At 38.2% G+C, this 136966-nt stretch overlaps 24 protein-coding genes across 37 annotated transcripts in view; 15 read left to right on the top strand and 9 right to left on the bottom strand.

Moving 5' to 3' along the window:
• The first annotated feature begins 4912 nt into the window (after positions 1-4912).
• On the top strand, positions 4913-6959 carry LOC111594786 (sialin-like). Of its 3 annotated transcripts, XM_023308240.2 has the most exons (6): positions 4913-5120; positions 5193-5377; positions 5435-5881; positions 5941-6316; positions 6430-6668; positions 6754-6948. In XM_023308240.2, the coding sequence occupies exons 1-6, from the start codon at positions 5084-5086 to the stop codon at positions 6922-6924; spliced, it is 1455 nt and encodes a 484-aa protein (XP_023164008.2). In that variant the 5' UTR covers positions 4913-5083; the 3' UTR covers positions 6925-6948. The 3 variants fall into 3 exon arrangements, with proteins under 3 accessions (XP_023164008.2, XP_023164010.2, XP_023164009.2); XM_023308242.2 differs by lacking the exon at positions 5435-5881 and having other exon boundaries at positions 4914-5120; positions 6754-6947; XM_023308241.2 differs by lacking the exons at positions 4913-5120; positions 5193-5377 and having other exon boundaries at positions 5479-5608; positions 5676-5881; positions 6754-6959.
• Positions 6960-7992: 1033 nt separating this feature from the next.
• Positions 7993-10322, top strand: LOC111594785 (putative inorganic phosphate cotransporter). The gene is made up of 6 exons (XM_023308239.2): positions 7993-8113; positions 8174-8367; positions 8439-8885; positions 8975-9350; positions 9761-9999; positions 10075-10322. Exons 1-6 carry the CDS (start codon positions 8065-8067, stop codon positions 10207-10209), a joined length of 1440 nt encoding a protein of 479 aa, XP_023164007.2. The 5' UTR covers positions 7993-8064; the 3' UTR covers positions 10210-10322.
• A 13506-nt stretch (positions 10323-23828) lies between these two features.
• On the top strand, positions 23829-24424 carry LOC111594748. Its single transcript, XM_023308196.2, has one exon. The coding sequence runs from the start codon at positions 23900-23902 to the stop codon at positions 24389-24391; it is 492 nt and encodes a 163-aa protein (XP_023163964.2). The 5' UTR covers positions 23829-23899; the 3' UTR covers positions 24392-24424.
• Positions 24425-26287: 1863 nt separating this feature from the next.
• LOC111594737 (vitelline membrane protein Vm34Ca) lies at positions 26288-26806 on the top strand. The gene has a single exon (XM_023308174.2). The coding sequence runs from the start codon at positions 26362-26364 to the stop codon at positions 26725-26727; it is 366 nt and encodes a 121-aa protein (XP_023163942.1). The 5' UTR covers positions 26288-26361; the 3' UTR covers positions 26728-26806.
• Positions 26807-27619: 813 nt separating this feature from the next.
• LOC111594711 lies at positions 27620-35957 on the bottom strand. 3 transcript variants are annotated; one of them, XM_023308135.2, is made up of 7 exons: positions 35670-35957; positions 34997-35539; positions 30673-30804; positions 30146-30567; positions 29998-30070; positions 27946-29190; positions 27623-27887 (listed from the first exon to the last, which is right to left on the bottom strand). In XM_023308135.2, exons 2-7 carry the CDS (start codon positions 35525-35527, stop codon positions 27756-27758), a joined length of 2535 nt encoding a protein of 844 aa, XP_023163903.2. In that variant the 5' UTR covers positions 35528-35539; positions 35670-35957; the 3' UTR covers positions 27623-27755. The 3 variants fall into 3 exon arrangements, with proteins under 3 accessions (XP_023163904.2, XP_023163903.2, XP_030079114.1); XM_023308136.2 differs by lacking the exons at positions 34997-35539; positions 35670-35957 and adding an exon at positions 34754-34988 and having other exon boundaries at positions 27620-27887; XM_030223254.1 differs by lacking the exon at positions 35670-35957 and having other exon boundaries at positions 34997-35602.
• Positions 35958-36083: 126 nt separating this feature from the next.
• Positions 36084-36906, top strand: LOC111594713 (membrane-associated progesterone receptor component 1). Of its 2 annotated transcripts, none has more exons than XM_023308139.2 (2): positions 36084-36177; positions 36229-36906. In XM_023308139.2, exon 2 carries the CDS (start codon positions 36239-36241, stop codon positions 36866-36868), a length of 630 nt encoding a protein of 209 aa, XP_023163907.1. In that variant the 5' UTR covers positions 36084-36177; positions 36229-36238; the 3' UTR covers positions 36869-36906. The 2 variants fall into 2 exon arrangements, with proteins under 2 accessions (XP_023163907.1, XP_023163908.1); XM_023308140.2 differs by having other exon boundaries at positions 36095-36177; positions 36237-36906.
• Positions 36907-37007: 101 nt separating this feature from the next.
• LOC111594714 (60S ribosomal protein L24) lies at positions 37008-37971 on the top strand. Its single transcript, XM_023308141.2, has 3 exons — positions 37008-37098; positions 37250-37325; positions 37387-37971. Exons 1-3 carry the CDS (start codon positions 37094-37096, stop codon positions 37771-37773), a joined length of 468 nt encoding a protein of 155 aa, XP_023163909.1. The 5' UTR covers positions 37008-37093; the 3' UTR covers positions 37774-37971.
• Positions 37972-38064: 93 nt separating this feature from the next.
• LOC111594710 (general transcription factor 3C polypeptide 1) lies at positions 38065-44943 on the bottom strand. The gene is made up of 6 exons (XM_023308134.2): positions 44708-44943; positions 44062-44608; positions 43246-43999; positions 41106-43145; positions 39660-41044; positions 38065-39499 (listed from the first exon to the last, which is right to left on the bottom strand). Exons 1-6 carry the CDS (start codon positions 44793-44795, stop codon positions 38533-38535), a joined length of 5781 nt encoding a protein of 1926 aa, XP_023163902.2. The 5' UTR covers positions 44796-44943; the 3' UTR covers positions 38065-38532.
• Positions 44944-45021: 78 nt separating this feature from the next.
• LOC111594712 (ran GTPase-activating protein) lies at positions 45022-47821 on the top strand. The gene is made up of 5 exons (XM_023308138.2): positions 45022-45463; positions 45521-46202; positions 46271-46766; positions 46873-47067; positions 47420-47821. The coding sequence occupies exons 1-5, from the start codon at positions 45349-45351 to the stop codon at positions 47747-47749; spliced, it is 1818 nt and encodes a 605-aa protein (XP_023163906.2). The 5' UTR covers positions 45022-45348; the 3' UTR covers positions 47750-47821.
• Positions 47822-48687: 866 nt separating this feature from the next.
• LOC111594704 (DNA topoisomerase 2) lies at positions 48688-54838 on the bottom strand. Its single transcript, XM_023308126.2, has 5 exons — positions 54543-54838; positions 52939-53520; positions 51610-52878; positions 49345-51483; positions 48688-49288 (listed from the first exon to the last, which is right to left on the bottom strand). The coding sequence occupies exons 2-5, from the start codon at positions 53494-53496 to the stop codon at positions 48944-48946; spliced, it is 4311 nt and encodes a 1436-aa protein (XP_023163894.2). The 5' UTR covers positions 53497-53520; positions 54543-54838; the 3' UTR covers positions 48688-48943.
• A 1206-nt stretch (positions 54839-56044) lies between these two features.
• On the top strand, positions 56045-61556 carry LOC111594665 (alpha-tocopherol transfer protein). 4 transcript variants are annotated; one of them, XM_023308069.2, is made up of 6 exons: positions 56045-56119; positions 59823-59988; positions 60073-60167; positions 60643-60987; positions 61045-61223; positions 61305-61556. In XM_023308069.2, exons 2-6 carry the CDS (start codon positions 59853-59855, stop codon positions 61420-61422), a joined length of 873 nt encoding a protein of 290 aa, XP_023163837.2. In that variant the 5' UTR covers positions 56045-56119; positions 59823-59852; the 3' UTR covers positions 61423-61556. The 4 variants fall into 4 exon arrangements, with proteins under 4 accessions (XP_023163837.2, XP_023163836.2, XP_023163838.2 ...); XM_023308068.2 differs by lacking the exon at positions 56045-56119 and adding an exon at positions 56126-56213; XM_023308070.2 differs by lacking the exon at positions 56045-56119 and adding an exon at positions 56406-56497.
• A 10776-nt stretch (positions 61557-72332) lies between these two features.
• On the top strand, positions 72333-74642 carry LOC111594689 (transcription factor MafB). Its single transcript, XM_023308108.2, has one exon. The coding sequence runs from the start codon at positions 72643-72645 to the stop codon at positions 74194-74196; it is 1554 nt and encodes a 517-aa protein (XP_023163876.1). The 5' UTR covers positions 72333-72642; the 3' UTR covers positions 74197-74642.
• A 22804-nt stretch (positions 74643-97446) lies between these two features.
• Positions 97447-99102, bottom strand: LOC111594719 (nucleoside diphosphate-linked moiety X motif 19). Of its 2 annotated transcripts, XM_023308147.2 has the most exons (6): positions 98853-99093; positions 98546-98790; positions 98223-98489; positions 98089-98170; positions 97822-98029; positions 97447-97754 (listed from the first exon to the last, which is right to left on the bottom strand). In XM_023308147.2, exons 1-6 carry the CDS (start codon positions 98946-98948, stop codon positions 97549-97551), a joined length of 1104 nt encoding a protein of 367 aa, XP_023163915.2. In that variant the 5' UTR covers positions 98949-99093; the 3' UTR covers positions 97447-97548. The 2 variants fall into 2 exon arrangements, with proteins under 2 accessions (XP_023163915.2, XP_023163916.2); XM_023308148.2 differs by lacking the exon at positions 97447-97754 and having other exon boundaries at positions 97951-98029; positions 98089-98130; positions 98853-99102.
• Positions 99103-99402: 300 nt separating this feature from the next.
• Positions 99403-100644, bottom strand: LOC111594658 (membrane-associated progesterone receptor component 1). The gene has a single exon (XM_023308059.2). It carries the CDS (start codon positions 100404-100406, stop codon positions 99792-99794), a length of 615 nt encoding a protein of 204 aa, XP_023163827.2. The 5' UTR covers positions 100407-100644; the 3' UTR covers positions 99403-99791.
• Positions 100645-100735: 91 nt separating this feature from the next.
• LOC111594754 lies at positions 100736-102447 on the top strand. Its single transcript, XM_023308202.2, has 2 exons — positions 100736-101872; positions 101933-102447. Exons 1-2 carry the CDS (start codon positions 100978-100980, stop codon positions 102403-102405), a joined length of 1368 nt encoding a protein of 455 aa, XP_023163970.2. The 5' UTR covers positions 100736-100977; the 3' UTR covers positions 102406-102447.
• A 1095-nt stretch (positions 102448-103542) lies between these two features.
• Positions 103543-105312, top strand: LOC111594780. Its single transcript, XM_023308234.2, has 3 exons — positions 103543-103927; positions 103988-104826; positions 104895-105312. Exons 1-3 carry the CDS (start codon positions 103853-103855, stop codon positions 105004-105006), a joined length of 1026 nt encoding a protein of 341 aa, XP_023164002.2. The 5' UTR covers positions 103543-103852; the 3' UTR covers positions 105007-105312.
• A 57-nt stretch (positions 105313-105369) lies between these two features.
• On the bottom strand, positions 105370-106980 carry LOC111594779 (nucleoside diphosphate-linked moiety X motif 19). Of its 2 annotated transcripts, XM_023308232.2 has the most exons (4): positions 106812-106980; positions 106557-106753; positions 106152-106494; positions 105370-105797 (listed from the first exon to the last, which is right to left on the bottom strand). In XM_023308232.2, exons 1-4 carry the CDS (start codon positions 106905-106907, stop codon positions 105393-105395), a joined length of 1041 nt encoding a protein of 346 aa, XP_023164000.2. In that variant the 5' UTR covers positions 106908-106980; the 3' UTR covers positions 105370-105392. The 2 variants fall into 2 exon arrangements, with proteins under 2 accessions (XP_023164000.2, XP_023164001.1); XM_023308233.1 differs by lacking the exon at positions 106812-106980 and having other exon boundaries at positions 106552-106618.
• A 26-nt stretch (positions 106981-107006) lies between these two features.
• On the top strand, positions 107007-108352 carry LOC111594778 (nucleoside diphosphate-linked moiety X motif 19). Its single transcript, XM_023308231.2, has 2 exons — positions 107007-107307; positions 107369-108352. Exons 1-2 carry the CDS (start codon positions 107212-107214, stop codon positions 108347-108349), a joined length of 1077 nt encoding a protein of 358 aa, XP_023163999.2. The 5' UTR covers positions 107007-107211; the 3' UTR covers positions 108350-108352.
• Positions 108353-108366: 14 nt separating this feature from the next.
• Positions 108367-109693, bottom strand: LOC111594777 (cytoplasmic tRNA 2-thiolation protein 2). Its single transcript, XM_023308230.2, has one exon. The coding sequence runs from the start codon at positions 109595-109597 to the stop codon at positions 108389-108391; it is 1209 nt and encodes a 402-aa protein (XP_023163998.2). The 5' UTR covers positions 109598-109693; the 3' UTR covers positions 108367-108388.
• Positions 109694-109788: 95 nt separating this feature from the next.
• Positions 109789-114424, top strand: LOC111594755 (zinc finger protein swm). Of its 2 annotated transcripts, none has more exons than XM_030223284.1 (6): positions 109789-109901; positions 110427-110719; positions 110807-111257; positions 111315-113768; positions 113890-114018; positions 114077-114424. In XM_030223284.1, the coding sequence occupies exons 2-6, from the start codon at positions 110661-110663 to the stop codon at positions 114308-114310; spliced, it is 3327 nt and encodes a 1108-aa protein (XP_030079144.1). In that variant the 5' UTR covers positions 109789-109901; positions 110427-110660; the 3' UTR covers positions 114311-114424. The 2 variants fall into 2 exon arrangements, with proteins under 2 accessions (XP_030079144.1, XP_030079145.1); XM_030223285.1 differs by lacking the exon at positions 109789-109901 and adding an exon at positions 110301-110320.
• A 916-nt stretch (positions 114425-115340) lies between these two features.
• On the top strand, positions 115341-120265 carry LOC111594720 (DNA topoisomerase 3-alpha). Of its 2 annotated transcripts, none has more exons than XM_023308149.2 (5): positions 115341-115707; positions 115761-116394; positions 116560-117021; positions 117392-119986; positions 120055-120265. In XM_023308149.2, the coding sequence occupies exons 1-5, from the start codon at positions 115555-115557 to the stop codon at positions 120183-120185; spliced, it is 3975 nt and encodes a 1324-aa protein (XP_023163917.2). In that variant the 5' UTR covers positions 115341-115554; the 3' UTR covers positions 120186-120265. The 2 variants fall into 2 exon arrangements, with proteins under 2 accessions (XP_023163917.2, XP_023163918.2); XM_023308150.2 differs by having other exon boundaries at positions 120058-120265.
• A 2403-nt stretch (positions 120266-122668) lies between these two features.
• On the bottom strand, positions 122669-128605 carry LOC111594642 (rho guanine nucleotide exchange factor 18). The gene is made up of 3 exons (XM_023308037.2): positions 128216-128605; positions 127192-128074; positions 122669-126249 (listed from the first exon to the last, which is right to left on the bottom strand). The coding sequence occupies exons 2-3, from the start codon at positions 127997-127999 to the stop codon at positions 122918-122920; spliced, it is 4140 nt and encodes a 1379-aa protein (XP_023163805.1). The 5' UTR covers positions 128000-128074; positions 128216-128605; the 3' UTR covers positions 122669-122917.
• Positions 128606-128800: 195 nt separating this feature from the next.
• On the top strand, positions 128801-131457 carry LOC111594756 (transmembrane 9 superfamily member 4). The gene is made up of 6 exons (XM_030223177.1): positions 128801-129021; positions 129161-130383; positions 130450-130677; positions 130734-130917; positions 130980-131118; positions 131255-131457. The coding sequence occupies exons 1-6, from the start codon at positions 129016-129018 to the stop codon at positions 131353-131355; spliced, it is 1881 nt and encodes a 626-aa protein (XP_030079037.1). The 5' UTR covers positions 128801-129015; the 3' UTR covers positions 131356-131457.
• A 1443-nt stretch (positions 131458-132900) lies between these two features.
• The window catches only part of LOC111594742 (glucose-6-phosphate 1-epimerase), a 6554-nt gene continuing 2488 nt past the window's right edge, over positions 132901-136966 (bottom strand). Inside the window, exons 3-8 of one of the 2 annotated variants that reach the window (XM_023308183.2) lie at positions 134769-134827; positions 134540-134696; positions 134279-134483; positions 134080-134212; positions 133531-133682; positions 132901-133354 (exon numbers count right to left, since the gene is read on the bottom strand). In XM_023308183.2, the coding sequence (XP_023163951.1) occupies positions 133307-133354; positions 133531-133682; positions 134080-134212; positions 134279-134483; positions 134540-134696; positions 134769-134827 (754 nt within the window). In that variant the 3' untranslated portion in view covers positions 132901-133306. Of the gene's footprint in view, positions 133464-133530; positions 133683-134079; positions 134213-134278; positions 134484-134539; positions 134697-134768; positions 134828-136966 lie in introns of both variants that reach the window. The other variant, XM_023308182.2, reaches the window with a different exon arrangement.

Consider the following 136966-nt stretch of genomic DNA (forward strand, 5'->3'; position numbering starts at 1 on the left):
TTCTGGTATCGCTGCATAATTTCGATATTTGAATTACTTGCAGTATCCCATAACTACAATGCGTAGGTCCATATTGGCTTCAGTACGGCCTTATATAGCCTTAATTTGTTCTCAAGACTAAGTTCAGAACGTTGTAGATACACTGGTGTGGAATGATGGGAAGCAATAAAACTTTTAAATACTTAGTTAGTTTTTCAAGTAAAAGCCTTTGAAAAGAAAGTTAAAGTTATTCAACTTGAAAAGTTGAAGCATTTCTTGAGCAATAACTGCATAGAAAACGGTTTAGAACAAATAAAATATTAATACAATTATATAATTCGGCTAAAAACCGAAATAAAATTGTTAATTAATCTCGCTTTCCGTTAGTCAAAGTTGCAAATAAATAGTAATTTCATTTGCATCTAGCAATATAGCTGCACTCCAAACATCCGCATTTGCACATTGGTCGTTCGCCTGCTGGGCTCAATTAGCAAGAAAATTAACAATGCCGTATCCTTGATCTACTGCAGGACGCAGTTTGAGCGACAAGTATTTTTTAGCTGGGCTCTGATTTGTGGTGCTTTACAAGCTCGTAAAACGTTGGCAACTGGAACCAAAGGGTGCGGATACAGATGCGGATGCGGATGAGGATGCAGTGTCCAGCAAGCAAGCAGACAGACTGGCTGTGTGAGTATGTATGGGACTGAGTGTTGTGTGTGCCAGAAGTCATAAGTGTGTGTGCGTCACTTGCCACACGACGCATCGCTTATTTATGCGAGTGCATTTTTATTTAAATTTAATTGACATTTGTATCGTATTGGCTTTTGTTTATGGCCCATACATCATTGAGATGATGTCAGTTTTAGCCTTTATTGGCGATTGCCTTCTGCATTGCCAGTTATAATGCTATGCCATGTGGCCACAATGCCACTAATTCCAAAATTATGATTATGATTGCTCTCTCAGTTCGATTGCTGTGTATTCGCAGTAAAAACATGCGAAGAGTGAGGTCATGAACATCAAAAACATTTGAAGTTTCTTTTGATTTTTTTAAACTTGAAGCTGCCAAGTAAAGTCATCAAAAACCATCTCACGAATATATAACATATAAAGCAAGTAGGAAAGCTCTTCTGATATGATATTATTCCCATAATTATGCACTTCTTTTATATATACATTACAAACTACACCTGCCTACACACATACACCCACACGCCAGAGCGCGTCCTCTCGTTACTGCGCAGCTTCCGCAGCGACTACGCTTGGGCTGTGCAAAGGTCTTTACAATGAGTAATTAATTGTGGAACAACTTTTGATCTAGGTAGATTTTCTTTATCAAATTAGCCGAACTTTATAGTGACATCTGCATATGATTAAAGCACATCTTTCCAGTAGAAATACAAAATACGCGTAAACATAATGATTAGGATTTTTATCGATCATAAGGAAATGGGATGAGTTATCGAAAAACAATGATAAACTCTTACTGCATGTGGTATGCACGACTATACAAATAAACTGTCAAGTCTTTTACGTTGGTGGTTTACTTAAGCATTGCATTTATACGGTCGACCCAATGAAGTATATATAAACTTAAAGCGGTCTGTGACGCCTCCAACTGTCTGTTACATACAATATCAAAAAGCCATTACGCCATGAATTCCATATATGAGTATTTAAAATACAATACAGATGAAACCTGTAAAAGTTATTTTTGGCAATTTATTAAACAGTTCACACAAAGAAAAGTTCACGCAGATTAAATTGAAATCAGCTTGCTGGATAAAGAAGTCTTCAAAAAACACGCATGGGTATATATCGAATACTAGTTATAAATAGTGTATATAAATATTGATTTTTGTTAAGCGCAGTAGATGGTTAATAGAACCGTTACTAAGTCTGGGGACGTAAATTGATGTTTAATTCTATACGCGGCAGTAACAGCAACAAAATGGCATATCGAAACAGAAACTTTTTAGCTAATGCGCTGGCAAACACGCATGCGACGCCCAGCACTCGGGCCAGCATATAACATTTGGTAATTGAGGCTGCCGCAGTTTTTAGTGTCGTGATAAATTCAAATGCCACTGCGTTGCATTTACAGGTACTGCTTCAATTGCATTGCATGACTCGACAGTCATACCACAATGGCCTGCCAGGGTTGCCACCCAGCCCAACAACCAGCCATCCGGCAACACACACGTGCCAGCGCCCTCGCATAGATGGCCCCGAAGACGGCCAAACGTGTCCTTGAGCGCACTTTTCTGCCACTTGCCTTCTATTTGTAATTTTAACGAGCTTCCCGCCTTTCTTTTTTCCTTGTATCCTTACCCATTGAAATTGGGAAGTGAGGCCATACGGGTTTAGTGTATTCATAAGTCAGGATAAAAAGTCCTGACGCAGCTGAGCTGATTTTTTCTTTTCAAATCTACATTGAAACCTCTTTTTTTAGAAAGCGATAATTATCGATTCCCAAAAAAAGAGCCTTGTCGAAGACCCTTATATGGCGTAACAAACTATAATGTTTTTCTTATGTCTCTATTAATTATTAGAAAAATTATTAAGTCCACAACTGCAACTAAATGAATCGATAAATATTGATTTTAAAGACCACTACATAACACCATGAACTAATCCCTTATTATTATGCCTGCAATAACTAACCTATAACTCTGCTTTCGGTACTAGCTTATAAATAACAAATGATCGAATGTAGAGTCTCAGACATAATAAGAAGTTTCCTGTCAACAAGTAATTAATTATCGATTGTCTGCCTCAATTTTCAAAGGAATCTTTTTTGAGAAGATCGCATAAGCTTAATTTTTCAAGCCATTCCCAAACAGGGTATATCAAAGTCTAGACTTCAGGTTCGAGCACGCCAACTTGTTGTTGGGTTGCTGCTGCTGTTTTGCTTACTGTTTGCAAAGCCCAACGAGTGTCGAGCACTTGTGCAACATTTTGCTGTACAAACTCAAAGAAAGGCCCGTCCTACGCTATAGTTGTTGGAATTTTTCTTTTCGACTTGCAAGTTTTTGCGCTGCGCGTCTCAAAAGAAAATGAATTTCCTTTGGCATTTCCTTGTCTTACTGTGCATTTCAGAAGATTTGATAGAAAGCCACTTGCATATTTTTGTTCAGCATGTGCAACAATTTCCGACGGAAGCGCTCAAAACTTTTGCAGGTATTCAAGTGGCCCCGTAGCCAATACTTGAGCAAGTTCTGCATCAATCTCTCGCAGTTATTTAGAGCTAGAACAGTCTAAATATTTATTAATATATGTAGGAAATAGATATCATATATTTTTACATCTCTTTCGTTTTAAATTAAAAATCTAAATTTTAAAAATCTAAAATTTAACAAATATTTAAATCCAACGGACTCAATAACGAAGCAAACTGCAAAGAGAAAACTACAAATACCTCACACTCCATATAGGGGCATGAGTGGCATAAGACTGTCGTGTTTGACATGAAATACGATTTTGTATTTACCTTAACAGCAATTTGCTTTCAGTGGCAGCAGCTCCTACGACGAGCCTACTTAAATTATGTAAGCATTCCAGTCGACTAATTTATGATGACAAGCGCCTTGTTCCACATTACAATTTCTGAATACAATTGAAGGTCAACATTTCAGAAGGAAACTTTGTACAAGTCCAGAAAATCCGAAAAGTGGAAAAATCCGTGAAACGAATAACTTCAAAATGACATACTAAGCTAATATACTAACTATCTCTAGCTATCACAATTTTCAAGCTCAGGACAATATTCAAATAAACTATTTCTAAGCTTTCACCGGTTGCAAATTAGCTAATTAACACCTGACAATTTAAACACGATTCAATCGCAATTGCTATTCTTATGTGTGCACATTTATAGGAAAATTGCATAATAATTTTATGCTACTTTAACTATTTTAATCAAATTTTCCGCATGGAATCTTTCTATTGGAATATGTTGATAGCTTAGGAAAAATGCAAACTCTCTCAGATATTGGTAATAATTACAACTGAACTTCAATTTGAATAATTTGGATACATTTTAAGCTGCGCCCGAAATAAAGCAAACATCAAATTAGTAGAATAAATACATGAAACTGAAAGTAAATTTAAAAAAATTAAACTCCTAAGCTGTACAAGATATGATTCAATAACTGAACTTTAATAATGTTTTAATCGTTTAAATTTAAACGGGAAAAGCCATCGATTATTTAAAACAAACTAGATCCGCGCGTGCTTTACAGAGACCCACAAAACTACTGACTCTGCTCGTCGTACTGAACGTGATTCGTTGACGCCAACTCAGGGCGTGGCTATTCCGATTTCTCTATATAGTGTTTTTTAAAAATGTAAATATATAGTGAGCGCTATTGGTGTTAGAGAAATTTAAAAAATATACCTGCAAGTATAACCCGCACCCAAAAACATATAGATGATATATCTGAGCCCACAGGCACGTGGCAAACCGCTAGAATCGAAATATTCAATTCATCAAAATGTATATATATATTTCAGAAGAAATGGTGGTGGATAGCCGCTAGATATTTCACCCAATTCTAACACCAAGAAGGATAATATATATATATATGTCCCAAATTTTATGTTAGAAAAATCGATACAACAACAAATGTTGCATAAGTAATGAAAAGGCGCCAGCTGAATAGCGATTAGCGCTAATGCAACTTAGCTGATTTCGGGTCTATAGCAGCTATAAATGATACGCTTATTGATGTCTTTTTGATATCACAAAGTTACTTCCACTTGCCATTATAATTTAAGATTCACAATTATCACCTAAGCCAGAGAGAGCAAGACCAATTGGCAGATCTCACACGTTATAGAGCTTCAGTTAAACATTGTGATTAAACATAAAAATTTGCTTTGTTTATCCTCTAGACATAAATATATATTGTGTTAAACCCCAATTGTCAAATACGTCTGACATAATTACGAAAAGGCTAAGCTAAATGGATATTTTTATTTTCTTTGACCACTTTTGCTTCAAAAAAAAAAACAAAAACGCACATTGCAGTTATTCTTTGAGATAAATTTAAACAAAATTATGTATACTACGTAGATTTATTATAGGAGAACAGCATAAAATACCATGGACCAACCCATTTGGCAAAAAAGGTTCACAAAAGGTAAATACCAACAACAGCTAATTTGTTTGTGAAAATATTTTATTATGTTTGACCACGCCCCCTCCCGGATAGTCTGTTTCTTACCGATGCGCATTGTTGTCACTACCATGGGATTCTTTGCGCTAGTCTGCGCTTTTACAAATCGTGTCTCAATCGCATTTGTTATCATCGAGCTGGCTGTACCCAAAAATCGTACGGATTCGAAAAGCAGCGGAATTTGTCCCCCGGAATCAGATCTGACCAAGGAAAAAATGCAAGTACGTTAAGTCAATATTATTACGCTGCATTATATATTAAAGACGACACGATCATAGGATAGAAATAAACAAGACTGGTCTGAGGAGCATCAGGGCTTCATTTTGGGCAGTTTCTTTATCGGTTACTTAATCGCTCACGTCCCTGGTGGCGTATTGTCTGACAAATTTGGATCCAAATGGGTCTTGAGTATCTCTTTGTTACTCTCCGCCCTGTGCACTATATTCACTCCGGTAACAATAAATTTGTTCAACCAATCAAGTCTGATAATAATCCGTATTTTAATGGGAATGGCACAAGGGCCACTTTTTCCGGCTCTGGCTTCACTACTGTCCCATTGGGTGCCACCGAAAGAGCGCTCAACATTAGGCGCCTTATGTTACAGTGGAGTTAGCGTCGGTATCGTTGCTAGCAACCTTGGCTCTGGTTTCATTATACATTACTTTACCTGGGCGCTCTGTCTCATCATTTTTGGTGCTGCCACTTTCTGCTGGATGATCGTATTTGTTAGTATTAATATATCTACATCCTAATCCCACTTCCACATTTATGACTTTTAATGCAGATCTTAATATGCGCAAGCACACCAGACAAGCATCTATGCATCAGAAAAGGGGAGAAGGATTATCTTAAGAAGCATATATCAATGCAGACAGAAAGTCTGACAATTCCGTGGCATAAAATATTATTCAGTAAGGCATTAATTGCATTAGCCATTTCCCAAATAGGTCACGACTGGGCTTTCTGCCTGATCGTCAGTTACCTGCCCAAATATATGGCCGATGTCCTGCAGTTTTCAATACTCTCCAATGGCCTTTGGACCTCCTTGCCATTTGTTGCATTGTGGTTTAGTTCGCTCATTTGTGGCTTTCTGGCCGATTGGCTAATACGCACAGGAACAATGTCGATCACTGTGGAACGAAAAGTATTCACGTTCATCAGTGAGTCTAACGTACATGGTCTCGCATGGTCGAGATTTTTATTAGAGCGAATATAATTATATATAATAATTTTATATATAATAATTTTTTATATAATAATTTTATGCACTTAGGCGCCTTTGGACCTGGAGCGTTCATGGTCATAGCCTCGTATGTCGAATGCCGCAAGAGTTTGGCTGTGCTATTTTTCACACTTTCAATGTTTATGATGGGTCCATTCTATGCTGGCCAAAAGCTGACACCTATTGACATGTCCCCCACTTATGCGGGAATTCTTACGGCCATCTGTAATGGAGCGGGTGCAGTTTCCGGTTTGCTATGTCCTTCCATTATTGGTATTATGACACCCGATGTAAGTCGAATATGTCGATAATTTAGTTACTTCTTATATAGAACGAGATAGAGAGCCATATAATCATATAACTATTTTATTGCAGAGGACAACGGGACAATGGCGATATGTATTCTGGTTAAGCTTTGCTATCTCGGTCTCTTCTGCCATAGTATTTGCGCTGTGGGGCTCTTCCGATCTCCAGGCCTACGATCCAAGAGCCCAAAGGATAAGGAGGCGCACTAAATCTCACATACCGTTGGACGTATTTGCATAATTTCAAATTTATACTTGTAGACTCATTTTATACGCTTTGCAAATAGATGCGATTTGTATAAAGCTATGTAACATGACGAAACTGCTTTTTAATGTATGAAGTATAAAATCTCTTGGTCCGTCCTTTCACGACTATAATAATTAAGCTTTCGTATACCTTTTTATTATTTTGGCTATAAAGAAACGTTTAAGTAATCATCGATTGGACGTTGGTTTTTCCTTTTTTTCCTTTCTGTAAAGGTGTCACGAGCCTCACAGATCGATAGCAGACAGGTGTATGTGTGTTCGTGGTCGGTGGGTCAGCGTGACCAGACAGGTGGGCGGCACAAAATTACTTAATTAACGCACTGAAGCGCACATACCTCAAACTACGCGTCACACTGCCGTCATAATGTTAACCTGCATTGCGATAGCACATAACTCAGTCCCATGGCTGTTAAGAAAATGACAATGTATCTGTGCCTGCATAAATTTATATAACTTTATTTACATCTATAAATATATATATATATATATATATATATATATATATATATATATATATATATATATATATATATATATATATATAGAAATTTGTTGTTGCGAAACTTAGTATATTTATACCCTGAACCCTTTGAAACTGGTAAATCACGGTAAAATGGTTTTGTTAAAATTTGTATCAGGCAGAAGGAGGCGTGGCAGGCCAGACAGGACTGGGGTCAGGGTATCTCCTAGTCGGGCACCGTCTACTAGAGTTTTCTTACTTGTTTAATATTACCTTTAGCTTAACTTATAAATACATGATAAAATGTGGAGGTCACGTGATAGTCAGCCTTAATGGCTGTAATATCGTTTTATCAATGCAAAATTTTGCATTTTAGGCTGATGATTTCATCATTATGCAAAGCAGATACCCGAATTCAGAATTGTGCTACTGATATTGTGATATTTGGTTTGGAATAAAATTGTAATAGAAGTAGTATGCTTATGTTATCTGTCATTATAAAAACTTTTATATTTTATATATGTAGTACTTTGTCATTTTAAGGCGTAAAATTTTACATTTACTAACAAAATTACTGCAAAAAAACATCAAAAAAAATAATAAAAATTTTAAATTTTTCTTATATTAGATGAGTATTAATCTTTTACATTTTAAATGGAAAAAGAAGATAAACGAACAGAGTGGGGACGCAAGTGCAGTCAAGGTAAGAGCAAATATACTTCAGCTAAAATATATATTCGAGTTATTCCTCACGCACGACCAGGATGCCTAATTCCACAACGTGTTGTGGTCGCTTTGATGGGATTTTTAGCTTTAATGTTTGCATATACAAATCGTGTCTCAATTTCTCACGTAATCACCGAGCTTGTTGTGCCTAAGTCGCGTGTCAGTGTGAATGGTACGAGCACCGGAGTGTGTCCGGGAGAAGCTAAAGTCACTAGTACGGGCGAAGCAGATGTAAGTGGACGAAATTTTTGTTATTTATTGGTTCACTTTTAAACCTGGGCATATTCCCTCTGTGACCATAGTACTCCAAAAGGTACAAATGGTCTGAGGAGCTGCAAGGGTTTATATTAGGTAGCTTTTACATTGGCTACTTAATAACCCATCTGCCCGGTGGCATATTAGCTGACCGATTCGGAGCCAAATGGGTCTTGGGCATCTGTATGTTAATCTCCGCCATTTGCACCCTTGCCACCCCCTTTGCCATTACTGTTGGTCACCAATGGGGCTTGGTAGCAGTGCGTATTATAATGGGTCTGGCACAAGGACCTCTTTTTCCATCTGTGACTACATTACTCTCCCATTGGGTACCTAAAAAGGAGCGGGGTACATTGAGCACTATCTGCTACAGCGGAGTGACCGCAGGTACGGTCGCTAGCAACCTTGGCTCCGGTTTCATGCTTTATTATATGCACTGGTCCGCATGCCTCTATATTTTTGGTGCAGGCACTATATTATGGGTACTACTATTTGTGAGTATTTCATTTTCTAACATACGTATATGCTACGAAGCCCAATGGGTGGGCTTGCCCCTATAATATTTCATGCTTGTATCTTGCAGCTCTTAATATGCTATAGTAATCCTTCAAAACATCCCTGCATTCGGTTGAAGGAGAAGGCATATCTAGAGGAAGAAATACCAATGAAAAATGATAAGCCGCCAATACCCTGGAAGAAAATGTTGCTTAATGTTCCATTGATCGCAGCGATTCTAGGTCAGATAGGACATGACTGGGGCTACTTTGTAATGATCACTTGCCTACCGAAGTTTATGGCCGACGTTCTTGGCCTTTCCATACGTTCCAATGGCATCATGACCTCTCTCCCATTCATTGCGATGTTTATTAGCTCTATTTGCTGTGGCATTTTATCCGATTGGCTAGTACGCACGGGGAAAATGTCGTTAAACTTAGAACGAAAACTATTCAACTTTATTGGTGAGTCACTATAAAATGGTTTTATTAAAATGAGTATTAAAGTGTGTAGATTGAGGCGGAACTATGTTTGCAGCATCAATAGCGGACTTAATCCCGCCCTATACGTCCGTCCGTACTTATGTATCTATGAATGGCTTTTCTTGTATTTTATTATAATTCCGGTACGCGCTTATAATTGTTTCAAATTATCGATAACTATTTCCGTTTTATGGTTGATGTTTTACACAATTTTGACTTGGTAGAGGCGACGCTTGTTGCCGAGGGATTCTTTCCATTTTTTATTTCAAGCTTAAAAAGGTAGAAGACATTGGTTCTAGTTCTAGCTTTGTCTATTTTATAATGCTAGATAGAAGTATGGAAAATATTAAACGCAAAGATACACATACATATTTTTAATGTCTTTAATATAGGTGCCTTGGGACCTGGAGCCTTAACAGTCATAGCCTCTTATTCAGGCTGCAACGACAAAGTGGTTGTTGTAGTGTTTGTGCTCGCCATGTTTACAATGGGTGGATACTATGCAGGCCAAAAATTATCTCCGATGGATATGTCTCCTACTTTTTCAGGCACGCTGAACGCCATATGCAATGGACTTGGCTCGTTGGCTGGCTTGGCCGCACCCCCTATTGTCGGATTGATGACACCACAGGTGAGTTGTAGTGAATTTAAATTCAATAATTTAAAAGTTGATACATTGTTTTTCCGCATGATTAATACAATGCAGGCTACAGAGAGTCAATGGCATGGAGTATTTTGGTTGGGCTTAGTTATATTGGTTCTATCGGGAATCATATTTTGGATATGGGGTTCAGCTGATGTACAGCCATACGATCCCAATTACCAATCGAAACAAGCTTAACCAATAAAGAGTTAGTTCTCCATGAATACACAAAATCAGAACCGTACAGACGAAGACCAAAAAGAAAAGAATAATACGTACCTATCCATGTACCTTTTTGAATGTGCGTATAAGAGATGACCATATTTGTACGAAAGGGAGATACAGTGGTAATGCAGCATAATTTCTGAAGACAAATTTACAGATAATTAATATATTCTCTAATTAGTTTCTAGTACAACGTCTATTCTCCCCGCATTCTCCGTATTATTCATCGCAGAGCTATGAATTTAAGTGCTGTATGGGCCATCATTATAAATCGTGTCTCTAAAAGTTATGAAACAATTCGACAGTGATATTAACTGAATTTTATATAACACTACAAAATACAGCAAAATTTTTCGATAGTGATTAAAAATAAATAATTTTCGATATATACATAACAGAACTATTAGGGGTGGGCTAATCGCAAACACAGATAATTCATTTTGGGTTGGCTATGGCTTGATATTGAAGCTAGAGGAATAGCAGTCGGGAAGCCCTCGAATGCATATGACACGAATTGTTTTGGGCACTGTCGGTGTGGCTATTCGTCTGTTCGTTCGACCAACTGCTCACATGAACGCAAGCCAGATTTGGAATATAAGCTCACTAGAGATTCGTCTTATGCATTTGAAGGCTGTCCGGTTGCGCTTACTCAAGTTTCAATTACGGACGGACGGACAAGCAAAAGCATTGACAGATATCAAATATACTCTTTTGAATTGATAGTTTCAATTAAACTCGAATTAAAAATTAAATGAATTGAAAATTCATAAATTTAGAGAAGTATGGCTTTTGATTTGCTTTTGTGTGTCCTGCGAGTGCCATAAAACAATTACCCCGACATGCTTAAAATCGTTTATGCGATTGACAAGGACTACAGGCCGAAAGGACAAAGACTCACACAAGCAAGCTTAAAGCGTAAATAGCCTGCTAAACACCAACACACACATACACTCACACTCGGGCTCACACTCACCCTCACACACACTTGCACGCACATTCGAAGAACTGTTGACTGTCTATGATTTGTGCTGGCAACTTTTTGTTTGCTTTACTTTGGACATTTTCAGCTGTATTTCTGTCAACATTTTGACAATTTGCGTGACATTAAATATTGATATTTGGTAAATATAGATGATGTTCGCTGCTCGCAGCTTCATATAAATGCATTGCATATATGCCCCCATTGACAGCACTCAAAATAAATGATATAAAATTCAGACATATTTCTATTGTATGAAATCTTAGCTACGAAAACAAGATTTATATGAACTTCGTAAGGGAATTGTCTTTTAAACGCTACGGGGACCAATAAAATTCTAGAGTAGCAATAGAGCATACGTGATATTCATCTACGGCTAGCGTAAATGTTTAAATACAATTGAGTACGTGGTATATTTCAATAAAAACTTATCACTAATAAAAAAACCAAACGAAAATAACTATAATCTTCGAAGCGCCGAAGCTTTAACAATCTTGTGGCATACGTTTTTAAATGTTACAGTCAACTTTAGCCGATTAGAGTTTACTTTTATATTACTAATACTACATAACATTATTAGTAAAAAGGCGTATCAGTCTAATGTTTTATAGAAGTTTTGTTATATATTATAAATTGGAGACAGACAGACTTTTAGGCGTATAATGAAATTCACTCTCAGTTCATTATTAACACATATATAAAATATAATATATATAAAAAGAAATTTAGATAACAGGGGATATTGGATATTATAAATTAATTATTTTTCCGATATAAAATCATTTATTGGAACAAACCACTATTTTTGAGGAAATATTCATTAAAGCTATAATATAAAAATAATAATATTGACAGTTAATAAAGTGGATTTTAAACTTACCCTAGTTTCTTATTCCACTTTCACTACATTCCTATCCGATTTTATTTTCTCGCTCAGGTGCAATGTAAGATTTATCATTTTAAAACACTTTAAAAACACTACTTCATACTACGCACAACACTTTATCATTTGTATAATTTTGCTACAGGTAATAGCATAGGATTAATGTTTAAATCTGATATCTAAAACACGCACAGATAATTATATATGTGTATATTATATACAAATATATTGAAATAGACACTGAAGTAATTTTTTAAGCTGTGCATTAAGTTGAGTAGACTATAAATCTGGAGACTTCCGTGAAGCTGAAATTAAAAAATAAGGCAATTAATATATTGAAAGTGGACGTCAATGTTATTATGCATAAAACCCCTAAAACTGCTCAAACTTAGTGGCAATTCCGTATAATTTATTGTAGCTGCATGCGTGAGCGCCGATAACACAAGCGACAACAGCAACTAGCTATTATTATTATTATGATAATAATAATAATGACAACAATACATTTGTCAATGAATAACGGGTTAACCGAAAACATATGTATACATACATAAAGGTGTGTTTATGTTACAGTTAGAATGTTTGTATTTCTGATAGAAGAATATGCTTTTATTTGGTATGTATCCGGAATCTATTGGAAATCAGAATTCAGTGTAAATTGATTTTGTATGTATTATGTAACACGCAAAAGAAGGCGTGGCAGACATTTTAGTGTATATATTCATGTCCAGGACAAAGATTTGAATCGACTTATCTTAGTCTGTGTAGCTGGTAAGGAAATCGATTAAAAAATTTTTCCAAATTTTAAGTAGATGTAGAATTGCAGATAATTTTCATTAATTAAGAAACTTGCGTTAGTGACAAACGTGCTATTTGACTTTGAAGAAGCGAGTTCGAATCCTTTCTTACTTTCAGTTTAACCTTTACATAAGATAGATATATAACTTAAGATAATATATACATATATATGTATATGTATGTATGTCAGGCACACTCGACCAGAACGTATTTACTATCTTCTGTCTTTTGATTAGTTGGTAAGTATTTAAAATATTATACATTGCGATTTTCTTATAAATTGAGAGTTTCTCAACCCAAATTTATATTCAACAAATTTGATTGTTGCTAATGCACAGCAGCATTAAGCAGAGGAACTCCAATATAGATCTATGTTATGACACGATATGACAACTCTGTGTTTTAGTTTATTTACTTAGACAGGATTGCTTTTTTATAGAATGTCCTCGACACATTTTCTTTACGTTATTTGTCCACAGATTAAATGGCTTTACTCTGAATAAACATTAATTTCAGCCATGTGCTATTTAAAACTGAAGATGTTAATATAAAACAACTTTTTAAATAAAGAAAGAGAAATGCATATTGACGGTGGCCATTAAATTTGAAAATATAAAAATAAAATATAAAAAATAAATATGCGTTGATATCAATGACCAAACATTTTTGCATTTACGAGAGCAATTCACAAACTCCCACACCCTCGAACACCCACACAGTCACAAATGATGTGAGCTATGAGCACATTGCATTTATAGCCTCCATAAAAGTGAAGCAGCATTTTTTCGTATTTTCCTCTGGAAAGTCTAACCAAAATATTGGTTTGTGCACATTTCACTGTACCGAGCCAATAAATATATTATTATTATTTTTTTATTATTATATATATTATATTTTAATGTATTTTATAAGTAAACAATAAGAACACAAAAACAAAACTGACGTAATATTGGATCCAAAAATATAAAAATAAACTTTTAAAATGAGAAAACCTTAAAAATAAAAATAACAACATTTTTAAAGTGGAATTATACTAAGTAAGTAAATATATTATAACTATGTTATTTAAATATATACGTTTGTGAATTTTCAACAATCATTTTATATAATTCATCATATATCTAAGCCCAGGCTCTGAAGTCTCCAATGCTAAAGCTCTGAAATCGCCTGTACACATATGTTTTTGATAGTAAGTTTAAACTTACTTACTGCACGGTCATATAATTTCCGTAATAAAACATTGAAAGCTTTCGAACCACTAAATTAATTAATGAAGCTTTAAAAATGTATGCGTCTGTATGATTAATTCATTTCCAGCAAACAGTAAAATTCCAGACAAACCATATTTATGGCCGAGTGTCATAATTTTTGCAAAATGCCAGCCAAAAAATATAAAATTCCTCCCACACAATAACAAGTACAAGAAGCGGACATGTGGGTCAGCAATGTGAATTGGAAAGTGGAAACAACAACAAATGACCAAATGCACACTTCCACATAGCCACGCAGAGGTGTTATGCTTGTGTGCATGTTTGTGTGTGTGAGAATGTGTGTGCGTGTGTGAATGCGAAAGCTTTGTACTTTGTACTTTGTTTGTCACAGTGTAAAATCAATTTTCATGAAACTATGCCACGCGTCGTATGAGTAATCAGCGAGCAAACAAGCAAAGGCAACTACGATACGTATGCGTAGCCAGTGTGCGTGTGTGCGTATGTGTGTGCACGAGTAAGTGTGCGTATTTGAATACGTCCCTATCACAGTGTGAGTGTGAATGTTTATTGTGGCTTTAGCATATTGCAGCACAAACCAATTTAACACTAATTTCAATAAAGCCAATGCGGCATTCGTTAAACACCACATAAAATTTGAAAGCAATAAAAACTATTTAAATATAATTATAGTATGCATTATAAACAAGAAATTAATGTTACATGGATGGTTGATTAATGATTACAAATAAAATATAAAACATTTTCGCAATGCTTACAAATTTGCTCTATGCTTTACTCCTTTTTAGCTCAGTGGGCTAAAAACTTGTGCTAACTTTTGAATATTGGAGATTGGGAAAGTCCAATAAAGACTTGATTTGTATATAAAGACCACATAAATCGGTTGTCCCAATTCGTTCAGACACACATAAATTATTGACAGACAATTCAATTAGATTATTCTTCTGTTCCCATAATTTTCTATGCTAACTATATGATTTAGTGTTTTGTTACGAAGATGTTGAAACATATTCTGGGTACAATAGAAAAACAAAAATGTATAAGAATAATTATAGAAAGATATTAGAAGACACATTAATACGCACACGAATTTGAATACTTATCAGGTGCTTCATTAGGTCAAACGTGCCTAAATTTAATTGAAAGCCGTGATTCTTAAATGTTCCAACTTATAAGTCATATTTAAAAACACAGAAATTCTCATGAACACACTTATGCATGCAATCGAATTTTTCTGCTCTAAAATGTTGGGGATTGGAATACTTTTGAAATATTTGTGTATATAAGCAAATGATGATTTTCTAATATTCAGCAGATCGTGGGTTGCTGATTATTATATATGCCCTATCGATATCAATTGGCATTAAAAATTGAAAGGACTATCTGCTAAGATTTCATGTGTTTAGATGTGGGTATAATGACAGTCAGACGAATCTTTTGATGCTGATCTACAATAGATATGCTGGTGTCGGATACGTTTTTTTAAGCTGTGATACCCAGAATTCTTATTTCCAATAAATGCAGGGTATACGCTATACATATTCTCTGCACTGACCCCATAAAGTAGGCAACAATAATTTACCTGTTTACGATTTGCTCATTTGCGAATATTTAATGTTTCGATTCGAATTTTCTTTTCTTAGATCAGCAAGACAATGACGATAAAATAGCAACAGCACATGAAAATTTTAAAGCTCGATACTTTGGGGCCTTTGGTGCTTCTGCGTGGCAATCGCAATTCAAAATCAAGCTGACTGAAGTTCTCCTCCGGCGCTTTATCCTCGCTACTGGCGTTGTAGTTATTGTTGTTGCTGTGGTTGCTATTGTTGCTGCTACCCCCGTAATGTATGTTGGCGTAATTTGTAATGCACATTTTCTTTTGGCTGACCTTTCGGTGCCGCAACTCTTGTGTGTCAGCAGAAAAATTTATTTAATAGCACTTTTCACAGTTTTACAATTACAGTTAGCTGCGTTTTTTTTTTTAGTTTTTCCATTTTATTTTTCTAGTAAGTTTTCGAATTGTTATCAAAGACATCGTCGATTAAATAGCTGCCGAAAGATTTAGTTTCCGCTTTGTTATATTAGTTACAGTATTATTAGTAGTTAAGCCTTGTAGAGCACATAATTTGCATGTACGTAAATATACTATATCCAATATCCAGTTTCAGGCACGAGAGAAAGAAATAAAAAAATATAATCGCAAACAAAATCACAATCACAATACAAACAAAAGTAAACTTTATTGACAAGTTGAAGTCGGACACAAATAATTAACCAAATAGAATAAAATTTAAAGACAGATCGGGGGTCAGTGAAGCCTTCAGATCTGTATGCAAATCCCATATTAAAAAGATTTAAAGACCTAAGTTTGTGTTAAGCAAACACATCTAAAAATTAAGCACAATTCAATGAAAGGGCATGACAGCAGCATCCTTGAAGCTCAATAAGTAAACAATAAAAATGTTATAATAAGAGAATAAAGGAAAAGTCTGTTGAAAACTTCTACTAATATATACTTATTATATATATTATAGATCAGATTGTTTGAGATTTCAAGTAAGATATTGTAATTAATATAGTGAATAATAATCAATTCAAAAGATGTTGTTAATCGGAATCCGCTATCTGAATTGTATTCAGATGATCAAATGGCAAGTTAGCAAATAGCGTAACCACGCAGTGTGCTCAAATTCGAAGGGAACGAAATAGAAATACAAAATTACGCATACGCAACATTGGACGCTTAACAAATTCTTAAGGCCAGCGAGTACAATTTTCACTTTCAACAACAACACTTGCGCGCTTTTTATTGACGCTGCTTCACCTGGTACTGCTCCTGCTGTTGCCGCCTGTGGCACGCGCCTCGTTTGCTCGCGTTTTGTATACTAATTCCAGATGCCCGAGCAGCTGCGTCTCAGCTCCTGTGGGAAGAGTCTTGATGTGCTCTATCTCTCTCTTAATCTGTCTGTCTTTTTCTCTCTCTGTGTATGTCTCTCTCTCTCTCTCGCTGTCTCTCCCTCTGTGAAATGCGCGCGCAAGGCTTTTAAGAGAGCGTTCCCTATGGGAGACTTCGCGTTGTACTCGACTTTTGTTTATAACAACAAAACTTGATAGCTGAGCAAAGCGTATATTCAAAGTGCTAGTTGTTGTTGCTGGTGTTTCTGTTACTGTTGCTGCACTTAACTTGAACTTTTTTGAAAAGTTGGCACGCGGTGGCCTTCTTGTATTTTTTAAAACTCATTTCAAGGAATTTACTTAGATTTGTGCGTTTTTTTCTGATATTTTCTTTCTTTTAACTGCTGCTGAGACAGTTAGGCATTGGAAAGGCCACACATATGGACGGGCCCTGTGGGCTTGGCACGACCCACAAAACCCAACCGCCCACCCACACGATGACGACTTTGAAAGAAATACGCGTTGGCCTTTGGCTACAGCTTTGGCATTGACCAGGCCCATAAAAGCGCCTACTTATGACCATGTTTAGCATTCTCAAAAGAGAAAACAACAAATAATCAGCTTATCTGAGACACGACTCAGCTTACTATTCAACAATCCATTGACTGTGTGAATTGACTTTCGGACAGTTAATTGGCTATGCAAAATAATTCTTAAATAAAAAAGAGCTTTGATAAAACAAACAAATATTCGTAACTACTGGCCTTCTCTTCTCTGCGTATATTTTGACAATGATTTAAAGCAAAAAATACTTTAAATATTAAACTTCAACTACGAATTTAAATCCTCTTTTGAAAAGCAACAAGCTAACAAACAGCAGTATATGCCCATTTAAATTTCCTTACTTAATTTTTAAGAATTCAGAAGACGACTGCGAAAGTTCCATATGAAATTCACAAAAATACTCTTTAATTGCAGCTTAAGGCTAATGCATTCAGCTATTCGGATTGCATGAGTCGAAGCTTTATTCTGTTTTGCATAGCAGCTCAACGCTTAACACTCCCCTATGTTCTATGAAGTCACACGGCTCTCCGTTCAGACTATAGACAAGAGGCTGCTTTGTATATATTCAACGAAATTATCATCTGGCTCTCGTACGTGCCGCTTGGCCAAGTTCGTAAGAGCCAGAATCGTGTGTCCTTGTGCCTGGATATCCAGCCCAACAACCCCACAGCATCAGCCTCTTTCCACAAACTGCTTATCTCATAGGAAACACTGGTTGCTTTACTAGAATAAAATAAATAAAAAAAGCAACTAGAAAATGTTGCCAACTGAAATTTGAGCAAGAAATCACAAGTCAAATGCTCCCCAGTCAAAAAAAGTACTTAAAAATTTTGGACTTCTTTATCGCATGCCAAAAATTGAAATATTTATTTTTTTTGCTTTGGCTGCCTCAACAAGTTTCTTGTTGACAGCAAGAAGAAAGAGCTGAGGCAAATTTGGACCAAATCGCAATTGTGCTGTGTATGTGTGTACAATAAAAAACAAAATACACACAATTAAATATCCGCCTTATATTCATTACAGCCACAAGCAACAGCAACAACAGACAGCAATTTATGTCTTCAAGCAAGCAGGTCCATATTTTTATGGGACATTTGCAAGCCTCTCCCACAGACACACAACAATAGACCCCCACTCACATTCGCTAAGGGATGGTAAAAAGAAAAGTAACAAATTAAATAATTAAAACAAATATATACAGCTCGAATTGAAGAATAATAAGTGACCCACAAAAATATAAGACAGTAAAAATAATTTGAAGCCAAATAATAATAAGATAAGAAAAGTATTCACTGTGAAAGCTAGACACACTATCTGTTAACTTAAGATAAACAAAAAAATATCTAAATAGATAAATAAAGTTGGTGTGCATATAATAGAGATTGCTTTCATATGTATTTACATATTTTAAGTTATTCAGTTATATATTCACAGTAATCCACCTGCTGAACATGGCACAGAATGAGACAAATATAGCTCTGTGTGATTTTACGTATCTCAATGGGCGAAGCTATACAAGTTTCATATTTTTCTCTTTTTGACACACGAGCTTGTATTTTGATCCCTATAACTTTGATAACACCACGACTGTAATATAAGACAAACTGAATGCTCGCTTAACACGCTCCCAGTTAGCGTATCCAAATATAATGATCAAGTGAGAATACACATAAGTAGCAGACAGACGAATACTGCATAAGCTAATATGGTCTTTTCAGTTTGTGAACAAGTGTAAATATTAAGGTTAACTTTTAAAATTGCTTAGAAGGCAGTAAAGGTTTGCCCTGTAAAATATGGTTGAAGGACGATTTGACACCAAACACACTCACACACAGGTATTAGACCCACCTATGTGTGAGACATACATGCATGGCAATCCATCTATTTGTATGTATGTGTCCTAACCTAACCTAAGCAACAACAACAGCAACAGCGAAAGTCTGGGGCAGCAAAAAACGAAAGTAAAAATTTCTATTTTCTATTCTTCTCTCACTTTTCTCTTACAATTTGTTTTTTTTACTATACTAACTGAAGTGAAACTCAACTTAGCTCATTTGAAGGACTTTTTGGCATTTGGTCGTGTCTTTTGCGATTGTTTATTTATTTTCTGCTTAAAACTAAACGTCCACGAAGCTTTTGCAGGGTGGGTAAATTACTTTACACGCTACTTGAACACGCAGGCTACGTAAATTCTATACTCGACATCAGCCAAACATTTATTTTAATTAAAAATAAAAACACCAGACATAAAATGTGAAGAAAAACTAGAAAAGTCTATGAAAAACCACCAAAACTAATCGAATTAAAGAAGTTGTGACAGGAATATTATATTTAATTATATTACATTATTTTAAAATATCTTTAAAGCTTTTGCGATTGATTTGAAAATAATATAATATAAATAAATATGGTTTACCAGTCAAAACATCTTTAATATTTTCGAGCAACTATTTGTAGTACACTTTTTATATATATATATATATATATATTAAAAAAAAAATATATATATATATATATTAAAAAATGAACTACAAATATTTGCTTGAAAATTAAATATTATATAATAAATTAAACTGTAAATTAAATATTAAAATTGTTTCAATATTCACGCTAAAATTACTTATAATAAATAATAATACAGAATAGTATATTAAATATAAATATAGATTAAACCTTTTTTTACAGTATAGATAGATTTTTTAAAAATTACATTAAATATTAACAGCCAAGAAACAAAATTAATTAATAAATAAAACTAAAAAATCAGCATTTCAGAAAAAAAACGTTTATTCAATGTTTTGATTGAAAAATGATAGATATAAAATATTGATATATGGAAATTAAGCAAAAATAAATTAAAATTAACTTAATTAACTTAACTTAATTAAATTAACACAAGTGTAAATAACTTATCTGAATTACTATAGCTAAATATTAAAGTCTGCTCAATACTTGTTGTGCTTGACATGCCTCGCTACTTGACAAACAGGGGAATATATCAATTATAATGTCATTATTAGTGGAAACTGTGTATAGGCCATGTAAATAATAATTACTCTATAAGCAATAGTTAGCTGGATAAATATGCATATGATAAAAACCAATTTCTTTAGCGACATAAAACAACTATTTCACGGTCAGACTTAGAGTCGAGATAGAACTGGCTAAACTCATGCTATTTGGTTGACACTACAATTGATAGCTTTTTATCAGCTTATTTGCACATAACTTCACTGATAAGAGATACATTTTTTATTTTTACGTACTCTCGATTCGTGGCTAGCAGAAGCCCAGCAAGGATACGCAGAGGACGCGTACGGCAGAAAATATTTTTAAATATATATACAAATATATGTATATATGTTTGTTCGGAAGTGCACACAATCTGTAGTTATTTTTATTGCATTGTTATTAATAAGATTAATAAAAATTAAATATTAAACACGACCGTTAGACAGATGCACAGTTTAAGCTCTTTAAGCACTAGTATTTAATATATATATATATATTTATTTATATATATATATAAATATATATGTGTGTGTGTATTTATGTATATACCTTTTATTAATTTATTATTAATTTATTTTTTAGATTATACTTTAAGTTATTGTTGCTTGAAGGTTTGAAGCAAGTTTTTTTAGTGTGCTGCGTGTCTGTGTGTGTTAACGAAATGAAGAAAGATTGTCTACTGAATTTTGCAAAAACTTTGCCCGAACCAAAAGCCAAACGAACTGAGTCGAGGCGATAGAGCTTTGCAGCTGCTGCTCCTGCTGCTCCTGCTTCTGCTGCTGCTTCATGGACAACATTGCGTATGTGTGTTATACGTGCGTGTGACAGTGTTGGTCAATGCGCGCGCAAATTGCCAAAACGCTTGCACGCCAACAGGCAAATGGCAATGTCGCCCACAACAACAGCTGAGCTGGCGCCTAGCTGCACACAGAGAAAGAGCGAGAGTAAAAAGAGAGAAAAACAGAGAGAACACGTCTGTCATGGCGAGCGAGAGAGCACGCGCATAGTACGCAGGCTAGTTAAAGTGAAAGTATTTTTGTGTTTATTAGTTAAAGGCCACCCAATCACCACCCGCTCATAGACCATTAGCAAAGGTCGCCAATTTCACTGATAATAATATCAAAATTGGTGTTGGCAACGCTCTTCTTCGCATTGAGCATGCGTCTGACTGAGATAGCAATAAATGTTACTTGCTCTATTCAACCTTTTTTGGGGACCGGAAGTGACTGTTGGTAAGTGGCATTTCCTGAAGCAAACAATTGTTAGCCTCTAATAAAATGCAATTCAAGTCAAGAAGTTGTCAAAAGTTCAAATTTCACTTGCATCTCAAAGTCTTTTGCATTTTTGCTCTTAGAATATTATTTGTGCTTGACTAAAAACTTAACGGAACATTTACAAAAGCTTCTGATCACTTTACAAGTCTTACAAGCTGTGTTGAGTGGAGGTCGAATACTCCACGTTAGGTTAAAATTATTAACTTTGTTTTAAAAGATAAGATTTGATTTGATAGATGCGAAAACAAGGCATGCACCAAAAGATAATTTCTTTATTAAACAATTAAGAAAGCTCTAGATGGGGTGTTCGACTAGGAGATACCCGGATCCCAGTCCTATCTGCGTATTTTAATATTTTGTAGCGAGTATTAAAAAAAAAAAACAAAAAAAGATTCGAACCAACATTGCCAAACGAAGATATATATGCGATATATAATTAAATAACTGCATTTTGATCTTTTTTTATCGATAACAATAAAACTGGAATATTTGATTATTATACATGGACCTACAAATCAATATTTCAAGTCTCTAGCTCTCATAGTTGGTGAGAGCGGCGCGTTCACACATAAGGACAAATGGACAGACAGAAGGACAGATAGACAATCGACTCAACTTGTCCTGAGCAAGAATATCTGTACTTTATGGTGTCTGCCACGCCTCCCTCTGCCTTTTACATACATTTGCACAAAACCATTATACCCCGATTTCAGGGTATAAAAAACTGATCGCAGCCTAACCTAACCTAACTAAAACTATAAATATGAGCTTACATCAGAGTAGATAGTCTGAATATCAAATCATCGAACATTTGATGGTTCTGGCTGTGAATGATATAACTCCACAGATTAAAGCTTAGCACTTGAACATTGCAAATATGAAACATTTTTTAATGTTCTTAATGTCAGTTACTCGTCTTCAATTGCGCCAGCCTCCAATTAAATCTGATTCAATACAAGTTATTTTACCAAATTTTTTTTATATATTTTATAAAATGAATATTAATCAAATTATGTTTTTACATTAATAGGGTTTCTGATGGCAAAACCTTCTGCATTTCTATATAGCTTAGCTTCCAGTTACGGAAAATGTAGATCAGTTGCTTGTCCATAATTAAATCTAAATGCCGTCGCTCCAAACGTGACGAAACCTGGATTTTATGTTATAGAAAAACAACAGAGTCTTATCTGTGCATTTCCATTGTAGAATCAAAAAATATTTATAGTCGCAGCTTCATTTTCAAGTCGCATTGCACGTCGAATTCGAAGCCCGCAACTGAAATTGAATGCCGTAAACCGAATCTAATGCTGTGGCTATAAAAGCCAAACTACAAGCCACAAATGAGCACCAGTCAGCAAATAGTTGGGAACATGTTCAATCAACGTACACTGAGCACTATCGTTTATACACTGCTGGCTGTTGGCCTGGCTCTAACGCTGCCCTTTGACGAGCCCCGCTACAACCAACTGGGGTAAGTGCACAGTTTTGAAGGCGATTACGAAATATTATACGAAAATGGTTATTTGATTTGATCAATGATTGTTAGACACTCCCACCTAAAATTCAAATTATTTTGGAAGTCAAACTCTTCTTATATCATAGAGTATATTGCAGTTACTGTAAATCAATAGATACGAAGTCATCCTGCAGTTCCTGAATTATATAATCGGAAGTATCTATTTGTTAGATATTCCCATTTATACTCCATCTAGTGCGTTAGTTTATCTGTTGAAAATTAGTTTAAAAATCTAGTAGGGTCAATGCCTTTGTATAAGATATTAAAAATGTTGAGCTGCATTTCTCTATATTAGCAAACATATTTTTAGCCAAGTGTAATCATCTTCAACTATCTCCGACTATCCTCAAGATATGTAGGGCGTCTAATGGTTCAATACTCTTCGAGTACTCTAACGTAATTTGTAAATATTTAAGCCATCCAACCTATCATTCTAGCTACAAACCCGATCAGTTGGCTAACTCAACCAGCTACAATAACAGCTTAGTAGTTACCACTGATCGACTAGGGGAGATGGACACCATGCCCAACACCACGCCCACTTCACAATTTGAGTATGCGCTGCTTGGCCAGGATCCGACAGATCAGCATTGGTATCGCGTAAGGCTAACACCGCTGGACAACAAATCAGGTTATCGCGCGCAGTTTTCAACGCGAAAATCTCCGCCTTACAGTGCACAGCAGGCACACAAGCACGATAAGACGATCACAGAATTGCTGAATTTCCTAGAGAAATCTGAGGAGCATAATCTGCTGAAGGCCTACGGACAGCTGCTGGCCAGCGAGGAGTACAACGATCAGGAGGGCAAGATTAAACAGAATGTGGATAAAATTGAAATTCAAATGGATAATGATGTGGACTTAAAAGGCCATTTGAAGACCGATCCGAACCATCCTCTCATTTTGGTGGGTGAATTGGATGGACCCACGATCACTAATAACCAAAGCGGTACTGAATCGAATACAGTGAAAAATTTTGTATACTTCATAAAAGGCTTAAAGTGAAAGGCCAATAGTTTTTTGTAATGAAGCCCTAAGAGCAGGATCTGGAATAAATTGTTATATAGTAATTAAAAGGATTGACAGGTATATGTTATATACCATAGATCTGGTATTAGAAATGACTTGTAGTAATTTTAAGATCATTATAAATTAAAGAACATTTTGAAATTTGAAAGTTTGTAATCTTCAAGTAAAATATTTTTCATTAAGTTAGTAAAAGTTTCAATATATATATATGGAGTCTGCCACGCCTCCTGTTGCCTTTAACATACACTTTAACAGAACCATTATAATTTGATTTTCCATTTGGAATGGTATAAAAATATGCCTTATCTTGGCTTAGTGTACATTTTTAGATTTATCCAAATGGTATATATTAGATCTCTCCATATATATTCTAAATGTTCTTTACCATATTTTAGATATATTCTATTTAATATTGCTCTAGCAAAGCAATGGGCCTTTACCCTATGCAAGCTATATTCAACACATGCATTTCTCTTCTACTCTGATTCTATACAACCCACCTCTACTTATATTCGAACTCTTATACGAAATTATATTTCAAGTAGCTCAGCAAATGCAATGGCAAGCGAAAAATCAAACTCCGCTGCACCGATAAGTGTGTATGTGAGCACGTGTGTGAAAGTGTGTAACTGTGTGCGGCACACTTTTGTGGATACTGCTGCTCCAATTGCAAAGTGTTAATAGAAGACTTTGACCCACATGCAAACTCTGAAGTATAAGAAATGTTGGTAAGCCTGTACTGCACAAAATGTCAGGTTAACATTGATTTTTACTTACGACCCTTGCTGCTTCTGCAATTGTAGTTGTGCAAAGGGTTAATATTTAATACGCTGATCAGTGTGGTAACTTCAGTGCTGCGGCAAGAAGCCCCTCAAGGGCGGCCAAGCTCGATCGCAGAGTAACGTCAGCCTCAATCCTCCATCAAAGCTTGCTCGATACATTTTCCTGTACAAGTCTGTAAGCTTTTCCACCTCCTCGAACGGTTCATATTTTTTGAGCCAGACAGTTCGCAATGGCATCTTCGTAGTCTCTCCGATTGTCCGCTCTCAGCGGCTCCCAATCGGATACCGACAGATGCCAAGTTGATTCGATAGTTCATAAAATTTCCATTATCAAATCCATTTTGACCTTCATAACCGACATGCAAACTTCTATTATAATACTATATATACAACAATTTCGTGGATATCAATTCGTTGCCGATTTGTTGTATAGAAGCTATATGATATAATAATTCAATCTCGATAACAATTTTCATAACAGTAACATGAGCTGCGTAGGTACCAATCAAACCTTAGCTAAATTCCAAAAGCCTCATCAAACCCATTTCATTAGTTTGAATCAGACAGATTCCACTTTCTTGTAATCTATCATAGATCAATTCTCATAAAGTCAATCGTCTTGGCCTTTGTCAAAGATATATATTATATATATATATATTAAAAGCCGATTGCCATAGGAAAGGAACACACATAGATATACGTAATGAAGTTAATAGACGTATAGAGCACAACGCACATTAGAAAGTTTTTCTATTTCCAGATTGAACAGAGCCTAAGCTCAAGAACAGTTTCCTGTTTCAAGTTCCTCTCCACCTCTATATAAAGGTAAACAGTAATAATACGATTTATTAGTAAGGCACAGAGGTAATATAAACTACTTAAACATTTTGTAATACTTAAATAGCGGAAATAGAAAACAAATGAATATAAAAAAATGCACGCAAATACACATTTAATAAAAAGTCGAATAGTTTTTTTCTCTTTGACAAGGAAAAAGCTGAATCAGCGCAGCGCGTTTTAAAACTTACTCAATGCTTGGCTTAGCATTTCTGTTGGCCCCAGCCGTGGGCTGCTATATAAACCCATTTGCTTGCTACACTCAATATCGCAGTTCACCATTGCCAAAGTGCAGCTCACAATCCAAAACTCGTATTAACTCTAAACATGAAATTCTTTGTGTTCGCGGCTATTGCCTGCCTTTTGGCCACATCCGTCGCCGCCGCCGATAAGGAAGAGAAGATGGTGGGCTCCGTGTATGGTGGCGGCTATGGCCAGCCAGCTGCTCCACCCGCTCCCCAGGCATATGCCGGACCAGCTGCTCCGGCTGCACCAGCCTATGCTGCACCCGCTGCTCCAGCCTACTCGGCGCCCGTCTCCATTCCCGCACCGCCGTGCCCCAAGAACTATCTGTTCAGCTGCCAGCCCAACTTGGCCCCAGTACCATGCAGTGCTCCCGCTAATAGCTATGGATCAGCTGGTGCTTACTCCCAATACGCACCTATCTACGCTCCACGCCCTCTACGTTGGTAATGCAATAAAGCCCTAGACAATACGTCTGTTTCACCAATTACGAAAGCAAAACAATAAATCACGATTCCATAACTGAAAATGACAATATTTTATTTACTTTGCGCAAAGGTTTTCCAGTGAGGCCTTAATTAAAAACTATATATTATACTATATATATATAAATATATATATATATATATATATATATATATTATATATTATATATTATATTATATATTATATATTATATATTATATATTATATATTATATATTATATATTATATATTATATATTATATATTACATTATATATTAAATCAACTTGGATGCACCTTCGATATTCCTATACATTTCTACAATTTGGGGTCGTCTTTTGTTGCCAATTTTAGCTATACAAAATATGTATAAACATTTGTAAACAATTGTTAGTGTCAAGCACCAAAACAAAACATAATATAGCTGTATCAGATTAGGTTGACAAACAGGAGTCGAGTTGCGTAATATAAATTGTATATATTTATTCATTTATAAATTCCCTAGAGACAGCTAAAATGTTGAAACACAATTAACAGTTTAATTTAATATAATTTCTTTTAATTAAAATGTATATGTATATAAAAAACATTAACAAACTTTATGCTTAAGTATTACATAACTTTAATAGCTGCATAACAGCAGAAGCACATGGTATCATATATCATTAATAAATATCTCAGTGATTACTTTTTGGTAAGCTAAGTATAGGAAATGAAATAAAAATGGGAAATAAGTGATAAGTGATAAACAATAAATTCAAAAGGTATATATATATCGTTTTTAAAATATGTTACAATCTTTACAACGAAATATAATATATATTTTCAACCACATTCAAACTGTTAACTAAATTAAATGATGACAATGACAATATGAAATGAGGTAGTGAAAACGTGAAAGGTATATGTGCACTATAAAAATGTATTATTGCTGAAATAATTAGAACTGAAAATCAACTAAACGTCGACAATTTTTCTTGAAAATTGCAGAAAAATTGCTGTTAGCTCTTACACTCAGTAGTCGGCGCCTTCGTCCTGGACATCATCGTAGAAACGCGAAGCCTGCAGCTGTTTACGTATTGCGCCCACTTGAGTCAGGATTTTAGGTGACGATGTGGACAAAGTAAATTTCTGCACGACAGGCACCTAATTAGAATTAAAAATGGTTAGATTCTATATGGATTTTCTATGAAATAATACACACCTCCCAGCGTTTCTTGAGATTATCCATTTTTTGGTGCTGACGATTTTCGTCCAGCGTTATGCCCGACTCCTTGCGCGTCATTTTAGGCATTTCACGTAGTAGAGGCATCGATAGATTTTGCGTGGGCGTCTCGTGTAGAACGATATCGCGGCGTCCCAATGATTGTGGTGTTGTTTGTGTGCCACGATGACGGGATTCACTTTTGCTCCGCAGGTCCAACTGCTGCTGTTGCTTGACTGCCAAGTCTCCATAGTTTTTCAGATAACGCGACAACCGCTGATCCGTTTGACGTCTAACACGCTTCATGGCTTGCTCATCGGCGCTGTCAAGCTCGAAACTGTTGCTCGCACTGCCCGAGGCGGCAGGCAACTCTCGTTGATCCAGCTGCAATGGCTTCACGGGCGTGGCCTTATAGTCCTCATGAAACACCGAATTGGGAGATATATTAAAAGAGTACGGCGGTGGTGTGGTATTCACTAGATTTGAGCAGGTATTATCTGCTGCCGGCGGACAATTCACTTCCAGCACGCGAAACGCATCATCCGTTGGCGGCTCACGGTCCAGCTGTTCATTGATATGTGTGCGCTCAGCATCGCGACCGCTGGCAATCTCTTCCAAGCAAAAGGAGCACAGGTTGCGGCGACAATTCATGCAGACATTACGCTCTCGCTGGCAGGCGCGGCAAACATCGCTCTTCACCAAGCACTGCCCACACATAGCATACAGGCGTTCACACTTCAAGCAGACAAGCGCAAAGCTATTCTGGCAGCTGTGATCGACTGCAGCAGCTGGGTCTATGTTGGCCTCGTCACTCGTAGCTGTTTGCGCTTCGCTGCTTGACGACTTCAATTTCAAAGCCAATTTACGCTGGCAACGCAGACAACAGCTCTCATAACTCTTCAGCGGCTCATCGCAGAGCGGGCAAATCTTCTCGCACAAATGGAAGCATTCCCGTTCTATTTTTGCCATTTGAGGCAATTCAAAATCGAGTTCCACGCCAGGCGGCAACGGCTGACCGCGTCGGTATTCGTGACGCGCCGAATTGCTAAAGTATTTGTAAACCTTGTTGGTTTTACTGTTGTTATTATTGCTGTTGTTGTTGTCGTTGTTGTTGTTGTGGTTCATGCTGCCTTTGACATCCTTTGAATTATTCAGCTCCTTGGCATGCAACAGCTGCGCATCCTCCTCCAGTTTAGCTAGCAGCTTTTCGCGCATCAAACGATTCTGTTCCATCTCAATGCGTGCCTGTTGAAGCGATTTATCAGTTTTATTAATATAAAATAAGAAGCACAGTTGGTATGAAAAATATATAAATTCAAATCAAGGCCCAAGCAAAAATAATCTTTAAGTCTTAATGGAATCGATTGGAATTTAAGTAATGTAATGGAATAGAACTTGGAGTGTTTTGAAATTTATAATTTGAAACTAAATGCATTAATAAACAATATATTTTAAAAAATTTGAGGCGACTGGAATGGATGATGAAATAACTTAACACAAGACAATGCGATTGCAGGGGACGTACCAGGAGTATGAAACTAATTTAAGTAGTATTAGAAATGAAAAACACAGTAATCTACAAAGAAACGGGAGTAAATAAGAAGTATTAAGCTGTGCCTAAAAAACGAAGCCAATTTCCATTTTTATCGACATTATGGAAAGGGGATGAGTTATGAAAGAAATATAGGAATGAAAAATATGCATTTCATATCATTAGTCCCTAGCTTCTGTGGCTGACGAGATCTGACGGACGGACAAACGGGCATACGTTGATCCATATACATATATACTTTATGGGGTCTGTCATGCCTCCTTCTGAGTCTTACATACATTTTTATAAAATCAATAAATCCTGACATTTTTAATAGGTCAGGGTATACAAATAATAAAAGATTTCAAATTGTAAATGTGGAAAAGAAAAAATATATATATAATATATATAACCCAATATGAATATATGAATGAATGGTTCAAAGAAAGATAGTCAATATAAAGAAATCAATATTAGTTTTACAATTGTGATGTGCTGCCAAATGAGGGCTTTGAACTCACCTTTTCAGCACGCTGCTTTTCTTTTTCGAGCTTTTCCTCCAGGTGCATTGTTTTAAGTTGTGCCTCTAGACGCCTACGCAGAAGAAGAATAGACAAGCAAAAGCTGTTGCATTTAGCCAAACAAAATAGTTAACATCATTTCATTTACCTAGTCAGCGCCTCCTCCTGTCGACGCTCCTTTTCTCGTAGTATTTCGATGGAGCGACGCTTTTCTTCAATTTGCTGCATCAAGTCCCGTTGATAGTCCTTTTTGCGTGCCGTTTCCAGCTCAGCACTGCGCATATTGCGCTCGTTGATGCCATCGCCGGAGACAATATTGGAGAGCTCAACATGACCAAGATCATGGAGCAGTTGCTGTCGTGTCGTTGCCGTGCGTATTTTAGGCGGCACATAATTGGGATTATTATTTACAATTAATTCTAGGTCAGTCTTATCCGTTCGGCTATGGTTTGTGCTTGTGCTGGATTGACTGGAGCGCGCCGTTGTCTGCAGCTGCTCTCCGGTCGGCACTGAACTTTGTGTGGTTGGCTTCAGCTGTCTTCGCTGTTTAACCAGTGGCGGATGCAGCATCTAAAAATAACATAAATCAATTACACGGCCTGGGATATAATTTCACACTGATTACCATAGCGGATGACGTGATATGGTTTATAGTTTATGGTGCATAGCACTTACCTGGTGCTTAAGCAGGTTCTGCTGATTCTCGCGCTGTCGCTCACGCAAATAATTTTGACGTTTCTGATTTTCATTGTTGAAGCCTGGAAAATAGGAATAAAATGTGTCCGTAACCCATTGCTCCATATCATCCTGTGCAAAAGAAAGAGAGAACACGCTCAGTTTGTATTTAGATTATATAAATTATTTGTTTTTGGCGACACCACTAACCACCAGCAGAAAACTCGTGTACATTTTTACGCTACGGTGGTGCGTAGGCACTCTAATGAGAGGGACTGGAGCTGGAGTCTCTGGCTGCCAATTATTGCCCAGTCGTTGTTTCTTTGCTTTTTGGGGCAGCCTATTGCCTGTGACGGGAGCTGCTCCAGCGAGGGCAGCAAATTCCCTACTGCCAGCACCTTATGGCACATAATTTTTATGCCGGCGACGCTGACATCGACGTCGACGACGAACATCGCGTGCAGCGTTGGCATAAGATTTTCTTTTTTGTTATAGAAAACAAGTAAGTTTTCAGCAATATAAATTGGTGGACTTTCAAAATATCCTAATCTTTATTCAGACGAATCAGACTGAAAGTGTGAACAGCCTTGCTTCGCTTCATTTTGCAGAGCTAAGCGAGGAAAAATTGAAAACTAGTTTCAAGCGCAGACTTAACGATATAAAAGAAAATTAAGCAATTGAAAAATTCTGAAAATTTGAAGCTACTTCTGAGAAATAACCATGCCCTTGTTCTAGTAAATGGAAAACCCATCGGCAAGTTGATGGAACAGGGTATTGCAATACAAAGAGCATTATGAATAGGGGCGTCGCAGGAGCAACAACAATAGCTGCGTCATCAGCCCAAGCCAAAGGCATTGCCCCTTGGACGTTTATCAACAAGGTTCAGCTGTTCCAGCCGTTCCACAATATGGACTAGGTGCTTGCATTCAAGCCGACTTCAGCTTGATGTTCACTTTAATTAAAGTTCGTTTTAACAATTTCATCACTTGACAGCGACAACTTGTGCCAGTTGATTAAATACCTTAGCTCTTAGCATAATTAAAGGCTAATTTGAAGTAAGTATTACGATTCTAGCTGCGAGGGATTGGTCTATTAGTCTAGCATTCCGTCAACACTAGTCAAATAATTAGCATTCTCTAGCACTTTGTTATTCAGGTCAAGGAAACTTTCAACGAAAATAGGCCTGTGCGTATATACTGTAAAAATATGAAGAATCGCTCAAGAATTGCTCTGTGAGTAGGTGGAAGTGTGCAAATAAATAGTTCGTGCGTCTCGTCTTTGGGTTGGGCATGAACATTTTTATTCAATGTTCTATATTAAGGTGCGTTGATCTAAAATACCTAGACACAGTGGAGCTAGAAACGTAATAGCCGAGCTCAAATTAAAGTAAGTTTACCCCTAAGCAAGTTATTTACTATTATTTGCCAAGCGGAATTCCAAATATCTAGAGGTAAATTAATTTTTTGGTGAGACGGAAAACCGATTCATCTGCTTAGCTGTCATATCTTCAGAAATATAATAGGCAAAGACTAGCTTTCTATAGCAAATGTAAAACAAGATTATTATTTTTATCATTCGATATAATCCGTATTTTCGTATGGATATATCTGATTTCATACTTTTTTTGCGATATTTGACAAAAAAAAAAGAAGATATTTGAAAATGTTTTTGAGATTTATAAACTGTTTGCAATTCTTTGTCAGCAGAAAGTTAAGGATTCGCTTAAATTTAGCTGGACATTACGCGTTATTTAGCCATTGTGTGGGCGTTATCAAACTTTTACTACGTTCATTCATTAGGGGCACGACTTTGCGTGTCCCGTTCGAATTAGGTTAACTAAGTGGGTAAACTCGTTTTTTGTGTGAGCGCGAAAAGTGTGAAAGCTAAGGAAAATGCGTGCAAAACTACGCAGCGTGTCCTGGACTCTGTGGGCCATTTATGCTGAGGGCTGCAGACACCATAAGTTCAAGGGCATTTCATGAAATTTGAAGCATGTGAAACTCAAAAATACAAATAAAAATTCAAATGTGCTGTTATTGGTAGTGAAAAGCTTTTAGTGTCACGTTTTTCGATTTAGGTTCATTAGGTGCAGCCAGCGATAAGGCAAAAATCTAAATCGACTAGACGTTAATCATGTACAGTCGTAAAAAGGTCACACAAAAACACAGACACAGTGAAACACACACACACACAATACTGACCAATTAATTAGAGGACTTTCATATAACTGACCTTGTTCAGGTCGAGTTCCTTTTTCCTTTTTCACCTTTCTATGGTTTTAATGACTTAAGTGGCAATGGCCTGTGCCTGAGACTGAGAAGGGGTCTATAAAAGTATCGATGAGCTTTTAGCTCACCTCATCATTGACATAAAAAATGTCATTAGCTATTGCCAAAGAAATGCTTTCGATGAAATGACCAGCCTCTAAACACCCCACAGTGCCTAAGTGCCCGCGGCAAGTCCCGCACCACATCAAACAAAATATGGCACAATGCACTTTGTGGACGGAAATTGCATGACCAAACGCTTTCAGTTTTCATGCACTGACCCCACAAAAATATGCACACAAAGAGTTGCTAAAAATGCAAGCATTTTGGCTTACAAAATAACCATAAAGCCGGCTAAACATACTTTTTCAAATATTTGTGTATGAAATGGAGAGCATAAATACTATATACGCTAATAAGGATCGAATATCTTTGATAGCACTAATCATAAAAAATGCATATATCAGAGTGTATATATATATATTTATATATATATATATATATATATATATATATAAATATATATATATATATGTATATATATATATGTATATATATATATGTCCGACACTAAATGAAGCTATTTATTTTTATTTTCGTTAAGAACTTAATACTTCTACAATTCAATATGCTCAATATATTTCATAATTTGCGTAGGGTATTCATTGCTAGATGTTAACTATTTTTTAAAACGCAGCAATTTTGCCAGTCATGTGGCCTTTTTTGCTTGCATTTTATTCCCAACTCTCTCTCTCTCTCTCTCTCTATGTCTCTCCTTTCTCTTTAAAGCTCTTTGTCTTTCTCTCTCGCTCGCTCTTATCCATCAGTTACCGGCTATTTGCATACATTGCTTGAACTACGTACATTTTCATTTTAGCTTTCGTAGCTTTAATTGAATCATTTTCATTTCACTTTTTAATTAAAGACAATTTGTCCGTATGCCACGCCTGCTGCTCACCTATGAGGTTTGTGTGTATGGCTGATTGTTGTTTTAATTAGACGAGTTTTATTTGTTCGACAACTTTTCAAGTTCAGGCCACAAATAAAATGGCAACAAACGCAACAAACGAGCTCCAAATTACAACTGAGCAGCGTAAACGAAATTCATCAGTCGAACGGGCGCTAGCACTCAGCCAAAATGCCAACTGGAGCACGAAGAACAGCCACAACAACAAAACAACACAACAATAGAAAACAAGAATAGTAATAGTGTAAAGGGCATTAAAGATTCATGTGGCCGAACACATGAAGGACATGACGCTTCAAAGTTAAAAAACAATTGTTTAATAATTAAAATTATGACTGTGTTAAGACAAAATAACAAAGCAGAAAAAACCATTAGCCTCGTTAGGCATAGAACATGTTGCTATACTCGTAGGGCACATGCGTTGCAATTATTAAAGACATGCATGCTGAAAAGCGAAACCGATGCATGAAAAATTCAAAATTTGAAAAGTGAATTGTGAAAAAGTGAAAAATGAAAACTACCCACGGTTCTATTCAAATTAATATTCAGAACAGGTTAAGCTGAGAGCGCCTCATTCATGCCCTTGTTAAACAGCTAGAAAATTCATTACAAATTCATTTAGATTTCTAATTGGGGAATGTCTATAATTATAAACTAATGCTGGTTATTTTTTTGTTGCTTTAGATCTAAGCATGAACATGGTGCTATGATGATCAAGAATATAACCCATTATTCCAAACATGACACATTCCTCTTATATTGTATTTAATATTTTAAAACAGGCCAAACGAATGAAACACCCGCATTTCAAAAAAATATCTAATTTAATTAAGTAAAACGCACTCACAACTCGATAAAAGCTCAGCTCGAAACACTTTGACAAGCCTCTGACAACTAAAATCAAATTTTGTGGCAGCTGCTCTCTGTGCAATCGCAACGGCTCAACGAGCCGTAAAGACGTTCGCATAGTTATGGATAATCTTATGACCGCTACGTTTTGGGCGTTTCGCCAATCGAGCGTGAACAACTCAAATTGGTAAGCAGCAGTAACTAGAAGCCGCCCCTCCCTTATCCGTGCCGAATCACTTACGCCGGTTGCTCGCTTCCCAATTGGCACACGATTCTCGCTTTGTGGTCGCTCGCTTTCCAAATCACGATACGTCGCATTTGGTAATTTATATTGTCGCGCGCTGCCAATAAGCAATTCTCGTTGATTTACAAATTCCTTGGCCGATTTTGGGAGTGTGATGTCAGTTGGGTTCCTCTGCTGCTGCTGCTGCTGCTGCTGCTGTTCCTGCTCCTTCTCCTGCTCTAGCTCTGGAAAGCTATCCTCTACGCTCAACTCTAGCTGCAGTTCGGAGTTTTTGTTGGGCGTTGCTAAGGCTGAGTTCGAGGCCTTTGCAAGTTCATTGCACTCACTGCTGCTTGTGTTTGCCATGCGCTGACATTGCATGGGTTTATAGCTTTCCATTTGCATTAATAGGGCGGCAGGACAAACGGCTTGAGAATTTTGTGTACTATTCTCAAAAGTGCTGCTAGCTGCAGCAAGACGTTTTCGATCGAATTCTAACTGCTTGCGCTCTAGCGCTAGAAATTCCTGTAGATCCATATTGTCATACATATATATATGTAGCTAAATTAAACATTTTATAAGCAAGGCTTTAGTTTTTATTTGTTTTTTTTTTTTTTTATGTTTAATGTCATTATTCAACAGTTGCCTGTTGTGATGTTTTATATGTCATGATGACTAGTTATATATTTACTTTATTCAATTTTAATTTCTGTATAATATTTGTAAGTATTTTCCAGCCACTTAACAAGCCACACTAAACAACTCTGAATGCAGCACAAAAACTGTATACTGATTAGCATAGTTTGCACACATAAATTTACAATTTTGTCATCAATTTAAGGAGGTGCACGAAATAAACAATACATAGAGCACATTTTAGACTCGATTAATTTGCAAATTCACACTCTTATATCTTAATTTCGAAATTGTTGAATATACTGCGCGCCTGACTCTAATGACAATTTACAGACAGGGCTGGAGACTGAACGTTGCTGTCGGACATAGTGTTGAAAAGCGGCAATATAGCAAATTTGTGTTACAACTGTGTTGGCTTACTGTTTTCGATATTCGAACTTAAAAACTTAAATTAAAGCAGGCTACTGGTTACATGTCAATTAGTTTGGTTTATTATCTTTTTATAGTGTAAGCATTTACTTTACATGTCTTTACATGTAGATACCAGTCTCACAGATTTTTAGGTAAGTGTAACAAAAATTAAAAAAAAAAAACTTTCTATCTATATTGAACAGCTGGTCAGATATGTCTGAAAAGAATGGACAGACAAAATCGCTCGAAGCTAAATTACCCTGGTACTATAATGTATACAACACCATCAAGGATACGCCCATCAATTTGACGCTTTTACTCGTCTCGGCCTTCGTTTTCTATAAAGTTGTAAATATATCGCGTCAACGTCGCAATTTGAATCGTGTTCGCAATTTCTTTGGCTACGGGAAAGACAACGAGAAATCACAGTTACCGCCGCTACAACGTGACTTTACCGTAAAAGAGCTACTCGAATATAATGGCACTCGTGAAGATGGACGTATACTAGTGGCAGTCAATTATAATATATACGATGTATCGTGTGCTAAGCAAGTTTATGGGCAAACTGGAGCATATCCACAATGGGCAGGATCTGATATATCACGTAATTTGATCAACTTTACAGCGGAACGAAATGAGAATCAGGAATTTGATTATATGAGCGACCTAACTGCAAAGCAAAGGAGTAATTTAATGGAGTGGGATCAACAGTATAGTGAAAAGTATCCGCTTGTTGGCCATTTGGTGTCTGATGATGAAGACGAAAATGAAGAACATACCGTAGTTGTTGAAAATGATGAGGGCGACAAGGAAGAAATTGAAAAACGGTTAGGCACAATATAAAATGTAACTGATACTACGAAAATTTGTTGTTACTAGCCTCGATAAAATACAAAAAATTTAATTCAATCACAGAAGTGCTTAAATTGGCGCCCTGCGTTGCTCAACATTGCTAATGCAGCCCTGCAATCTGACAGCTGAACAACACTAGGCGTCAGCTGTGCGGCTGTGACAGCGCCTGTCAAAAAACGCGTCCACTTCCGTTTCTTTTCACTTTTGACCAGCAAGATGAAGTACGTAAAAATTATATTAATTTTGAAAATATACGTACATCACTGTGCAACCACAATTGTTTCGTGTTTGATGTGACAATTGAATGTGTGCATTGGTGTTATTCTATAATATTTACTCAGACTATGTTCAAACAAAACGTTTTAATTGCAGAATCGGTTTGTGTGCATTCAGTGGGTATAAAATTTACCCCGGCCATGGCAAGACCATGGTCAAAATCGATGGCAAGGTAGTGTAAACAATCAATACAGTTAATTGTAAATTAAATTAATTAAACCCTACTTTTTTAGACCTTCACCTTTCTGGATAAGAAGTGTGAGCGCTCTTACCTGATGAAGCGTAATCCCCGTAAAGTCACTTGGACTGTGCTGTACCGTCGCAAGCACCGTAAGGGTATTGAGGAAGAGGCCTCTAAGAAGCGTACTCGCCGCACACAAAAATTCCAGCGCGCCATCGTTGGCGCCTCGCTTGCTGAGATTATGGCTAAACGTAACATGAAGCCCGAGGTGCGCAAGGCTCAACGGGATCAGGCTATCAAGGTAGCCAAGGAGCAAAAGCGTGCCGCTAAGGCAGCCAAGAAGGCCGCTGCACCAGCACCCGCAAAGAAGTCGGCGCCCAAGCAAAAGGCCACCAAGGTGACACAAAAGTCGGCACCTCGCGTCGGTGGCAAGCGGTAAACAACTACAAAAGTAATAATTGTTGGAAGTCAACGCGGGTTTTACATCAAAAATGATTTAAGAAAAAAAACTTAGTGAAACGCTAATTAAAAAACAAAAGCTACAAATACACATTTGTAGCGGCAAAAAAAAAACCGGCAACGCGTATTCTTTGATATTACCGTCGAATTAAGAGTCAAACAAAACTACAAAAAAAAACAAAGGAAACATTAACCAATTGGATGTAAGGTTTTTGTAAACGACAACGTCGTTGAAGTGGCAAACTGCATTTTTTTGTAGGAAACATTTACCCACTCTTATGCTCTTACAAATGTATGAAAAGGCATATTCAACTTTCAACTCAGGCACCTATTCGATAGTCGCTTCCCCACGTACTTTAGACGAATGTCATTAAAACAATTTGAGAAAGCCTTTTTACCTATTTCGAAATCAGTCGGATAGATCCGCAACACAATTTGCATAGAAAGTGTCGGTATAAAAATTCGGTCTTTTATTCTGACTTCAACCCAAGTATAAAAAAGTAGGCAAAAATATTAATATTTATTTTGTTTAAAACATTTTTATTAAAACGGCCATTATATCTTCCATACATGTTATGTTTTGAAAGAGGTGCAGGCCTAGAGATATCATTTTACTCCACATAAGTTGACATTTACACATATATGTAGAGCCTCAATGTGCAGCCCACTGCTCTTCTAATTGTCCATTCTTTCATCTTAACTGCCATTTGCTGACGTCTTCACTTATGTTAATGTTCATTTAAATAAACTCCGAGGTGTACTTCTTGAGCCCTATAAAATTGGTAAGTCGTCTAATGGCATCCGTCTGAACCTTTACATATGTGTAGTTGGGATCGTAAAGGATTGTAACAGGCTTCTCCTGGAAGTCATCATCGTAGGAGCTCTCCAAATGTACCGTCGGCAACTCTAGCTCAACGAGCTGAACGCAACCCAAATCGAAGAGTAGCTCCAGCAGCAACATTATGTCCACGGGCAAGAGGTGGGGAAACCGAAGGAACAAGTTGTGCACAATGCAGCCGTTCCGTGTGATACATTCGCTCAATAGAGCGCCCAGCCAACGATCAAGGACACGTCGGTTTAACGAAGCATTCACTCGTATCCAGGGTTGAGGCCGCATGGCAATGACATCCCTTGTAGCTTCAAGATCCGCCTTAATTTCGGTCTTTACCTTCGTCTCAGCTTTTTTCACACGTTTCGAGCGACGTGCGCATTGCAGTAGTGCTTCGTCACTGTCCGTGTCCTCGCCGCTGCTTTGCTGCTGCTCCGGATCCAGTTTGAGCTTTTTGTTGCTACTTGGTTGCAAATCAGATCTCTGATCCGCTAGCTGCCTCTTCTGTCCGACCACCTCAGGCAACGTTGCTGGCGAGGCAGACACAACATTCTGGACACGCTCCCGTTCCAGCCGCTTGATGTGGAACGTGTGCACCACCCAATTTCGCATGTGCACCCTATGCACGTACATATAGCTGGCAACACCCACGCGCTTTATTAGATCATGAGCCTCCAGCTGTTGAAGCGCTTCAAGCAGAAATTTACCTAAGGGGAAACTGCGACGTAGTGATACACCCTCAACGCCTAGTGGATGTTGCTGTATGTGCTCGAGTATGTCCTTCACATGTTGAATGGCTTTCGAATCATAGTTGAGATCTTGAAGCGTCGGTAGCAGCGTTGCAAAGCTGTTGTCCGTATAACGCCAAAAGGAGGCTCTGTAAGCAAAAAAAATATTGAGACTTTTGGGATGAAAAGCAGAGAACGGAACGTATCATAGCGCCATTGGATATATAACAAAGTTAAGTACTGCGATATAAGGGGCACAACAGAAAATCGTTTGAGTCTGGGACAAAGATCAGAGAGAGAATCACTTACTTTGCCACTTTGTCGAGCACCGCTTTGCGCAGTTCATCTTCTCTAGCTTGCAGCTGCGGATGCTCAAGTTGCTGTATGTGGATTGTGGGTAAATGTACTACAAAGACATCTTGTGCACGCGCACGCTCCTCCTTGTTTAGAGATGGTTCATAATCTTGCGGACGATCTCCTGTCTCCTCCTTGCCAGCCTCATAGCTGAGCAGTGCACTGCAAAGCGAATGCCAATCCGTTTTTTTGTTTAGCGTGGAATCAGCCAAACGTTTGCCCAGATCCTTGAGTTCCTGCGGCTGCTGCTGCTGACGCCAATACGACTCCAATTGTTCCACGAGTATTAAGAGATTTCCCGTGGAAACGGTTAAAGTGGTGCTACTAGATATGGAGCTATCTAGCTGCAACTGCAGCGCCACTTGGGGCAGTGCATCGGCCACCAGTTGACGCAATATGGCACGATGCTCGTGGATGATGCGCTCTACTGCATTGAGATAATTTCCACTATGCATTATGCAGCTAAAGGGGCATTCCCCGTGTTCCAGTCGCGCACAACTAATGTTCACGGACTGCCCCAGTGCGTCCAGAGCGCAAAAGAAATGCATGGAACGCATGGGCAACTTGTTAAGCTGATTGTAGATGCTATTTTTAAGACGATACGTAAGATTTGCCGGATGGAAGCGAACGCGAGAAGCCGGACGACCACTGCAAACACTCTCCAGCCGCTTAGAGTACTCCGTCTGCGGTGCATTGTCAAATATGCTGCTATAATGATCCAGAATGCGATCCGAAGACGACTCTGCCGTCTTAGTCGGCATACTAGTTGTATCTACATTGAGTATATTCACGGGCAGCTGCAGATTTAAGCTCAACCAATTATTTGCCACCCATTCGCCAAGAAGCAGCAGCTGCGCGAAATTCGGGGATGGTAAATCCAAGCTGGTCAAGCCGAGAGATTCATGAAAACGTCGTTCGAATGCGTAGTAGGCATCGTACAGCAAGTACCCATACTTCTGGCACACTAATTTATACTTGTACTTGGAGCTAAGCAGATGTCCAGGGCCAGAGATTTGACGATTCACATGTTGGATATTGCGACGCTTGAGAGCCACCAAAAGTGAATCTGCGCGCGCTTTATTGAATGCCGCATTCAACACATCCTCAGAGAAGTGTTTGTAAATTTCAAAGGCTTGCAGATTGAACAGTGTCTTATCCTTTGCACTGCACAAGATACTATGCTGTACACCGGAGACAACAGTTATTTGAAGTTCAGTCTCTGTAGTAGGATTCGCATAGAGTAGCGAGTCCTGTTCACCATTTGGCGCTACACACTCCCTAAAGCGACTGCGGTAATCCTCAAGATTATCGGGCAGCAGAAACTGACGATAGACGAAGTCCTTCAAATAATACGAGAGCATTAGATAGTAGACAACGCAATGGGATGCACGCAATACCTACCTCATTAATAATCATGCGATGCAGCCGCTCGAGTATGATCACAAAATGAATAAGCAGCGCTTCGACTTGATCACTGCGCACAGGGTACTCGAGCTTGAGCTGCGATAAAAAGCGTTCATTGTAGATGACATTAAATTCTGGCTGGGTTTGCATCATATAGATCCAATTGCGAACGTCTGGCTGGTCGCGTTTCATTCGAATGAGGAACTGCAGTCGTCGCACACAGGCCTGTGTTGTCTTATTATTTATATTTAGATATCTACGTATCACATCCCGGCAAATAATGCCCACATTGTAGAGCGCCAGTGCAGGCAACGGCGCATCAATAAACAAATAGATAGCTCGTCCCATTTTTAATATTCGATCCTCGGCAGCGCTCCATGTGACACGCAAGGTACGCATATTACGCAATGCATCACGATCGATGTCGTCGCGTGGTCCGTTCTTGCGCTTGCGCGTATCCGTGGAGTTCGCACCGCGTGTTTTACTAAGTCGTGGTACTGGCTTCAATCGAATCAAGCTAAGGCGCTTGCGCAGGGGAATTGATGCAGCTTTCCGGGCGTTCGTCGCAGTTGATCGCGGGGCTGGCACCGAGTTACGCTTCACCCACGACCAATGACGAAACTGATGCGCAAAGAGCGAAGAGCAAAGACCCGCTGCACCCTGTTGATCACCTGGTACGCTGCCGTCATCTAGCTGCGCAGCCTCGTCAAAAGCAGCCAAGCGCACAAAACTGAGAGGTTGCGGACGTTTCTCCTTTCTGCTAACCACTTTGCGCTCCTTGTGCTTCAGGAACCCCAGCTTTGTGTAGATACACACATGCTGAAGCTTGGCCCAATAGTCGGCAATCTGTTCGCGACTGGTGAACTCATATGTGAGTCGTTCGTAATTGAGTTCCGGATTAATCCGTCTGTAGTTGTGACCACTGCTCGTGGTGGTGTCCAGCAGGCAGGTATGCCTATTGAAATACACCCAACGTTGCAACGCATCGCGTCCCAGCTGCCGTTCACTGACCTGTAATAGGCCCATATTATTTAGCAGACGAAGCATGCCCAGGTATCGTTGCTGCAGACTTATTCGCGGTATCAAATTCTGCAGTTGCAGCTGCGCCAGGAGATAATGCTGTCGCACTGGATGCTGGAGCTGTGGGCGCAGCTTGTCTGCTACTTCTCGCTCGATGCGAAAGATGCGAAGCATTAACGAAAGTGGCATGCGCTCTAGAGCATCCATAAAGTAGAGCCAACCAGTTGGCTTATCGTAGCTGGGTAAAGGTGGTATAAACGTGCGCCAGCTAATCTCCTGCGTGTAGGGCAACACTTCCGACTCCGTGGCCTGCCACTCCTCCAGATATTCACGTGCCATCAACGACGGTTCGGTGTGCTGCCACTGCCGCAACAACTCCTCATTCATTTGCAGCGGCTGTTGATCGCGCTGCTGTTCGCAAGCCAAATAGTAGAGGAATTCGTGTAAGGTGCTGGCCACCAAGAGTTTAGGCGCTGATGGTTTTGATTTATCTTTGCGCTGAGAGTCAATTCGAAGTTTTTTTCGTTCCATCTGCTCGCGTCGCCCTTTGCCCAACATCAATTGAGCTGGACGTGATTGTCGCTCCTCGGTTATCAAATGGAAATTGTTCTTCAAACGCAAAACCTCGCGCTCAAGTTGTTCGTGCTGCAGATCGATCTTGGGATGTGTGACCAAGCGATAAAGACGCATACGTTCCTCGTACTTCAGCGTCACTTCGTAGACATTCAAAATGCGTGCATGTTGCATTCGCTCGAGCAGTCTAAACATCGATTTTCGACATATTTTTTCACGTGCGCCTACATTCTTCTCCGCCTCCATGATGGATCGAGCTAAGTCAATGGAGTGTATAATACAGGTCTTATCAATTTGTCGCACGATTAACATTTTGCGTGCCACATGCTGTGGTGTCTCCTTATCGGTGCCTTTAAACGCTTTCCTCGAGAAGTCCATAGCACGTACATTGGTTTTGATATTGGGCAGATCATTGATCACAATGTCCACGTTCAGAGGTACATTCTGAAAGAAGATTACAAATAATTTATAATTAGCAAAGTGGATAGTGCCCGCACAGTCACAGAGTCCTACAAGTGCTACTGCATTTATAGCTTATCATTACCAGCTCATCCTGGCATTGTAGCTGCAGCACTGACTTCTCCAGCTGCTCTTCCTTTTCCCTGAAAATAGCCTCCGCTTCAGTCCCGACTGCCACAAAGCGAGCAATGCGAGATTTGCCCACAGTTTCTGTATAGCTCTTGATTCTTTTCTTGCGCATCAAAAATTTGATAATACTTCGTGCAATTTGAAAATTGACAGCCACGTAGTGACACAGCTCTAAGGTACTCATGCCCCTCGTACCGAAGTGCTTGATGGCGCGCAAACTTTCCAACTCAATGGGCATATTTACATAGGCATGTCGCTGACTTAGCAACTCATCGGGCGCCTTATCCTCACGCTCTTCAGTGAGATCTTGCTGATTGAGATCATCGAACTCCATATTGGGATTACGAAGACGCACAACCGACATTTTTCGACCTTTTGGGTGCGGCTTGGAGCTACTGCTGCTGCTCGCTGGACATGGCGGTTGAACGAGCGCCGTCTCAAAGATCTTACGAAAGTTGTGCGAGATGAGCAGCTTTTTAAGCCTCGAACTGGATAAGTCTGGCATACGTTCCAATATTTCGCAACTAGGTATATACTGAAATGGGCTCGCTTTGATCTCTGCATAGAACTTTTCCATGATGCGTTGAGTGTGATTCTTGTAAATCCGAAAGAAACGAGGCAACATGACCAAAGTGGAAGTCAAGCTACGTCCATTATGACGCTCCGCATAGATCTGACCGACAACAAACTGCTGCTTCAACAACCAGTTTCTGCATAAGCGAAATTTTTGTAGATTAAAATGCATTTAAGCTGCATTGTCTAGCAAACTTACCTCAAATAGAATATCAAACTGGGGTCAGTGAAGTAATTTGTCAAGGACCAAGGACCACGTGTGGTTTCTCCATTATGTCGAGAACGTCCCACACTCTCGAGGAATACATAATGCTGCACGGTTAACTCACGGGGCAGTAACATGTTTGCTGGCTTCAACGCCTTTGTGCGCAGCTCCTGGCTAGCCACTATGACCAGCTTTTGCTGATACTGTTGTGTGGCTTCTGCAGCGGACAGTGCTTCCAATTCATCCACATTTATGCGGTGGCGCGTCTTGTAATCCATGCAGTTGCCGCGTATAGGGCCATCCTGTACGGGCGCAAAGGGCAAACGCAAAAAGGGACTGCTTTCTGGTACTACAGGCATTTCGCATTCCACATCCTGATCATTAAAGCGCTTATATACCGGCATCAAAGGCCTTGCTTCGGGTAATATGAAGAAGTTAACTTCCTCAGTCGACCGTAATAATAACTGCCATATCTGTTGATGCAACTTATCTGGCAAGGGATTGCCAGCATACAGTCTTATAGACAGCAGCGACCACAGATCTATTAACAAATTTTTTATTTTGATATTTATAAATTTCAACAGCACATTTACTGCTTGCACGTACTGAACATGCAGCAGCACGTAAAATTTTTACTCACATGGTAATGTGGTGCCTTCCAAGCCTTCCAGCGCGATTTCATCAAAAACAGCATCTATCCAGGAGCCACCTGCATATGTTGCAAACATTTTGAGAATTTATAGATGTCAATATTGTTTATTTAATTTTCATGTTATTCACTACACAATTGTTTAGCATCGTCACATTAAACAGCTGTTTTTATTAGAGCTGTATCATTCCGTTCGGAACCAGATCAATTGGTACGCTCTTATAAATGAACTGCTGCACGCGATTTGATGTTTCTTTTTTTAAAATTAATAATGATTAATAATAACACTTTACTCTAAAAAAATAAACTTAGCAAAAAGAATAGCATGTGAAACAATGTAGCAACTAAGTCGATTCAAGTCTCACAATAACTTAATAACTGGCAAAATTCAATGTAGTGTTGCAAAATACATTCGCCGGCTCTGATAGAGTGAGACGAAGCTATACTCGTAGCCAGCAGCTGTCAAAATAGATGCAGCTGCCTGCAAACAAACGCCGCAATTTCTGTCACTTCGAGCGCTCTTTTGCAAGGTTAACGCGAATTTTTCGAGCTTACAAAAAAAGAGAATATTAAAATAAGAAAAAGTACAGTTTTAACTAAAAATTGAATTATTAAAATAATAATAAGCAAATATGTCAGTCCCAACCATATCGAACTTCAATTTCGCCAATATGGCAGCACAGCTCAACGAGGAGCAGGGTATTTCCTTCGAAAACAAAGCAGAAACCTGGAATAATGCTGAAGATGGTAAGCGGAATCTCTTTTATTAAATGCAACTTCATCAATGTTGTTACACACTTACAGTCAAAGCCGTTGTTGAAGCACTCAACAGCCAATCCATAGTGCATTATCTTAATCTCGATGGCAATACACTAGGCGTGGAGGCCGCTCAAGCTATTAGCGAAGCGCTCCGTAAGCATCCGGAATTTCGCAAAGCCCTATGGAAAAATCTTTTTACGCGACGTCTCGTCTCGGAGATCCCGTTGGCTTTGGAACATTTGGGCGCTGGTTTAATTGCAGCTGGTGCCAAGCTCACAGTGCTCGATCTCAGCGATAATGCACTCGGTCCAAATGGAATGACCGGATTGGAGGAGTTCCTACGATCGCCCGTCTGCTACTCGCTGCAGGAGTTGTACCTCAATAACTGTGGCCTTGGTCCTGAGGGCGGACGCATGTTGTCTGTTGCCCTCATCGATCTCCATAAAAACGCCAAGGAAGCAGGTACGCCGCTGCAATTACGGACCTTTGTGGCTGGACGCAATCGCTTGGAGAATGCCGGAGCCAAGGCTTTGTCAAAAACATTCAAAGTACTGCAAACGCTGGAAGAGATTACCATACCGCAGAATTCCATTTATCATGTGGGCGTCGCGGCACTTGCGAATAGTTTTAAACAGAATCCGCACTTGCGTGTGATAAATATGAATGACAATACGTTGGGCGTCCGTGGAGCTGCTAAGATAGCGGAAGTCTTTGAGCACACCCCATTGTAAGTGTAAAAACTATGATAACTATTCCCAAATGTTTCGTCATCAAATTTCTAAATTTCTCTTGAAGATTGCGTGAAATTGACTTTGGCGACTGTTTGCTAAAGACCGATGGCGCTTATCATTTCGCCGAGGCTCTGGAACAGAATCACGAACAATTGGAGCTGCTGGATCTTAGCAACAATGATATCAACTTTGATGGAGGCCTGGTGCTGGTGACGGCCGTGCAGCATAAGCCCAAGCTGCGTATATTTAATCTGGATGGCAATTGCTTTGGTCAAAGTGGGAGTTCACAAATCGTTGCAGAAATGGCAAAATGCAAAAATCCTGCAGCTCTGCAGTCTTTGGATGAAGTGCTCTCCGAAGAGGAGGGCGAGGAGAATAACGGTGATAATGATGACAATGCGACACCCGATAACAGCGACGATGATGAAGAATCTGATGAACACGCAGATGATGATGATGAACAAGACGATGATGGTGATTATGATCCAAATGACACCACAGAAGAGGTAGACGAAGATGACGACGAAGCCTACGTAACCAGCAATGCTTACACCACTAAGGTAAAACAGATTAACCACCTGATAGGGTTAATTTGCAATAATTATTAATTTTAAATATTTTTTTTTATTCATTACTTTACTAAATTAATGAATTTACTCTTTGCAGCTTTTCAACGACAGCATGACCTCTAACAAAACCAGCAACAATTTTGATATGACAATAAAGAATGGCAACAAAACGCTCAGCACCATCGCCTGCACTCCGGAGATATTTTGCCTTAGTCAAACGCCTTGTACGCTGCAACAATTTGACTCGCTGGAGGCGAATAATAAGCTTGATGCCTTCCATAACATAATCAATGTAAGACTAAGCAATTGATACCGAGTCTTTAGAAACCCGAGAGGTAGATCCGAAAATAGATTGTATTATGCATAGAAAAGGGATTGATTACCCGTTCATTTAAATTATTTTAATTTTTAGTTTCTGATATTTCTGATATTTTACATTCTGACCAATCATTTGTATTAAACATTGGGGGTCGAAGACACTTTTTATAAAATAGTTACCCTTAGTAATAGGTAGATTTTTAAAATTTCATTTGACCAAAGTAACGTATAACAGTTTGTATAAGCCATTGTTGAAGACAACACCAATCACTTATAAACAATTTCGATTTACTAAATGATGTTAACAAATTATATTCACTCTACAGTTATTCGATGAGGATAATCACTTGCTGCTGCTAATCTTTACGTCGCTAAAGTGCGGACATCTTGCTCAAACATCGCCGGCTGCTTTGGAGCTGGCTATATCACTATATCAGGCTACCTTTGACTATGCCATCAGAACAGAGCAGGAAACGCGAGTCCTGGAGTATTATTTGATACAGTTGGGTCTATTGCGCAGCGAAGAACGCTTCAAGAGCGAATACAATATGAAGGGCTGTCGTTATGCTCTACGCGAGGCAATCAAGAAGAAAAACTTTGCCAACGACAATATAAAGAATACATTTAACACATTTCTCGATCAACTCGATGATTAGCGAGTACCACTAGAATAAGTTTTAACAAAATTTCTTTCCTAGCAAGCAAAAACTGTAACCATTCTAATAAATAAGTTTATATTACAAATTCTAAAAATTATTTTGTTTATGTTGTTAGCGGTGTTTAATTAATGATTATTTATAACTACTATAAATTAAATTTCACGCGAATGGACTAAAGGAAAATGAAGTTGTTTTTTATATTTTATTACATCAATTTTGTATACCCCACATCATAACGATCTATTAAAATAAAAATATTCACCAGTTGATTAGAAAGAATACTGCTTATATCTTCGCAACCCATATGGCTACCTAAATATGTGACACTGTCGAGATTATTCATCAGGATATGAGATTTGTTGTATATCCAATCGAAGAAATACTTTATTAAATAAGTCAGGGCAATAAATATTATCTATCAACTCATACGAAAACGTATAATTTAAAGACGGTACAAAATTTATTTGAATTAAAATGTTTTGCAAAATATAGTTCAAATAGATTTATAAATAAAATGTGTAAGTACAATTCTAAAATTATGGAAACAAATGACAAATCCTATATTCAATAAAAAACAAAGTAAAATTTGTGTTTTTTTTAACTTTTGACGCATGTAGATAGTTGTCCCTGATCCGTAATACACATTTTGAAGTATATTAAAAGATGCCTGCGTAAAATACATTTTATTTACATGGAAAAATGGTATTGTATGTGACTACAAACTATGTTTACAAAACAAGATATTGATTATATATATATATCTATATATATATATATTATGTATTTATAGTAGATTAAAGAGTGTTCTGTAATGTATTGGTGGATTATCGCTTGATTTTGCTTTGTTAAAAATTGCAAATTGAAAGAATGTTGCGAAGTTAATCAATGTAAATAAAAATATTTCAAGTATGGTAAACACTTATGGAACATCAATTACAATGTAATTTAAAAACTGCCTTAATTTGTTTGCTTTCTGTTTTTTGTTAAACTTTCAAACTTTTCGCAGTGGTATATCAGAAATACTTGTTTACTTTACTTATTCAAATAGTTGCCCTAATACAATTTGTATGCATACGATTTCCATCTGTCCCTCTGTTTTACTTTTTGGTAAGATATTTGTAATAATATACCACGAGTAGATGTGCGAACTGCTGCTTAAGAGGATTAACGTATATATATCTATATATTTAATTATGCTTCGAAATCGGAATCATCGTCATCGTCCACACCAATAACATCATCGTCGCTGCTGTCGCTATCGAGAGCGCGTGCCTTTTTGGCTGCAGCCTTCTTCTTGGCTGCGCCTCCACTGCTGTCATCTTCTCGTTGACGTTTAGCGCCTGTTGGACGTTTGATAGGTGAATCATCCAGATCATCATCATCATCGTTGTTGGTGTCTTCGTGCTCCTCTCCCTCCTCATCCGAAATGAGGAACGAATAATTGACCTTTTTGCTAGCTGCACGGCGACCCGGACGTTCAACACGTTGAACCTCTTCAACCAGTTCCCCAGAGCTATCAAGGTTCTTGGCCTGAGCCTGAATTGATATACATATTAATAGACGAACAGATACAATTACCTTTTTTGTCTTACCTTGCTAAAGTCCAGTTTACTCTGCTTAAGGCCATCTCCGTTCTGCTTTTTCGATTTCTTCTCGGCAGGTTCCTTTTTAGGTGCAGGTCCTTTTTTGGCCTTGGGCGACGTTTTTGGGGCGCCGCCTTCAACGAGCAAATCGAAATCGTCCACCTCTTTGCCAGCCGTTGTTTCCTCCTTCTTTATAGCCTTAACTTTGGTCATCCGCTCCTTTGTCTTGACGGCAGTATTTGTGGCCGCTTGGAATTTCTTAATAATTTCATCGGTAACTTTAAATGCGACGCGTTCGCCAATTGGATCAGGAAAGATGTCCGCATTGCCCGCCGATGATTTGCCACCCTTTTTGGCACGACCAGTTATCGCCTTTTGACCCTTCATGGCCTTCGCTTGTTTGAGATTAATGCCTTGCTCCTCCAATCTTTCCTTTTCTTCGACTTCGGTAAGCTTTTGTTCGAGATTGTCGAGATCATCCATCCACAGATGGCTTGGCGATTTCTTCATTAGATTATCTAACTCCGCCATCTTGAGATCTCGTTGTTTGAGCAGCTCATTCTTTCGCTCCTCGGTCAGCATCCACATGGACATGCCCAGCAGATAATCGAATTTCTTGACTTCTGTTAACTTCTGGAATGCCTTCTCGGGATCTACTTCTTTCTTAATCTTTTTGCTGCTGGTGCCAACTCCACTATCTTCCTCCTCTTCATCATTATCGTCAGCTGCTTCGACGTCCTCCATTTTGATGCGTCGTTGCCATTCCTTAACGGGATCTGGACGATAGCCTCGCTTAATCAGCTCGTCGATCATCATTTTGCGCTGCTTATTCTCAATCACTAGCTTCTTCTCACACTTCTCCAAAATGAAGCGTGCCTGATCGCTTAACCGATCTGATTGGGCTGTCAGCTGACCTACCAGATAATCCTTACGCCTATTATAGTATTCCAAGCGGAGCTTATAAAACTCTAATAATATGTCTTTGGGCGATGGAAAGCGACGCAAACAATTATTTTCATCAAACGCGTGCATCTGATTTGTGGATATAGACGAGCTCAACTTTAAGACACGATGAAATCCACCTTCTTCGCGGCGCAATCGCTCAAATTCACCTGGCGCAAAACTAATTACAAAGCGGACTGTTGTATCTGTATGGAATTCACGATAATCAGATATTATCGCTTTAACCTTTTCGGTGCCGTTAGATAGTGCCTCCAGTACGTTCTCCTTGTAGTTTTGTGTCCACACACCAATTGGCAATTCCGTGATCTCAATGCGACTATCAGGAAGGATTTGTATGTTACCCGAGTGCACGTAACGCCCATCGGACACATATTCCATGCTACCCGTAAAATTCTTATACCACGGGTGCAATGGCAATGGTTCTTCATTATTGATCATACGACGCAAATTAGTTATTAAATCGCGTGGATTGTAGTTTGCAATTTTCGTAGACCAACCAGTGCCAATGCCCTCGGCACCATTCACCAATACCATGGGAATAATCGGTATATACCACAAGGGTTCGATTCGCTGACCGTCATCCACCTGATACTGCAGCAAAGGATCATCCAGTGGATGATAGATGAGCCGTGTAAGGGGCGACATCAATGTGAATATATAACGAGCGCTTGCGCAATCCTTACCACCGGTTAAACGTGTACCGAACTGACCGCGAGGTTCCAGTAAATTGATATTGTTCGATCCGACATAATTCTGTGCCAAATTCACAATGGTCATTTGCAAGGACATTTCGCCGTGATGGTAGGCCGACATTTCGGCTACTGAACCGGATAGCTGAGCCACTTTTACCTCCCTCTTATCGTTACGCTTGAAGCATGTAAACATAACCTTACGCTGGCCAGGTTTCAGGCCATCTACTAAACTAGGAATGGACCGTTCGTTATCCGCATTGGAGAAAAGCACCAGCTCAAGATTGATAAAATCTGAGTAGCTGACATGTTTGGTGCCCTTGGTGTAGAGATAACGCTCTGGTAGACCCAATTGCTTGCGACGCTTCACCTCGTCCATGTGATTGGTGAGCCAGGTTTTACGCGATTCCACATGCTTCTTAGCAAAAGCCATTACAATGTTATCATCATCCACTTGACCATCATATTTAAACAGAATCCTGTGGCGTTCCATGTCCTGGGAATGATTAAAGTTTCATTCGTTATTGTTTTCAAAGAATTGCGTTATCAAGTAATAGACACATAGTAATAGGGACCTATTTAAATATAATTAATATATAAGGTAAAACAATACAAAACCCACCTGGAAATATTCCTTAGCCTCTTTAGAGGTTGAAGTACCGAGACCCTTATAGTACTTTATATTGTACGTATGGTGATTGGGCGTATCCATTTTCCATTCCTCGAATTCAGGCAGTGAATAAAATGAAATCTCTTCGTTCTTTTTCGTTGCCTTTACAATTGGGGTTATAAACTCTTCGAGGAAGGGCAAGCGCAACAATTCCGGCCAATTGGTGTGAATAAAATTGATCAGTAAGCCTTTTATATGAGAGCCGTCCTGATCTTGATCCGTCATGATCATAACTTTGCCATAGCGCAATGTCTTCAGATCATCAATGGTCAAATATTTCTTTTTATACTGCAAGCCAATAATCTTGCATAAATTATTGATCTCAGCGTTTTCTGTCAGCTGCTTGAATGTAGCCTCTCGCACATTGAGCAGCTTACCACGTAGTGGAAAGACGCCGTAGTAATTACGTCCAATAACACCTAAGCCGGAGACAGCCAAAGATTTGGCTGAGTCACCCTCGGTGAGAATGAGCGTACAATTGATAGAGTTTTTGGTGCCCGCTTCGTTGGCATCTTCTAGTTTGGGTATGCCTTTAATTTTATGAGATTTCTTGCCGCCCGTTTTAGCAATATCATTCTGTGCCTTAAACTTGGCCCATGCCAACACCGATTCCACAATGCCCGCCTTTGAGACATTGGCAATGAACTTTTCAGAGAATGTGCACTTCGAGCCAAAGCTTTTGGCTTGCAGCGTCATATTCTCTTTGGTCTGCGAGTCGAATGTGGGATTCTCGATTAAGCAGTTTACAAATATCCATAAATGATTGCGCACTTGAAACGGTTTTATACTGATACCATTCTTATTTTTCTTCTTTAGCACTTCAATTAGCTGTTTGATGACATTATCAACCACATGATCGACGTGACGACCACCCTTAGTAGTTGCTATCGAATTAACAAACGACACCTGTTGAAATCCGCGATCCGACGGACAGCAAGCGACTTCCCATCGTTCACCACAGGCCTCATAGACCACTTTAATGGGCTGTCCAGCATCGTCATCGGTATTCTTGACAAACAAATCAATGTACTCTTTAAATCCACGTACGGGAACTTTAGTGCCATTCAAAAACACAGATACACCCTTTGTGGAAGCGGCTATATCGTAGGCACGACGAGACATTAGAGCTACAATATCATTATCCAAAGATTCCATTTTAAATTTGGCTAGATCTGGACTGAAGGTGATACGTGTATAGTCGGTGCCATTGAAGTCTTTAATCTAAAAAGATATTTGACATTAGCTTAATATTCAATTTGGGTAATCAGTAAGTATACTTACAATTGGGTCTCCAGCTTTGCCCATATTATTACCCCAAGTTTGCTTGAAGCTCTTTTTATACTGCTTTGTGGCTGTTTCTACAGTGAAACTATTCGAGAAAATGTTGCACAATTTGGCACCGTAGCCATTTCTACCACCTGTAACTTTTTTCTCATCATCATTGTAATTGGATGAAGTAAGCAGATGACCAAATATCATTGTGGGCACAAACATATTCTCTTCCTTATGCATAGTTACAGGTATACCCTGTCCATTATTCCAAATGGATACTATATTCCGCTCAGGATCGATATCGACTTTAATCGTATTCATAGACTTGTCACGTTGCTTATTATCAGCCGCATTAACGAGTATCTCATCGAAGATTTTATAGAGACCTGGCACAAATGATATCTCACGCTGCACCATACGATTTTTTTCTGGATCGTGTACCCACATTAACTCCTTTGTAAATTCCACCGAACCAATGTACGAATCTGGACGCAACAAGATATGCTCCAACTGCGATTTCTTCTGGTACATCTGTTCGATGGACAAGCCGCCTTTACCGTTCTCCATGTTGTTGTTTCTAGGTTGCACGTGCTGAAAATCAAATATCATACAAAGATTGTTAAGAAACAATAAAAAAAAATATGAATCGAATCTAGAACATGAATTGCGATATCAAAAGTAAGAGTAAGAGGAAATAAAGAAATGCACAACTCTAGACAGTCCCACATAAAATGATCTTACAGAACATAAGCAATACAAAATGTATTAAGAAAAAATAAACAAATCCAAAATTAAAATCTAGTTATATTAAAAAAGTCAGATATATATTCGATAAATGCCGAAGCCTCCTCACTATAAAAAATGCAATTACAATTCTGTCCTCTTAACAAAAAAGATATTTTGTTCATAATAGACAAATGTAAAGGCTTGATTGCTGCATATTATTTATATATATATTTATATTCAAATTAAAAGTATCTTTTAATTCTTGTTTTTATCAACTTTACATTTCCTAGTGATATGCTAATATGTACAAACCAAACGCGCAAAAGGCGCGAGCAATGCGCGTGTGTGTATAACAGCCCTGTGTTTTAGCGGGACAGTTGAGCCGGCTGCTAATGCAGCAACAAAACAGCAACACTGAAACGATCCGCTAACGCAAAAATAAATAATGAAGCCGAAGCTACACATATATTTTCTGCATTATGCAATGGTGTACATCAGTACAGAATGCTTTTAAAGAAAAGATAGAAAAATCAAACTTAACGCATTTCTACGTATGCGTCTCTCTTTCTCGGTGTGTGCGTGTGTATCTGTGTGCAACAACCCTGCCGGCTTTGCTGATATGGCTTAACAAATATTAATCAATATAAAAATATGTAATAATTAAAATTAGCTCTTTAAAACACTTTAACTTTGGCTTTGTGTAATGGAATTTTGTATATGTACATATCTTACTCACAAATTATATCTACACCGGCAGCGCCATTTTTAATTTGCAAACTCGACGCCAACGGGCCAAAACATTTTCATATTAAAAAAAAAACACTACAGCAATAATTCCCAGCACGTTTACCGTTCACCTTAATTATGTTGCACAGTATTAAGATTACCTTTTTAGTTAGTCGGGAGAAGTTGATGGCCGCTTTGATGAAACCAACGCGCGGCAGCGACTGCAAAATTTGTGCACACACAGTAGACGCCGCCGCCGAACTTTGTATTTATATGTGATTGTGCTTCTCTATAAGTTTTACTACACTTTTTGTAGAAAACCACTATTAACTATTAGCACACGTAATTAATTGGTTGTAACAATAAACTAAAAATATACTTCACTATTAAAATTAGATCTGCGAAAATTTCTTGGCCACACAAAAACCGTCGTTCTTCGCCAAGCAGCAAACCGTACAGACAGTGGTCTTACATTCGATACTTATCGATAAGATTTTGGCGAATGCTGCCAGACCTAGGATAATTCTAAATTTGTACTGTACCAGCCAAAGCAATTCACGAATGTTGCCATTTGGTTGATATATATTTTTTAAATATTGAAAATAAACGCCATAGTCCCTATTAATGTGTGGCGGTTATATTTAAATTATATACTTTTACCAAAGATTTGTTTTACTTTAAACTTATTATTTTTTTCTGCTTCAACGTTTAAGTATTTAAATTTTATTTATTTTTAAACGATAAAATATATTTTACTCAAAATAATTATGGTTTAATTAGCCTGCTATCGGTAATTGCGGAAAATTATGCTTGGAAAATTTAATGCTTGATTAATGCAAATTATCCGAAACATGCGGCTATAAAAGACTTGGCCGGCTAAACAAAAAACTAGTTTTTCAGTTAACCTTGACCAACGATAACAGAAAGGTTTGTTGCACTTGCAACTGGAACTCGTTTTTCTCTTTTGTTTATATTCATCAGAGATGTGCGATGGGCCTTGAAACATTTTTAAGTAATAAGAGCTGCAGAACTTGTAAGCAACCATTTATGACAGTTACTCAGCTGTATTTTTTTTACTTACGTGACGTCATTAAAGCTCATTGAACTTGTACAGCATCTTTTATTACAAGACATACACAGTTGCATGAGAAACATCATCATCAGGTTCTGGCCTCCATCTTTAGCCTCCCGACTTATTGCCAGCTAATGGCAGTATATATATATATATCCATATACATGTATATATTTATATATATGCATTATTTTCACTCTCACTGGCATTTATTTAACATGCAGTCACCCTAACACCGAGCTAATGTCACTAAGCGAAACTTTAGTTCATAGTTCTAGTTTAGCTTACAATGTTCTTATATCATTAGTTGAGAAAACAGAGTTTTTATAATTATAGTATATAGTAAATTTAATGTTTTACGAGTTTTAATGAAATTATTTTAAAATATAATTTATCGTAAGAAGTTGATATAGTTTTATATATTTACTTTTTTTTTATAATTACTATAGAGTATATTATTTTCGTTGCATTGTGTGCTTTTTTACAACACATAGAACTTGATGATTTTAATTTAACTCGTTGCCAGGCATGAAATCGGGTTTTTCTGAGTCTCTTTTAGAGTGCTAGGTGAATAAAACGTTTTGTTCTAGACGATCTTTGAGTCAGTGTTAATGCAAAATTTCGCATTGTCAGTTGCTTCGCTTAAATAACGATTTAGAGTATAAAGTAATTATAATAAAGTATAAATATTGGATGATCTGTTGTGCGTGATAAGTGGCAATAACTGAAAACAATACAAATTTCTACAAATATTTGATTGGTACTACTTAATTTTAACAATTATTTAAAGAAACTATGTTTGTCTAGTTAAACTGGTCTAAAACATGTGTAATATATAACAGAAGTTGTCAAATTAATTATGAATTTTTACAATCAGTATTGTTTTATTTAACACAATTAACAAATCATTGTCAGAGTAACGACTTTTGTGCACTTGAACTTTGTTTCGAAATGCATTTTAGTTCACTTAAGAACATTAACAATTAGGCGCGCCAGTCAATATTTGCGATTTGAACCTGTGACATGGACTTGTAACTTAATAATGTACGAAAATAACAAACAAGCAAATCATCACGTATTCGATATTTGTTGTATTTTTTTGTTTCGTGTTGTACTACAAAATAATGAATGTGATCTTTAAGCTTTTGATCTTTGCTTTGTCACAATGGTGTTCAGAATTGTTTGAGTTAAAAATTAAGAGGAAAAGAAAGTTTTCTAATTTCGAAAAGTTGATTTTGCTTTCTATAAGTACGATATTAAAAAACAAAATAAATAAAAAAAAACAGGTTTTTAAATTCTAACTGAAGAATGTAATAAAACGTAGCCTTTAAAAACTTTTAAAATTGGATCAGCCCAAAAATTATTGAAAAGAAAGAAAGTTTTTATTTACTTATTTTATTTTTTAATTTAAAATTGTAGCTTAAAAATAATAAAACATAATTATCCAAACGGAAATTAGCTACCAAAGATATATTAAGAATTATGAACTTCTTATGACTTATAGCTTTATTATTATAAACAGTTACTAGTGCTCAGGTCGGAAGTACCCGGCTAGAAGATACATTTATTGAGTTTCGGGTTAAAAAAGACAATTATAAATATTAATAAAATAATTAATTATTCAATGCCATTGTAAGTAGTCGCAAATATATTTATATTTATACATTAATATATGTGAGCGTGTTCATTGTTTTCCATTTTGTGTGTGTATGCATAGACACGAGATATTTAGTATGTTCAGAAATGGAGTTTCATGGTTTCATTTTGGTCTGGTACTCCTGACAAGAGCTTTTGTTCTTTTAAGATAAGTAAGGGTATTATATTCGAGAGTTCAATAAGTAGATATCATAAACACCAACTGATTTGCGTTTTAAACTAATTCCACAGCATGTCTCTATGCATATGTGGGATCGCTATAAACTCAATACGAAATTAGTAAATTTGTTAAACTAACATTATTTTTTGAAAAACACTATGCAGCTTTTATGTCGTTTTTCCCATTGTGTTCGCTTAGTTTGATGATTTCTTTCCAAGTATTAAGGAGATCTGTGAAAAATCAAATAGACGATTAGATCGTATCAATTGCTCAAAACCAACACAATTTCTGCGTAAACAAACAAGATAGCTCTAGTCGGAGGTACCCGACTATGAAATACACTGAACCCTGTTCTATCTGCGTTTTTGAATATTTTTAGTTTGTATTGAGTAATAAAAAAAATAAATAAAAACCGACATTACAAAGGTTCGAACCTCATTGTCTACGAAATTTTCAGCATATGATCTACATATTCTATAGGAAATCTTGTCACCTTACTCTAAAATGCAAACTCTTTCACATATTGGCTATTTGCGACTTAAGTTAAGGTGAAAGAATTTGAGGATATTTGTTGCCGGACCAAAATACATAACAGAAATCAACGCTGTATAAAATATACAGTGAACTAAATACAAAATTTTGAGACTCTAAAATATGTTTATATAAAAAAATTAATGGAAATTTGTGAGACTCTGGCTTACGTACGGGATATAATTAAATAATTCAACTGCGGTATTTGTTGAGTGATAACATTGAAACGAAAATAGTTATCAATTTTTTGAAACAAACAAAGAAAAGCTTGAAGTCTCTAGCTCCTGACTTGCATGCATTATATAAATTTTAACAAAATCAAACTATTCAGAGTATTCATTCCGATTTTTAATGGGTTCAGGGTATTCACATATAATAAAAAATGCAAGACCCTCATTACCTGTGTTTTCACCAATCGGAGTTGTTATTTACTCTAGCTAATGCAAACACTAGCCAAATGCAATTTGCAATGTAAAACAGTTCGAGTTCATTTTTAACTTGGTGTAAATATGGCACTTTAACGCGAAATATTTACTACGTGCTCGAAGGCGATCAGAGTAATATTCCATAAATATTTACATATATACATATGTATATTAAAAATTTGGAGAGACATCATAGGCCCTTCTTATCAGGGTTGTTGAGCAATTGAGTTCGCCCGGGTTCAGGAAGAGATTTTGTTGGACTGGGTTAAAGCGATAATCGATGTCGACGTCGTTGTCGTTGACGCTGCCTCATTTCGTTATCGCGTACTTCGCTCTTATTTGTATTTATAAATATTGCATGGGATTGCACGTATTTAATCCAATACGTTGGGTTCAGTTTGAAGATTCAGTTTGAAGTCGAATGTAGCTCAACGATTAAAAGCATAGAAAATTAATATCAAAATATGGTAAGGGACTTACTAAATTGTTCATAGTTTAAGTAAACTAAAGAAGTGAATTCGCTCATAAGCATTAAGTTCCATAGAGTAAATACCTACAAGTCGTACAGAAACTACAGGACGGAACTATTTAATAATATAATCGATATACTGTGCGACCAATCACACAGAATGAGGATACGTAACTCTACTTTAATTCGAGCTTCCCTGTGCTACTGTCATGCTTAATTGCGAGCGGCACTGCAACTTGAGTTCCAATGACAAGCAAAATGTTGCTCACAATGAATGACGTGAGGATAAAACATATATATATATATATATATATATATATATATATATATATATATATATATCGTTCTATGGCATAACGTGTAGCTAATTAATGCTGTTAAAAAAACTAAATTACTTCGCGATATGTGATTCAAGTTTGATTTTAATCAAAATGAACGATCATAAAATTCAACGAAAACGCATTTAATATTTAGTGATAGCAACATTTAGTTCGCAACATTTCACAGCAAGAATTATTTTAGAGATAACCGCGGAATAGTTCAGCAACATTCCAGCTTAGCAACGTTTAAGGGAAGTGTTGCTAGGCTTGTCAAATGGTTATGGCTTTATGAGAGCTTAGCAACATTCATTCTCAGCTACATTAAGCAATAACCACGTAAGAGTTCAGCAACATTGAAACTATGAAAAACTTAAATGTTGCAACATTTGATTTAGAGTTGGCTGCGTGAGAGTTTAGCACAATGTTGCCTTAGCAATATGTAGCCAAGCAACATTTAAGTAAGCCTTGAAAGTGTATTATTTATCTTAACAAAACGATTAGTTTTAATTAAATCTATTTCATAATATTTGACTGCATTAATTTGCAAGCTTATAAAGATTATTAATTAATATTTTTAAACTATCTAAAGAGTTTAAATTATATTTATTATGTAAATTCTGAAAAAATCAAAGTTATAACTACAGCTTCTGTCTACAAATTTTTACTTAACGAATTAAATAGAAAAATCACTAAACATACCAAATATTACATATACATATCTTACATAAGATATACAAAAGTATCTCATCTCATCAAGTGGCTCATCTCTGACAAATCTCTCTCTCTTGAACGCCTTCTCTTCTCACAGGCAGCAGCTGAGAGAAGCAGTGTTCGTAACATGCCTGCCATTGAGCACAAATTGAACATTACGGAGGAGGAAATACCAGAGAACATACGTCTCATAGCTGAGAAGCAAGGAGAATGCCCGAAGACCAAGCAGCAGCAAATCGAACAATTTCGCAATCATATATTAGGTGTGTATATAAATGGTGCATGTATACAAATATACCTAATTAAGAATATATCTCCACTACTTACACAAAATTGGTCTTCAATAGAACAAAAGAACTGTCTGCCCCATCGGAACGATGATAAGTATCTGGAAAAGTTTCTGCGTGCGCGCTATTGGAAAATAGGAGCTAGCTATAAATTGGTGAGTTTACCTAGGGAATGGCAAAATGATTGAGTGATTGATGGTCAGTGGATGAAGCAGATCACATGAGCTGGAATGTAACATATTCATATAGTACATAGTAAACACAGAATTTTAGGTGAATTATAATACGCGGATAATAACGATCTGAGAGTGCTAAAAAGAATTGATGGAAATTTCTTCATAATAATTATTAACTAGTTAAAAGGGCGATTCGGTGATTGATGATAATTGGAAAACGGAAAGCGTAAGTTCAAAGAAATACGATGTTTAATTTTTTATTGTAATTATTTAGTAAATAGTATAGGCAATGACTATAAAAAAAAAACATACAACACAAAAGTTCTTTTCTGATGGTAATTCACAAGGAAGCCATAAGTGATAGGATTAGATTTCAATATTTAATTAATTTATTTTTTATTCAAGGATTGGTCATACTTTCTATTAATCTGTGTATCTGGTTCTCCTAATACAGCTTTGCAACTACTACAAATTTCGCGAGGACAATAAAAGATTCTATGAGAAGGTGCGTCCCATGGATTTACGTCATCTGGGCGATGAGAATATATTGACTGTGACGCCATATCGCGATCAATTGGGACATCGCATACTGATCTATCGTTTCGGCTGCTGGCGACCAAATCGCGTGACTGTAGACGACATATTTCGCGCAACTATAATTCTACAAGAATTAGGTTCCCTTGAGCCCATCTCGCAGATAATGGGTGGTGTGGCCATATTTGACTTAAAGGATCTAGGACTGGAGCATATGCTGCACCTGAGTCCCAGTGTGGCACAGAAAATGATTGCATTACTAGTAGTAAGTGAGAGTTTTAGAATACTTCACATTAGCCTCATCCCCTTTTCTACATTGTAGACCTCCATGCCCATACGTACGGCAGCTCTACATATAGTAAATCAAAACTGGCTCTTCAATGCGGCGTTTAAGATCTTCAAGCCTTTTCTCAATGCCTCCATGCGAGAAAAGCTCTATATACATGGCAGCGATATGAGTTCTTTGCACAAACATATTTATCCGGAGCATCTGCCCAAGCGGTGTGTTCTTCATTAGCTTTACAAATTTACCCAAAACTGAACTTCATTTATATTTATAAATATGTTACATCTAATCCTTAGCTATGGCGGACTGCATGAGGATTATCTGTATACACTTTGGTTGGATATGCTGGAGCAGCAGTGCGCGGAAAGCGAAATTCAAAAGGATATGGAGCAATTGGGCTTTATCTTTGATTAACACACTGGTTCACTTGGATATTTTTAAAGACTTAAGGAAGCAGGTGCCCTTCTTGATAAAAGCTCCTTTTAATTGTGAGATACTCATTGGTTGATTTGTGCATTTTTTTAAATATATAAAATAAAAACACAATATGTCGAAAATACATGTATAAATATATATATTAATACAACCAGTTTTTTATAGTGACAAGAGTATATCAGTAACTGGTTTATCCACCTATCTATAAACGCAAAAAATTTGCCTCTCTTATAAAATGTAAAGATTTTTCCATAAGGAGTGTCAAGTCGATAATTACTATATCTCATGTGCTACTGCAGTTTGATTGTAGTCGCTTGGTTATATTATGTCATGAACTATTTCCTAAAACTACTGAGTATCAAGTTTATACTTTTATACTCGTTCAAGAACTGAAAAGAGTATATTGGTTTTGTGCAATGTCTGTCCGTTCGTCTATCCCAATCTCTTTGCTATTGCAACCAGAAACTGAAATTTGAAACATTTACTCGTTGGTACAATGTCCTTAATGTATAAAATTTTGGGTGGTGGCAACAGAAACTCTATTATTTAAATTAAAAATAATTAGCTTTAATAATATTATATTTAATATATATTATTTTTAATAATATTATATTTAATATATATTATATTTAATTATATTATATATAATATTATATTTAAAGTTATCTATTAATATTTTCTACCCTCGGCGCAGACACAATTTGTCTAATTTAAGCACCCTTTAAGCATTCAGAATTTATCTTATTAGCTCCTGGATTGCTCAGCATATATTAATCAAAATGTGCAAATAACAATTTTGAGGTTAAGGCAGCACAAACACTTTGAGGTTAGGACTGGCATATGCTATAAAATTTAATGCGCGGCACATTTGCTAACCAAAAAAATGGCAGCAACAACAACAGGGAATCGAGAAAATGACATGAGGAAACCAGTCCATATTGAAAATTGGTTCCGGTCAAGAAATCGTGAACAATTCTCTACGACATGTTCGTTTTATGTGTTTTATATGCAAAAATGCGTTAGAGCGAGATGGACAGTGCTGGCTGTGATTTGCCGTTATGGTAATTGAGTGTTGGACAACGCATAAAATGCAGCACAGCACATAAATATTTTTGCGCCTCACAAATATGCTTAATATATGTGTACATATACACATAAAAACATACATATATATATATATATATATATATATATATGTGTGTATATATGTTGTTTTTTATTGAATTTTTTAGGCGGAAGCTAGCTAGTAAAAAAGTCGATCCCTCATTTGACCCCACCCATAGACAATGGTCAAACGATAGTGAAATTGATTTTGGTGCCAAGGGGTCGCCGGACTTGAGCCCCGGATATAATCTCTATGTGTGCGCCATTTGGACGATTAAAGCGACAAGATTAAAAAATTTATTGCGCAAATATTTATAGGGGAACTGTAGCCAAAAAAACACAACATGGCAGAGAGAGAGAGAAAGAACAGATAGAAAACATAGCCTACATCTAAGGGGCAGGGTGGGGTATATAGACGGACACTGTCCCGTTATTAGCTCAGCTCTGTGTAACACGTGTGCTCAGGCTGAACTGAATATAATTTATGGCTGCCGAACACCAAAATTTATTTGTATTTTATCGCCAATAGGAGAGGCGGTGGGTAAAAGAAGGGTATTTGGAGCAGGGGAAAGCGTGTCTTATTCCAAACAGCATATGTCACATACATATACGAAAAAGTTGACTCGAAAGTTTCTTAAAGAAGAGATTGAATATAGTCAATGGAACTCTGCTTCAATTATACACATGTCTAATAGGGCTGTAAAAGACTACATAGTCTAACTTGCTGAAAAAACATTGTCATATAAACGGTATTCCCACCGATAATTGCACATACATTTCCTTTTTTATATTCCTCAAAATTCTAAACGAACCGAAAAATATTAATATTAAAAACATTAAAGAGAACATTTCGTTTTGTCTATGAGCTGTTTGACTATATATTGAAATATATATATATATATATATATATATATATATATATATAAATATATAAATATAATATATATATATATATATAAATATATATCTACCTAGTCAGAAAAACCGTAACAAAATATTTTTTTAATGATTGAAAATTAAAATGACCATAATTCATAATAGATTGAACTTGAATGCTTATAATATTCTAATTCTAATTTATTATTATAACTTGTATTTTTATAGGATTAGTCTATTGTAAGTCCATGTCCATGTAAGTCCATGTTCTTAACTAAGATAAAAATCCGAAATGCAATATGAAAACAACCTCATTGAATTACTCTTCGTTAAACCGCTTTTATAACTTAATTCCACGTTAAGCCATAATGATTTCTTGGCCACGCACAGGACTTGTACACAGCCAAAGTATAGAGCAGCTGTAAAGAGATATATTTCCGAACATTTATCAAGCATCGATGAGGACGCTGATGCAGACTATCTGGGTGTGTGTGTGTGTGTGTGGGTTAACCAGGGCCATAACGAGCCGCCATTTATACAGTTTACACCTTCGCCTCCGGGTGAGAGGAAGACCGTTACTGTAGCCAGGGCCATAACCGGAGCTACAGCCGGAGCGGAAGTCAACACATTGACAGCAAATATTTCAATTATATTTGGCCAGCAGTTTATTTATGGGACGATTCAGGGTCTATATTCGAGTATACCCTGAGCCGAGGTCAGTTTGTCTGACTTCTTGTTGTTTACAAATCGCTGGCCATAATTTATTGTCTTTTGTTGTATTCTTTGCCAATGAGTGAATGATAAACGGCGCCCGATGATAACCAACGACATTGCTTGATGGATGGCTCGAGCGGCGTAGCGGGTATAGATTGAGGGTTGAGCGCTGAGCCGGGTTGACGAGTTGTTATAGAGCTCATTAGGAAACAATTACAAAAGCGCAAAGCACACACGCACACAGTTTAGGGTTGTCAACCCTCTAAGCACAGCTCCCCCTCTCACTCTATTTCTCTCTCACTCTCTCTCTGTCGCCCTCTCGGTCTCTTTCTATTCGTGTGTATGAAAAGGTCAGGTACACAGCGTTCAAATGTCAGAGTCAACTGACAGATTGACAGCTGGGTAACGCCCATAAATGTGGCCCTTGTTTAATATGGCTAATTTTGAAGTGTGGCAGCAATGGTTAGGGTTAAGCTCCCAAGCAATGTCTGTTAAAATATCTAAAAACTTGTTGCGTATCGTAGCCGAAAAAGAAAGTTTACTCGAAGAGTGGGCTCATACAGTTACCAACTTTGAAACAAAGCACTCTATTTCCTAGCATAAAACAGATAACCGATTAAGTTCAAATACGTTATTAAATAATTCATTTGAATTTAAAATAATCTGTTTTCATTTTTTCATTTTCATTTTCAGTTTCATTTATATGTATAACAGTTGTTCAACCAATGTTAAGAAATTACAGCCGTATCTGTTAATCTAAGTATATTAATTTAAGTAAACAGTATTACGGTATTATAAGATTTGTTTATAAACATTGAAGCTCGGCTTGTTGGCTTGCATAAATAAACTTATGAGCTAAGCCGTTAGATATGTGAATCTTATACTGGTATAATAGTTTATCACCTGTTATACTAGTATACAAGCAAACTAAGATAACAGTTTATTTTTTACATATCATATTATTGTAATATATGACAGTATTGTGTAGAATGAGAGACAATAATTATAAGAGTTACTTAATAACTAAAGCTGTAGAGCTTAAGGCACACATAGAATAGTTAAATTTATTTGAGACACATTATTATAACAGAATAATAGCAACTTTAGTGACATTTACCAGTTGAAAGAGAGTGTGGCATAACAGTTAGTTATGGCCTAAGTTTGAAACTGCGGATACATAAGCGCAAAACTATTCATCAGTATATATACATATATATCTTCAGAGTTGGGAAACTTATATGAAGTATTTGCAAGTTGTTTGACGCCGTTGCCTACGCAGTGCAGAAAAATTAACCTCGAAGAGACAGCAGTTTCAACTTTGCTCGCGTTTATGGTTAACATTGACAGTCGTTGAGTTGGTTTAAATTGAATTATACAAACCAGAAGCAAATTATAATCACATTTTTTTTAATTGCTGTTTTTATTTGCAATCTGTCGTATACTAGACAATAAACAAATTTGTTAACAATAATATTACGTAACCGGATGGCTTGGGCTGCGAAGAGATCAATCCATATATTTACCTACTTTACATATTTAATCACAATTGAAGGCGATTACGTTTGACATAAACCGTAATATCAGGCGTGAGGACAATTTTGGAATTAACAATAAAAGAAGATAAGTTTGTGTCATTACTGTGGAGTGTTACCTGTTTTCATGATGCATGTAATATAACAGCAGATAAACCTGGAACGATCCAACGGAAGAGTGCGAATCACTTTGTGGATGATTCAAAATGAGATCTAACTTATTTGCTTTTATTCTGTCGCAGAATGTTTATTATTGAGAGAATGGATTGATAAAATTATAATCCTTTTAATATGTGCCGGGGATGCCGCTAATGCGGTATTTTAGGCGAACTTATTCTAAGTGAGAGCGTCATAGACTTATTGGCTCATGTGGTCTTTGATGAAAATTTGAAATAAGCATCGCAGTTGGAAAATAAGTCTACAATCTAATAGGAACGTTATATTCCCTTACGAATACCCGATGTACTTCTACCTTTGCTCCACATCAGCAATAGACTTCATGTTATCATCTGCCAAGGCCAGTTATCTTCCTTACGAGTTAGCAACTTAAGCACTTGTTGAATTGCTGAAGGTTTTGTGCACTAAAATGGATCTGAGATGGTTCATTACTGGTGTCCTTTTTACAATTCGTCAATTTTGACGTCCAGTCAAGAGATGGTAAATGCATGTAGAGAATCTCGGATTAAATTGTACAGTTGGCCATGTAATAAAAGCAAGTTCTCTGGAGATAGAGGTACTACATTTAGATTTAGTGATATAGATTTGGTGAGCATTAGAGCTTGCACTAGTGAGTAAAGCCCCTTAATAATAGTCTACAAGAACCAGTACAAGTATTATCATGAAACATTGCAATATTTATTTATATTTATATTGTTTTTATATAAAATGTCGCTTTTTCTATAATTTGCAATTGTAAATGTTTTTCTAGTTTGCTGTTGCTAGAGTATTGGATGATGAGATGTAATACAAAACTTTTTGTTCATGTAGTTGAGGCTTTTAGCAGAGGTGAGGGCTTGTTTCACTAATGACATGAAAAGAAGTACAACAACATGCAACATGCAGATGGAATATCTAATACAAACTTTTTCAAAACATAAAATATGATCCTAATGATTACTTAACTCTTTTCTACTCGGATTACTTAACTGTCAGGCTCGATGTACAAAAATATGGGACATTACTGCGCTTCGAGCTCTTTACCGAAATGTTCGATTTCTTATTTGAAATCCTAGTATGCTCCATTTATTTTTATTTACTCTGCACTCTGTGCTCTCTCAAATATATGAATATACATATATTTGTAAATATATTATTCATATTTTCTTAAAATTCACAACTAAGTAGATAATGTCTTTCATGATTTTTTATACAAATGGACCTCTTGTTGAACACATTTCAATTTTCGTGCACTGCTTCTTCTGCGTACATATTACATAGATGCAAACATATATTTGAGAAAGAGTAAGCCAGCAAAATTTGGCTTAGTGAGAGTTCATATGAGAAACGAATATTTCGGTTGGGCGCTCGAAGCGCACTATTTTATCCCTAAAAATAAGAAATTCTTGTGTCAGCTTGACTATGAGTTATCCCTCTAAGTAAAGCAATGTGATATCCGTCAGGTGTGGCGAAGAGTTATCAGTCTAAATGAGACAATCTTTATTATAATCCATCAGGCAGGACGAGGCAACATCCTACTGTGAAGCTTAGAGCTTGTAAATATTATATTATCCGAGGGAGTTTGCATCTTAGCTGGGTGTTGCTAAGAGAGGGAGATACAGACTACAGTATTCCAGTAGCTTGACAATTCGTATTCTTATTAAAGCCAGGTTCCAAACTCGGTTTAAGCATTGCCTTATTGCAATTTGAAAAAAACGTATCTTAGTTTGTATATAACACCTGCAAAGGTTATTAAACTTCCGTATAACTAGCTATAACTGTCTTGTCAAAAATTGCATGAGACCAGTATGATAGATTCTCAAGCTGGGTATAACAGTTAAACAGTTATTTAGATCTTGAGTATGCGACACAGCTGCTAGGCCAAGCGCGTATATTTGGATAAATTCACTTGATATCGATTTCCTCGTTTCATGCGCATCCCTCACATTCCTTCTGATTAAATCCGCCCCGTCGAGTCAACCCGCTGGCTGCAGTTCACGTGGATAGAAGAGGAACGAAAGGCGGGCTTGCAAGGAGAAGGAGGCAAGGATACATCTTTTTTTATTATGCTTCAGTCGCTGTCAACACTGTCAATCGATTTTCTGTTGATTTACCAGAAATTATTTGTGATAAAACACGATGTTTCGCCATGTTTAAAGTGCACTCCAGGAGATGAAGCGAGGGTCCCTGCGTGTGCACGTGTTTGTGTGGTTGACTGGCTGAGAATCAATCACATCATATGGCAGAGTAAAGATCCAGCCGGAGCAGGGAAGAGGAGAACTATGCGCTTTTAATGCTGCCTAATCCGGCGTAATAAACATTTCACATAATATGCGGGAATCAATTGAAATGCAATTGAAAAGGACTCGTCATGCAAATATTTGACTGAATATAGCTCATGACAATGGCTACAACAGAACCACGTACATCTGCAAATGGGGCATACAAATGGGATGAGTGGCGGGGCAGGAAGCGACACGACAGACAGAATTATATGAATCACGAATTAATCTACGGCATTATATTAAATGGCAAATATGATTCATATCGCTTATATAGTATATTTGTCAACTATCGTATACTTTTGAAATATTTGTTCACGCTTACAATAGAATTTAGTTCAATATAAGTTTGTTTCGAGACACGAAAAAGCACGACTACAAATGCCTTAAAATAAAAATAGAATTCTTATATAATATATGATTAGATTCATTATAGTACATCGTATATGCTTGATTAATTATCGAAAATCGTGTATCGCATATTTTAGGGTTGCCCAATTTTATAATTTTACGTGTTACTCTTTGCTCGAAATGTTGTTTTGTATTCGTGTATGCAGTACCTCACGCACACATCTCTAGTTTCAGGTCTAAGTCAATAGAAAAAGTCGCAGCACTTAAGCCGCGAATTAGTTGCGAATGAACTTCAATAAAAAACGCAGCATACTTTTCGGCATGAGGGCTAAAAGTAAATAAAAGAACAAAAGCTCACGATTGCCGTCTCATCCAGTTCCTTTTCCCTTTCCTTTAAAAGGGCACACGTGTCCTGGCGCCTGCCCGCTTGCCGCTTGCCGCCTGCCACCTGCCACCTGCTTGGCCTCGTTAGCCTCCGTTAGTCAGTCCGACTCGCTTCAGCTTCCGCTGATTATTAAAATATTTTAATTGGCCGCTAGCAAATATTTGCACACCTTTAACCCTTTTTAATATGGCTAAGTGCATCATTTGTTGTTGTTGTCTATCCGAATCCGAAATAAATGTTGACTCTCGTCCACATTGCAAACCGCAACGTTTAAATCACAGCAGCCTGAACGCAAGAGTCGAGACAGTCGGAGCCAAATGAGGAACAAAAAAAAAAACACGATAAACATAGCAGTAGTGGAGTGGGAGTCGACTGCATGATGCCCTGTAATAAAGAAGTAATAATAAAATATGTTCTAAATTAACAGTTGTATAAAACTCGATCAATATGCGATAAATCAAAATTTATTTAAAAGTCTGCGTTTCACATATTTTTCCCACAATACATTTTGAAGGCGCCGAATTTAACAGTGAGATACTTTCTTAGAGATATTTTAACTCAAATTGTTATAGACATGATTTGCCTCATATATTTTTATACGAATAAGCAATCCGTTGCTTCTTTACGTTTAAAATTAGACCAAATAAGGGAGATACTATAGTTGAGATTAAAATCAATATTTTTTATATTTCTATTTTTTATATATTACATATGTCAACAATATTACAGGGTATTCGACAAAAAAAAAAAAGCAAATGGAGCATGCTAAGGAGTATAATTCGATTGTGTTCAATTTAATTTTGACAAGCTCCAGTGGCACAGCAATCCAAGCCCAAAGGATCTGCCCCTTCTCGACAATGGCGAGCTATATGTGCCTGTGTGTGTGCGTGTGGGTGTGAGTGTGTGTGTGCAGGCGAATGGGTGTGAGTGTGAGTGTGTGTGATATGGTGCTTGAATTGGGCGAGGCGGCAGTTGATTTGATTTTGTTTTATGTTTCCTGCTGGCGGGATACACTTGCTTCTGGCCCCCTTCTACTGGAAATCAGGACGGGGATTGGGACTTTGTGATTTTTTGTCTAAGGGTAAGCTTCGAGATTCGAACAGCCGCATACAAGGATTTTGTGGTCAGTTTTTTGTAGCTCTCCAGATTTGGGTGTAGTTAAACAGATAGTTTACCAAACTCAGATAAGTGTCACTTAATGCTAAGGAAAGACTACTAAATATCTACTACATTAGGCATCATAATAATAAGATATATTAAAAAAGAAACATACATATTATAATATATGTATATTCCTAAATTAAAGCTAAATTGGGTTAAGGTATCGTTTTAAAAGAAGAAGCAAATTAATCTATTCATCGAAAAAGAATATAAAATTTGACTTATTTGACATGCAGAAAGTTTAGATATCGCGGCCTACTACTTAAAATATTTATCTCTTATCAGTTAATCTAGCTATGGTCAACAGTTTATTCGTTTGTATTTTAATCTGTCTGCAAGTCAATTTCGAGAGCTACCAAAGTTACATCCTTACAATATAATGCAAAATTTGTTACGTATTGTACCTAATAAAAGTTTATAATAATGCTATCATGTCACGTGAAGCTTTAAGTTATAATAATTTTTATTTCTGTTGCAGAATAAAAAATAAAATAAAAAATAGTTACGAATTATTTTTTCATTCACTGGATGCAGTATAAGCTCTTGCTGTCACTTACATTTGATGATTGTTAGCTCTACAGATATATAATTTGGTGTTAGGTTTCATATCAAGTAAACATTCTTAGAAATAAAGTCAAATATCTAAAAACAATTCTCTTGCCACTTTCTTTTGGCTTTTTAACAATCAATTGTTAGCCCACATTTACAGTCCCTCTGTGACAAGCCCCGTCGATAATAAAAAACTTGTTGCATGAACGTTTTTGACCATAAAAGAGCTCACAATATTCATACATAGCCGAAATATAAAATCTGTTTAGTTTCAGGTATCCAAAACATTTGCACAGCAAAGGAATTAAATTAAAATTATAAAAATAATAAAAAATAACAAGCGGAAAAAAACACTCAACGCCCATGTCCAAAAGGAATACGGCCAACTCTAAGGCAGCGCCCGAATTTTGTGTCAAGTCAGCAAAATGCACCTGTGCAGTTCGGTCCAAAATCCTTTGCACAAGCCAAGCCAAAGCAAACACAAATACTGCTACATATACATACATACCTATATACATATACATATATATGTGTGCATATGTATATGCAGTGAGCTCCAAGCAAAACAAATCGAGCGACTTATCAACACCAAAATATCTCCCTTTGACTTATGCACTGGAAAACTGAAACAGTGGAAGCCCCTTACAGGATGCTCCACAGCTTGGTGCTCTGCTATATTTCCAATGCAAGCGCCAACCGAAACGTTTGTCAGACTACTGGAAAGTCGGCTATGTAGGAATTTCTGTGGTAGTTTCTCATAAATATGCGCGCACACAAACACACACATACACATGCTACACTTACAAGCCATGGTCAGCAGCAAGTGGGCGGAGCCGTGGCAGCATAAGGTTAGCTTGTATGTGTGGACTATACGCTATATGCTTACCGAGCATATATCTGTGTGAGTGTCGTTTTTTATGCGCTCCACGGCAATTCAAAAACGCCTACTTCAAGAACAACAACAACAAGCCGAACAACAGCCACCACCAAAAGCAAAGCAAATGACGACAAGCGACGAAGTCAACAGAAATCAGACAAACACAGCCGAAGCTGCAAAAGCGAGAGCAAACACAGCTTTCCATGTGCTCGTGTTATTCCTTTACAGTGGGGCAAGAGAAAAGAGTAAAGACACCGAAAGTAGAGTGAATGCTTACTCCTGTTCAAACCGTTAAGTTTACACGAAAAGTTACTAACTTACATTTAAGTTATATTGAAAACTGTGATAGGTGCAAATTTTGTACTTCCATTTTTTTACCTCATAAAAATTTTATTATGTTTCTTTGACGCTCGTAAAATTTTATTAATTCTTAATATAATCAAGATGTAAAATACTTATGCCCTCAACATATATTAATATAACAGATTAAAAATGATCATGATCTTAATAACACAAATTGCGTTAGTGTTTGTTAATCAGCGGGACAGTGTGCACTAAATGAGAGGCTTTCTCACATGCACACGAGAGAGCGCCAAAGGCAAATCGCGAATAACTTTAACGGTTAAAGGGTGCCCAATGTTCGCTCTCTCGCACTCACAATTCTTGCTGTTGTTGTTGCGGCTAAGCTTTTGCAATTTCAGCAGGAGCTCAACAGCGAATGGCGTGCAAGCTACCAGCGTGTGGAGCTACTGCTGTTGCTCTTGGGCACATGTACACATACACATACACATACACATACACATATTAGCACTATAGAAACGATGCGCGCGTCGGCCATTCTGCAGCCAGGGCCACCCTGCAGTCGAGCATACGGCTAGACTCAGACTCAGTCGCCACCGTTAACTCTTTGAAACTGGACGCAGCGAGCGGCAAAAAAATAAAAATAATCAAAATAACAAAATATAAGAAAACAAAATTCAATACGGGCGCGCCAAAATTTAACAAAATTGACAACAAATTTAAAAGATATTTGAATAATTTTTGGAGCTTAAACCAAGCAAAGTCAAGTGCAGTGTGACCCCTAACGAAAAGGTGTGTCCAGTGTGTGTGAGTGAGCCCCTTGTTAACTGTTGACTACAGCTGCCCCCACCCACCTCATACCCCGTATTCAACCCCACCCCACAATCAAGTTGCATGTGAACCGGCGATCCAATGAAAATGGAGGATCCCACCATAGCCGACACATATGTGCAGGATTTTAACTTGGATCATTTGGGCGTCAACAATACTACAAACAGCTCGGTGACAACCCTAACACCTGTGACCATCTCCTCCACAGCCGCCGCCGCCATCGGGCATGTGAAGCGCGAAGATCACAGCCCGCCTCAGCCGATAAAATGGACAACAGTTCATAGCGCCGAGCCGCCAGCAGATGATGAAACGGAAACGTTGCCTCTGCCACTACCCTTGCCGCTTCCAATTTCTGTGCCGGATCCCGTACCCGGTGCTGAACCCTTGGCATCTGTATCGCACATTAAGCTGCGCTCCTTCTCAGGCCATCATCAGTGGCATATGGATGAGCGTCGGTTACAGCCACTCAGTCCGCCGCCCGAGGGATATGTAGGCGGTCCAATGGGCGGACAAGCGGTGCTGGTTAATACCACGTCCGGCACAACAGCAACAGCAGCTGCTGCTGCAGCCGCCGCTGCCGCTGCTGTGGCTGCGTCAGCGGTACCTGGTGGTGTACCCTCCACTCCACCGGAGACGCCACCCGTGGTGGGCTCTCCAAATGGCAGCAGCAGCTGTCCCAGTCAGGCATATGCACATCATTACCATGCCGGACGCAACAGCAACTCGGGCGCAAATGTAGCTACCGTGGGTCTTAGCCAGGAGATGATGTGGCTGCCCAATTCGATGCGCACCGACCAGCAGCCATTGGACTTGCGTCCACTTGCGTGCCCGGGCTCTCAGGAGGAAGCTGAAGAATGGGAACGGCAGCGGGAGTATGCTATGCATGCCGCTGCAGCGGCTGCACATCATCATCATGGACATACACTGATGCAGAGCCATCATCATCATGCCATCAGGCATATGGCACAAGCACAACATCCCACTCATCATCCGCACTTCCATAGTCTGGAGCATGCTTTGCCCATTAATATGCATTCAAATTCAGCCAACTCTTGTGCGGGCAGTCCGGGTCCGGTCAGTGTTCCGCCTAGTAATTTGTATCCAACGATCACCAATTGTGGACCTCATGTGCCCTCAGCGGGCAGCAGCAGCGGCGCCAGCAGCGCCTCCAATTCACGAGGTTGTGTCCGATCGATTCTACAGCCGTATCGCCCGCTCTCGGCCAGCTCGACGAGGAGCTCCAATAATTCGCCTCACACTTGCTCTGGCGCCTACAGCAATGCCACGCTCGAGGATTGCATCAACGATGATATGCTGACCACTTTGACGGTTCGGGAGCTAAATAAACGACTGCATGGTTGCCCACGCGAAGAGGTTGTCCGGCTGAAGCAGAAACGTCGGACTCTCAAGAATCGTGGCTATGCACAGAACTGCCGCTCCAAACGTCTGCATCAGCGTCACGAACTGGAAAAGGCCAATCGTCAGCTCAATCAGGATCTGCATCGACTGAAGCTGGAGTATTCACGCGTCTGCCAAGAACGGGACAGTCTAATGCAGCGCCTACAACAGCAAAGAAGCAGCACGGGCGCCGCCGGTGGTGCGGACAGTCAAAGTTCCCCAGAGTTTTATCTATGACGCCAACTGGCGGCGGCCTCAACAGCTTCCACCTCAAATAACTCGCATCCGTTGCAGCAGCCGCAGCAACATCGTGCCTCGCATTCGCACTCGCACTCGCATCCGCATTCGCATCCGCATCCGCATCCACATCCGAGTTCGCAGTGGCCACCCCAGCAGGTGGTCAACTAATTAGAGCTGGTAAATGACATCTTGAAATAGTCCACAGGTGAAAAAGAGTTCCCAACAACATTTCTATTTCCCTTTATATAATGTATAAGAGTAAATGTTCACAGGTGAAGAAGAAGGCATATTAGCTAAATTTCCATTAAAATAGATTTTCTTTTTAACGGAACTTGCATCATATTTAGATATGTTATAAATGGGCGCAATTAAAATGTTTCCACGTTACTTTTCACATTGCAACTTATCTCCGTTTCTACTACAAAGCTACATAAGAAATTTCTCGTGACAAATATTTTAAATATTTTTGATAGCTATTAAATGATTTGCAATCAAACTTTAATTAAGACAGCAACTGCTTTACAAATATGTCTGATAATATCATTTAACATTTATTTTACGGGTACAGCAAATTGTTCTTGTTTCTCAAATCATTTCAAAAATAGTTTTTCTAATGAAATATCTTTCAATATCTCCAATATAAATACTTCAAAAATCAAATTTTATAAAATTTTAATGAGGATACGAAATTAGAATAAAATTAGTTTTCACTATTGGAAAATATAATAGGTTCATTTACGCCAGCTTCTTTTAAACTTTTTAGAACTAGACTTTTCTAAATTGATTGTCACTACTCTTTAAATATATGATGAATTTCTTATAAATTCAATGAAAAACAAGGTACAGAAAGTATTTGTGATTATACTTTTTAAATGAAGCACAAGCTTTAGGCAATCTTAAATCACTTTCAGAATTTGTATCATACTGCGTGAAAATTATTTTCAAATTCGAAATAACACACTATTAAGGTTTTTCACACATGTGGATTATTTCAGGAGGGACATGTGGATTATTTAGCGACTGCAAAAAATGGTATTTTTCATGCATTTACAAATTTCAACATTCATTTAAGCAACAAACAAAAAGAAATGCAAAAACATTTTCACTTTCAATTTGTGACAATAAAAGATTTTCAAACTAATTTTGTAAGTTCTTGTTAAGTTACTGATCGATACGACACGAATCGATTTAAATCGAACGTTTGGCTGATAATCATTTTCGTTTAGTGGGAGAGAGAGAAAACAGGAGAGAGTGGAGATCGCACATCCCGAACACATAGTTCAAATTATTGATTATAAATAAAGTAATTCAAACATTAAACAAACTTTTTTGTCAGCTACTGATTAATGATCAATCAGATCGTTCGATCGATCGATCGATCGCAACATTGTATTACAAATTACGAGTTAGTAACACACGCTTATTTGTTGATTAGTTCTAGCTTTAGTTTTTTCTAGTATTAAGATGACCGATGACAGCAACAACAACAACAACAAATATCGTATACCCTTTAACTACATAGGGTTAGACTTAATAGCTGTGTAGCATGTTTCATAGCAGAAGCTTTCATTTGGTATCCATATCGTACACCCACACTCAAACCCGCACCCGCACCCATAGCAACTTCTTTAATGCCATGCAAATGCAATAAAATAAACTTTAAACTAAAGGTTGTATTATGTTTTAAACACAAGCACTTGAAACAGTTGATTAAACTTAAAGCAAGAACACACCAAGTCCTAATAAATGTAATTAATGCAATGGAAGCCCTATTACTACAGAAAACAATGTAAATACAAAGCAAATTGTATAAATTCTAAGCTTAACGATTCGATGTTTGTCTCTATAAAAAATAAAGTAAAGTCAAAAATAAAAGCTAAAAATTGAGTAGAAAAACATGTTCAAGAATACGATACTGAATACGACAACAATTGTGAATAGATCTTAAGTGTGCATAATGAAAACTTAGTAATAAATGCAAACATAAAAAAATTACAAAAAATAAAACCATATCAATGTGTTCTTAACTCAAAACGAAAAATATATTTTAATTTGATAAGCATATTTTTTCAGGAATTTCAAAATACTTTATTAAACGCTCCAGAAATACTTGAGCCAATGCAAATTCTATTTTTCAGTACAAACTTTTACAGTTTAATTTTGTATATATCACAAGATTTCCATAAGGAATAAGCGGTCTATCAATTACAAATTAATTATCTTTCTGGTAAACTATGAGAGTTCTTCTATCCAGCAACGGCCTAACTGCAATTTTAACAGTCAAGAGTGAATAATATATATTTAATGATTTTTCGAAATATAAAATCATAATAACTGGAGGTTCAGATTCAGTTCGGGCTTATACATATTGGAATTTTGGCATATTGTTATAATATATTAGCAACAGCCAGACCTATAAATATGTAAGCAAAATTGAAGCACTTAAATATGAGTAAAATGATGCAATGAGAGGCGCTTTTTGGACTCAGCTTTGAAACAAATTAAGCATATAAGATATATAGGAAATTTTAATATTAATAACAACATTCCCATAGTAGCTGTAGTTGGTAACAAAAGAAGAACATAATAACTATTTATTTACTGAAAGTGCTTAAGCATTTATTAAATTTAAAACTTGAAAGAAGTTTATCTTTCAAGACTCAAAGTGAATATTTATGAATGAATTTGGCTTAGACTGTGAATATATAGTGTTAAATTGTCAATGAGGTTCAGAAATATTTAACTCAGATGCCAGCACCTGCAAGCAAAAGGAAATGCACTCAATACAATATTCATCACACCCCAACATACGATAAGGTATGGTTGATCCATAACTGTATGATAACGATCACCGATTTCATGGAACTGGGTTTTTGTGTGGTCTGTCGGCAATTCATAAAGTGAACGACCACCAGCAACAGTTGCAAAACTCGATACGTCAAAGTAAACAAATTGCGACTCGGCTACAGCCTGTGCTCCAGCTTCAGCATCTTTAGCGGATGCCAAGTCCAAGTCCGACCCTATCCAAAATTGTGTCAATAAACAAATTGAATAAAAAAAGAGTACCACTTGAGCCCGTAATGTGCAACAGCAGAGAGCAGCAAGAGCAGGCGATCGAGGGATTGGATTACAATTATTAACAATCAGACGGGGATAAAAACAGAAGGCATAAACGTCGCTTGCTTATAAACAAATCAGGCCAGATCCCGGCTGAAGGCTCCGCGTAATTCGGTGAAGTGGACAAGATGTGGATCTCGTTTATTAATAAAATATTTTGGAATATGCCAGGCCAAACTTTTCAGTTGTTTATTTTGATTTTGCTTGACCAACTGGCGTATGCTCCACTACGATCGGTTATTTCAGTACCTTATACTCTGTAAATATAAAGCTATTGTCGGTCTGTAGAGAGCATTTGTTAGTCGTTGTTAAAATGTTGCAAAATACTTCAAAGAGTATATGCCAGTCGTGCATTCTTATTTCTGAACATCTTTATGCACTGAAGAACAGAGCGTCTAGATTGCTGGAATGATTGTGAAGAGTGTCAGCTAGTCGTGGACTCCTATCATTTATTATTTCTGCACGTTTTATGAATTTCCTGTGTTCTAGCGAACCCCAAATAAAACTCCATGGACATCATCGGCTCGACTTTATGTAATGGAGACCAAGTCGTCTACGCGTTCAAATTTTTGTCGAATTTGATTTATTGCATGCATGTATATATATGTACATATATATGTATATATATATATATATATATATATATATATGTATGCATTGTATATGTAATGAACTGGCCATTTTATTTAGATTTCATTCGGTTTTCATTATTGACTTGCTTATAGCTTGTCGTTTTGGGCCTGGCTTTAGCTCTGGCTGTCAAGCAGGAAGTGTCGAATAACAATTTACATTTTCTTTTCATTAATTATTTTTTTATACATTTTGTTTTTAGATGAAATTGACGTAAGCAAAGCCAGCAGCAATTAACAACCATTAGATGTTGTAATAATAATTATTATGAACTAATTCTTGAAGCAATGCAACAATAAATGGAATTATTGATAATTAATAATAATATATGGAATAAATGATGAATGAATAAGGATCTGCCTGAACTGATTTAAGGAACTGTCGAAGCTTGGTGATCGTCGCTCAAAAACTGTGCGGGTAGAGAATTTATTAATTCTCGCCCATTAATGGAAGGTTTTGCCACGTGGCAAGTACAGGGTACAGGGTGCTTTATTTAAAAACTAAACCGAAATTTATGCCAAATATTGTTCAGACAATCTTTACTCTGTGTATAAATTAAATGTATATAAATTAAATCCTTTCCAATACATGCCACACGCAATATTTGAATCATTATCGAGGAACCTTTTGCTTTCAATCAAATTGAAAGTTTTTAGCCAACTTTTATACAAGTATTCGTTAGCAACTTTGGAGTAAATAGCCCTCTGTCTAGTCAACTCTCCTTGCTAGCTGTTTTCCCATCACATATACGTCAATGATTGATAAGCGCTGGCTACAACTTTTTGGCACTTGTCCTTTGGCGCGATAAATTTTGCTTTTTCATGCTGCTGCCTCTGCAGCTGCTGTCCTCCTCCTAATGCCTGAGATTTACGAGCATATTTTTGCAGCAAACTTGTGCCGGAAAAACGTCAACTAATGAACTAATGAGCTTTTGAAGTATGCCACAGAATGAGGCAAGTGGAGCGCTTCATTAGCCTAATGAGTAGCTAAAACAAAGTAAGAGAGAGGAAAGTTTGATGTGTGAATATCTCTCGCGGCTTGAAGCGGCCAAATGAAGCCATCCTAACGATTTAAGGTTAAAGTCAAAAATGTGGAATACCAGAACAAGTCAACCCCACAGCCACGCCCACCGCCATAGCATACCACCCTGAGACAATGTCGCCGCTACGTGTGCGGCATGCAAACACGATAAAAATAGACAACAACAAAGAAGAAGAAAAGGCTGGGAATAGAAAGCAGGAAGCCCCCAATCATGCGATTACATGTGTGAACTATCGATTGAATTAAGACAAAACGCAGCGAGGAGTGCTTTAGAGAGGTGGGAGGGAGAGACGTGGTTGGGGTAGGTGGCATGTAGCCACTTAAGCGCGTCGTCGTCCACTTGAGGCATAAAAAGTAGAAGATGAGCCGGGCAACAACAAAAACGCAACAACCCCAAAACTCAAACCTCATCAAAGTCGTCAACACGTCGCACTGCAGGCATAAAACAGTACGCAGCATAATCAAGAGGTGTGCGAGCCGCATGTGTGTGTGTAATAAATGTTGACAACTTGCCCGGTCACCGCCCCCGCACACACTCGCACACGTTGCTCTAACGCCCTTTGGCTGTGATTATACTGGACCTCGAGCTCTCTTCGATTGTCATTGTCACTTTGAGTCGTGTCTATAAATTTCATTTGTGACGAGCTGCGTCCTGCCCCTGACTACGCCCATCAGCCTGCACATCCTGGCCCAACACTTGAGTCACTCCTTAGCCGCAGGCATCTGTGACTTTGCCAGCGATTTGCATTAGAATTCAATAATTATTGTTTAATGTGCACTTGAGGCAGACCAAATGTCGCATCGTTGAAGTTACTGCGCAGCTTTCAGTAAATAGAGGAAAATTCTGAAAAATAGCTAAAATTAAAGTTTAAAATTAAAACATGATATCTGAGCTGATTATATAACGAATGTGGGTAAGGCAACATTTGTTGACTAATTGTTTAACGCTGTTTAACACCTGTCTATCGTTCAATAAGGTATTTCGAAGTGGAAACACAATCGATTCTGTCATAATGTACTTGTATAACAGTTTAACTATTGTATAACCCAAACGTTAAATCTAATGCTTAAATCAAGTCAAAAGCACGATTATCTCGACTTTCTTTTCTTTTTTTTTTTTTTTTTGAATGTTCTTATTTTCGGCTGACATCTTGTATTGGAGCAAAGCAAAAAGAAACCCCATTGAAAATAAACCCACTTGTGAGCATTTCAGTCAGGTCCCATGTCTGACACGGTTTTCGATGCTTTTTACTCTGTTTCTGCCTCTGTTGCGCCCCATTCTGTGTGGCATTGTCTTGCATTTTTATTGATGGGCTGCTTTGCTGTTTTTTACGACTTGCCCTAACCAATGAACTGAACTGAACTGAGCGGAACTGGACTGGACTGGACTGGACTCGACTTGACTATTCCGTGTCATTCAAACTGGAACATTTCTAACTTTTTTCTCTCCACTGAGTAAATGGTATATTGGTTATTGAAATCTCTATTCAGTTACAAAATGCCAAGCTTACAGCTCCCTCTGTTTGGGCCATAGACGGGTATTGGGCGGTCGTTCGCACCCGACATCAACATTGTTTCCTGTTTCGTACAGTTGTCGTTCCCCAAAGGCGATATCCAGTTCCGTTTGCCATGTATCTTTATCGCTTTATAGCCGCTTCCGTGCGGGTCAGAGACGAGCAAGGCCGGGACGGGACAGACGCGCATAATTTCCGTAATGACCAATGATATAAATGGAACTCATTTGCCAGTCAAACCCCTCTCCGGCTCCCTTTGGCTCGCTTCTCAGTATTGATGCGCTGCCGTAAATCGAGTAAGCCTTCGATCTGGACTCCTTTTAACGTTTGTAATAATAAATTAAATCACATTTGGGCTTTGCTACTTCTTTTCTTTCTGTTCCTCTTCCTCTTTCTTTTTTTGTAGTCTGCATTCGGGGATTTTTCTACGGTTCATTGGCTACGCATATGAAGATTGAACCCAATTGCATGCCAAAAAATAGTTTCTCGGCGTTGTTTTCATTTGGTTTACTTTAAGAGCTCCGTTTTGGGTCAACCTTCTACAAAGAAGGTTGTGCAGCCAAATTTGATGCCGCAACCAGGTAGTAGCAGGTGCATTTATGTACATATATACATTTATATATATATATATATATATATATATATATGTGCATTTTTTATGTACATATATATATTTTATGTATGGTAGAAGAATCATAAAGAGCAAAAAATAATATATATATATATATATACATATCTATATATCTTTTTCATTTAGGTGTCTACTTTCTGCCAATTTTGCAACTTTACGACTTATATAAAATTGCAATAAAACTAAACAGACAAAAAAGCACAATAAGTAGATGAGTAATGAGCACAACTCTACATCTGAATATAGAATAATATATAGATATATATAGATATAAAATATATATATATATATATATATATATATATATATATCAGGATTATATATATATATATATATATATATATATATATATATATATATATATATATATCAGGATTATATATAGGCACAACTAGCTCACATTTCCAAATTCCTTGAGAAGTAGAGAACACATATTTCACCTGAAAAATTCAAATAACAAAAATGTAAGTCCCAAGTTAAAAATACAAATAAAATGTTAACATCATAGGAAGAAGATGGCAAACAAAAATTAGGAATATTGACTTCGTATATTAGATAGATTCTGAAACACATTAATTTATTAATATAAGATAAAGCGTATTTCATATAGTATATCTGATCAAAAAATATATTATGCTTATAAATATTTAATTGTAAGAAGAAATGTACCAAACATTTTTAATATATCATTGTATAAATCTGGCTAAATTTGATTCGCGTGCGAACGAATATTTCAAAGATCACATTGAAAGGTTTTTTGCTTCGCATGGTGATGGCAGCTCGTGGCAAAACTAAAATAATGTGCTGATCGGCGTGATCTTTTCTAGTCTAACCAAAAATATTACAAGGAAACGTAATCAATAATTATTGATGCAATATGTGAAAAGACATGCAGATGAGATTATTCAACAACTATGTACTCATAGTGTAGCAAGGAAACTGCTCAGGATACGCGTGCGTGTGAGCGGGTAACTATGTGTATTCATGTTGTCTGGAATGCATACATAGATTGCCCTCTAGCAGGGTTCATGATATCTCTTTGTCGCGCAAGCTCGACTAGAGCACTCTTACTATATTGTAATTTCTAAAAATTATCGACTAAAAAAATACATCATCCCAGCACCTGAATAATCAAAAAATATATAATTGCCAAATAAAGGGTAAAGCCTGGGACTCTAGTTATCGATTCTTTTAAACTTAGTCTACGCATGCTATGCATGGACCTACAAAAAAATTACAAGACCTCAACTGTTATAGGCTCGGAGAGCAATGCAAACATAGGGACAGCGAAGAGAGCTACTTTATAGGATCTTCGTGTTACATACCTTTGCACAGTATTATTATACCCAGAATTCCCATTTCAATTAGTTCAGGGTATAAAAGACAAACCTTAAATTATTTATTTACAAATAGTGTCATGTTCTATATTTCACAGGCTATAAAAAAATTGAAAAAGATGAATAAAAACAAATGTTAGATCTTCGTGGGAACATAAACATATCGTGCCACGATCATCCTCAAAATAAACAATTTGAATTCAACAGAAACCTGCACGCCATAAACAATCCCGAGTTAGATTTTCTAGACTTTGAGTTTGCATCTTGTAGAGTTAAGTGATGGGGGTATAACGAGCACTTCTATAAGACCTGTCGATTTGTGCTGATTAAATGAAAGACACGTTACGATTGCAAAATACATATATAGAGTAGAACGAGGTGCGCAGGGGCAAAATACGCTACGAACTGCTCGTGTCAGCATTCTATGGGGTCGTCTCTGCTGGTCAATGAACCGCGAGCGGAAAACTAAAAAAACTGATAACGATGGCAAATAATACTGCACACATTATAAAAAACATATATTTATATATATAGACATATATATATGTATTTGAAAATATGTTCTGTATATAAATATTCATATATATATATATATATATATATATATATATATATATGGATATATTATTTATATATACATATATATAAATAAATATACAAATATATGTATATATATATATATATATTTTTTTTTTTTTATTTACTTTTATTTTTCGCTATAAAAAATACCCGCGATGCTCCGACAACAATTTTTAGCACTTAATGAGGTTACAATTAAATGCATCTCTTTTTTCACTTTTCCCTTTCATATAAAATAAAATATTTATAATAAATTAAATTTCGATGGCAAAATGTAATCAAGAAAAAGGTGAATAAAAACGGTAAATGATTTGTGCAAATTGTTTTTAATGCTGAATTGGCAATTATAGCAGACAGCAAACACAACATACACAAAACAAAAGAATGTTTTAAAATAAATGAGCGACTAATATATGATGGAACATAGTATATACATATATTGTCCATCTTCCATATTACTATCTTCATATCAACCTATCCACCAAAATTCCAATCTGCTACTCTTTCTATCTTTTAATCATTTAAACTTTCAATCTTCCATTTTTTCAATATTCAAATCATCTAATTTTCCAATCTTCGAAACTAATCTCCTAATATTCTGGTATACGTTTTTTGTCGATTCTTTGTTTCTTCTAATCTTTTAGTCTTCCAATCTTTCCATCTTTCCATCTTTCCATTCTTCCATTCTTCCATTCTTCCATCCTTCCATCTTTCCATCTCTCCATCTCTAAATCTCTCCGTCTCTCTATGTCTCCACCTCTCCATCTTTCAGTCTTTTAGTCTTTCAATCTGTCAATCATTTAATCTTTCAGGCTTTCAATTTTTCAATCTTCAATCTTTCAATCTTTCAATTCTTTCATCTTTTCAATATTTCAATCTTTTAATCTTTCAATCTTTTAATCTTTCAATCTTTTAATCATTTAATCTTTCAGTCTTTCAATCTTTCAATCTTTCATTTCTTCAATTCTTCAATCTTTCAATCCTTGAATCTTCTATTCTTTCAATTTGTAAATATTCCAATCTATAAATCTTTCAATATATCTTATATCTTTTACCTTATATCTTATATCTTATATCTTATATCTTATATCTTATATCTTATATCTTATATCTTATATCTTATATCTTATATCTTATATCTTATATCTTATATCTTATATCTTATATCTTATATCTTATATCTTATATCTTATATCTTATATCTTATATCTTATATCTTATATCTTATATCTTATATCTTATATCTTATATCTTATATCTTATATCTTATATCTTATATCTTATATCTTATATCTTATATCTTATATCTTATATCTTATATCTTATATCTTATATCTTATATCTTATATCTTATATCTTATATCTTATATCTTATATCTTATATCTTATATCTTATATCTTATATCTTATATCTTATATCTTATATCTTATATCTTATATCTTATATCTTATATCTTATATCTTATATCTTATATTTTGACATATAATTTATGTGTCTAAAACTACCAAAGAAAAGCTTGAACCGTTTTGGCCGACTTGAACAATCTTTGGTCTCCGAATGGAAATAAAATCTCCCATGTCATCTAACAGATTCATAAATGGACAATCTGAGCATTATTTTAATTTAAATAATAATAAAATTTTTAATATAAATATATAATAATAAAAAATCTTATCTAACGCCACTACAATTTTTGTTATGTATCAGAATTATTATATCAGATCTTAATTATTTATATATCAGATGCCGCTATCTAGCTTTAATTGCATTATTATTCTTGTCTCTTGCAGAATAATTATTATTTAAAATAAAATAGTTCTGTATTGTGCCTAGAAATCAGCATCAATTCCTAAGGTAAATATACACTGTATATTAAAGAATCTCAGTAAATGTCTTATATACAGATCAGTTTTAATAGATCAGTTTGGATCGGTAATCAAAACATAGTCAACATATATAAATTATTTTTTAATAAGTTGTGTATACCCTTTAGTGTATTACAGGTGCCCCTATAGCGAATCGATTGCAGAGATCAGCATTTAGTGCATGAAAGCTTAATTTATTTATTGTGCGCGCAGAAAATGCAATTTGATGATTTAATTAATATTGAATTACATACACGCAGAGCATGGCCATCAACAATTATACAATCAGCGAACAATTCAATCAGAGCTGGTTTGTTAATTGCGGAGGCAACTGTACCTGCGCACATAAGCAGGGACTCTTTAATTTATGCCTGGCAAATATTTAGCATACGAATACGCACACACACGCACACAGCTGGCCGGAGCTTATTAATTAAGAGACCGACTGCCGGCCGACTCATGCTCTTATCCATATACGGGAGAGTTCTCGTTCGCTCTGCTTGGTTGTCTTCCCTGCACAAAAATCGAGAAATCATAAAAGCGTAAAATCGAAATGCCGCCATTTCGTGGTGGCTCATGCCGAACTTCTAGACTTCCTGTCTGAGCCCCGCCCCCTCTTCTCTGTAGCAGCGTCTGCCTGTTGTACAGCGTGCTCGTCCCCTTCCGAGCTGGCTTCGCCTTTATTAACACGCATATCAATTCATTTTGATTGTAATTTATGCCGGAACCAATCGCTGCATATCGCTCACATCGACCTCGTCCCCGGCAGGGCAATAAAAGTATTGTTTATAGATATTTTGCGGCTGCAGTTAAAAGATATAAAGATACAAAGGATACAGGATTCATTGTCATATGTGACTGAATAATTGAACTACTTTCCTTCGAGCTTCTGTTCAGCAAACGGTATCAGAGTCAAACAGAAAAGCGATGGGGATTTCCATTCATGGACACAACTTTGGTCAGCTATAATTGCTATACAGCTTGCAATTGTACAATCTGTTACGGAATTGCTAAGTAGCTGATTTAAGTCATAAAAAAGGACATTTTAAAACTGTTATACCAATATCATATCATGTTAAGAATCGCTGAGAGAGCGACCAGCTAAGTAGAGAATCTATACCAACTGTTATACATATTATATAAGTATGTAATTAGTATATTACAATGTAAGATGTAAATGTTGTGCATCTTCAATAACACTTCGCTTAGTGAGCATTAAATATTGTTGTATAATTTTGATTTCATTCATAACACAAAAATTAATTCATATAAAAAATTAATCATGACGTTGAAAGTGCTGCACTAAGCTAAATCGGAGAATAATTTTAAATCTGTCATACGACTAGTATACTAGCATACTAGTATAAAAATACGACTAGCATAAAAAGTTACAAAATAGCAACCACTATTTTCATAAAATAAAAAGTTTGACTCTATCTGTTAGGCAACTGTTATATCAAGTTTCAGTCCAAGTGTGAAGGCCTTAGAACGGCTGTAACATAGTTTGGTTATGTTTCTAATTTTTTTTAGACATATTTCCTTATATTTCTGCTCCCCAAACTGACACTGACCATGTTACAATCAGCCTAATTGGGATAACTGCTTGGCCCATTTCGAAATCAGGCAAAAAGTTTAGGCCCAACAACCTCGAGACAAACGTCGACAAATGACCCAGCAATGAGCTGGGTAAATGAATCAATGACTGCGAATGTGCGAATGCGAATGTGAATACAGGCATAGGAATGGAAATGAATGTATTTGGTAACAATTCATTAAGTAAATAGAAATGTGCGCTAAACGCATTAAGAGATTAGCACACAAGCACAACAACAACTGGAGCAGGGGACGCACCAATTCCCATCGATAAACGGTCGAACTGGGCGACTTAATGACCCTCATTTCATGTAAATGTACCGCTGGGCCTTTCAGCTGGCCAAAAAACGGGGGCTAAGAGTGGCCAACACTTAATTGCCAACCAGAAGGCTCAGATTTAACCACCCATGTGTGTGTGTGTGTGTGTGGTTGGCTTGGCTCGGCATTTGACTCATGTGTGTGAATAGGTAAAATCACATTTACATTGCGTTTATTAAGTGCACATTGTTTCGACAACAATGTCACCAGACTCACGCACAATCTGCAACAGGAAATGGAAATTTAAAGAACACTTAAGTGCAATTTCGGGCGATTGTTTGTGGAAGGGCGTTGGGAGTTTGGTGGAGACAGATAGTCGTAGCTCTTGCAGTGATTCAAAACCTCAACATTTAGATGATTCCTTCGATCTAAGATCGTTTAGCTCATTTACTCACAACTGACATCTGCCTTAAAAAACACGTCCAAAAGCCAGAAAAATTTAAGTCATTTTTGCTAAATCTAATGAGCCAAGCTGCAGTAACGTAACTTTTCAATTTGGGAGCTTTAGCTCTAAAGCCTTGCATATAGCATTTTCCAGTTGTATTTAATTTATATATATGTATATAAGTATATAGATATAAGTATATATATATATATATATATATATATATATATATATATATATATATATATAATTATATATATAAGTAGTTTTTGGTAAGTTAATAGAGTAGGTCAACATCAACTTAGTAGTTAAATTTTCAGTTGATAGCTGTACAAGTGGGCTCTCAGTGGGCGTGGTTAATGCTTAGGAGACTACGTAATACATTTTGACCTGTGGCTGTTAGCTCGTCTGTACCTCCGTCTGTCCATCTGTCCGTATATCTGTTTATCCACACAGATTGCAAATAATCGATCATTTGTAGCGTTTCAATTAAATTAATTAAAATGTTATCGATCTTCGGTTATTAAATCATATCTCTTAAATCAAACTCTTCATATCTGTTCTAATTTACGCTTAAGTTTTGTGTATTTTTTAAAACATTTTTGTGTTTCTTATTTTGGCGCTTATTGCTTATTTTAGAAACTATTAAGCCAACATTTTTTACAGGTTAATTATTTTAATTTTCGCTTTCTTATGATGTAAAATAATTTGTATTTGTCCACACATAAGTTTGAAGGCGCATATTGACCAAGCTTCAGGGTATCTCCTAGTCGGGCACTGCCAACTTAAGCCTTATTTGTCTTTTTAAGTTCTTTTATTGTTGTTTTTGAATAATATTAAGCTTTTTCTCTATCAGGTCAGCTAAATGAGACCCAATGTCAACTATATTTTAGCTCTCAACACTGCAAAGTAAATTAAAGAAAAACAGAAGGCATTTCTAGTGACAGGTTAATGAGATTGGACTCATTCTAAATTTTTTTCGCTTTAATTATTCAAGTATTAGCAGACCTTCAAACTGGTATTTTCTAATTGTTGCCATCCGTCTTTAGCTTTGCTCCGATTTTAGTATTCACAGCTTGGTTTTGGTCTACCTACCAAAAGTTTTCACGCTGGCCCACAAAGGAAAACATTTCGATACGTCACGTTTCGAAGCTGAGCTCAAATTTATCCTATTCCATCAAATGCATGTCGCTGGCTGCCCGTCGTTACAGGAATCTGTCAGTTTTTGTTCAGTCCGATGTGATAAACGTTTATGATTATTTTTATGGAGTTTCGACTTGGCTGCCAATTTGGGTGCTGGTATCTCGCAGCTTGATTTATTTTAAATAGCACACACGAGAACCCCCTCGACTCTTCCCTTCTGCGGCAAATGCAATTTATGTGTGTGTGGTAAGATGAGCAAAAAAAGGAAAAACTTTACACGTGACTGCAGCGTACAAGACCTCTGGTCAGTTCACATTAAAGCCAGGGACATGCCTCCACTCTCCTGCTACCTCTCCCGCCCCAGGCGTTTCCCACATGTGCGAACAAATATTTTTTAGAGGGTGTCACCCACTTTATGCGGGTTCCGGCTACGTGTCATTTGGCCTATCTGCCAGTGCAAATCTTTGTCGTCCTCCCAACAGGACGGGATAACAATTTCCATAATCGCTGGTTAAACAAGGACACGCTTGGTCAAGCTGACCAAAACACGAAATGGGCGTGGGGGCGACCTGTAAAGGAGCCCTATCTCTCTGGGTGCCGCAACCCGTTTATGATGCACACACATTCCATTTTATGTGCCTGCCTTTCTGGCGGTGCGGGGGTGTGGACAAAACATTGTTTGAATTATGTTTTACATATTTTTATTCACTTAACGCATTTTTCCCCTTGCCTCGGGATTGCCCACAAGGGGAGCTAATCAAATTATGGCTTATCTGGACTTAGCGGAGGTCAAAACGCAAATAGCCATAAACATGTAGATTATAAACGGACACCCGGGCAAAGGTTGTACTTTGGTGCTTCTGACCTTATTTCCGACCAATTTTTATTAGCTTCTCTTAATGGAACTTTTCGTTCCGTGCATTTCAAACTGTAATTAATGAAAACTAATTTTGATTTGTTTGCTTTGCGCCAGATCAAACAAAACATTTTGTTTGTTACATATTTTTAGTTGTGCAAACATGGAAGTCCAATTATTGATTCGATTTTTTTCTTTCTTTCGTTATCGTTCAAATTCTCATTCTCCTTCTTTTCCTTTTTTTCCTTTTTTTCTTTCTTTTCCTTTTTTCTTTTTTTTTCCTCCTTCTGCTCCTTCTTCTTGTTCTTATCCTTCTCCTTCTATTTTTTCTTTATTCTCCTTCTTCTTCTCCGTTTTCTCCTTCTTTTCCTTTTTCTCCTTCTGCTCCTTCTTCCCTTTCTTCTGCTTCTTCTCTTCTTATCCTTCTTCTCATTCTCATTCTCCTTCTCCTTCTCTTTCTTCTCTTTGTTCTCTTCTCCTTCTCCTTCTCCTTCTCCTTCTCCTTCTCCTTCTCCTTCTCCTCCTTCTCCTTCTCCTTCTCCTTCTCCTTCTCCTTCTCCTTCTCCTCCTTCTCCTTCTCCTTCTCCTTCTCCTTCTCCTTCTCCTTCTCCTTCTCCTTCTCCTTCTCCTTCTCCTTCTCCTTCTCCTTCTCCTTCTCCTTCTCCTTCTCCTTCTCCTTCTCCTTCTCCTTCTCCTTCTCCTTCTCCTTCTCCTTCTCCTTCTCCTTCTCCTTCTCCTTCTCCTTCTCCTTCTCCTTCTCCTTCTCCTTCTCCTTCTCCTTCTCCTTCTCCTTCTCCTTCTCCTTCTCCTTCTCCTTCTCCTTCTCCTTCTCCTTCTCCTTCTCATTATCCTTTTCATTATCCTTCTCATTCTCCTTATCATTCTCTGCCTCATTCTTTTTCTCCTTCATGTTCTTCTCATTCTCCTTCACCTACATCTCTTTCTCCTTCTCCTCCTCCCATTTCCCCTTTTGCTTCGCTTTCTCTTTCTTCTTCTTCTACTCCTTTCCTTTCTCATCCTCTGTCTCTGTCTGGTTCATTTGCATTTATAATAAGCTCAAAAGTTATTATCCTAGTGGAACACATATTGAATTATTATTATTATGAAGTACCTCATTAGATTATGGATGTCTATCCTAACCTAAGGAGGTATTCGAAATGGGTCTTCAACATTGACAAATCGGAACATTCTTAATTTCTTAACTTAAATGAATACTTTAGAGGCATGTAAAGTGTCAGCCAAAAAAGCAAGAGCATGAATGAAACCCAATTTCATTTCGGCCAAAAAATAAGCTGGTAGCAAGTGCGGAAAGGAAAAATCTATAAATATCGACAATTGCCGAGGAATTCATAGACCAGAAGCAGGATCTCATGTTCAACTCAATCGTTGTTCAATCTCATTCAAACAATTTGTATTGTAGTTTTATTACCACAATAAAACGGATTAAGCGCTCCGGGCTCTACAAAAGGGATACAATGAACCCTGCTGGTGGAAGTGGGCGTGCCACAAGGGCGTCGCCCTCCTGCTACGTGTGTGTGTGCGCGTGTGTGTAGCGCCTTTTAAATTGACTGAATTTCCGCACGAATTAAATTTTCTATCGGGCCGAGTGAGAAAAAAAGAAAGAATATTTCACGCATCAACTGGCAGACAAGACGCTGGGCGATGGGCGTGTTGGCCATATTATAAAGTCCTTCGGGTCCACGAGCCCCATTGCCGGCATTTTTTCACACTTTGCCGCTTGTTGTTGTTGTTGTTGCTGTTGCACAATCAACGACACGTGGCAAATGCCATATAATTTATATCAACGTCTTTGCTTTATATTTTTATGATTTTTTATATTTCATATTTTGTTATTCTGTTGAGTGTCAAATTTAATACGCTTCGAGCTTTAAAAGTTTTTCATATTTACATTTTCTGTCTTTAAATTATATTTTATTTCAGAATTAATTTGGCTAAGATTTTTCTTCATTTCTCATAATAAAAAGAAATTAATTTTATCCAGCTACAAATTTCTTTTCAAGTTTTTACAATACCTCCATGCGGCTAAGCTGCTTTGGCCCAAAAAGAACATTTTCGAAATTCTCTTTATTCTTTATCAATTTGATAGATTTTACGGTGCGACTGTTCCATTCATTGATTCCTTTTTGGCTCTGATCCCTATCTGAATCTATTACAATTCATATTCATATGCCACACACACACACACACACACACATACAGCACTCACACTGTGTGGCCTGACATAGTCAGAAAGTGAAATCAAGTGTTAAAGAGTTTTGGAAAGAAGTCAGAACATCTTTACCCTTAACAATGTCGCAATTCTTTTGCAACCGTTTTTATAGCCATTTTCGTTTTAAAGCCTGAGAAAAAGGGGTATATTGGTTAACAAAATATTGAACAGCTTGATTGTTTTATTGCAAGAATATTATAAGTAAATAGATTATATAAATTTCATATTTTTTTGAGACATAATTATGTACATTTAATTTATTTGAAGCATAGTTAAATATCATATTTATTTATTAATTAATGTCATGTTGACATATTAGAAGTAGATATTTAGAAAAGTTCTTGGACAATTTACATATTTAAATATTGGCTACGTTTAGGGTATACTCGAATCGTTCAGCTTAAATATTTTTGTAGCCCTTTTACGAGCAGCTCCGTTTGCTGCTTAGCCTAATATCGAAATAAACATACTTTATCCGTTATTGCCGTCAAATTTATGGTTTCTTAAATGCTGCCCTCAGCTCCCAGGCCCACCTACCGCTGCTCAAAGGAAATATGAGACGCACATGTTACGCATTATACGGGGCAAATTGGGGGATTTTTGAAAAGGGTCTCTCAACTATGTGGCCAGTTTTTCAAATGTCTGCAATTGGTTGAAGGAAAACCTTCGACAGCTGGACAAGTCGATCAGACGAGATGACTGTGGAACGATAAGAATATTTTGACAATTTCAACTAGAACGTTTTGTTGTTCTCTTTGCATTATTCTGTTCAATTGTTGAGACTTCAAACGTATCGCCTCAAAAAAGGCATTCACAATCGCAATTAAAACCAAGTTACAAGGTCACAATTTTTTGCGCAGACAAGGGAAATTTGCTAAAAATGACGACGGTGACGCCGTCGCAAACAAAATTGCAAATGTTGCACATGGGAAACAAATTTGCAAGTGTGTATAAATATGTATGCAAGTATGTGTGTGTGTGTGTGTGTGCAGCCTTTCCATGGAATGCAATTGAAATCCGTGACAACATAATGCCTGGCAGGGGAGGGTGGCTAGGAGACTGAAGCAGACACCACCTACCCCAATGTACAAAGAATAGCAACCTACCGAAAAACGTTTCCCAGCACTGCTTTTGCGCAGGTCCAAGACTGGAAAACGAATTACAAACAGGGCAAACGACTCCCTACAACAACAACAACAACAACACAAGCAAAACAAAAACCAAAAATGGCGACCTGCCAGGTATAGAAATTAGCGCTAAAGCAGCAGCAACAAATATATTGGAACGAGCGCATAAATCCCAATCTATAAAAATATAGAAATGGAATGCGTCTTACTATGTTAATGCACATACATACATACATGCTCGTACCTGCACACATTTCCACATTCCAAGCGACGTGCAGCGTTGCAAATTTATAAATACTCGTATTTACCTGTGTGTGGATACATATGCTAAGGACTTTGATTACATTTTCAATGTATGCTCAAGCCAAGACACCTGTAAATCGGATGCGTCATGTGATTCATTGTTGCATTTGTGTTTACTTCTGTCTTTTTTAATTTCAATGTTTGTTTTCATATATGAAATAAAATTATATTTTCTTTATTATATTATTTATTATATTATAAATAATATTAATAATACTATATAATATTATTATATTATGTTATTATATTTTATTTCCAATGCTGATCTAAGGATCGTTGTATATACTAAAGTCAATAGCTCTATTTTCCATCTCTCCCTCTCTCTCGCTCTCCCCTCTCACTCTTCTTCTCTCCCTCTCTCTCTCTCTCTCTCTCTCTCTCACAGTACCTGCCCAATAGGAAAGAAAGTCACACTAAGTAACGAAATCATTAGAAAATCGTGTTGGACATTAGTCCAACTGTCGGCAGCCACCCACAATTTGCACATAATGTTTAACACGCAAGTCAATTGATGCAATTTGTACGACAAGCTGGCAGCAATTGGATCGCCCCGACTGGTGCTTACCCCATGTTTCTTGCTCCTTCCTGGGTCCCCAGTGACAATTTGACATGAGAGTTGAAAATGCCGTTACAGGTTCACGGTCTGCCGCACGTGTGGTTATGGGGCAGGGATCTCAGCGGTTGTGTGGGTGGGCGTCTCATCAACAGTTTGCAGCTGCTTTGCTGCTGATTTAAGGGTTGGCCAACATTGCCCTTAAATGAATTGTGGCGATTTATTGCGGTAATACTCATTTAGTCGAAAACTGCGGGTGTTGTATACATATATATATATGTGTGTGTGTGTGGGTGTGTGTTTGTGTGTGCCTGGCTCAAGTCGAGTGCAAACAATGCGCACAATAAAAATAAATCTCCAACTGTTTGTGAGGAGAGAGGCTACGGGAGAACTTTACTCGCAAGTGTGTTTAGTTAGACCCGTGGGAAGTTGTGGCGGCGGCGATACTTCTAATGGCTGTCAATGCCGCATCGAGTTGCCAATTACTTTTGAGCTTGATGCGCCATTGATTACCAACTGCGTTTGGTATTCATGTCACTTGCAGCACTGCTAGCTCTCCCCCTCTTTTTTGTCTATATCCTTCTGTCGCTCTGCCTAGACTGCCTCTCCACAATAATCACTATAATTGGGCTTTGCTTTGACAAAGCCAACTAGCCCACAAAAAATACGTGATATGCATTTTAGACGTGGCTGGCTGGCAATTAATAAGCCAATTTCTTGGCACCACACTTATCAGTGGACCCCGTAAATCAGCATTATGCTGAAGACGGAAATGAAAATGAGCTCAAAATTCAATTACAGTTAGCTAGTGAGGGGGGTGGGAGAGAGTATAATTTCTGGTCGCCTTCTCCTGCATAAATCAAGTAGCTGCCGCACCTGTCGCCCTGGCACAATTTAGCCAAGCCAGGCATGCGTCTTATTACATTTTAAGCGGCTTTGGAGACACTAGCAGCAGCACAACTCATAACTCATTGCTTCGCTTGCCTGCACGATGTTTTGTCGCATATTTTAATTTATTTTCTAATTTATGATCAGCTTTGCTGCCTGGCGCTGCCGACCACACCTAATAGTGCTTCGGTGCCAGGTTAATTGTTTGATAATGTTATCGTCCTGCGAACATAATAGCATAATTAATCGATATTAAATGAACACGGCAGCAACAGCAGAACAATAAACGCCGGAAAACCCACAAAAGGTTAAATTAAACGAAGTAATTGTTACCGCCACAGACAACAGCCGAAAAGTCTCCCCTACAGCAACTTGAGATTTTTGAGGGCTGGGCACATTCGCACAATGCACAACAAACAGTTGCCCAGACACGCACCGAGCACAGCAGGTAGAGTGAGGGTGCGACAGAGGGAGGGGAACAAACAGGCAGAGAGGGGGAGCGCCAGCTTGTTGAGAGTTTTTGATTTTTAAGCGGAGTTGAATGGGTGGGTCGGCGGTCTGGCTGGCTGGCTGGCTGGCAAAGCGCACAAAGTCACACGACAGGTGGCGACGCTGAGTCGAGGGTTGGACCGCAAAATGATTTAAATGCATTCTTAATGGGATGAAATTATCTGCTGGTGCTGATTTGCGGTTTGAGGCAGTAACTTCTCCCACTCCATATACACATACATATAGACAGCTTTCTTTTTTTTTCGGATTTGAAGTGCAACTGCTCACATAGTTGCTGCAGTAAATTTAACCAAACCTAACTTATGTTAGTCTCAAAGTACATTAGATTTAATTAAAAAATAAAAACCCGCCTATAAAACTAATTAAATTTGAGAACTTGACGACCTACCAAATCCGCTTAAAATCATAACAAAATAACAGTTTGTAGCTGCTGCCCGTTAACTGTGGGTCACATTTAGAGTCCTTATCTATGCTAAGCAGAGTTCACACATTTTCTTTGACCTCTCGCCAAGCTTAAGCTTTACTAGTAGGGCAAGGTTGGGAAGCCGTTAAAACAACTAGGGATTGTATTTTGTATTCAAGTAAATATAAGCTGAGAGATCTAATGGAATAAATATTTTCATATACTTTTTGTCATAAGCAAGCTTTAACGATTTTCCATTTTACGATTTGTTTATTTAAAATTAAATATTTAAAAAATCCATAAAACAGAGCTGAACACCTGGACATCAGCCGCAGCTGACTGACTGCCAATGTTTGTGAAAGACGCATCGAACCAATGGGCGAAGAGGTCAACAGTTTCTGGTTTCTAGCTGTAAGACTTTATAAGATATAGTGTCCGATTCGTAAGATCTTAACACTTTACACGACGATGGTGACGTGTGTATGCTAAAAATTTAGAATCTCTACAGTATACCATATAATTTCTTTTTGAATAAATATAAGTTGTAAATTTATGAATTTCGAAAAAAAAGAAGAAATAATATTTTATTAAAATTGTTGTATTATAATTTGTTAAAATTATATTCCAAGGTGTATTAAAAAGTATTTAATTATCGTTAAAATTTAATAGAAAATAGCAAGTAAGAGAGCGTTAGACGACATGACTTAACTAGGAGATATCCTGAATCCTGAGAATCTCATATTCCAATCATTGTCACAGCACATGTCTGTAGTATCTGAAATAAGTTTTTTAAAAATTTCGGGAGACTAGAAGGAGGCATCCAAAATGCCAAATACACAAAATCTTTTTGTTTATCACAGGAACTTGCGCAATAAAATTGAAGTCACCAGCTAATATGGTATTCAAGCTACGCTTAAAAAATAAAGTCAAACTATCGATTCTGATCGAATCATCGAAATCACGAAAGTAGTAAGAAAGGTCTAGTCGGGATGCCCGACGAGGAGATACCCTGATTCAAGTCCTATTTGCGTTTTTTTTTTAATACTGTCCATACTTTGAATCTTGCATTAAAAAATAAACAAATAAAATCCGACATTAGGACCCAAGATTGCCTACGCAACGCGCATTAACTTTACCAACACCGCCATTTCATAATTGAAAAGAAATATAAAAACCCTTCTCAATCTGTCAATGAACCCAAAAGTTCCCACCAACGAGCGTCGCCTCCGCCAACACGGCAACTGTGCTGCCTTCACAAGAAGTTGCAAATCTCAACTAAAGTAGCAGCTGACAATTCAAGTACAATTTAATTGTAATTTCGATTCTTCGAATAGAAAAGAATACACGCATTTTAAAGAATGTCTTGCCATGTGCTTTTGTAAATTGGTCGATAGTTAATAGCTTCTGTTTTATTTGATTGATTTTGATGAAACTTTTAACATATGATTTATATTTTTATATATACATATTCGACTGAAGTCATTGTCTGCTTGGTACAAATGCAAACTCCTACACACATTTGCCCAATTTTCAAATGAACTTAAATTTAAAGAATTTGAGGAATGCAAAATATATTGAAAATCGAACTTGTAAAAGTATACAAAAGTGTACATAAAATTATATTTAGTATATGGAGCATATCATATATATAATCGATAATAGTAAAACGGGAACTGCTATCGATTATTGAAAGCAGACTTGATATACGCGAGCTATATATGGACCTACAAACAAATTTAAGGTCTCTAGCTCTTGCCGATGCAAACGGACAGACAGACAAGGTTCAATCGACTCGGCTTGTCGTCCTGATCAAGAATATTTATACTTTATGAGGTCTGCCACGCCTTCTTCCCTTACATGCTTTTGCATAAAATCATTATACCCTGAAAATAAATTGTGCTTACATTGCATAAAATAATATATATATATATATTATATATATATATCTATATATTATATATATATATATATATATATATATATATATATATATATATATATATATAATATATATATATATACATAGAATATATATATATATATACATAGAATATTGTCCATTATCTAATATTTATTAATATTTACATTTAGTATTTACATTTTGTTTGACGAGTTTCGGTAGGAAACCTTTTTAAGAGTTAAGATTAATGTATATGACAATTTTCGAAATTTGATTTTGAAGTTAAGCTTTTAAAATTTTTTAATTTCATCTATATTTCGGCTGAGATGAAAATTAAATTTAAGTTTTTAAAATCTTGCTGTCGCTAAAACTAAAGCTTAGCTTAGCATACACTGATTTAACGTTCGAATTTTTAACTTTGGGTTCTATAGCTTGTGCACTGGAGTTGGTAGTTGCTTGGGAACCAGGTGCCCATTCAAACTTGGAATATTGATGAGTATTTGAAACTCATTTGTTTCCTTAGACTGGTAACGATGCAAACGCTTGGTACGCGCATTCAGCTCGGCAACAGTTCCAGAAAACTGAATGGGCTCAGTTGCCAAATGTGGTTCGAGCACATAGAAATCATCTCCTGCGGGAATTAAAAAATTAAATTAAATTAAAATTGACATGAGTCCATAATTAAAATCAAAGCTAACCTGGCAGCACAAACACCATTCCATCACTGCAAATGTAACCCACTGGCATAAACATTGTGCTGCCCAGTTGAGTGCGCTGCGAGGCAAAGTTGCAGAGCTTCTGGTAATCCTTGATAGAGAGCAGTCGACCCAGTTCATAGATTTGTGGCGGCAGAAAAAAAAGTTTTTGAGCCTGATGCAAACACAACAGCTCAAGGGGTGAACGCCACTGCAAATTGTTTACATGAATATATGTAATTGCTAGATACGAATAAATGCTTAGCTTACGAGACACTCCATGACTTCTATGGGCTCTGCGAGCAGAGTTGGCTGGGTGTGCAGAAAGACCATGTAAAAAACGGTTTCATAGCTAAAAACTAAGATTTACGAAATTGGAAATTTTAGTTTCTTGAGTGATTTACCGTTTATTAACAAACGCTGGAGTCGCCCAGGCTGACCATTCGTGCAGCGCCCATAAATCGGGCACCACTTTTAATTGTCGAAATAGTTCCAAGAAATCACTGGGGTTTCTGTGCACGCGAGCTTGCCAGGTCTTCAGGAAATCATGCTCAAGCTGTGCTGCCTGAGCCACTTCAACCGTTTGAGTTAATTGAGCTTGATTGCGACACAGCAGTATGCCCACTTCCTCAAAACACTCACGCAAAGCCGCCAAGCGCAGCGTTATCTCCCTAATCATGCACAAAGATTAGATAGAATTTGCATTAGCATTGCACCTTGTACTTACCGCGCCCAAATTTTGGAACGTTTGAAGAAGCGATCATAACAGCCTGTACCCTGTGGAGCTAATATGGCTGGCCTTTCTTCGCTGACTAGTATTAGATCGCGCAGCGAAGCTTGGGTCACACCAAACTCCTCAAAATATTGAAGCCATGCAACGCTCTCATCCGCGTCCGTTTCCAGCAATCCGCCAGGAAAAACAGTTTGATTGGCAGCTATGGCCGTCGCTTCGGTGCGCTTCAACATGAGCACCTATGAAGTGTCAATATTAAATATATAAACTATTGCCATTTATCTATAGGTTTACAACTCACTTTGAAATCCTCGCCAGCCACTGCGGCGGGTGTAACTATAATAAGGCTCGCCGAGGCACGCCACCTATTGTTCGTTTTTATTGTGCTTGCCAGCATGGTTTTTTTTTTATATTTAATAATTATTTGGTTTTGTTTCTTTTATTAGCTCTTAGCACAACAACCTGTTGTTAATTGCTGATTGGAATTAACTCATTGCGCTGTAGACAACAATATCGATAGCAGTACTAAGCGAATACTGTGCTATCGAGTACCCATAGCTCAAAAAGTAAAGGTACTTCACGTAAATTAATTAATGCGTAGGTTGTTTTAAGTTCTTTAGCTGTTTCGAAAATTAGCAAATATTGATATTGCTTAAAAGATCTTCTTAATGCATCCATACCAATTCTTGTCAACTAAAACATTTGGCTAAGCGATTAAATAATATATGTATAATTTAAAAGCTTTCCCTGCAGCTATTAAGTATTTGCAATCAGCGCGTTCCCAAAAACATACATAAATACATGTATACATGTATGTACATATACATATGTAAAGTTATAAATTAATCAGCTTTGGACATTTAATGTATTTCTGGCTTTATTTAATGTGGTTTCGTAGAGCATTTATGATCAGTGCCAGGGTTTATATGTTTTCTCTTTACTACATAGTTAAGCATACAATTTGGTGCACAACTTTGATTTAATATACCAACAAATGTGTTTACCTTTTTTAAGACATTTTTTAAAACATATATATAAATCTTATCATATAATTTTCCATTAGAACTAAATGTTTTTACAGCTTGCCTAAGCCAGTGTGGGTGTAAGGGTGTGTGTAGTTGTTTCGGTGTGTAAATTCAAACTAGATTGCCAAATCGAACGCCACCTGTCGTCTTTTTTGTTAATCGTCGTTAACCAACAAAAGTTTTCCGTGCTTCCATTCACCTTCCCGTTCCCCCATTTAGTTGTCTTTCTTACCGCCAGCGTCAATATTCTCATCCTCATCGTTGCTATCGTTATCATAGTTCGTCGGCTGCTCACCATTACGCAGCAATTTACCAACAAAGTCGTATTTCTCCTTGAATTGCATTTCCCAATCACGCACCGAGTCCATTTCCATAGTGCTAAGGTCGCTCAGATCATCGTATTCATCTTTATCGTTAGCCACCACACTGAAAGTGCCCAAATTTCGTGATGCGTCGCGTCCAGCAAATGTAGCATATGGTCCCCCAGGGCCATAGAAACGTTTACCCTTTGTGACGTCATAAACGTTACCATTGACCGCAACCAAAACACGGCCATCCGGCTGATTGCCATCATAATCACGCAGCTCCTTAACAGTAAAATCACGACGTAATTTGGGCAGCTCCGGCTCAGCCGGTTTCTGTGCCGAATCCCGGGAGCCCGGACCCTCGCATCGATCACGAACTATTTTATAAACCAGAAAACAAATGATGGAGAGCAATGCCAGATTCATAGGACTGTAGAAGATTTCCCGAAATGCGGCCGCCAGAAATGACGTATCGGCTGTTGCATCAGCCTCGATCGTATTTTGTTGCTGTTGTTGGGTTTCCATCTTGCAAGTTTGCTTCTTGTCACTCCGTCAACTTTGTACTGAACTTTGCTCACGTTTCCGCTTTACTTGCGGCGGTGCGTATGTGTGGATGAGATGTAAAACGAAGTTCGGACACCACTAATACAAGCGAACAACTCTTGCACTTATTCTTATACACAATATATGTTCTGTTTCTAGAACAAATATCTTCTTTTTTCACCAAGTCAGTGCCTGTTCCCTAAACAGCTGTAAAACGTAGTGTTGTCAGCTGACAATACAGGAGTAATCGGTTATCGGCACTAGAGATGCACGCTATCGGTAACTTGTTGCTCCTGAATGTAACGGATGCTAACATCAATTTATCATTATTGACATTCAAATTCGTGCCGTCGCTTCAAAAGAACCCGATTAAACAGTAGTCCAAATAATAAGCACTTATTATGTGCCCACAGCACAAAAAACTTAATAGGTAGATAGTTCAAGATGCACACAAACACGTGCCACCGCATCTGCCGAAACGGCTTCCATATTTAAGGGCAAGCTGCATCAAGCAGAAGGCACTCGCATTTGTAACTTGTAAGCCACGGCAATTATGAAGCTTCTATTAACAATTATTTGGTTGGTCTGCATCTGTACAGGCATTGCACAGAATATTGAGCAACTGATAGCAGAAAATACAAAAGAGTTAAATGAAACCAAAGCACTGCTAAGTCATATCGATGCCACCAACGAAAATATCAAAAATAGTATCGAGCAGCAACGCGGCTGGCTGGATGCGATCAAAAATGTAGATGGTTTGCTAGGCAAACTTAACGATTTTCTCGATGCACAATCTGTGGTTGTTCATGAGGCATTGAGTAATATCACAATTAGGTCTGGTATACATACGGACCGTGTGTCCAAAGAACTGGGAAGCTTAGCCCGATTGCAGATCTCAACGAAACAACAAATCAGCGCGCTGGAACAAAAGCTAGATGGATATCAGAAACATGTGATCCAGAATGCACGCAGCATCGACAACAACATATTAGATCTGACCAAATTAATAACACGAGCTGTTCTGCCGCAGTTGAATGGACTGCAGTGTTCCTTTGACAGCCTAGAAACATCCCAAATCAACATAGAAGTGGAACTAAAGAGTCTGGCACGCATCAAGGATATTAACGAGGATTCTAATCTCAAGTTGGTTACATTGGCTAATCAGCTGTTTGACTTGAATCGCACACAGGATTCACGTTTTGGAATGCTCACGCATGCTCTGTCTCAACTGAAGCCTCTAAAGACATGGCAAATTGAAAGTGCCTTAAGAGAGTTGATCGTCTCCCAGAAACGTATCGAGCTGGACCTGGAGGCATGCGATCAGCGTCCTATATCCCATTATGCCAAACAATCTAGCTCTTCTTATGTCTCCTATGAGAATGAGTCGCCCAATACCGCGGACCCTATTCCTGCGCAAGTCTGGACCCATAGTGAGCCCAATCAGCGAAGTACGTCATGTCCATTACAATCTATAAAATATAAATCTTACTTTACTATCTACCGTCTAGGTTCTTACTATACCAGCGTTAATTCGCCTAAGCCAATGACTGGTAATCCAAAAAATCCCAACTACAGTTCTTATGTAGTCTCACCTGCCAAGCACATCAGTTCCAGCTCCAGTTCAGTTTCCTGGCAGCAACCTCTGCCTTGGGAAACTATGTCTGCCTACCAATCTGCTCCAGCACCTGTGTCCAAGCTCAAGCCCGACCCCTTGGCCTGGTCCACTGAGTCACACAAGCCCTATCTGCCCGCTCCTAAGCCTCGTCAATCTGGTCCCGTAAGCAGGAGACCAGCTCCTAATCCACAGCCATGTGTCCAGAATCAATATTCGCAGAATCCACAGCGCTCTTCCGCTAGTTATGGACCACCAGCACCGCCGGCTCAATCTTATAACACGCAAGCACAAAAACAAGGCCAAACATCGCTACATGAACATTATTCGCTCTGGCACGGCAGCAACTCACCATCGGAAGGCTACTAAAGAAAGTCAACATCAAAGTTTGTGAAATTTGCAAATGATTTTTACGACTAACGAATTATATAGATTTTATATACTGCAATTGATATTCATTTATATAGCCAATGTTCGAATATGTTCAAATATTTTTAGACAAATTTTTAATAAACGCAATAAATTATAAATTGTAAATAAATATGTTTTTTAAAGCTAAAAATAGCTAAACTTCTTTTTGGGGTGTTAGTTTATAAAAACTTTATATAAATACAAACAAATAAACTTTAATTACTGTATAATATATTAATATAAAAGTTTACAAATTTATTATTTTATCTTAGACCATATACAAAAATAAACATGTCATAAAAATTAAAGCGAAGAAAAATATTTGCAATTTTACAACTTATGGTTCATTAAAGTTAGGTTATATTTGTATATAGCCTTTAATAAATCGGTTACGATGTGAATGTTGAATATGTATGCTCCTGAAGAAAATTTCCGATTGGAAACTTATCGTGTGTGTCTTGACATTCTCCATTGATCCACTTAAATTATATATAGACTTCTGGTGGTATGGCAAATTATATATATATATATATATATATATATAAATATATCTTCCACAGTTTTGTTAACAGAACCCCAAAATCAACAGTTACTATCGATCACCTAAATTTGTATATCATGGAAAATGTTGAATACGAATCAATGCTGGACTCCTTCACAGATATGGTCAGACAATCGGGACGTGACCAATAAAAATATATATATTTATACATTTAGCAGTTTTTTGACCGTGACGCCCGACTGCAACGTTCCTGTTTATGTTTGTGAACGCGTTCAATTTTGAAACAGGCATAATAAAACCATGCAATACACATTCCCATATAGGTCTTCAAGACGTCGGATTTTTGACAATTTAAATTTCATAAGCATTTACACGAAATATTTAGAAATATGTGAGATTTTAGTGAATGAACTAATTTTAGAGTACTTTGATTGCCTTACGGAGCAGCTGCATGCAACCGGAAATTCTAAAGGTCGGCACGTCTTGCACACCCTCACTAAAAAATGTATATCAAATGGGATTTACGTAGAAGCAATCACAGTAGCGTTTTAAGACGTGACCCAACTAATATTTTTGAAACTATTTTGCAGTCGAAAAGTCATTGAACTATTTATTTTTTATATATACATGTAAGATAGCCAAGCGCCAAAGAGTGTCGGCTGATTGGGGATGTTGAGATTTGAAGCTTAGATAAATATTGATATAAAAAGGATATATATGATGAATGTCCGTTATGAAAAAAAACCACTTCTAACTTTTATCAAATGGAATACGACAGAAACGTAAGCTTTCGCTGATTAGGTCAAAGTGCAACTGGCACGTGCCATTCGGTTACAGCAGAGACTATTTAAGCCATGACCCACGCGAACAACAGGCAGTTCAAGGTGAAACAAACAGAGAAACATGAAATTTCAGCTTGTTTTGCTTATTGTGTACCTGGTTAGCAGCTGCAGAGCTCAGGAGCAGCCAGAAGAGCAGGTGAGATCCTTAAACAAATCAATTGCCAAATCACAGTTTTCCAATGCCAACCCTTTCCAGGAACAGGAAGTAGCAGCAGCGGCTTCAATCCAACATGATGGTCACCGACCACATTCAGACAACGGCGCCATACGTCGCATTTTGGACGAGAATACAAAGGTTCTACGCCAGTTGGATAACAAAGCCGAAAGTATAGGAAACTCGCAAAAGGGCATTGAGAATAAGTTGAGGCTTTTGGGTCAAGATGTCGCCGGCATTGGTCGCCTAGAAGATGGCCTCAAGAAACTCGAGCTGACCACAGCTGCCAATTTTCATCAAACAGCCAACGGAATTAAGAACCTGACTGCTAGCATTCGAGCTGCCGAGAATAAAACGGATCGGGCTATCTTGAATCTTACACGCGGCCAGCTTGACATCAAGCAGTTGATTGTCAAGGTGGATGCCGATCAAAATAAGCATGAGCGTAGCCTCGATCAGGCAGCCAAATCGTTGAATCTACGTCTCGCAGGTTTGGACAATTTACTCAAGCAATCCGTGCTCAAGGAAATAGTGGCCCTTGTCCAAGTGGCCAAGAAGCTTGAGCAGTCCCAGCGGCATATTGAGAACAAGGTCGGCCATTTAGATGAGCTGACAGCGCTGTCTGGCATAACGGCCAACAAAGTCCAGCAATTGGAGCACGGTTTGCGCTCCATAAACAGTACGCAGCAGCGTCAATTAGCTGCAATCGGGCAGACGGTGCAACAGGTGGGAGCCAGTACCTGGCAAATCGACAATAAGCTGGGCGTGCTACTCAGCACCCAGAAGAACATTGAACGTGCCCTGGTCGAGTGCAAGAAGTGTTTCCCACCCCACAAGCAGCCACATGACAATTGGCAACAACCTGGCTATATATCCTACGAGTAGGTCAAAATATTGCTCTATAATTTTTCTGCTCTGCAATCAGTTCTTTTCCTCCTTCTGTACATAGGAGTCACAAGGATGCTGAGAAGTCGCTTTCAAAGGAATATGAAAGAAACTATGAACATGCCGATGACGCCTCCTATCTGTACCAACTCTGGTATGGCAAGGACGATAAATAGATGAGAATCTTGATCAAAAAGTTGTTATGACTTGCTTCATATGTTGAGCTATCTAAATATGTGTAGAGTTTCGCCTCTATGCTCCAATTAAAGCGGACTGCGAGGCATTTAACAATTGAAATTCCCGAAATTTAAAGAAAGTAGAATTGCAAGTTCATAAAATCCTTGTTTATTTTAAAGAACAAAAATTAACTTCTTTGAAGTTTAACAATTATTACTTTGGCTTTATACTAACAAATGCACCTAATTTAGCCTGTGTTGTCTTTATAATAGACGAACACTTGCAACAAGAGTTTTTACACACATGATTCACTTACAAATTGTTAATAAAGTTATTTGTTGTTATATCTATTTGTTTCAAAAAATCCCACTTAAAGCTTTCGATACTAAAGATTTTTGGGATCTAGAGGATTAACATGTCCATCGGCTGGCTTAAAATTTATGATCAGGTGCGATTCATGCTGATTCTTATGCTCGGAACGATGCAATTTCTCTTTGGCTAACGCTCGAAATTCTGCCGTTGAGATCCCTGTCTCGATTTTTTCGCTACTCGCATCTGGATTTGAGGGATACAAATCATCGCCGGGTAATAGATGGACGAAGCCATCTGTGCATTTGTAAATTACAGGATGTAGCAGCACAGATCCCTTGGATGAACGCTGCTGAGCAAACAAACGCAGTTGCTCCAACTTTTGAAAGTTGAGACAACGCGAAAGTTCATAAAATTGTGGCGGTGGTAGCCACACTTGTTTCTTCAGCGCAGCTTCCAGGTAGTCCAAAGGCGCACGCCACTGTTAAAGCCATCATAAATATATAAGTACCGACACAAACTATTAACTTTACAAATTGATAATTTAAAAAGAAAAATGTTTCAACAATTGTTCAACAAACAATAAGAGTTACGAATAAATAATAATAAACAAACCACAAATAAATACTAAAATTAATCGGACGACAAGAATGTCTGGACTAGTCGGGAGTGCCTGAATACAAAAAATACACGCCCACATAAAGAGTAGTTGAGACTCTAGTTGAGATTTAGTAAAACTAAGAAAAGCACAGCCCAGTTTTTCTGTTGAAAAAGTTTTGTTCGAAATGCCCGATCTATATTTCTCTTGTGATGTTAATTCTAGGCGTATACAAACCTCATAGTCCTTCACTTCATTGGATTCCATCAGTACCTGTGGCCGAGATGCGAGTGCAGCTAAAAAGAACACGGTTTCAAAACGTTTCTGGAATGTAGAGGGCGTGCGCCAGGCAGACCACTCGTGCAACGACCACAGGTCGGGCACCACATCCAACTCTTCGCAGAGCGTTAAAAACTCGCTGGCATCGTTGTGGACAATATGTTGCCAATGTTTCCGATCGAATTGTTCATTGAATTGTGCATAGCCATCGATGCTGGTCAGAGTTTTGCGATCACGGCACAGCAAAATGCCCATCTCTTCAAAAGTCTCCCGTAAAGCAGTCAAACGTAGGGAAACAGCACTAAAACGAATAATAAAGGATAAAGCAAAGAATAGAGAAATTACTACAATTTTCTACTTTACGCATTGAGAGTTTCATCAGAGCCTTTCGTATTCAGCGGTGCTTGACACAGCTCATTCAATTTATGACGGCTTACGTCATAGCGGTTAAAAAGTCTTAGCCAAGTTGGTGAACTGTCCACAGTTTCACAAACGCCGCCAGGAAAGACGGAAGAGTCGGGCATAAAGGTCGACTTAGAGTTACGCCTAAAAAGTAGTGCCTGCAAGAATTACATTTAATTATTAAACCGCGATATATATAACGCAAAATATACACACATTATAGTCAAAGCCAGCTCGTGCAACCTCAGTATCCTTCGATACGAGTATTAGACTAGCCGAGTGGCGAATTTTTGCCGATATTTGTTTCGACATAGTTTAGATAATACAAACGATAACAAGTGCATTTCACGCAGAGGCCTATCGATCTGGCTGATGATGTGGGTGGCACTACACACAACTATCGCTAACGATAGTTTGTTAACATACGACTTTATAAAGGTTTCAATTGATGTCAACAAGCTCAGTCGAGCTGTTTGAAGAAATCTATTTATATATCGATAATATGGTCAATTTATTTGGCCAGCTGTTGAACTTTCGCTGGTACAAAGGTTAAAAGGAAAATATTTTGATTGATATTGATTTTAATGCTACCAAAGCCAAGTTCTCCATCGCTAGTATGACTATCTCAAATGAACACCAGTATAGGCCCTCAGCTAGTTTAATACTGGCAAGCAAGCAGGTGTCCCATGTAAAGGATCAGTTCGATTATAACGTAAGAGTAAAGAATAGTTTAGATCATGTTCACATAAAACGGTGCTGCTTATTATTGACAGCTACTGCTAATAAAACGTACAGAGCGCACAGCTTATGCACTTAATCACTGTGTCTTTCCTGGTGGCGTATTTGATGCCCAAGCAGATGAATCCAATGATTGGCTGGTGTACTTTCAAGATTGTGGTGTTACGCAGGAGCAGCTAAATCAATTGCACATCCGGCAAACGACGGGAAGACCGGAGGTCATGAACCAAGGCCTACAGTTCTCGCGTGATATCTCACTTCGACTAACAGCGCTCCGAGAAACCTTTGAGGAAGTAGGTCTTCTATTGTGCCGCAAGAATCTCAAGGATTTGAAAGGTGGACAACCAGCACAGATTGTGGACCAACCGTACGATCGTAACTACTGGCAGAAGCGGGTGCACAATGATGCAAAACAGTTTCTTGAGCTATGTCGACATTTGGCTGTAATGCCCGATCTGTGGGCCCTTAACGAGTGGTCTATTTGGCGTACACCAGCATCAGCTTCGAGTCGCAAATACGATACGGTCTACTACTTTACTGCTTTGGAGAGCAGCAAAGTGGATTTGTTACTCGAACCAAATGAGGTAGATGCGGCTTATTGGCTACAGCCTGTCGACTGCTGGCTTCAATCTCGAGAGGGCATTATTTGGTTGCCATATATACTGCTCTACGAAACGGCGCGTCTGTTAAACATCCAAAGTTGGCAGCGATTGCTACAATTTGCATATACTCGTAGCGCACTAGGATCTACGCTGCTACAACCTATATATTATCGCACTAATGACTGTCTCTTTGGCGTGCTCCCAGGCGATGAGCTATACTTGCCGGAGCCAAACAAATGCTATGAGTCCATCATATTGCCGTCTTCCATTAGTGAACTTAATGCTGTAACCAAGCGCTGCAACCGTTATATGATTTATGGCTTTCAGCATGTGGACTTTGCCTGCAATGTGTTGCCACTTGACGGACATTTTCCGTTGCAAGCACGTGTCAATACTCGACTAGCCAAATTATGAAAAAGACAGTTGAATATTTAAACATGTATTTCGATTTAATTAAATTAAGGTACCACTGTTCAGGTCTGCTTGTATATTGCGACAGGCATGACACATATCATCTCTTTCGTTCAAACGCTCTACGACGCGTTTCTCCAGTACGTCACTACTATGCTCCAGCTGTAGTGCCACGCCAATTTCGGAGACAGCCCGCGAATATTCGATTGCGAGCAAGGTGTCAGAGATATCAGTATCGAGTAGTGATTGACAGAACACACAGTATGAAGCCGGAATTCCTTGGGAGTTATGCTTAGCAGCAATTTTATCCCCGGTTCGAAAAACGGTTGACACCGTAGATGCATAATTTAATTGAAGGTTGTTAACGAAATCCCTGGTCAAACTTTGCAAGCTATCACCAGTCAAATGACTAGTATCATTCAAACGAAAATCTTTAAGATCCTGTGAATGGACGTAGAATTGCACTTCCTGTTCGGTCAGATCCTTTAAGGGACGCAACAGCTTTACATCTCCCTGCAGGCGATCATCCAACAAGGCGACATCCAACGCAAGGCTTGATCCGCGTCCCAGAGCTACAGAAGTCAAAAGTTGAGTAGCCAAGCTGGGACTTATGCTAGGCTCAAATACGTATGAACATCCCAGCTGTACAGCAACACCGCCAATAAGAAATTTACGTTTCTGCTGCGCATAATCCTGACGTGAAGTCGAACTGTTAAATTCATTCGTAATCGAGTCCAACGGACGCACAGTATAATCTTTAAGCAGCTGTACGCTTTGCGGCTCCCTGTCTAGCTGAATAATATAAAACTCAAACGGACTGTAACGCCGTTGCAGCTCATTAAGCTCCTTTAGAGGAACGTTTTCTTCCTTAATGGCCGGGCAACGAGCATCAATATATAGCACGCGGACGTTGCAATGCAACCGCTTAAACGTATTCAGGGTCTGTGCAGAGTGAAGCATGTCCAGTAGCACCAATGACTCTGAGCTTCCATCAATCACCAGCAGAACTTCAGAATTGCGTGGCAGCACTTTAGCCGCGCCTAATGAAGCACGAAATTTATGCCTAACATACTTAAGAAAACATTCACAACATTCAGCCATCCGAAAGTTTAGTTTGTACAGCTTTTGAGAGTTAAGGCCGCACTTGTTGCAGCTGCCAGCATTTAAAACAGAGCCAGTTGCTGAGGAACCAGATAACATTGTGTGCGTGGCACCTTCATCACCAAAATCATCTTCGCCAATGCTGCACATTGCAGGTCAATTTCAACATATATCGAAATATAAGTTAAATTACACATAAAAATTAGGGCGCGTGCACGTATTAGTGATAATATATTAAACGATAGAAAAAATATCGTTGACTGCCTCCTATACAGTGATGCTTTTGATTTCGATATAAAAATGTATCGTTTGAATGTGCGATATGCAGCAGCCAAGTTGTCAAGCAAGCAACCTTGCGCCCAGCAATAAAGTGCAGTGAAAAATATAAAAATAACTATTTAAAACTGTCATTTGTTAAAAAAAGCTGTTGCATAAGTTTAATTTAGTGCATAAGGTACGTGTAAAAAGAGTTGAAATATAGAAAACAGTTGAACAAATGCTTAAAATTTGAACGCACAATTTTAGCTGCTCCCATTCCATGTGTGAGTGCAAATGTAATGCGTGTGTTTGTCGCATATGTATGTATGTGTGGGGTTGTAGTACGCAAGCAAAAGTATCGGGTAGCAAAATCGAGAAACTTTCTTATTGGAACATACACAAACGAATGGCTGCCATAGTGGTGAGCGTTCAAGCCAGCTGTCAGACAAAAAAGAAGAAAACTTACATCAATATTGTGTAAAGTAAAAAAAATATAAATTATGCATAGCCTGCTTACAAGTGTGAGTGAATTTCGCTGAAGCTGCCTTGTGGCATAACCACAATAATAATAATAGTAATAATAATAATAACAGCAAGACAATAATAACAGCAAACGTGTGTAAAAACTTTATAAAATTCGAAGTATTGAGAGTACTGGGATTAAAACACGCGTATGAAAATAACATATGTTTATAACGGTATTTTTTTTGTATATTTGCAGCATTTTAGCTAATATTGTACCTATATATATTTATATATATACGTATAGTGTGTAGTGCAGTTGGTACGAAGCACACATTCAGTGAGTGCGACAGAGACAACGTGAGCAGAGTGAGGCATAGGTCATATTAAAAATAAGAATATTTTGGCCCCCCAAACGACAACAAAAAGAAAGAAACAACACAGACCAACGTAGTAATCAGAACGCATACAACATTTGGGGCCATTCAATAAAATGATATTGGAAAACTCGGATAAGCTGAAAGATTGGCTGAGCGTTGTGCTCGAGCCACTGTAAGTATTCGACGCGACTATCGATTGAACTTCGATAAGAACCTTTTATTAAATGTTTTGTTTTATTATGAATTATAATTTATTTAGCTGCGATGCTGACTCCTCGGCTTTAGCGCGCTATGTTATTGCGTTGCTGAAAAAAGACAAATCGGATAAGGATCTCAAACGCATCATGATCGAACAATTGGATGTATTTCTTTCAGAGGAGACAACACGTTTTGTCGATCGTCTATTCGATGCGATTGCCAGCGAGGAGTATTTATCGATGCCCACTCCAATGCCCACATCAACAGCTAGCATTGCTGAACTGGAGTTGGAACATGATGTGGATGGTGTGGCCGATATTGAGGCTGCTGTTAATTCATCACCGCCGCCACCAACTACTGCGCCAAAAGATATTGTGATAAAAGCCGATGGCAATCAGCAGCAACTAAGCAGCGACAATAACAGCAGAGAAATTGCTACTGAAGAGTCCAGCGCTTCAATGCCAACAGATGCCAATACAACGGGTACACACAACACCAAGATAGCCTTCGATGTAGGTATAGACAACTGTACTCTATCAATTATTATATTGGGTATCTTTTGCTTACAGCACAAAACCAAAGACTCTCACAGCCAGCAGCAACAGATAATGCATCATCATCACAGCAGCGGTAGTGGAGGTGGCTCAGTCAACGCATCTGGCTTTGTACGCAGCGCTAGTCCGCCTCTACGCAGCAGCGGTCCAGCTGGTGCCTATGCTGCTGATAAGGAGAATCAGCCTCGTGATAGTCGCCGGCGACGCGCCTCCTTGCGTTCCCGTTCTCGCTCCCGTTCTCGTTCCAATGAACGATCGTTTAGGCGATCGCGTTCGCGAGATCGTCGCATCAGTGAGAGGGAGAAGAGCCAGCGACAGTTTCGCAATAAGTCGCCGCCGGGTGGTGCTAGTGAGCAACGACACAGGCGCAACAACAACAATAGCAGCACCAACAGCACCAATAATTTTGATAGACGTCGAATTGGCAGCAATAATAACAGCAACAACAACAGCAACACGGATGAGCGCAATCAACGCTTTGGCAAGGGTCGCCATTCTCCACGCAGTCGTTCCATATCACCAGAATCGCGCAATGCTCGGCGTGGGAACAACAACAGCAACAACAATAACGCTAATACCATGGAAGCCGCGGCCTGCTCCTCGGTTGCAGTAGTAGCCGCCGCTGTACCTATGCCATTACCCGTTTCACATCCAGTTGCTACAATGGGTCGTCAACGTTGTCGCGACTTCGATGAGAAGGGATATTGTGTGCGCGGCGAGACCTGTCCCTGGGATCATGGAATCAATCCTGTGGTCTTTGAAGGCATTAACAATTCAGCATTGATGATGTCCATGCGCGAGTACAATCCCGATGCGCCTGAGATTTGGGCACGCGGCGGACCTGCTGGAGTGCCAGGCGTGCCTCAACCGGGCGGTGGTCAACCACAGTCATTACCTGTGCCGCCTCAGGGTGGCCAATCGAGCATTAATCCTTTTAGTGGAAATGTGCGTGCCTGCGCGCCGCATGGTGTGCCCAATCCTGCTGATTATGCACGCCAGCCAGGTCAAGCGCCACAAGTACCTGCACCGCCGCCCATGATGCCATTCCCATTTAATCCCACAGCCGTAACGACTCCGTTGCAACGTCAACTCATACCCATACCCGTGATGGATGGTGGAGTTGGAGGTGGTGTGGGAAGCGGTGGGAGTGGTGGGTTACCTGCCGACATGGGCAAGCGCCGTTTCGAGCTGGAGGATAGTGTGGCCATAGCCGATGTGCCTAGCAAAATGCGCAAGCTACCAATAAATAGTCGCCTAGGACCTCGCGTCAATCCCAATATGCAACAGCATAATAGTTCCCTAGAGTTGCGGAAAGTGCCGCGTGGATTAAACACCATAGCGCATCTAAACAATCATTTCGCCAAGTTTGGAAAAATTGTGAATATCCAAGTGTCATACGAAGGCGATCCGGAGGCGGCAATTGTCACATTCTCCACGCATGCGGAGGCAAATGTTGCTTATCGCAGCACCGAGGCGGTGCTCAATAATCGCTTTATCAAGGTCTTCTGGCACAACGACAACAGCAATAGCAATAGCAATAGCAATAATAATACCAATAACAATAACATCATTAATGAGACGGGCAACCCAAATGTTAATCGCAAGAGTCAATATCATTTGCATAATGTGCCTGCAATGCCGACACCTAATGCAGACAGCGCTAAAATAACCAACACGAACAACAGCAGTCAGGTCATCCTGGGCACTACCCTCGGAGACACAACTAATGCACTGGCAGTTCCAACTACGGAACAGGGATTGGCAAGCACCGCAGCACCCGCTTCAATGCGTTTAAAGCTCAATACAAATACGACTTCAGCCAATGTATCAGCAAATGGTGGAGCAAGGGGCCTTACGCCGGCAGCCAATGCAGCAAGCATACGCAAGAAACAGGAAGAACAACAAAAGGCAATGCATCAGCTTGCAAATGGGTTGCGTAAACGTAAACAGGAGCTCCTTCAGAGCTATGTGAAGCAAATGAAAACGGCGCTGGAACTTGTTGAACGTATGGATCAACAGGATGTACAGCGTGCGCCGACGCTGGAAACGATCAAAGTTCTGCAGGCAACGATTGACAAGCTACGAAAGGATGTACATGCTGATCAGGATCAGCTACAGGCCCAAATCCAACAGCAGCAACAACAACAGCAAACGCTGCCCGTGAAGAAAACCAAAGAGCAACAGAAAAAAGAACTGCTTGATATGGAACTCGAGCTGATTGCCCAACAACAGGAGGGCAACGACACAACGGTCATACAGAAACGTCTTGAAGAGCTGCAGCGCACGCTCTCCGCATCAACTGGAGGTGGCTCCCTGTCTGGCAGTGGTGGTGCCAAGTTGCCCGGTGGCGGTGCACGCAAACGTGCCACATATCCCGAGGGGCCGACCCGAGTCGATCGACGACCAAAAGCCATTGTGGTCACCGGCTTTGCCGCCGAGGAAGCTGATTTTGTGCTGGGTCACTTCAAGGTGAGTACTGTAAAAAACAGTGTTTGCATCGAGATGGAAAAAACATTAGTCTCATTCATAACCGAGGGAACTATATCATTCACTAGTTAATTTACTAAGCCATATAATCATTTTTTATCAGCATTTCGGCGAAATATCTAAACACGATGTGGACCGTGAGATACCCCAGCTAATACTCTCATACTCTACACGTCTGAATGCCGAGCAAGCAGTGCTCCGTGGTAAAATATTCAAAGATAAACGTCTGCAGGTAAGTTTACAAATTATCTACTTTAATTATCTTTATCTTGACCAATTCCAATTTGCAGATATCGTGGGCACCAGTGGTGACTACTCCTGTTGTTCCCATGGGCGCACCGGCTAATAAGTCGTCAGGTGCGTTAAGTACGTCAGCATCAGGCGATAAATTGGATAATCCGAAGCAATTGCATTCGTCGGTCAGCGAGAGCGAATCTCTGCTGGGCAGCGATACTTTGCCAGAGTTACGGCTCGAGGACGAGGAGGAGGATGAAGAATCTGAGGATCGTTCCTGGCGTCGTTGATTAAACGCCATGTGCTGCTCCTAATGGCTGTCTAGCGAATCAATTTGGCTCATAATCGTTGGGAAAGCATTAATTGTATTTCTATTTGTTGTTATTCTACATGCAAAACGTGTACGTACCCATATATATATACATATATATATATATATATGTATATGTATATATATATATATATATATATATTGTGTTTATATATTTATACGCATGCAGGGTAACCATCGTTAATTGTATACAAAAAAAAAGCAAAAGCAAAAGCTAATATAATGTACAATATTCTAAACTAAAAGGCAAGCTGCCAAACACCAATACACAAAACAACACACACACAAACACTCGACATTTGGAACTGTTAGTAGCTCTACGTTCTAACCCTAGAGCTAAATAATCTATAAACCTCTTAAATTAAATGATAAAAACGCTCTTAATATTACTAATAATTACGGAATATATAAGTTATATATGTATATGTATATTGCATTCGATCGACGAGTGCAATTAGCTAAGCGTCTCTTTATAGTCCACAATTAACAAGAGCCGTTATAACAACAATATTAGAAAAGAAACATAAACAACAACTATGCGTTACAAATGCAACTCATATGCATTGATTGAACATCTTTATATATAAATATATATATAGGTACTACTTTGTATTTACATACTTTTTCCTGCTATCCTTATGTTCACTTAAAAGATAAAAAAACAAACAAAACAAAAAATTGCAAAAAATTAGTAAACAAAAAAATGGTAAAAGCAAATCAAAGTTAAAACAACAAAAAACATAGCAACGTGAATACAAAGTTTTAGAGAGAGTATAATAAATAAAGTAAATAGTTTCGTATTTGCTATTAATTTCACATAAAACATGAAATTGTGTTTTTTTATATTTGATAGAGAAAAAATGAACTTAAAGTCGATCTAATTCAAGTGACTCAAAATGGCCGCAGTTATTAAAACTTATATTTAAGGCTGTCTTACGATGCAAATTAAATGCCATTAGTTCCTTAAACAAATCATTGAGCTTGACATCAAATTCGATAAGATATAATATACTCCGATTAGCGATTCTTATCGTACAGATAAGCGATTGTTTCAGTATTACAAGTTTATGTATATATGAAATATATCGATAGAAAAGAATTTACTCATTGTTGCGTCCTATGTACGCGTATATCGATTTTGTTGCTCATCTCTAATAAAAATAAGGCGGGATTTCATGGATTGTGTGCTAAAATTGTTGTCAAATGCTTGTTAATGCATTAAAATGTTTACATTTGGTAAAACATGCGCGGTTCTACAGTAAGCAAACAAAGGATATGAAGTTTTTAAATGTAGCTGAAAAGAATGATGCGGCCAAAACAATTGCAGGCCTACTTTCAAATGGCACTGCGCAGCGGGTGAGCAAAAAATCTGTTTTTAATTGATTGTGTACTTATAACTTACAATGCAGCGTGAAGGCTATTCGGTGTATAATAAGGTGTACGATTTTGAGACTCAAGTACGCGGCCGTAATGCCAAAATGGTCATGACTTCCGTATCGGGACATCTGATGGAATTGGAGTTTCTTCAATCATACCGAAATTGGCGTAATGTCGATCCACGTTCGCTTTTCGATGCACCCATACGTAAGAGCGTCAGTGAAAACTATTTGCCCATCAAGAGAACGCTGGAACGTGAGGTGCGTGGCTGTCAGGGGTTGATAATCTGGACGGATTGTGATCGCGAGGGCGAAAATATTGGCTATGAAATTATCGATGTATGTCGCGCCATCAGACCCAATTTGACAATTCATCGTGCCATTTTCTCAGAAATTACCTCAGTTGCAGTTCGTCGCGCTTTACAACAGTTGGGGGTGCCGGATAAGCGACAAAGCGAAGCTGTGGATGTGCGCACCGAGCTTGATTTGCGAACTGGCGCAGCCATAACACGTTTTCAAACAATGCGACTCCAACGTCTATTCCCCGGAAATATTGCAGACAAGCTCATTTCTTATGGCAGCTGTCAAATACCCACATTGGGGTTCGTAGCCGAGCGCTACAAGGAAATTGAAGCCTTTGTCTCCGAACCCTTCTGGAAAATCAGGGGTAGCTATGCATACAACAGTTAAATCTCTAAAGGGCGATTTCAATTAAACTATCTGGCAAAGGAGTTTATTGGAACTGTCTGTTAGCGTAGATTTCCTGTATTTGTATATTTGCTAAATATCTAATTATAATCAATAATGTCTTCGCACACATTATTCATTGCAGTCCTGCACTCCATTGAGGATCTTACAGTGGAGTTCAATTGGGCGCGCAATCGTTTGTTTGATAAAGATGCTTGCGAGAACTATTTGCTACTGTGCTTAGCCGAGCCAGAGCCGCGAGCTACTGTTGAAAGCGTTATAGTGAAGCCGAAGCATAAGTGGCGACCCACACCGTTGGATACCGTGGAAATGGAAAAGTTGGGCTCACGCAAACTGAAGCTGTCCGCCAAGGAGACGATGACCATAGCCGAAAAACTCTATAGCAAGGGTTTGATAAGCTACCCACGTACCGAGACCAATCAGTTTTCCAAGGAATTCGATTTGACCCCCCTTGTGGAGCATCAAACGGCGCACGAGCATTGGGGTGCATTTGCTCAACGTGTCCTCGAATGGGGACCAAATCCGAGAAACGGTAACAAATCCGATCAAGCGCATCCGCCTATACATCCCACCAAATTAGTCTCAAGTAAGTTAAATGCCTTTTACACAAATTTCTGCCGTGTTCTAAGGAGACTTGACAAATTAATTAACTAAAAAAAACTAGTTAACTAAATGATCTGAGCATCTGAGGGTTCGCGTAAACTCCAAAAGTTATCCTTCCAAAGTAGCAAATTTTTGTATTATCAATTTATGTAATAATTGAGCTTTTGAAAACATGCAAATTGTGTTTTCCTTATCGATAAACAACTAAATTAATTATGATATGAATGTAACTTACTGTTTGACTAACTGACGAAAATCCTAACTGATGGACTGATTTATTGTCTGAGTCACTATGGTGGGATTTAAGAAATGTGATGAAGAATATAATATTTTTGGCTGGTTAAATTTTACAGATCTACAGGGCAATGAGGCGCTCGTATACGAATTGGTCGTGCGACACTTTCTCGCATGCGTCAGCAAGGATGCTGTTGGCTCGGAGACAATTGTCAACATTGATATAGCAGGGGAGAAATTTAGTGCAAACGGATTGGTCATACACGAAAGAAACTATTTGGACGTTTACGTGTATGATAAGTGGAGTGCCAAGCAGATTCACAATTATCAGCGGGGTCAGCGATTTGAGCCGACGGAGATTATGCTACATGAGGGAGCGACTACAGCCCCCCCGCTGCTTACAGAAGCTGATTTGATAGCGTTGATGGAGAAGCACGGAATTGGTACAGATGCAACTCATGCGGAGCACATCAATACAATCAAAGAGCGTGGCTACATAGGCGTGGTGGAAAAAGGAGCTCTAGTGCCAGGTGTCATTGGTATGGGTTTGTACGAGGGCTACGATGCCATGGAGTTAACTTTGTCAAAGCCACTGCTGCGTGCTGAATTCGAAGCTGATCTGAAACGCATTTGCCTGGGCGAAAAGGAACCAAAGCTTGTGCTGCGCGAGCAAATTGCTAAATATAAGTTAGCCTACCAGCAGATTATGGACAAGATCACAGCCATGGATGACAAAATCGCGCAAAGGATTAATGAAACTCCAACGGCAGCTACAGGAAGCGAGTCAAGTGTCTTGGTGCATGAGCTGTTTCAGTGCCCGAAATGTGACCAGGCCCCCTTGGCATTAAAGCCCAAAAAGAATCAGACAAGCTTTTTCATTGGATGCCTTAATTTTCCCGACTGTAAGAATGTCATTTGGCTGCCGGAGGAGTGCAAGGAGTTAACCGTGCTGGAGGAATGCTGCCCCACGTGCGGCGAAGGCTATAAAATGCTCAAATTTAAGCTAAGCACTCCCTACTATCGTGGTTTGTTCAATGCTCCCCATGGGTGGTATAAGAATTGCTTACGGTGTGATGAATTGTTTCGAAGAACCTTCAATATCAATCTAGACCAGGTGAAGCGCGTTGGCGGTATTGTGGCACAGGCGGGGAGCTCAGGACCCGGACCAGATGGTGGAGGAGGTGGTGGTGGTGGAGGTTGGGGCCGAGGTGGTGGTGGAGGTTGGGGAGGAGGTGGTGGTGGAGGTAGGGGAGGAGGTGGTGGTGGAGGTAGGGGAGGAGGTGGAAGAGGTGGTGGTGACGACCGTGGCGAAGGCAGAGGTGGCAAAAAAGGAGGAGGAAGTGGTGGTGAAGGCGGTCCCGCTTCACGTACACGTCCGGGAAGTGGCAATTCTTTTGGTTCAGAAGGCAATGCAGATACACAAAAGCCAACTAAACCGAAACGCAAATCTAAAGCAATAGATGGAGCAGCAGCAGGCAGCACGACTACAAACAGTCGAGACAATGGAAGTCTAGAGCGTTTTTTTGACAGCGACAATGATGGCTCCGACGAACAGCTGCTGGCAGCTGCAGCTGTAGCCGAATCAGAATCCGCAATAGCTTCTCAGCTGGATGAGGATATTGCAGCTGCATTTGCTGCTGATGATGATGCCGACTTTGAGGCCCTGCTGTCTGGAGACAACAATCATAGCAACAATAACAATAAGAGAATGTCTGCTAATTTGGATAGCAGCTTAACTCAATGGATGCGCGAGGCTTACGAGGCCGAGGAGAGGCCCATTCTGTGGGGCAGACAGGCGCATGCGGCTGCCGAAACGAAGCCAACTGTAAAGAAGGCGAGATTAAATGAAGTTTCTCCAGATCGGGCTTCAAACGCGGTGCTTTGCAGTGGCTGCCATCAACCGGCGCGTCAGCAAACTGTGCTGCGCGATGGACCCAATAAGGGCAGGCATTACTACAAATGCCCCAAGCCTAATGAGTGCAAATTCTTTCAGTGGGCGGACCACCATGCAACAGCAGCCGACACCACGTCCCAAATCAGCAATTGGGGAAGAGAAGTGCTGGAAAGCAACAGCTCTTCCAGTGGTGCAGCAGCAGTTGCCAGGGAGGAAAGCAATTCAGAGGATTTCTCATGGGGCACAAAGGCAGCAGCACAGCGCAGTAACTCTCAAGATTCCAATGTTTCTAATTGGGGCTCTGGAGGAACTATGGAGCAAAACAGAAGCAGCTCACTGAAAACCTTCGGATGGGGCACAGAAAGTGGTGCCCAACCAGGAACAACAGTCACGAAGGCATCAACTTATAACAAAAACTCAAGCTGGGGTATACAGCCACCTACGCAACAAAGGGCAGGTGTCCAGATAACGGATGATCGCAACAACCTCTCCAGTTGGGGTACAGCTGCTGTGAATCCAAGCAACCATGATTGGGGTCGCAGCCGCAGTAGCCAAACCACCTCCACGTGGAATCGCAATGATAGCAGCTACACATCTACCAGCTCCCAAAACACAGGCATCCGTTACAATTCCAGCAGCACTATTACCGTCACTCAACGAAGCGCTACCGATAGTAACCCCAAATGTAATTGCGACAAGCCCGCTAAAGATCTAATCGTACGCAAGGATGGACCCAATAAGGGACGCTCTTTCTTTGCGTGCGCGAATCGAGAGAAGTCCTGCGGCTTCTTTCAATGGGGCGACACGAATGAGCAACGAGGTGAGTGCACCAACAACATCCATTCAATGAAATTATAATTGTTAAATCTTTTAAATAATCTCTTGAAGAAGCCAACTCTTCGAAATCAAATGGAAGCGCTGCTGCTCCAGCTGGGAATCGGACGCGTCGATGTGGCCTGTGTCGTGAAGAAGGACACACTCGACAAAAGTGTCCGCGTAAAGAGGATTTCAACTATTGAAACAACGACTTCCTAAATTAGCATTAAATTTTATTTTAAATATTTGAGCTAACAGCATATTCTATATATAACAATACATAGCGCAAAAAACACATTCTGTATATATATACGGTATAAATGTATCGGAAACTATCTATATACATATATATATTATTATTTTTTATATATATGTATATTTAAATCAGATCAAATCAATTTTAACAAGTTTTTACGCACTAAACTCATTTAAAATAAGAGATCAGGTCATAATGAATTTTGCTAAAATGTATGTAATAGGCAGAAAGAGATGTAGTAGTCGCAGGACAGGACAACGAGCCGAGTACGTATGATCGCGACGATCTCAGAGTATATAAAAAAGTCCGCCTGCATTTACAGCTCAATTTCTTTTTCAAATACTCGATAACTATTTGCATTTCAATATATAGAACGATTGCACACGGTAATCGAGCTTAACTTATTTAAATACATCGCATATGTCTTTGCAGCTATAGTTTTTAAAGTGTGCGTTTAGTTTCTTCTATATTTTACATCATTTGTTGGATACCTACACAAAATTGCACAGCAAAAGTTCCCGCTGTAAATAGGCTCTGAAAGGTTTTGGTTCTGAAAATTCTGAAATTGAAATCCGTTAGGACAGAAGTTATTAAACAAAACGTTTGGCCAACTGGCAAAGCCAATCCGTCCACCCTCGACTATAGTTTCCTTACTTCTAATAATTTAAATTAAAAGAACAGTATATATATATAATATACAATATTTTTTTTGCAATTGAATACGATTTTATGGAGTCGCAATAAATATTAAAAATATTATTTTCTTTTGTATATAGAGAATAAATAGAATTTGTTTAAGGCAAATAAATAATATATACATTTTCATGAAATATGAATTACACTGCAAACTTTCAAGTAACATTTTTTATACATAAAAAGCATTTTAAATATACCTATATATCAAGCTTTTTCAAAAATTATTTAAAAATGATTTAAATTTATTTTTGGATGTGAATCATGTCTATCAATTTAAATCAAACATTGTTAAACCTATATTCGTTGTTAAACCTATATTTTATAAAATATCAAAAATATCTGAAACAATGAATTTTTGTGTTACAAATCATAATTAAGAAAAATATATATATGTTATACATTTCCTTACTAAAGGTGAAATTTATTTTAAAAATTACTGGAAGAATGTTCATATAAAGAACATTAAGAAACAAATATGAAACACTTTTACAACTTTGTAAATACTAAACAGTTTATAGCTGTCTTCAAGTACAGTTATTGTAAGGTTATGCATACATATAGATCTTGTATATAAAATCTGTATATGGGCTTAAAAACTAATTTTTATATTAAGACGCAATCATACGTTTTTGTTTTACATACATATTCATTTCAGTAAACGTTAACAATATCGCTTTATATAGTTTATTTTTGTGTAATTGTTTAATACATTTGTAAGTTGGAGTTGTAATGAGGCAAAATAAAGTTATAACACATTTATGAAAAATATAAAAGTCTAAGTACATTGAGAAAATAAATAGTTACCTATACGTTAGAAACATTCAAATGTTAACTACTCACGTGGTCAATCAGATATGGAAGTAGTTAAAGTACAAAATGGACTAAAAATGCATTGTACAGCCTTAAAAACTTAGGACATTAAAGAAAAAAGAAACAATTTGACAAAGACCTGATAAGAAGTTTTATAAATTTAAATTTTAAATACACTTTTTAAAGTCAGATTTTTATCTATTTATAATACCTATAATAGTACCTTTCCAATAACTTGATACTTTTAGAGCTGCTTGGTTAAAGGAATTGGAACGATCTAAGAACACACACACATATATATATACATATATAGGATAAACACAGACTTGGGATTACTTAAGTTAATGGACGAGCACTCAAACAAGTAGACTGCGTTTTGAGATGCTTGGTTAGTGGAATAATTTGCCCATGCGTAAATTGGTTACATAATGAATATGATCATGCATGTATAATGGAAACATATTTAAGTATTTTAAAGATATGTTTTAGTTCTAAGTAATCCATATTCTTTACAATTGATTTCCAATATCTTCGAGTAACTTCTATAAGTATTTATGTGGGCTCTTGCTTTATTGAAGTGTTTCACTTTAAGATGGTCTCACTACTTTTTAAATAAATTTCATAACTCCTATTAAATGTTAACGGCTCACTATTTATGTAAAAACTTCTTAATTTTTCTTGTTTAGCATATTTTTTGTCAAAAGGAACACTGAACAAAAACATATCTGGTAAGTCCTCTTCTCTATAGGTCTTTATCTTTAGTATAAATATGTCATAAGGTATCATATAATTTCTAGGACATTTAACAAGAATGTTATTAAAGGAACCCCCACACTACTTTACTAAGTTTTGTCTGAGGAATGCTGGAATGAAATGAGAAATTAACAGCCGTTGGAGAAGTAGAACGATAACTACACCTTTAACTTTACCTCGAACTTTTATAACGAATTTCTCCTGCGGAATACTTGAATGATATATGCAATACACGAAAGGTAAGAACATCTATAAGGGAATTTATATCTTAACTATTGAAATGTTCAATTGAAATACCTACAGTAAATGAAGAATATGATGTTCCTAACGGCAAATTATACAAAATATTTGACCTATTATTGGAACGTGGGGTGTTAGTTGCTTAAATTTTTAGATTTCGACTTCTGTCGAGAATTTGCGTCAGAAGTAAATCTCCTCCTCCTCTGGCTTGGCACGTGGCGCCTGCCCCGAACTGGCCAAAGGAGCAGTCACGCGTGCAGTTGCATTTGCATTGTTGCGGCTGCTCGTGGGTGTTTGAACCAGTCGTTGTTGCTGAGCAGCTGCTGCTGCTGCCCCTCCATATCCCACGTAATGTCCTGATGCATTTGGCGTTAAACTAGCGACCGGTGTTCCGGCTGCCTGCTGTATGACGGCTGGTGAGCTGCCGGTCCGAGCGTGCTGTGGCGTGGGCGTAACCATTTGTCGTTGTTTGTCAGCCAACTTAAGTGGAAACATTTGCTGCACTCCAGCGGAAGCAGGTGAGGACACATTATTGGAGCTATTATTGAAGCTGGCTGACTTATCGACACGCGTGCCGGATGACAACGACGATAACTTCATGGGCAGTTTCTGTTTCACGAGCGCCGAGCTTGCTTTCGGTGCATTATTCGCGCTAATCAAATGCACCGGCGGGGTTTTGTAATTGGATCCGCTGCTCAACCACTTTTCCTTGCGTCTATCAATGGTGGAGGCAGTTGCTGTTGTTGGTGTCGCTGCAGTGGGCGTGTCCAGCTCATGTACGTCCTCTGGCAAAGCAACAGGTGCGAGCGCTGGCGCAAGCGTTGGCAGCGGTGTACTGGGTGATAGCAAAAGACCTTGACTGGACAACAGCTCCATTTTACGGTAGAGTTGCTCACGCTGCTGACGTATGTCCTCCTGTTCGGCTTTAATTTGTTGCTGCAGCTGCAGCTGCTGTGCCCGCATTTCGGCCAACTCGTCCATTTGCTGTTGCTTCTGGCGCAACCAAGCAGTCTTCTCCTCCTGCAATTTGTCTTGCAAATTGCGCAGCTCCTCCAATTGATCCTTGTGCGTGTAAGCAGAGCTACCACCAGCACCTAAACCAGTTGTACCAACGGCGCTAGAGCCTCCCCCAATACTGCTGTTTCTTGGAGATTCACGATACAGCGCCAGTTGCAGTTGCAAACTCTGAATACAAGTCATCTGCTGTGAGATGATGCAGAGCAGAGTGTGCAAATGATGCGACACCTGGAGCACCGCATAATTATGCTCCTTAGTATTGGCGGGCAGCGTACTAGCATGGAGCTGCAGCGGCGTTGTCGTTGCGGTTAACTCCACTGGCATTTGGGTCTTCAGCTCACGCTTCTCTTCCAGCTCCTGTAACCGTGGCGTCAGCTTGGCATCCCGACCCACGACCAGTTTGCCCCTTTTCTCGTCGAAGCCCGCAAAGGTTTCCGCACGCTTCGGCAATGTGGGCGAGGCATAGAGAACACTTTGCTTTTCACCCACGCTACTCACGGTGCGAGAGACGGGCAGTCCGGTTGCAGCGCTATAAATGCTTGCTGCAAGCTGGCTAATATCTTGCACAGTGTTGAGAACACGTCGCCAGAGCTCCGTGGTATCGCAGTCCGTTGCGACCAACTCCTTATAGGAGCCAAAGGCGGCAAGGAAATTGGCCGCACTACCATTCGTATTAGCTGCATTGAGATCTTCACCAAAGGGTTGCTGTTGCTTGAGCAGATTAAACTGAAGCAACAGTTTCTCCTCCAGCAGTAGTGCCTGTTCAATATCCTTTTGGCGCATTTTCTCAATGATCTCGCGCTTGTTTACACCAATGCGTAGCTTTTCTTCAGCCGTCAATGCTTCAGCTTCGATAATATCCGTAGCAGGACAATCGAGCACTGCCTGCCTAATACCCTGGATCCAGGTTTGCTTATCCTTTGGCGTTTGCACTTTGAGCTCGTACATTTCGGGGAAATCGGGATTGGAACTGATTATATAGATTCCACGCGATTCGGTACCCGCTTTCTCGCGTATCAACAGCTTTTGCAATGGGACCACGCCCGCCTTATGCTCGGGCGTGAAAAACGCATACTTATTATGCGCCGAATTCTCGATAAGAAAGCAAAGGCAGTCCGTGAGCACCACAATCAAAACGAGCTGAGTCTTTGCCCGACCCTGCATCAACGTGGCTAAGCCATCAAATTTAAGACGTCGCCGTGACTCTACTCCCAGCTCGGTCTTGCGAAAGGGCTTATTCTTATAGATAGCAAACGATTTTGCATCGATACGGGCATAAATCTCCAGCTGCCTTTCACGCAGTTCCTTCTCCGCCACGCAAGCATCCACATCAACCAGGAGAGATTTCACCAGATTCAACGCATGTTGCAGCTTATCCGTCTCAAGTTTATTATCCCGTGCACTCTTCAACAACGGTTCAATCAGTAGCGGATATTTTGTTAGGCGCTGCGTGACAAACAATATGCACTCTGGTATTCCCTTTTTTTTGAGTAATGGATTCTGCAGACAGTGCTTGTACCATTCTGCAAAGCTGGGCTCCGAAAGGCATTGTTTAAACTGTTCCAAAGCACTGCGATGATTCGCACAGAATTCGCCGTAGGCCAATCGCAGACATTGGGCCTGCTCCAGCGAGAAGAACTCCAGCAAGATATCCGCAATGCTATCCACAAGCAGATGTTCGCGTTGCTTCTGCCGCAGCTGACGCAGGAAGCACGTGTGCAGCTCCGTTAGCTGCTGGAGCCGAGGAAACATACTGTGCGTATTAAGCGCTGGAAAATGCCGCTCCATACTCTCAACAAACACTTTACGCATTACAATCAACGTTTGGCAGTGATGCTTCTCGGTCATAATAAACTCGTAGATGTGTTCCTGCCGTTTGATTTGCAGTTCCTTGAGTGTTTTTAGTTGATCCTTGGGTACATTTGGAGTCCAGGAGTCGGGCTCTTGTAGGACGATGCCCAATACTGGATCGGCTCCCAAATCCTGTGCCTCAATTGGCGGTTCATTAAGAAATTGCAGCTCGGCGGCTCGTATTAATGGCTGCTGATCCTCTTGTTCCTGCATCTGATGATGCTGTTGGTAATGCTGCTGATGCAAAATCTCTGAGCCATCACAATAGTCCTGGCCTGCCGACAGTTTCTTACGTTCCAAATGCGTTTCCATATCGCTTAGCTGAACGCCACCTACTAACGACTTCGTCTTGGCCTTTGGTTTCTTTTTCCGAAAGAATAGGGAACCACGTTTTGGACGCTTCTCTACGTGATCGTAAACCTCGATTTTAGCATGTGAACGCAACAAAGTCTGATTTTCATCCTCGCTATCTGTGAGGTGTCGCGCTATCGCTTTGATATCCTCCTTGGCAATGATTGAAGAAGTTGAGATGCTCTTCTGCAACGGTATTCGGCTAATTATCTCCGTGGCTAAGCTTCTCTTAGCCGCAATACGCTCAAAATCGCGCGCCAGCTCCGCCTCGTTCAGGGAATGAGTTGAAATGCCTGAGAATACAAATTTTGCAATATGTAAAAAAAGGTATGGAAATGATAAATGAAAATCAAGTGAAATAACTTAAAAAAGGTAAATGCGTCTGACTCTTGGACTCCGCTACGAGGCACTGATAACGAATACTGTGAGGCTTTTGTGGAATTTCTTATCGTAATCGAAACTAAACACTAATTAGAGGTAAACTTATGGGGCATATTAATGCGTAAGAAGCGTTTATGACGCGTGAAATTAGAAATATTGAATTTATTCAATATTAAATTAAATTCAAAATTCAGTCATTTATAAAAATAAGAAATTTTGATTTATCGAAAAATGGAGGATAATTGAAATTCTTCTATCTAATGCTCTGATCTGCTGCATGTATTGCCCTCAATATTAATCAAATAAATTTTTTAATTATATTACTCAATTGTAAAGAAAAGAAAAAATTTATTTGTAGAATTTTTCTAAAATTCCGAAAGTGGTTGTAATTATCAGAAAAACTCCCCTGTAATACAGACTATTAGATTATATACCTAATACACTATTTAGCTCTATATTCATTATTCCTGTTGAGCTCCTTTTCTAAGGTCGCTGCGCATTCATGCAGAGCTTCTCTGTTCTACGTTACCATACTTAAAGCCAGTCGCAGTCTCCAATTTAATGGGAATCAAAGACTCTGCCTCGTCTATTAATGTTAGAAATGTTATCACTATAAAGCAGTTAGGCGACAAATTAATTCTAATTGAGCATAAACAAAGGGCGTTGGACACAACACTAATAGACTGTTTTTGGATCCTATAACACGGTAATTATAATGTCGCATTTTATTCTTATAAATGTAGAAGCTGTCAAACCTATTTGGACAATAACCTATTTTGATAAATAACTTCCATATAAAAAGATTCTATTAAGTCAGTCTAATAAATTTGTATATAGAGTCAACCATTTCATACCGCCTGTGCTATTCCTAGCTGAGCGCCTTCGTTGCTCGGTAACACGTATGGTCTCCTGTTCCTCGCTGTCTAGACTGGACAGGCTGACGCTCTTGTTAGTACAATCACCCGTCGCTGTGGTATCATCAACCGCCGTCCATGATTTCCGTCGATCTGTGTACAAGAGCAGGCATTGCTGTGGCGCTGCAGACCACATGATCCCCATGTTGTTGATGCCAACAGCGCCGTTGGCATTTGCGGGGCCTCCCGTATTGCTGAGATCGGGCAGCGAGGCGCTAAGTATCGCCGCATTGAGCAGGCCATAGCTATTAGCCAGACCATCTTGCTGATTGTGACTTGAGGAGTTCTTCATCTGCTGCACTGTTTCGCGTATATTTTGCAACTGGCTCAATGTGTCCTCGAAGATGTTGTTGTACTTGGAGGCCGATGCAGGACTATGAGGTGTCACATTAATTGTGGGTATCATGTTGTTATTGTTGCTGTGGTGTAGTGTACTGTTAGTATTGTTGTTATTATTGCTAGGAAGCGCCACAGCTGGGACAGGTGCATTAATAACAGGTATACAATAATTTTGACTTTCCACTGTAACGCGAGGAGCAGAATGTGTAATTTTTGATGTTGGCGCAGCAGGTGCAGCTGACACGTCTCCAACGTCGTTGCTGTTGCTATTGCAATTGGAGTTTAGAAAATCGGTGACCACATCATTATCGCTGTCATTGTCGTCGGCGTTATTGCTGCTGCTGGCACCAACGGTGAGGGTAGCGGCATCGGCGTTGGCGGCAACTGCAGCATTCTGCGTATTTTCCATAATATGTCTAGCAAAGGTTTTGGTATTTTCTTTATTTAACTTTTTGGTATTTTCTTCACTGCTTTACTTATTTGGCTGTTTGTAGAAAAAGAAAGTTTAGTACGCAACACCTACGCACACACACACACACAAACACAAGCAGAGCTTGCAGTTTTTGTCTTTTGTTGAACTGTTATTGATTTTCTCACGCACACACAAACACATCGACTTACCCACCTTGTTGCGCGTTCTAATTGTTGCGCCTTTCCCAGGCAAGGACGAGCACAACTTCAACACTGTCGCTACACCGTCCTTGTACACACAAATACAGAAAACAAAAGAAACAAGCGATAACCACAACAACAACAAAACAGCAGTGCCAGTAGGTTAGGGGAAATATTTATTCGAGCATAAGACAATTGTATCGTTTTTGTTGCTTTTAACATTTAAAAGTAAAATAATTTAAATTTAATGAAATTTCAAAAAGTTATACACTATTTGAGACACATATTTTCGCTGGTATGGAGTTGCTTGGAACAGACTCACTCAAACGACTCACTTAACTAAACGAACCGAACTAGTGTAAAATGGCTAGCTCATTTAGTTCGTTCTACTGCTTCTGACAACAGAATTTTAGACTGTTATTGATACCGGGTTATTAAAATAAAGTGTCGGTGCTTTACATTTTATTTATAATTTGCCATTACAAATTATATATTTTAAAAAGCATCAACAATTGTTATAATGTAACTTTATGAAAAAAATATATATATTTATATATAATTTCTTACGATTTAAATTTAAATTGTACAGCTGTTATGGTATGTTATGGTAACTTCAACAGAAAAAATACCACACAACGAACGATAAGAATTTGAACGTTGCCCTACACTGAGCGGGCGACAATTGTATCCGAGAAGAGGCAATAAGAAGAAAGAATAAATTTTTTAGCTAGTTTATAAATTGCCAAATTTTTAGTTAAATATATACATTTACATTCAGTGCATATCATTTGGGTTTCAATCCCACAGCCAGCCATGCAGGTGAGTCTTGCAGCGTGCAGCCAAGCCCTTAAGCCAACTGCAGCGAACTGCCGATAAACGAAACGTTGGCAAAAGGGACACGCAATCAAATTTTGTTTATGTTCTTTTCTCTTTTATTTTATGCTACTTAATTTTCTAGTGGTCGGTGATGTTCGCGCTGCTTGCCAGCAGCAGCATCGTCGTCATTGTAGATTGCTTTTATGTGCCCGGCGTGGCACCCGTTGAATTTGTGCGTGGACAAAAAATCGATGTTAAAGCGGTCAAAATGACAAGCAGCCGTACGCAGCTTCCCTATCAGTATTATTCACTGCGTTTCTGTTATCCCAAAAATGGAACCCTAATCTTCAAATCAGAGAATCTGGGTGAAGTTCTGCGTGGTGATCGCATAGTGAACACACCCTACGAGGTTCAAATGGCCGAGGACGTGAATTGCAAGCTGCTCTGTAACAAAAAAGACTTACCTATGACCTGGAGCAAAGAGGATTCGGCAATGGTCGCTGAGCGCATACACCACGAGTATTTTGTGCATTTGCTAGTTGACAATTTGCCAGTGGCAACACGCATTGTCAGTGCTTCAAATCCCGCTGAAGTGACGTACGAGCATGGTTATCGATTGGGACAAATAGATGGAGATAAGATGTACATTAACAACCACCTAAAGTTCATACTCTCCTATCATATGTATACCAAGGATAAATATCGTGTTGTTGGGTTTGAGGTACTAACTGGGTCAGTTAGCTACAAGGAACTTAAATTTGAGGGCGATAGCTGCAATTTTCCCGACAATCCGAGTCCCCAGCTCGTTAATCCTTCAGGTGAGACACAGCTCTACTTTACATACTCTGTTGTTTGGAAGGAGTCTAAGGTTAGCTGGGCCTCACGCTGGGACATTTACTTGGGCATGCGTGATGTGCAAATCCATTGGTTTAGCATCATCAATTCGCTGGTCGTCGTCTTCTTCCTATCTGGTATACTCACCATGATCATGATACGTACATTGAGGCGGGATATCGCTCGTTATAATACTGATGATAATATCGAAGATACGCTTGAGGAGACCGGCTGGAAGCTAGTCCATGGCGATGTCTTTAGACCGCCCAAAAATACGCGCCTCTTCTCTGCTATCATTGGCAGCGGGATTCAAATATTTTTCATGGCCATGATTACCATCTTTTTTGCAATGCTGGGCATGCTGTCGCCCTCTTCACGTGGCGCTTTAATGACATCCGGAATTTTTATGTACGTTTTCATGGGAACTATTGCCGGCTACTATGCAGCGCGTCTCTACAAGACGATGAAGGGACGGGAATGGAAACGGGCTGCCTTCCTAACGGCTACATTATATCCGGGTATTGTCTTTGGGTAAGTTTGTTCTTTTGTTTTATAAATTGGAAAATGCTTATATTTATATATTGGAATGCTTAACAGCACGGGCTTCATTTTGAACTTCTTCATTTGGGACAAGTCATCGAGCGGCGCTGTGCCTTTTACAACAATGATATCGCTGTTGTTGCTGTGGTTCGGCATATCTGTGCCGCTCGTTTATTTGGGATTTTATCTGGGCTACCGAAAGCAACCATATCAGCATCCAGTGCGAACGAATATGATACCACGCCAGGTGCCAACACAGCATTGGTATATGAATGCAGCCCTGAGGTTGGTCACTAGCTCTCCCTGATGAGAATCGTAACTAATCTTTCTCTCCTTTGTAGCACCTTAATGGCTGGCATCTTGCCATTTGGAGCCGTTTTCATCGAACTGTTCTTCGTTTTTACGGCAATTTGGCAGAATCAATTTTATTATTTATTTGGCTTTCTGTTTTTAGTATTTTGTATTCTAGTTGTTAGCTGTGGTCAAATCTCTATTGTTATGACGTACTTTCAACTGTGTGGCGAGGTATATTCTATATTCAAATACTCGACTGTGTAATACGCTTTATTAACTTTATTTTCTTGCAGGATTATCGGTGGTGGTGGCGCAGCTTCATTGTCTCTGGTGGGTCGGCTGTGTATGTGCTCTTCTATAGCATATTTTACTTTTTTACCAAGCTGGAGATCACAGAATTTATACCCACGCTGCTTTACTTGGGATATACAGGTGAGACATTATTATATATATATATATATATATATATATATATATATATATATATAAATATATATATATATATATATATATATATATATATAAATAATGTTGCTATTTATTAATCATTTATTTTTATTTTTATTAGGTTTAATGGTGCTAACATTTTGGCTATTGACTGGCTCCATTGGCTTCTTTGCTGCCTATGTTTTCATATTAAAAATCTATGGTGCCGTGAAAATTGATTAGAACATCTATAATCTGGCACACAATGCTGTACACCAAACTATCCCTGCAATATCATTTGATCGTAATACTTAATGCCTATAATATTATATTTATATACATTATATATATATATATATATATATATATATATATATATATATATATATATATATATATATATATTATTTATATGAAAAAGTCTACAAAGGCCATGTGTAAAATCTTGTTTAGCCCTCAACTCTCTTAACTAAGTGTGCTATAAGTTTACTTTATGCTTGCTGCTGCTGCTTAAATTAACGACAAAAATACCGATTGAGAATCTTTACTAAGAGTTTACGGGCGTCGCTCAATTTTCGAGTGCATTGCGTTACGATACATTCTAGAAACGCATAATTTATATATGTATTGTAAAAAATAAAAACCTAATTGTAAGCTAAAACAAACAAGAAATCTAATAAATGTAAGCTAAGTATAGATCGCGACCAAGTGATTAAAGTAAAATTATTTTATTAAGAAAGTTCCAGGTTAATGTTGTTATGCACTTGAAATTAAGGTAACAATCTACGTACCTGTGACTGAACCACACAAAAACATCTTTTTACAACGCCTAAGTAACAGTCATTTTCGTATTCGCTTGGCTGTCAACCATATCATACTGCCATTATATATATATTATACAAAAATCGCTCACATCTTAAGCATAACATCTTTTTAACATTTGTTACAATTTATACTGTAAGAGGCCAGAAGCTTCCTGGGGTTTTATACATAAATAGATTATTGAAAATTGAAAGGAAAAGTAACAATTATTTTATTTAGTTAGCTCAAAAAATTATCGTTCTATTTCTATAAAACATAATATATTTATATTATAGTAATGTTTTATCAATTTTATTTTTTCTCGCTAACATTTTATTTTATGTTCACATAACTGTTTTATTCAGACTTTAGAGAAGTTTATATATTTATTTTTTGTGGTAATGCTACACTTAAAGTTGTAGCGTCAACAACTTAGACTTACATTTAACTCATGAAAAGTATTTAAGGCGTGTAGTGTTAGGTTTAACACAACAGCTGCGCTAACATGTGTGCGGGTCCGTAGTTAGCATTCTACGAATTTAGCTTCTGGACAGAAGTATTGAACAAGCCAAAGGGGCTGTACACATTTGTAAGGTAAAAAAAGTGACAAAATGTTGAAAATAATTATAATAATGTTCCTGGGCATTGTTGGCATACAACTAGCGTTAGCAGTTGATTTCTTTGAGTATTACAAAGTAAGTCGAACTTCTTATATGCAGCTATATATATATATATATATATTTATGCCGTTTTACAGCAACGTGGCTATACAGATAAACAAAGTATCATTGGGAATGTCAGCAACGCAGTGTTCAACATGGCTCAAACGGTTTTTCCACGTATGTCACCAAGAAAAGATCAACAAACTATATATATATAATATAAAACATATTATAATAATCGTATAACTATATAAATTGACATAGCACAAACTAATTGTAAATTTATTTAATTTTTATTTCATCTTTTAGTATTTTACACAGAAATGATTTTAAAACTAGGCTATAAAATTCTATAGATCGCATCGGATGGTATACACATGTACACTAACTACGTGAGCCTAATGCTAATTTAGTTTACTTTAGTTAATGCACGACTTAATATGTATTTTAATAGGTCTTTAACTTTTTGTTTAGAGACGAGATGAACCGCATTCTCAATGTGAGCATTTAATCATAGTTCTGCTTGAACAACACTACCAATATTTTGATTTTTTTGTTTTTGGGGTCTCAATATTGTGCTAGTTATAGGACAGTTACTGAGAATATACACTTATAATCAACTGACAAAGTGTTCCCCCAATTCTTCCTGATTTTACTGCTTACTTTGTGGACGATGTCATTGAAATGATGTACGAATCGGTTTACCTCAACGGGTTCCGATTCCTTAAACGCTAGCGATTCCGTTTGGTCTTACGACTGACATTTCCCTCGATGATGATCTAAATAGATATATTTAAAGTATCATAGATTTAATTAAGCTTTTATGCATTTTGGATTTCTTTGTGGTTTTTTCTTAGGCACTGCCAACTCATAAGGACACTTAAATTGCTGTGGGCGTGGACATGGGTTGCAGTTTATTAAATAACATCGTCATATATACTATATATTTATGTACCTGTAGTATCTGGCTGGCCTCGAAACAGCTGCCAGGCAGCAGTATGACTGGAGAGCTGACATTGCCAGCCTCTACGCACAGCATGTTGGGAAATTCATCGTCGCCAAAGTCGCTCATCTCACGCGATCGATCGATCCAGGGATTCCAAATAACTGCATTAACCACAAGATTTTGGAAATTGAGATATTTACTATACTACGAAGTATCTCAAGATTGAGGAATACTATGTTATGCGGAGCAGTCTGTTAACTTGATATAGTGTTTAGTTAATTGTTGTCTTAGAATCAGCTCTAACTATGGTCTATTTAGATTTGAGTTCATAGTAAATAGAAATAAAGAATCAATCAATTTGGTCCTATTTACATTTGCAGAAAATAAATTGAAATAAAGTGAAAAGGAGACTTCACCAGTTGGCACTGAAAGTAACGTGACCGAGTCTTTTAACAGGGCATATCTTGTGAGGTATACTAAACACCTCACCAATTCAGATATATCACATGCAAATAACATTCAGAGCGGCACATTAACAGTTACTGTTGCTCAGCTCACCTGTGTCTGGGAAATTGTATTTGTGCAGCCTCATCTTACGCCCGGATACTACATTAGTTATCACATGCTCCTGTGGCGTATGCTGATAGATGCGATCCGTCCACTCGTTAACGGTAACCACCTCGCGACCCTCCTGAAGGTTAAACAAGGTATAAAACTGTAAGTATCCACCATACTTGGGAAGTCACCTAAAATTTACCTGATACAGAGCGCCCTCACGGGTCTTGTCTATAAAATGGCAGCCCTGCAGTCCAGTTATCTGACAGCGTCGAACATCTGGAACCTTTAGATAAGTGTGCAGCAGCATATTGAATGTAAAACTTAGATCTTTGCTAGGATTGTAGACGCCGATGTGAAAATGTAGCTCCTTTTCGCGCAGTATCAAGCGGTAGGTGATGCGAAATCTGTGCATAATACAAAGATTAATTTCATTTAATTGTCTGCCTTGCCAGACACCTACTGATAGTTCCATATAGAACGTGTAAACTCATTGTCCATCAGCGAAAATATTGCCTCCACGTCGCCATTGTGCAAACGTTCTGGGGCTCGATCCAAATGCCAGCGTGTGATTCTTGCAAAGCCATGCTGTGGACCAAAGGACCAGGGTCCAAATTGGGCTACAATTTGGAAGGATTTTCCCAGAGTTATGTACATTAACAAATATATGTCATATATGTGCGTATGCTTACGAAAAACAAAGGGTATGCCTCCACGAATTGCCTTTTTGCCATCGAAAGATGCCAACTTGCTGAAAGTGGAAGCAATATGTATTTATTTAACATTAATTAAATTTTTTATATTTTTAATTTAGATTATTATTAATATTTAAAATACTTAAAGAATGAGCTTATATTTATTTATTTGCTATACCGCTCATAGGCCGCTCGCAAAGAAAAAATTCGAATCTATGTCCTTTAGACCTTCCACTTCACTCTGCGTTATACTAAGCACAATAAAAGAGTTCACGATTTGTATAGGAAGCCAACATTAACTCACTTGACAAACTTTGGTGTTGTTTGAGCTTAAATGGCCGCAAATTATGTTGATTTGTATGTGGATATGATATGGTTGTAGATATATATATGTGATATATATATTTAAAATTTCTTTCGATTCAATGACGAAATGGTAAATACGCAAAACCAATATGCGTAGAGACCGCGGACTGCTTGCGGCAGGCTGCATACCAAGCCAACTAATTCTAATTGTTAATTCTTAGTGAACAATTTATAGATTTTTATTAAAATTCAGAAACTTTAATTGCCAAAAAAACGTTGAAATTAAAATTAGTTTTTAGTTTAATTTGAAGAGTTGTAGCACAAAAACTGGCGCAGACATTCAGAAATTTCTGAATCTCTTGCTTGAGCTGCGGATGGACGAAAAAAGTGTCTGGCAATTGGCGTTTGGCTGGCAACTTTTTGCTCAATGATTCAGTTGGCCTTTTACGTTTTTTGCTTGCGCTAATTTGCCGACGCATCCATCAACTGGGCCCCTTTGTCTTTGTTTGCTCCAAGAACCTGGCGAGGCAATTGTGTCATTAATATTGTTAGGTTGTTGGCCGTGCAACGTACAGCGGATCAGTCGGTTTTGACAGCGTTTTATGGAATTCAACCAAGTGGCATTTATTATGGCAGCTCTTTAAGCATTAGCTACTGAGCTAGTTTCTTTCTATTTTACTTTACCAAAGCCCCTACTCCCCCTGCCGCTCTCCCTGTCTCTCTTTCTCTCCCTCTCTCTCTCTCTCCCTCTCTCTCATTCTCTGTTTCCCACTTTTTATCTATCTTTCCGTTGCCAGTTGTTGCCACACGTAGAGCTCCTTTTGGCTCACACATTCGAAAAAAGTGTCCCTGGTTTTTTCTGGCACCAAACTGAACTTCAACTCGGCTCGCAGCTGTTTTTCTGTGAGTTCTTCGGCGCTGTTGCTGGGTTTCCAAATGCCAATGAGCAAAACAAAAAACGAAACTGTGATAAAAAATTGAACAAAAAAGGCGACGCAATGTGTAACGAACATTCGGACAAACAAACGAAAATGTTGAGAAAAACGTGAAAGCTAAGCAAAGAAAATGGGATTGGTTAGAAAAACATGGAAATTTTGATGTCCAACTATCTATATACCCTATATACCCTGTGAGCATTTACTTCAATATTCATAGGACTTTATGCAAAATAGAACTTAAATAAACTTCCAAATGATATTACGATTATTAAGCATTTAGACTGATGTAATTAATCTTAGTATTCCCTCTTAAAGTTTTCGAATTAAATAAAGTTGCAGTGAAAAATATCCATGCATTCTTAAAAGCAATTATCATTAATAAATCCCTTATAAGCTGATATGTAAAAGGTATTTAAGAAGAGGCAAGCCGCAGTTAAGACGCCACATTCCGACTTTTTGAGCCACTGTGCAAGTCAATGCATATTGTACATGGCACATCATGTAGTCGTAGTCGGGATTTATCGATCTAGATGCCGCGCCAAAAACTCCATTCATAAAAACCAGCACATTGTTTTCCTTGTTGTTGTTGTTGTTGTGGTTGTTGGTTTTTGTTGTTATCGTTGGCTAGAGCAGTACAGCATACACAGCAAGAGAGCGGCCCTCAAAGCTGCCCATTCTTCACATTTTGTCTTGTGCATGTGCAGCATACGCTCTCTTCGGCAAGCTCTTGCTCGCTCTCGCTAACTGCCGTTCGCTCTTGCTGTGGCGCTCAGGCCTCTCTTTTGTCGTTTTTTGTGCGTCTCTTTTTAGTTCGTTTCATGTTTTTGTTGTCGGGTATCAAGCGGAAACATTTTGCCGCCAAACGGAATGGCTAATGCTGCCCAACTCCCATACGCCTCTGTTCGTACTGCAGGGCATCCTTTGTGGCTAGCTGACGTCCAAGTGTGCGTA

This window comes from Drosophila hydei, unplaced genomic scaffold (assembly GCF_003285905.1).
Source record: "Drosophila hydei strain 15085-1641.00,03,60 unplaced genomic scaffold, DhydRS2 tig00000149-arrow-pilon, whole genome shotgun sequence".
Lineage (NCBI taxonomy): Eukaryota > Metazoa > Arthropoda > Insecta > Diptera > Drosophilidae > Drosophila > Drosophila hydei.

Coding starts and splice junctions, on each gene's coding strand:
- LOC111594785 (XM_023308239.2), top strand. CDS start 8,065: ATGGAAAAAGAAGATAAACGAACAGAGTGGGGACGCAAGTGCAGTCAA. Junction 8,368..8,438: donor CTAGTACGGGCGAAGCAGAT/GTAAGTGGACGA, acceptor CTGTGACCATAG/TACTCCAAAAGGTACAAATG. Junction 9,351..9,760: donor AAAACTATTCAACTTTATTG/GTGAGTCACTAT, acceptor TCTTTAATATAG/GTGCCTTGGGACCTGGAGCC.
- LOC111594778 (XM_023308231.2), top strand. CDS start 107,212: ATGACTATCTCAAATGAACACCAGTATAGGCCCTCAGCTAGTTTAATA. Junction 107,308..107,368: donor AGGATCAGTTCGATTATAAC/GTAAGAGTAAAG, acceptor TATTATTGACAG/CTACTGCTAATAAAACGTAC.
- LOC111594712 (XM_023308138.2), top strand. CDS start 45,349: ATGTCAGTCCCAACCATATCGAACTTCAATTTCGCCAATATGGCAGCA. Junction 45,464..45,520: donor CTGGAATAATGCTGAAGATG/GTAAGCGGAATC, acceptor ACACACTTACAG/TCAAAGCCGTTGTTGAAGCA. Junction 47,068..47,419: donor CCTTCCATAACATAATCAAT/GTAAGACTAAGC, acceptor TTCACTCTACAG/TTATTCGATGAGGATAATCA.
- LOC111594754 (XM_023308202.2), top strand. CDS start 100,978: ATGAAGCTTCTATTAACAATTATTTGGTTGGTCTGCATCTGTACAGGC. Junction 101,873..101,932: donor TAGTGAGCCCAATCAGCGAA/GTACGTCATGTC, acceptor TCTACCGTCTAG/GTTCTTACTATACCAGCGTT.
- LOC111594756 (XM_030223177.1), top strand. Junction 130,678..130,733: donor TATATGAATGCAGCCCTGAG/GTTGGTCACTAG, acceptor TCTCCTTTGTAG/CACCTTAATGGCTGGCATCT. Junction 130,918..130,979: donor ACTTTCAACTGTGTGGCGAG/GTATATTCTATA, acceptor ATTTTCTTGCAG/GATTATCGGTGGTGGTGGCG.
- LOC111594748 (XM_023308196.2), top strand. CDS start 23,900: ATGGACACCATGCCCAACACCACGCCCACTTCACAATTTGAGTATGCG.
- LOC111594779 (XM_023308232.2), bottom strand. CDS start 106,907: ATGTCGAAACAAATATCGGCAAAAATTCGCCACTCGGCTAGTCTAATA. Junction 106,754..106,811: donor GAGCTGGCTTTGACTATAAT/GTGTGTATATTT, acceptor TAATTCTTGCAG/GCACTACTTTTTAGGCGTAA. Junction 106,495..106,556: donor TCTGATGAAACTCTCAATGC/GTAAAGTAGAAA, acceptor TATTCGTTTTAG/TGCTGTTTCCCTACGTTTGA.
- LOC111594658 (XM_023308059.2), bottom strand. CDS start 100,406: ATGGAAACCCAACAACAGCAACAAAATACGATCGAGGCTGATGCAACA.
- LOC111594737 (XM_023308174.2), top strand. CDS start 26,362: ATGAAATTCTTTGTGTTCGCGGCTATTGCCTGCCTTTTGGCCACATCC.
- LOC111594720 (XM_023308149.2), top strand. CDS start 115,555: ATGCTTGTTAATGCATTAAAATGTTTACATTTGGTAAAACATGCGCGG. Junction 115,708..115,760: donor CAAATGGCACTGCGCAGCGG/GTGAGCAAAAAA, acceptor CTTACAATGCAG/CGTGAAGGCTATTCGGTGTA. Junction 117,022..117,391: donor TCCCACCAAATTAGTCTCAA/GTAAGTTAAATG, acceptor TAAATTTTACAG/ATCTACAGGGCAATGAGGCG.
- LOC111594780 (XM_023308234.2), top strand. CDS start 103,853: ATGAAATTTCAGCTTGTTTTGCTTATTGTGTACCTGGTTAGCAGCTGC. Junction 103,928..103,987: donor AGGAGCAGCCAGAAGAGCAG/GTGAGATCCTTA, acceptor AACCCTTTCCAG/GAACAGGAAGTAGCAGCAGC. Junction 104,827..104,894: donor CCTGGCTATATATCCTACGA/GTAGGTCAAAAT, acceptor TTCTGTACATAG/GAGTCACAAGGATGCTGAGA.
- LOC111594710 (XM_023308134.2), bottom strand. CDS start 44,795: ATGTTTGCAACATATGCAGGTGGCTCCTGGATAGATGCTGTTTTTGAT. Junction 44,000..44,061: donor AGTTTGATATTCTATTTGAG/GTAAGTTTGCTA, acceptor TCGCTTATGCAG/AAACTGGTTGTTGAAGCAGC. Junction 43,146..43,245: donor TACAATGCCAGGATGAGCTG/GTAATGATAAGC, acceptor ATCTTCTTTCAG/AATGTACCTCTGAACGTGGA.
- LOC111594777 (XM_023308230.2), bottom strand. CDS start 109,597: ATGTGCAGCATTGGCGAAGATGATTTTGGTGATGAAGGTGCCACGCAC.
- LOC111594755 (XM_030223284.1), top strand. CDS start 110,661: ATGATATTGGAAAACTCGGATAAGCTGAAAGATTGGCTGAGCGTTGTG. Junction 110,720..110,806: donor AGCGTTGTGCTCGAGCCACT/GTAAGTATTCGA, acceptor TAATTTATTTAG/CTGCGATGCTGACTCCTCGG. Junction 113,769..113,889: donor TTGTGCTGGGTCACTTCAAG/GTGAGTACTGTA, acceptor ATTTTTTATCAG/CATTTCGGCGAAATATCTAA.
- LOC111594714 (XM_023308141.2), top strand. Junction 37,326..37,386: donor TGGTCAAAATCGATGGCAAG/GTAGTGTAAACA, acceptor CTACTTTTTTAG/ACCTTCACCTTTCTGGATAA.
- LOC111594711 (XM_023308135.2), bottom strand. CDS start 35,527: ATGTATGACAATATGGATCTACAGGAATTTCTAGCGCTAGAGCGCAAG. Junction 30,805..34,996: donor TTGGGAAGCGAGCAACCGGC/GTAAGTGATTCG, acceptor TCTTTTGCACAG/GATGATATGGAGCAATGGGT. Junction 29,191..29,997: donor AAAAGCAGCGTGCTGAAAAG/GTGAGTTCAAAG, acceptor TCGCTTCAACAG/GCACGCATTGAGATGGAACA.
- LOC111594704 (XM_023308126.2), bottom strand. CDS start 53,496: ATGGAGAACGGTAAAGGCGGCTTGTCCATCGAACAGATGTACCAGAAG. Junction 52,879..52,938: donor GCAAAGCTGGAGACCCAATT/GTAAGTATACTT, acceptor ATATCTTTTTAG/ATTAAAGACTTCAATGGCAC. Junction 51,484..51,609: donor AGGCTAAGGAATATTTCCAG/GTGGGTTTTGTA, acceptor AATCATTCCCAG/GACATGGAACGCCACAGGAT.
- LOC111594665 (XM_023308067.2), top strand. Junction 59,989..60,072: donor ATTTCGCAATCATATATTAG/GTGTGTATATAA, acceptor GGTCTTCAATAG/AACAAAAGAACTGTCTGCCC. Junction 61,224..61,304: donor CCGGAGCATCTGCCCAAGCG/GTGTGTTCTTCA, acceptor TCTAATCCTTAG/CTATGGCGGACTGCATGAGG.
- LOC111594786 (XM_023308240.2), top strand. CDS start 5,084: ATGGACCAACCCATTTGGCAAAAAAGGTTCACAAAAG. Junction 5,378..5,434: donor TGACCAAGGAAAAAATGCAA/GTACGTTAAGTC, acceptor ACACGATCATAG/GATAGAAATAAACAAGACTG. Junction 5,882..5,940: donor TCTGCTGGATGATCGTATTT/GTTAGTATTAAT, acceptor CTTTTAATGCAG/ATCTTAATATGCGCAAGCAC.
- LOC111594642 (XM_023308037.2), bottom strand. CDS start 127,999: ATGGAAAATACGCAGAATGCTGCAGTTGCCGCCAACGCCGATGCCGCT. Junction 126,250..127,191: donor AGCTAGGAATAGCACAGGCG/GTATGAAATGGT, acceptor TTGTATTCTCAG/GCATTTCAACTCATTCCCTG.
- LOC111594713 (XM_023308139.2), top strand. CDS start 36,239: ATGTCTGAAAAGAATGGACAGACAAAATCGCTCGAAGCTAAATTACCC.
- LOC111594689 (XM_023308108.2), top strand. CDS start 72,643: ATGAAAATGGAGGATCCCACCATAGCCGACACATATGTGCAGGATTTT.
- LOC111594719 (XM_023308147.2), bottom strand. CDS start 98,948: ATGCTGGCAAGCACAATAAAAACGAACAATAGGTGGCGTGCCTCGGCG. Junction 98,791..98,852: donor TGGCTGGCGAGGATTTCAAA/GTGAGTTGTAAA, acceptor GACACTTCATAG/GTGCTCATGTTGAAGCGCAC. Junction 97,755..97,821: donor AATGGTGTTTGTGCTGCCAG/GTTAGCTTTGAT, acceptor TAATTCCCGCAG/GAGATGATTTCTATGTGCTC.